This window comes from Canis aureus, chromosome 17 (assembly GCF_053574225.1).
Source record: "Canis aureus isolate CA01 chromosome 17, VMU_Caureus_v.1.0, whole genome shotgun sequence".
Classification (NCBI taxonomy): domain Eukaryota; kingdom Metazoa; phylum Chordata; class Mammalia; order Carnivora; family Canidae; genus Canis; species Canis aureus.
Genome location: NC_135627.1, coordinates 29,363,576 through 29,488,766, shown reverse-complemented (window position 1 = coordinate 29,488,766; position 125,191 = coordinate 29,363,576). Strand labels below are relative to the sequence as shown.

Here is a 125,191-nt window from a genome sequence, read left to right as displayed (position 1 = left end):
GCTTCATGGATAAAATAGAATGGACTTGGAACTTGGCAAACAAGGAGAACATGGCTAGGAAAGGAGCAAGGAATTCTGGCAAGAAGATGAACGATGAGCATGGAGTGTCCGCAGGGGAGTAGAGAAGCCAATCTGACCAGAACGAGTGAGTATGAGGAGAAATTAGATGAGACCATTAGGATGGGGAATATTATGGAAATCCAGAACATTTCCAGTGACAACTGAATTCCTAAGAAGGTAAAGTTATAATTGGGTTAAAAGACATTATCTCAGAAACATATTTTGTTTCATTCCAACACAAATCAAACTGCTCTCCTCTCCAGGTGTAGAGATCTCTTAATGACCATTTCACTCTTGGCAAAATTGAACAGGGGAAGATACTGAATGCAAGGTAAAGTCAAATCCATGCACGTTCATGTTTAGGTAGCATGGGAGAATGGCATCCAAGGAGCGAGAATTTTCCATACTGACCCACATGGCACATTTTGATTCGGACTCCATCTTTGTGACCTCTGACCAGAAGAGATATACAGACTTGTATTTAAGCTGGTACGGGGTTAAAGCCACGAGGTCCACCTGAAGGACAGCACACAGCATGAAATTTTCGCAATGCCACCTTCTGGTTTTGGAAGATAGCTCCAAGAGGAAAATCAGCTGAGAGGCAAAAGAGAAATTGCGGCCTCCCTGCAAAAGGCAGAAAGGGAGGTGAGAGAGGAGAAACAAACACATCTGAACCATCCCTAGGGGAGAAAGGATACTATGGACAAGTTTGCCAAAAACCAAGTGAAGCTGAAGACAGCAGGGGGTCTGAATGTGCCACCAGAAAAGTTAAGCAAGAAGGTAAATAAAGTAAGCTGGCTCAGGAACATGGCAGACTATTGGAAGGAGAAGAGGGGACAGTTTCATAACCTCCCAATCCTTCCAACTTCTTACGGTGTTCCAGAAAACAGAAAGTGTGCTTGATAAGAATGATTTATTGAGCAATTACCTCTTTCCGCCCTCAGCTCTCTGGAACTGGACAGCAGACAGGTCTGGTGAATTATATTTGTGAGTTCTCCGGAAGAGCTTCCTCTCAAGGATGCACATGTTTCCAGCTAGTCATGAGGCAGCTCTGCTTGCTGTACAGTTTCTGCTATTTTCACTTACCCTTCTCTGTCCCTTTCTCAGTCCTTGATCATTTCTCCCTGGTTTAGGAGGGTTTACTGCACCTGCCACTGTTATCATTCACCCCCTGCATGTGTGTCCAAAGTGATGGCTCCCTTCCAGCTTCCTTCATTGTTCCTTCCTGCTGGTCCTGCTCTAGACTGTCTGCTCTGCAAGCAAATGTGCTGCTCCGGCTTCCCTTCCTCTTCCTCCAGCCATGCTCTCTGGGTTTCCCCTTCTGCCTCGTGGCAAATACCCTGCAAAGGGAAGCTTTCTGGGCCCCTCTCTCCTAATAGGGCTCTTCACACCCCAGAATCTCTAGTCTCCACTTACTCTTGTCCATTGTGATTACTGCTGACAAGCTTGGGAGGCAGTATCTTAGGAAAAATTGTGCTTTTGGTTCAGTAATTACTCAGGTTTGATTTGGGTAGCCTGAGAGTGCTGAAGAGTCTGTTTCAACTGAATATCCTACAATCCCAAATGTGGTGAGCTGGTCTCGTTTTTCATCTGCTGTCATGGTTAACTGGCAACTTCCAGGCATGGGGTGCCTGTCTGGTATCCCAAGCACACACACGCAGACAATTACATGAAGAATGCCAACGGATTACAACCCATTGGGTCATGTTTTAGCGGAGTTCTTCTAGCAGGGAATGTGTACCAGCATCTTAGATCAATTGTGGCACATTGTTTGTTTTAGAATCTTTGTTCTAGAACTGTTGGGTACCTGATCATCCCAGCATTTTCTGCATTACAAAGTTGAAGGAAAAACAAGTTTGGGGCTGAGTATTCTCAGTCCCCGGTGACTCAATGACAGGTACCAAAATCATTCCAACTTAAGATTGTAGGGTGAACTCAAATTGGGGTCTCTGAAGAGAAAGATGGGATCCTTTATCCAGTACATTAAAGGAAACATTTCTTATTTCTATTAAACAATCAGGAAAGGAAAGATGGTGCAACAATGGGAAGGGTGCTGCAAATACCAGGGTTACCAAGAGTCACCCAGAAACCTTTAAAATAATTTAAAGTGATGATAAAACAAGTAACACAGTGTGTTTCTATTGATGCAGTTATCTTTAACCCCTTGAACTTAACTTGTACTTGCACCAAGAAGTTGGTAGAAGTGTGTCTAGTTGCTCTACCAAGGCAATTTCCCATAGTTTAATTGATTGGGGATGGTGCTGATTTTCTCATTTAAATTATCCACAAAGCACTGAAAAAAAAAAAGTAACTCTTGGCTGGAATTACTTTCCTATGGGGGAAAAAAAAGAGAGAGAGAGAGAGGGAGGGAGGAAAGTAGTAAATGGATCAAGATAATACTGCACTGCAAGATCTAAATACATCGAAGATGGATGGAAATACCAGAGCTCTGATTTCCTCAATTCTTTGCAAGGTATAACCAAAGCAATTCCAAGAAGTCTCGTTTTATTAGAAATTGGGTTTCTTAAGTATTATCTCCCAAAGCTCCTCCTGGTGATAGCTACCTTGGAAGGGGAGTCAAGAAAAGATAAAATGCAAAGGTTTGAAAAATAAGTGATGGAGAAGCAAGGCGCTTTGACTCATTACCGGCACTATGCGTGCACATCGAGATACAAAAACAGCTGAAAAGACGAGGACAAAATTAAACAGCAATGATGATTTATAGGAAGATACTCTGAGACATGACAGAAGTCTCAGTACACCAAAAGGAAAATCTTGTTTGCTCAAATTATTTGTTTCTTCTGTCTAATGAATGTAATTCTAATATACAAGTGATAACACTGGCATTTCTTTGAAATGTTGATTCAGTTTAATTATGAAAATCACCAAGGTATTTTCTAGCTGCTGCATCACTCCCTGTACTAAGATTAATCACATCAACATCATTCATTTAATCTTCAAAGAGGAAGCAGTTGTCCACAAAAGCCTTCAAATAGCTTCATTAGTGCAATTTTTCAGCCTCAAACACTTAGCTGGCAGCATATGATTGAGAGTAAGGTCATTATATTCATCTATTTCCTAATCTAATTTTTTTAATGTTTCTACATTTAATGTAGAAATGTGTAAGTGTGGAGTTTTGGCCTTCTCTTTGTTTGGAAAACAGCTCGAAACGTGCAGAAAAGATGGATTGTGATTGACAAAATATTTGGCTGCTGTGGCTTCAATTCATAAAATGTAATGTGCAGGTCCCTGAATGGATACATTGTCCCTTTTGGGGTCTGTTCAATGTGAGAAGGATTGTACCTAGACATGTTGTGTTTTCTTGTCTCTTGCAGACAAAGAAAAACCTGAACATGAGAGACATTCCTTCCATTCAGGAACTAGAGTTAAAACAGTCATTGCAAATAAAATTTCCCTAGTGCTTTAAAATGCACTATGGATTTTATATTTAAAAACAGAAATGGTCACTTAGGTTTTATTACTAAAACCCACTTTTCGCATCCTCCTCTTTAATAATTTCTTCCCTGTTGGAAACCAATAAGCATCAGAGTCCCATAAAATAACACAGTAATAATTGATGCATTGATCAACTTGCAATATCAATCATTAAAAATTGCCATTGTAATCAAAAGCTTCCTCAGAGACTTAGAGCAGAGCCCGGCACCAAGAGGGATGGTTGAGTTATTTGTAATTTCTGTACCTGCTCTGAAGTGTTATGAAATGTGTCAGAAAGTAAAATTTGCTGAGCCCTCTTGCCAAGAGTCAAAACTTACTAACTGCTGCTTTAAACTTTGCATCAAGAAATGATTTATTTGACTTTGGACTGGTCCACTTGCAAAAATCATTGCATGGCAATATTCAGTGAATGTGCAAAGGAAAAGGAAAGGATAAACCAAGTTAATATCTGGGGACCATCTAATGCCAGATTTTTAAGGCAAGATCTGCCAGATGATAGGACCAATAATAAGAGTATGTTGGGGGTTAAGGCAAGAGGGTTAGGGCTTTTTGTCATGAGGATAGCTCATAACCATGCAATGACCTGAGGCAATTGCACAAATTTTGTTTCCACAAATTATATGAAGACAATTACAATATTTAAAGTAGTAAGTTCTTTTAAATGCTTTAAAACAAAACTACAGTGAGTTTTTGCGGAACTAAATTCTAACCAATACAACATAATTTTAAGGTAAAATATAAAGATGAGAAAAACTCCAGCTTGAAAATTGAAAAGGTCAGTGTTGCCATTTGTTCATCCACATGTGAAGTCACCAGCTTAAAATGTAACCTCATTTGACTCTTGAACAACACAAGATCCACTTATATGCAGATTTTTTTCAGTAAATTCAGTACAGGCCTATAAATGTATTTTCTCTTCCTTATGATTTTCTTAATAACATTTTCTTTTCTCTAGCTTACTTTATTGTAATAATACAGTATATGATATGTATAACACAAAAAACAATGTGTTAATAAACTGTTTATGTTATCAGTAAGGCTTCTTCTTTTTTTTAAGATTTTATTTATTTATTCATGAGAGACACACAGAGAGAGAAGCAGGCTCCATCCATGCAGGAAGCCCGATGTGGGACTCGATCCTGGAATCCAGGGATCATGCCCTGAGCCAAAGGCAGATGCTCAACTGATGAGCCACCCAGGCGTCCCTCAGTAAGGCTTCTGGTCAACAGTTGGCTATTAGTAGTTCAGTTTCATGTGTCAAAAGATAAGCAGATTTTTGACTGAGCAGGGGGCCGGTATCTCTAAACCCTGCGCTGTTTACAGATTAACTGCATATGAAAGAAGCACAAGAGACTGCATTATTTACACATGCATAGATTATTCACATTTTCACATGTATTTCATGATGATCAGGAGAAAGAACTTTGTGCATTCCTTAATTTATGTATTCATGTGGTTTTTATTATCCACTACTGTAATACTGTTTTAAACACTCGGGGAAAATACAAAGATAAGAAAGATAAGACTCTCTTCTCTTGAGAGGCCTTTACTCTGGTAGAAAAGCAGAAGCACAAACATGTTCATAACAATAGGAGATAAGTTCCTTTTCTAAAAAAAGATTTTATTTATTTATTCGTGAGAGACACATAGGCAGAGGTGGAGACATAGACAGAGGGAGAAGCAATGTGGGACTTGATCCCCCATCACACCCTGAGCCAAAGGCAGATGCTCAACTACTGAGCCACCCAGGCATCCCGTGAGGTAAGTTCATAAAGAGAGTAGAAACATGCCTAAGAACTCACAAGCCAATTTCCTCGCTGGAAGATTATGGAAGGTTTCATGAAATGACAACATCTGGGCTTCTAACTAGGGGTAAGATGTTGGAAGGTCAAAATAGGGAGAGAGAAGATTAAATTTTAGAGTTTAAAATATTCTATCTGCCCATCCCAACATTTAATGCATTTTGTATCCTCTGCAGAGAATGAGAAAAGTTTTTATCTTCACAAGTGTGTTTTTTTTTTAAGATGTTATTTACTTATTTGACAGAGAGAGAGAGAGAGAGCGCACAAGCAGGCAGAGCAGCAGAGGGAGAGGGAGAAGCAGGCTCCTGCCAAGCAGAGAGCCCGATGCAGGGTGATCCCAAGACCCAGGGCTAATGACCTGAGCCAAACACAGACACTTAACCAACTGAGCCACCCAGGTGCCCCTCAAAATGTTTTTTTGTAAAGTAAACAAATAAATTTAGAAAGACTCAGTGCTCATTCTAGTTGATGCGTCTAAAAATGAGCCTAAAATACCAATTTTAATGGTTAATAACAGGCATTTAATCCTGTTAAATTTAATTATTTAATTAATACTGAGATAAAAACAAAAACCAATAAACCCGAGCAAGTGTACTTAAATATGTTCTGGAAAAAAATGTGTCTACTTTTTCAAATAACAAAATAGATTTATTCATGTGAAATCTGGCTGGAAATAAAAATGATCACAATGTAGAGAAAATGTTTGAAACTATAAATTGTGCAGTTTCATGGATTGTTTCTTCCCTTCCACCCTCGCTCTTTCTCTCTCAGTATACACACACACACACAGAGACACACACACAGACACACACACACGTTCCCCCCATTCAAAAGCAGGGCATTCCTATGATAGCTTTCATGAGCCAAAATGGTGTAAGGCAAAGATGCAATTGCCATTAATCCAAATGGAAAATTTTTTGAGAGTCCCCAGACCCAAAAAACTACCTCTTTAGACTTTTCTGATACCTTAGGACACATCTTGCTAATGGACACACACAATAAATTGAGATAAAGCACAGCTGCTCACAGACACAGCTCAAAGCCTATGGCAGCTTGATGCTGAGATGCTAGGTATGGTTTCTGGGGAAGGAGCTTGGGGGTGCAATTCTCACTGCTTGGGGAGGGTATGCTGCCTATATAAGGGCACACGGCAAAACACCAAATGCTATTTTTGCTTGTCACCTTTTCAAAAATCGAAAATCTTCAAGATTCTTCTGGTTAGCAAAATAAGTACTAATACAGGTCTTTCGTAAAAGCAAAGTAGCATAATATGAAGTTTTGAAACTCAGGGGACAACCAGTATGTTTCAATGCATGCCTGAGGTTGGAGGTGGAAATTTGGTAGTGGATAAAAGTGAATCTCATCAAGACACCTGTAGTATTATGGGATCCAAATATTATTTAATAAAGGGTAGAAAATAAAACAAATAATTAATAGAGCTTACTGAATCATCTAATTCATAAGCACTTCTAGCTTGCATCTGGTAATTTCAATTAATCATGTTAAAATTAAGAAATCTACCTTACAGTACTAGATGATATTGGGAAATCAACAAACCAAAATACTCTCAGGAATAAGAATTGTGTATTCCTGCTTGCCAGCATATAAAGTATAAATACAGGTGGCCTGACAAAATATGAAGAGTTTGGGAAACAAAAGTTACCACGTACAAACTAATACCTACTCTGGGTCCTATTCTGAGTATCTGGAATGTGTCTCACTGATATAAGGATATGCAGTGGCTCTTTTAACGACAAGTAACTGAGAAGCTTCTTTCACAGAACTCTAAGGAGCTTAGAATCACCTTTCTGACCATCTTTCCTGTCTTCTATATATCCTCATAAAATATTTACTGTTCTTCTGAATGACCACTCTGATTATCCTTAGACTCCTTTCAGATTCCCTGATGATGTCATGGAAATGTTAAACCCATTATGCTAAGTTAGGACCTCCATCTGCAGTGACCTCTTGGCACAAGCTTCGAGGACAGCATGATATTTTTACATAAAAGTTAGTCTTCATTCAAATCCTCGAGGTCTGATCCTGAAAAAACACTGACAGCTCAATCAACCCTAATAAATACTTAAGTAGGTCCATGGAAAAAAAAAAATAATACAATTCCCCAAAAAAATCCATTATATATTCACAACTGAGTCGTAAAAATGTCTATTAAATGTACAATTATTTTACCACATTTTTATTGGAAAACAAGCATTTATCCTAATTTACAGGTTTAACCCAAAGGTTGTACATGACATTCCTTTTCATTAAGCTATTAGGGGAGTGACGAGTGATGGCGCCCAGCTCTAATTATCTTTAATGTAGTGTTTCAAATTGATCATGCATAATGCAATTACAAATCATAATTAAATTAATTTGTATTGATTTAAGATTTTATAAGTTGTTAATAACTGCAGTGCAGTACATCTATTTCCGCAAGTTAACATTAATACTTTCAAATGCCAGGGCATTTCCTCCTTTTTTACTCCAGTTTTGTTATGAAAAGTTCGCAAACTTGTCAGTACTTTATGAAAGCTAACTTCAAAACTCTCTAAGTAGAAGTTCTGAGTATTTACATAGTGTTTCTCCAAGAAATGATGTCTAATGCATTTGTAACTTTAGGGTCATCTAGATTTTAAAAACATACCTCTCTCTGAAACACCTTTCCTCCTCCATCCTCTAACTATCCAGCCCACCACCAGCCTTCCTAGCTAGCTAGTACAGTCTTTGCATATCATACCAGCTTCTGATTGAGTGACTGACTCCAGGAAATCAATGGAAATGCATAAGTTCTTTCCTCAATATTATGCAGCGGGGGCGGGGTGGGGGGTGGCGGGAGAGGGAGGTGTAGAAGAATCTGGAAGCCAAGAGGAGGCCCAAGCAAACTTGACTCCATAACCAAACACAGGGTTCCCTTGTCTCCTCATATTAACCACTCAAGTAATAGAATTTATTCTATTCTAGTAAGAGAACATTCTTTATTCTAGTAAGAGAATATTATTACTCAAGTAATAGAATTCCCTCCAAAATCTCCACATCTGAAGGCAAAGCCCCAGTACACAGATGTCCTAGTAGACAGACAGTAACACCTCCTCCTCCTGTTCCTCTCAAGTACTGAAGGGGAAGATGGAACAAGAAGAGTAACAAAAGAGCAGGATGGACTAAGGACTCCAAAAACCCCAGCAATATGTTTTTGTAACAGGAACAAATACTGGGCAAATTTGCCAATTCATCGGATCTGTTTTTGTCATGTACTAATAATGTATTCCTTCACCTCCTAAAACTTAAGCTGTAAATCCAGCCAGACCTGGATTTGGCATAGAGCAAAGAGAGACATAATCTGGTCCTTTCACGTTCTAGAAGCCTTGAACTGGGAGCAGGGTCTTGCGGATGGTTGCTTTCACGCGGCAGGGTGGACCTAGAGTTAAAGGGGCTGTTTTAGTGTCCTCCTCTGAGTGTATTAAATGCCTTAAGATCCTATGAGAGGGGAACGAACTAACCAGATGGGAGGGGGCGGTGAGGGGGGCTTGGAAATGGAAGTGAAATGTTTATGAGAAAGGCTCAGAAATAAATATCACGGGCCGAGTTCCCCGGACGCCAGCAGGTGCCTACTAAGCTCCGAGAGCGCACGCTCACGGCAGGCAACCTGAGGCCAGCAGTCGCTGCAGCCCGGCCCTCGGAGCCGAGCTCGGAGCTTGCCTGCTCACTAGCGACCCCTCCAGCTCCCGGGGCGAACCGGACAGGTGCAGGAGCACACCCCGGACTGTAGTCCCCGCGCGGAGCTCAAGCTCCTCTCCGAGGGGGGTCTGAGCAGGACCATTGCATCCCCGGAGCGCAGCAAGCCGCCCGCCAGCCCGGCCCCGCGTGCAGGCGGCTCCAGAGCCCCGCGTTGGGATCGAGTTTGAGGGACATTCGAGAAGAGCACCCCTCTTATCATCGCGATGGCTTCAGAGGAAAACAAGCCTGAGCAAGACTTTCTCTACAGCACCCCCTCCACACATACACACACGCCCTCCCGCAAGACAGTAAAAGCAAAGGGGGTCTGAAACTTGACTGGGTTGCCAGGCCCGGCTCCTCCCTCCGCCAAGGTGCAGTTAGTCTACACCGCAGCCTCCCTGTCAAGAAGGCGGGACTGCGGCCAAAGGACACGCCACGTGGACAAATGCAAGCCCTCAGTTGTTCCAGATTTCTAAGGCCTCAGCCTAGATGCATCACCAACTGGCAAAGTCATTTCTCCAGCCTGACTTCTGAAGAAGCCTCTTTCTAGTCAAGTACGACGGATGGGATCCTGGTGGCGTCTCTTTCTCCCCCAACACTGCACAGAGAAACTCTTCCGTTGTGCTTTAGTCAAATATTTTGGAAAGATTCTTCAGTTGTGAAGAGGTCTTTGCACTAAAAGGTGCTGGAAGGAGAAGGGGTAGGAGAGAGGTGGAGGAAATATTTTCAAGCATCTCCAAACACATTACTATACAGGAGAATAAAATTAACTCAATCAAACGTAACACATTATTTTCCTTAACAAGGAATACTCAGGGATAGGGATTTCCTTGGACTTGAGTTTGACAATACACTCAACACTCAGATTGAACCCTGACACTGAAATGCCAGCTATTAATTCTCCTGTGTGTGTTGTCCCTGGGACTGGGATGATGAAGCCTTATCCTCCAGGAATTAGAACATTTTTGGGGGGAAAGGGAGGCCCCATCCATAAAGTAACCATCCATAAAATAACTATTTTAAGATAAAAAAAATAAGACTCTGGCCTTAATAAAGTCTTACAATTGAGGCTGAATGTTAGGTGTTCGTTTGGAAAAGGTGGGCTTCATATTTTGTGGGGTTTGGGGGTGGGTTTTGGTCTTTGGTTTTTGGTTTTTTGACATCGGTATGTGTGACTAGCAGTGCAGGTTGTTAAGTTTCCAAGCAGGAATCAGCTTAAAATGCATGGATTCTATTATACGTACAATTTAATCACAAGGTATTTAAAATAGACATTTCCATCTAAAATCCAATCAGAAATCAACACAGTTCCTCCAGGCATTAGATGATCATCTCGATTTTGCATTTGTAAACTGGGAGAAATAAATGTGACTTGTGGATACCAAGAGGTCAAGTACGGCTGCTCAAATATTTTTCTTACAAAATGACGGATTTATTAGACAAATAAGTAGCCCGGCTGATGCAAAACCCCCAGTGATTGAATTTTGACGTTAAGTCAACAACAACTCGAACTACATCAGTGCTTCAAGATTTAGTTATGATGGTAGAGATTACTGAACAAATAAGAGCCAGAAATGAATACAGATTTCTGAGGATCTGCCCCTGGCACCCTCTTCTTGACATTCTCCTCCATATGCTCCCCCTATCCAGACTGTATTCTAATTAAAGGACTTGCCTATGCCTTGCTATTGGAAAATAACTTTAAAATAATTAGCCATATTTTTCTGCTAAAAACAACAACAACAAAGAAAAGGCTCAGAGAGAAAGCCAATTGAGTTTCATTATAAATTCCTTCGTGGCCTGAAAGTCACCCACAATTAAAAGGGAGAGAGCATGCAGTGGGTACTGAGTTTTGTTTTCTAAAGATCTTATTTTCATTAAGAATTTTGATAACCTACTGCCCAGCCTTTGCACCCTTTCTCTTAAAATACCGCTTTCTAAAAGATTTGAAGACTTGGGCTGTGTTAGTATCCCACTCGCAGATCTGAATCCACTGTTAAATAATTAAACCCACCGTAGACTTTCAGGAGTATTTAGACTTCACCTTTGGGGGGTGGGGGATCAACGCTCCTCCCCACTGCGGCAGCCCCCGCTGCCCCCCATCCCTGCGCTGGTGGGGTGCTGTCCAAGGTGCTGAAAATCTTCCGTGAATCTTGTGGGGAGGGCAACCACTCATGGAAGGCTTGTGCTCCTCATAAAAGGGACTTAAATTATTGAGATCACATTTAAGTATAAAACAGTTCATTGCTCATCTTTTCATGGAGAGAGGGGCTAATCTGCTCCTAGTGTGAACATGTCTTTTATTTATTCTATGTGGGACTTCCTTATTCCAGTGGAATTGGTGACTTAACTTCCATTTAAGCCTTCTTGAGCCAGCCAAGAACTCGTTCCTTCCACCTTCTCTTTCACATATTCATCAATTTTCAGCTATACTTGGTTCCCCCTGGTCTGTGGAACTGCTTATTTTGCAAGGATAAATCCACATTTAATTCCAAGGCTTTCATTTGATCAAGGGCTTGACACAATTTCTCTTTGTAACTAGAAATTTGCTTTCTGAATATCCAGGCACAGACTGCTAGAGGCAATAAACTGGTACCAGATCTTTATCTCAGATTTAATTTAAATGCAGTAATAATTGTACTCTGTTAAATAAGTTGCCATCCCAGTTTGTCATATTCTCCTCCCACATATGCATATACCCATAATTTCTACAGATGTTTTCATCATGCTGGTTTTTAAAATCATCTGTTGTATTAGTTGTTTTCCCAAATAAATAAACCCGAAAATACAAAATTGCTAATCCTAAAATAGCAATAGAATTCATAAGTAGAAAGAAATGTTTCATAATTATTTGCCATTTCCCCAGCATTAAGTAGTAAGTTGTGCAACTGAAGCCCTTCTACTACTTCTCTATGCTTCTTTCTTTTTTAATATTGAGGAGTATCTTCAGTTCAATAACGCATCTGTTTACAGTTTGTCTGAACTTGTTTCTGGATTTATATTTCAATATGCTCCTTAGGATGCAAAATTCCTGTCAAATTAAAGAGTGCTCATGTCTTGCCCGCTTCCAGCAAATCACTTGCAGCACCTAATAAATCCAGCTGGGGTTCCTTCCATAGCCTGATGCTGCCGAAATCATTATTGTCCTGCCTTGTTTCATGTCAGAGGCCTCTTCGCCTCATCTGTCATGAAACCAATTTCACTTTATTTACATCCATTTGCTAGTTTAATTACTGTGCTGATGAATAGCCTGAAGGAATTAAGTTACGAGTCTTTGGAAACCCAAAGCGACAGATATATGGGCTACCTTTTAACTACAGGGAAAGAAATGAAGGCTAGTGTGGCATGCACCAAAATTTAAAGATAATAAGTGTTTCTCTCTATCCAGCTACTCTTGAAATTCAAGATGATCTTGTTTTTATGTATTCATCATCTTCTAGATGAAATACAGTGCTTCAGAACCTCTCATATTTACACATTCACTGCAGTTCTCCATAATACAATTCTCCAGTTTTTAAATTTTTTTTCTAAAAGAGTTACAGATGATTTTCCAACTAAACCAAATAATGTAATGTGCTTGGCACCTGCCAATGTTAACCTTTCCTTGTAACTGAGAACCTTACTTCTATATAAACACAAATAAGTGCCTCTGTAAAAATAAAGAATATTTAATATATTCAACCTAACATATAGCATAAAATACTCCACTTATAGTCTATAAATAATGTAAAGGATGTCATTTATATACTTGTTGTTTATCACTAAGCACAATTTCACAATTATCTTCTTCAATGTATTTTCATCCTGCTCCCTCTCTCTTTTGTAAGTCCAATATAATAGAGTACTGTGAATCTATGTTAATGACAGAGGTTTTGTGATACAATTGTATAATTTGTGCTCTCAAATATATATGTGGTCAATCATTTGCATATATATTTAAAAACTAAGATCAATAAACTTTTCAGTCATTCCATTATCCTATAAATTAATACTGTAAATCATGCCTACTAATCATGACATTAAAACTCATTTTCAAGGATATTATTTCCTAAATTTTATCATTAATTATAGATTTTGAAACTTAAAGTTAATAATCCAGAAATTAAGTACTCATAAGGTTAATCAACATTGGTTACCAATTAAAACAATAACAGTATCTTAATTGACATTTGATTTTATATTTTCTGTATCCCCAGGTAGAATCACACATGAAAAGAATAAAACTTTTAATTTTAAGTGCCTATATGTTTTCATTTCATTGCTCTGTTTCTGATATTTTAAAATCAGTACTTTGATGTTAAGTCTATGGCACATAATAAAATATATACACCATTTCAAGAAAGAATGTAAAATTTTTTCTTATAGACTTAATGCCTTATTCATTTATACCATTTTATTCATTTATACCAGACTTACTCATTTATACCCTCTCCATGTTGAGTACATAATTACTTCTAAGGTTGTGCAAACTTTCTAAACTATTTATCTAACCAAAATTTTTTTTTCGACATTCAAGGGCAAGAGATACTTTTAAACAAAGCAGAAATGAGAAAGATGGGAGATTTAAATGCTTTCTCATTTCCTCTTCTCTTAAAACAATACTTTTTTTTGTACCCTGTAGACTTTGCAGTTTATCATAAAGCTAGCCTGAAGGAAGGGATAAAAATGTAAACACTTTATATTTACTATCAGAAAAACTAAAGGTGGTGAAGACGCTACTGTACATGTAGATATATATTAATAAATTATATATTCATTACAAATCCTCCAGGTGCCTCCCTCCATGCCCTCCTTACATCCCCTAAATGCACATTTGCCCCATTGCCCCTCCCCCTCTACTTTTAATAAAGCTCATCCACAAAACAACCTACCTAACAAAACAACATTTCTTGTATCCAGTCGTACCTATAAAAGTTTTGCAATAAAGGAACCCTAAACAAGACCCTTCAGGTAAAATTTCCTTCTATTTTGATAGAACCAGATACTCCCCCAATTCTTCTAGTAGAGATTTATGAACAGTCTTTAACTTGACAGAAAGGAAATCTGCATTGGTTGACTCTTCTTTAGCTATTTTTATTCATTTGTTATAAAAGAAATGAGAAATGATGGGGGTTTAAAATGCTTTCTCTTCCCCTCTTCCCCTCCCCCATTGCTCTCATTCTCCCCCTTCCGAAGACCCTCTCCTCCCTCTCCAGCTCTTTTTGATTAATAGATCCATGTGGCTAACGGCCTGACATATGGTGTGCGAAGCAGCTTGAGATAGTACCTTAGGCATCCCCTACGGCCATTAACATATTAGGGGCTTATGTGCAGTCAGACAGTCAGACCTCATCCAGAGCCGGCGTTTTCAGAAAGCCTGCACCCCAGAGCTGTTTGATAAAGAGTTTCAATAATGCACCACTCTTCAATTTTAAGCGTTATGTCTAGTGCTGAAACACTGGGACAGAACCTGAATAAAGTTTAGAAATGAAACTCAGTTACAGTCAACAACCGTAAAAATAGTGCCTACATCTGTTTGTATATGGATATACACGTGGAGGCACAGCTTCAAGCTCACAAACACACACCAGCTCCTGAGTATTAACAGTAAACAGGCAGTGTCACCTGCCTGGATTTATTTTGTTTAAACATTTATTTTGTTTAAAGTCCTCTTTATACCGAAAATACTAACAATGCAATAACAGTAGTTACTGATAGAGAGGATTCAAAAGCAAAAATAAAACGAAGCATAACGTTTAAGAAATAAACTTCTTTGACTCATGTAGCTTCATGTTTTTTCCTGGTAGAAGAAATGAACTGTATTTTTACATCTACAGCTTTGAAATAAGAAAAAGAGGAAGAAAATTATGAAAATGCTAACTGTAAAAGATGTGATATTTTAGACACATTTGCAGATCAAATCCCTAGAAAGGTAACTATTCTTGCTCTACAAAATCTGTAAGTTCACAAACAAAAGTCTTGACAATAACTCTATATAACTGAAGGTGGGGAACGCCTCCAGGAGACAGAAATATATATATATATATATATATATATATATATATATATATATATATATGGAGATGATATTCAAAATCAAAGAAGACATCCCACTTGAAGCTTATTTCATTCACTTTAACGGTCTAACGGCATAACTGAAGCTTGAAATTCGCTTTACCCAACGTTCTTATTCCAGCCTCCTGCTGATAAACCACTGTACCCCTTTTGAACTGTACTCTGGCTGTTTGCTTGGCAAATAAATGCTGTTCCGCCCTATTAAACCTTTTAGGTAGTTTCATCTTCGGATTTCTCAAATACAGAGCTAATAAGGAGGTGCTTTGATGCTGTTTTACTTTCAAACTATAGCCTTGAGGCGTTGAAACGCGCAAAAGGTAACCGAAAAAGTAAATTGCCACGAGCAAGACGCACCCTCCCTTTCAAAATCGCTCCGACCCTCTGCAGTGCACTGCGTGGCAGCCGAAAATCGCCTGTTCCTGGGCAGAACTACGTCCCGTTGGCAGCCCCTGGGGTTCTGAACCCGCGCCACGCTACCAGGGGGGATGAGGAGAGGGGAAGCACTTTTAAGTTTAAAAGCCCTGGGATCCCTTGGGGGAGGAGAAAGACTGGAGGTAGAGACTGCAAAGCTTCTCAAAAGTTGATTCTAGGCAAACAAATATCAGATGGGAAGTGAAGATTAAGATACAGCAACTTGTTTAAGCAGCCAGTAATAAAACTTTTGCATAAGGCGTGGCGGCAGTGTGCAACTGCTTGCTCACCCGCGCGCGCTAAGGCTGATCTCAAGCAACGGGCTCAGCTTACACTTGGAGGGAAGACCCCGGCGCGCACTCATTACTCGCACACACTTGATTCCACTACACACACACACACACACACACACACACACACGCAAGCAAGCAAGCGCGCAAAGGACCCTTTAGTTGAATATAAGCAAATGAAACAATCGAAACATATCTGTTTTCTTTAAAACTGGGATGAAAGAGCCTTTCGCTCAAAGGCGTCTCAATTCCTCTCATTTAGCTATATTTTCAGAAGAAATGCAAACCCCAGGGAGATGACTCTCTGCCCAAGTTAAATAGATCCTACCTGCTTTTTAAAATGCCTGAATTTCCATTGCTATCTCAAAACATATTTTAACCAGGATAGTTGAGAGCTCCAATCTCAGCCTCAGAGCCCCTTCTCACATGCTGCTTTTTCTTTCTTTCTTTCTTTCTTTCTTTCTTTCTTTCTTTCTTTCTTTCTTTCTTTTCTTTCTTCCTTTCTCTTTCATGACAATGCTTTCGTAAAGTCGCATAAATGATCAAAATTAACATAAATCATTATTAGTTATTAGGATTTGGTCTAAATTACACTGCGAATATCGCACCAGCCCCATCTGCCGCCCCTGCTCTCGCAGCAATAGATTGCAGATAAAATAAATGTCCTTACCCCATTAGAAGGTTCCTGTCTCTGTAGCCAAAAGCCAAACAAAAGCAATAAATACCGGGCTTTTTCTCTCCACTATTCAGCTGTGACTCTTTTCATCAGCTCTTCCTCTAGAAAAGCTCGATAGCTGTCTGAAAATATTGCATTTTATATCACCAAAGGGCGATTAATATTGCATTAACTGTATTTAACATTTTTTAAGCGCGAGTAATCTACAATGAGTTACTTTCTGTTAATAAACACAGGGGGTATCAGAACTACTGCAGACCGCTTCAGATATCCATATAAACATATTATTCGTCTCACACTTTGTTCTGTTTTGTTTTTTTTTTTTTTTAATATAATGTTAAGAGTGTAGAGCGCGACGTTTGAAGTGGAAGAAGCCGTGCTAATGGTCTGCTTAAAGTATTCTGACACTGACTGGAGACAGCCAGGTCCCTGCCTTCATTAAATGTTTATTGTCAACACTTGGCGGGGGCGGAGGGGGGAGAGGGTGGGGACAGACTGGTGTAAGTGTATTTCCTCGGCTGGAAACTGTCAACACTTTCAGTCTGATCCATGCCTACAAAAGTTCGTGTACATTATGCTGCACTGAAGCCACGAGTCAGAGTTACCAAACTTTCGTCTGTAATTCATTTCTGCCTCAGCGAGGCGGGCAGTCTGTCTCTTTTCCTCCTCCATCCCTCCTTTTGCCACTTCGCCGTCCGAGCTCTCTTTCAGCATCCTGTTCCCCATCTCCTTTTCCCATCCTCCCGCCGTCCTAAATCAGAGGGCAGCTACCCCCGGGGCTTTGGGGGCTGGGGCTGCGGGATGGAACGGGGCGCTTTTGTTGCTCCACTCCCGCGTCTGCAGGAGCGGGGCTCCGGACTCACTACCTGTGCTTGGCCGGCTTCTCTGGACTGAGATTTTCTTTTTCTTTTTTTTTTTTTTTATTTATGATAGTCACAGAGAGAGAGAGAGAGAGAGAGAGGCAGAGACACAGGCAGAGGGAGAAGCAGGCTCCATGCACCGGGAGCCCGACGTGGGATTCGATCCCGGGTCTCCAGGATCGCGCCCTGGGCCAAAGGCAGGCGCCAAACCGCTGCGCCACCCAGGGATCCCTGGACTGAGATTTTCAAGCCCCGTTTTGCGATCCAGGATTCTACTAAATTCTCCAGGACAGAAGCAGGGTGGCCCGCCTTCCTCCCACCCGGATACAAACCCTGGCCTATTAAGTTCAAATCCAGGACAGGGCTTTGGTGGGGCGCACCTTAACTACAACAACAACAAAACAAAAACCGAGATCTTACTTCCCCTTATTATTATTATTATTATTATTATTAATCATTTTTAACGTAAACCAGTGTTGAAAGTTTCGTGGTGCTTAAGGCGTCCGCTTGACCTAGGCAAACTGCAGCGAGGGGAGCCTTTTGAACCTCGCTGAGCTGCTAGTCGCTCCCCTCTCGGGACGTCCCCGAGGCGCTCACACGGTGGGAGTGGCCCTGCGCGAGCTCCTAATTACCCGCTGCGGAACTCCGGCTCCCTCTCGCAGGGGACGAGGAGCACGCAGCGCGCATGTGCGGGCCCCGCGCGCTCCCCGCGCGCTCCGTGCGCGCCCCGTCCGCCGGGCGCTCCCAGCCCGCGGCGCCCCGCCTGCCGCCCCCGACACCGCTGCGCAAGCGCGCGGGGGGTCCGGGCCTCGGACCGCTGACCGGTCGCGGGGCGGTTAGCGGCGGGGCCGGGTGGCAGCCGGGGCCCGCCGGCTGGTGGCTGTCCCGCCGTCCGAGAGGAACTGCGGTCGGTCTCGGGCGGCTGGACGCCTTCAGGCCGCGAGTCTCCCGGCAGGAGGCGCTTGGCCGAGGCTCGCGCGCTCGGGGCGCTGGGATGCCCCGCGCGGACGGCCCCGGGTGGGCGGGTGTCTCCGAGGCTGGGGGAGAATCCGAGTCGGGTCGGGGGAGGGCGGGTCCCTCCTGGCTGCAAATTATGACCCAATCAGCTCAGCCTGTGGTTGGAAACGGCACCCGCCCTTCCACCCGCTCGGGACTCCGAGTCCAGCCCGGGGACAGGTGAGCTGCCGCGGGCGGCGGCTGCAGGGGAGGCAGCAGCCCCGCGAGGCGGCCCCCGAAGCAACTCCCGGAGTCCGAGGAGCGCTCGTCCGCTCCGCTCCCGAGGCCCTGCCCCGCCCCGCCCCGCCCCGCCCGCGCCCAGCCCCGCGAGCCGGGCTCTCCCGTTTCGGGCAGAGCGACTGGGAGGGCTGCCTGTCTCCCATCAAGTTGACAACAATTAGGAAAGTTTTTAATTAGCTTCTTGTTATCATTCATTTTATTAATTTCCAGGACTCTCAGGCCATGAATTATTCAAAGGGCAAGGCAACCGGAGCGGGGCGGTCGCGCGCCCCCGCCGCACGTTCCCGGCCCGGCTCCGGGAGCGCCCCTTGCCCGCCGCCCCGGAGGGCGTGAGCCGGCCCCGCGCCGCCAGCCGCGGCGGCGCGAAGGTTTGATCAAATATTAAATAACGTAATTATTGCGACAAGGCTTATCTCGCAGGTGGAAAAGAGGCTCCCCGCGAGAATTAGAATTCGGCTGCTATTTAAAAAAAAAAAAAATCAATTAAGCTTGCGGTCTCCTTTGAAACCGCCCGCGAGCTGTGTGTGGCTCCCGTCGTGGGGCTACGACCGCGGCGCCAGGAACACCGATAAGCAGCACCGCACCAGGTAATAACTGTGGTCCTCACCTTTATCATCCCGCTGGCCACCAAGGCAATTCAAGTGGAGTGCGGAACACTTGCTTTTTTAGCCAGAGTCAGAAGTCACAATTCCAACTTCATGGACTAGACACTTATGAAAGCTCATCCCCGCCCCCGCCCCCCCCCCCCAGACAGGTGCAGCGGGGATGCTTCACGCAAGGTCGACGGGAGAGGCCCAGGCGACACCGCCCAGAGGGCCGCGGGCGGGGGCTGGCCAGGTGAGTCGTAGGGGCTCGGGCGCCCTGCCTTGTGCTGCGCGTGGTAACAGGGCCGAAGAAGGCTTCATATCACGAGCAACGTAAAAATTGATACGATCATGGCAGCGAGTGCCTACGATTTATTTACGAGAGTGTAATCGAAGTTGAGAGCAATTTCAGAACATGCGTCACACAAAAATCTATTCAGAAGTTAGTTGCTGTGTCTTGAGGACATCATTTCCTAGACCTATGGAAGGAGCAGGACCCTGAGCTAGGACTGGGACAAAGAGAAGTTTAAAATGAATGGATGGCATAAACGTCGCAGGTGCATTTCATGCTTATTTTTCCTCTGCCCTTCCTACTCCACGACCGCCTGGATTTCCTGAGAAGCTGAAATACAAACGGAGCACAATTTTCCCACTCTCTCCAACTGGAGAGTATTCTTTTAAAGCACCGGAGCCACGCGTTTTACTATTTCCACTCACCGACTGGTTTCAGAAACTGCTTAGAGTGTAGTTCCTCTTCAGAACCAGAAAACTTTGAAAGGCCAACTACCGCTGAGTGAAAAGCCTTTGCACTCGCTTCAGGAGGACGTTTGCTTGTTTGTTTCTTCCTAAATTGACAAAGGTGTCTTAGAATAGTCTTATTATTCCTTCCCAGGTACACAGATTCACTCACCAGAGAGCAAAGCATTTCTGTTTTGCACAGTTTCCTACTACATAAAATAGGAAACTCTGCAAAGCATGTGTTTTCATGGTGTTTTATTAACATAATATCGTCTTCTTTTTATTTGGTAAGGATTTTAATACAAAACAAATGCTTAAGTTCTTATTACATACATAGGTCATCATTATATAATACAAATGTATTTGCCTGCAACATTTCTGTTTGGAGCAGATTGAAAAAAAAAAAAAAGACAGTCTTTGTAAATCTTTTCATTTGTTCATTCCTGATTCTCCAACAATGAAATCTGGTCGTACTTTTCCTATAAAATAACAGTTTGGGTTTTTTTTTTTTTTACAAATGCATTTTATTAAAAACTTTGATGACATTTCAAGTCAATAACAACAGAAACAAATCAATTTTGATGGAAGAGATCTATTTTTAAAAATACCTCTAGTGCTTTTTTTTAAAACATTAACAACTGTTTAAAATCACAGCTTTTTAAATGTATTATCCTTTTTTGAACATCAAGTGTTTTGTTTCACAGATTTGCCGGTGAAATTAAAAAGATTTGGCTAAAATAGGATGATGTCAGAAGATATAATCCCAGCTATTAAGAAACTTTGTACATTTGGCATCTAATCTAGTCCGAGGTCACCAAGAAATAAACCATCTCTGGCCTTTCTGGAGCAGTAGGTGGCACACTAAATGTTCCAAATGAACACAGGCATTTGACATGGTGGCTGGACAGATCAGTGGATGATTTTTTTTTTAAATATATTTCTTAACCTCCAAAGAAAAGTCATTTAGTTACAACATGTTTAAAGAAATGTTTATAGGCTAGAAAACCACATATATACCTCCAAATGCCTCTTTCCCTGAACCTCAATTTAATTTGGGGTGGGGGGGGAACCTGGTTATTTACAACCTTCCACCACTCTGAAGTGAGGGCTGTGGTTTAAGAGTTTTTGTAGTTTTAAAAAAAACTGATAAACACAGGCAACTAATATAGAATTTATTTTATTCAGAGCACCGCTTTTCACATGAGTTATCTGAAAGTGAATTCTGATTCAGCAGAAAAATACATCATTCTCACCCCTTCCTCACTTTTTATCCCCCTTTGAATATCCTCCCCTGTATTTGTGGTTGAATTGAGTTTCATTTTTTGACCGGCTCTACCAGGACTTGGCCCAGTATAAACAAAAATGCACCCAAATCATAAAATTGCTCTTCTTTCAGTTATGTTTTATTTGTAAGCGTACCGGGACACATCCCCCTGTTGTATTTTGGCGCACAAAAATGGTTCTAATAGAAGTGGGGAGGGGAAAAGGTAATAGAGCAAAGACATAACCAAGGAGAAAGCTCAGCAGACATACATGGACAGGTAGATCAATCCGTGAGACATTTCAGGATTAACACTGGCAGTTTGTAACCACTGTGTGAGTGTGTGCATTAAAGAAAATATTTACAGTAATCTTCCTTTTTTTTTTCTCTTCCTCTAAATACAAGAATATGACAAGAATGTTGTGTTTTCGGTGAAAACAGGCAGTAGACTGTGAAATCACACTATCCACAAAACGGTCTATCAGAAAGCTAGCCCAGTTTAGTGCTCAGTTTCAAATGCATAGTATGTTTGCGCTGCAAACAATGATATACAACATAATTAAATAAATAATGCCTAACCAGAGTGAGACCTAATTGTGTTTCTTTCTGCACCTTTCAGATCATGCATGATTTCAGTCTTGTTAAATGGCAGAGTTTTTTTCTCATTTGTTCTGTTTTCAATTTTTTAGTTCTTATTAAAGGATGGTAATAAACCATCTCCACACGAGATCAAAAGAGTATCTTGTGCACCAAGCAGGCATTTTACCTAACCACCTTCAACTGTCTCATTTTTTAAATCCAGCAGCAGTTCATAGAGTACCTTGATTATTACTATGAAATACTATACATGATTTTCTATTTGGGAGACTGATAGTGCAAATTAAAGTTCTTCCTACCCAACATTTATCCCCAGCAATAAATTACTTTTGAATAATAATAACAATAATAATAATAATAATGAAACAGTTGTTTTGCTCTCCCCCCCCCCAACATGCAGACCCCTTTGAAACAAACGGAAGGGCTTTAAACCTCTCTTCCTCTCTTCTGGGATTTAGTTGATTTTTCTCCCAGCCAAGTCCTGCTCCAACTGAAAGCAGAAACTTTCCAGTATTTCAAAGATTTCATGTTTTTCAAAGAGAGAAAGAAAGGGTACCTAGAAGAGCAAGGTGGGTCTTGTTTTGGAGAGAAAATAGGGCACAGTATTTCTCCTACCGTCTTCCACCCCATCAGTGTATTTGAATCAATAGGGGGAAAAGTCAGTAGAGAGTTTAAAATAAACCACACTGGGAAAAATAAATGAAAGGGCAAGCAAGTTCCATGAGGAGGGGGGGGGGGGGAGCTTATTTGGAAGTAATCTGTTTTCCAGATCTTAGATATAAGAGCAGAAATGCAAAGAGAAAAACTTTGTCAAATTGTTTTATTCTCCTGGAATAAAATATTTATTTCAGAGCTCCTAAATTCTGCCTTTTAGTCAGCTCAAAAGCCCTGTGTGTCTCTCTAAACGTCCCCACCAGACAGTGTCGAGGCCAGGAGTATGGGCCAGGTCACAGGAAAACTTGGGACTCCCGAATAGCCTCCCTCTCATTCAGCTGTGCCCACCCCCCTCACTTTCTGGCAATGGAGAACAGGTATGGGGTCTCATTGGAACGGAGAAAATAAATCAAAGAGGACACGGATGGGGTGGAGGTGAGACTTGGGAGGGAAAAAGTAAACACAGAGACAGAACAGCTAGCTTCGCTACCCAGAATTTCACCTTCTGGTGTGTTTGGTTTTCGGTTTTTAACTCAGTTCAGGTATGTAGGGTTGGGGTTGGTGGTAGTAATAGGGGTGCTCTTTTTTCTCTTCCTTAGGGGGTAATGAAGCTGCAGAATACGGCTCCCCAGAGTTAAGTTTCTAAAGCATTTTTTTTTCTTTGCTTTTGTTCTGTTTTAGTTTGTCTTTATTTGTCTGGTTTTTGGTGGTTGGTAGGTTTGTTTTTGTACATAGTCCCTTGGTCCCCAGGAGATTTTGACAAGTGTCTCTGGTCAAAAACAGTTCATTTCCCTACTCTTCCCGAGTCTCCCCCCCACCCCCACCCTAACCCCCAGAACCAATCTGCTCCTCTGAACCCCTCCTCCAGCCTCTGTCTTCCTTCCCCCAAACTCCCCTCTCACCCAAATATCCCCCGTTTCCCCCCGCGCCTGGCTCTCGGGTGTCCACACCCAGCACCCCAGTCCGCTTCTCTGGGGAGGGTAAAGGGCAGGGAGAGCGGAGAGGGGGTGGAGGAGAGTGCGCTCGGAGGGGCTCCCCAGATGCAAGCAAGGTAACGGACACTCCAGATCTAGGAGGAAACGGGCTCAGGGAAAGGCCCCCCAAAGCCCTTGGGCTCCCGCTCTGCCCCGCCCTGCACCTCCCACTCCCCCCTCAGTAAGTGGCGGAGAACTTCATCCGCTTCTGCTTCTGTCTCTGGTTGCAAAACCACACCCGCACCACGTTCTTTTTGAGGTCCAGTTTCTCGGCGATGGCGGCGATCTTCTCGGAGGAGGGCCGGGGCTGTACGGCGAAGTAGGCCTCGAGGGAGCGCTTCTCCGGCGCTGCGATGGAAGTCCGCTTGCGCTTCTTCTCGCCGCCGTTGAAGAGCTCGGGCTTGTTCATTTTCTCGCGCTGCGCGCCCTCGGCCTCCTCGAGCCACGCCTGCAGGATGGGCTTGAGCGCGATCATGTTGTTGTGCGAGAGCGTGAGCGACTCGAACCTGCAGATGGTGCTCTGGCTGAGCGAGCCCACGCCCGGGATCTTGAGGTTGGCCAGCGCCGAGCCCACGTCGGCCTGCGTCACGCCCAGCTTGATGCGCCTCTGCTTGAAGCGCTCGGCGAACGCCTCGAGCTCGCGCGGGTCCGTGTCCGAGTCGCAGATGGACGCCAGGCCCGCCGCGCCCACCACGGCCGCCGCCGCCGACGCCGCCGCCACCTGCCCGGCCGCCGCCGCCGCCGCCGCCGCCGCCGCGCCGTGGTGCGCCGCCGCCGCCACCAGCCCGGGGTGCGGCAGCCCCGACGGCATGTTCATGGCGGCCGCCGCCGCCGGGTGCGACAGGTGGCCCAGGCCGTGCATGTGCGGGTGCGGGTGCGCCGAGCCGCCGAGCAGCCCGCCGCCCGGGCCGCCGCCGCCGCCGCCCGGGCCGCCGCCGCCGCCGCCGCCGCCGCCGCCGCCGGGGCCGCCGCCGCCCCCCGGGCCGCCGCCGCCCCCCGGGCCGTCGTGGGCGCCGCCGCCGCCGCCCGCCGCGCCCGCGCCCCCCGCGCCGGCCATGAGCGCGAGCGAGGGCGACGAAATGTGGTCCAGCAGGTCGCCGGGCTCGAGCGCCTGGTGGTGGTGGTGGTGGTGGTGGTGGTGCGCCAGCGGCACGGTGGACGTGGACGTGCATGGCACGCTGTTCATCGTGTGGTACGTGGCGTCTGGCTTGAAAGGGTGGCTCTTGCCCTGGGACACGGCGATGTCCACGGCCGCCAGCGCCTCCGCCCGCGCCAGCAGCGTTTCGTCTAGGCTGGCGAAGAGGTTGCTCTGCAGCTGCAGGCGACACAAACCAAACCAAAACAACAAACAAACACACACACACACAAAGCCACAAAACGGAAGGGGGAAAAAAAAAAAAAAGAAAAGCAAAAGCGCAAAACAAAACCACACACAAGCCGGAGAGCACGAGCAGAGGGCAAACCAAACACAAAGCAACCGAAATAACAACAAGGGAGGTGGGGACAGTGGAGACCGGGAAAGACGCAATAGGAAGCACATTGGGGACAAGACAGGGGGGAGAGAGGAGAAGGGACGTGAGTGTGGGAGAGAGGCAGGTGCAGGGGAGAGGGGGACACGAGAACACATTCCGGGAACCGGCGTGGGAGACCAAAAAGGGGGGGGGGAGAAGAAGAAGAAGAAGAAGAAATGGAGATGTAACTCGCAGCTGGGGACCCGTGTCACGCACCCGAGCACGCACAGAGGCCGCCTTTCCGAGGCGTGAAATTAACGGAGAAAGTGGAGGGAAGTCGAGAGTCATGGCCCCAGCGCTCCGCTCTCTGATCGCAGGCGCCCGACACAGAGGCAGAGGCGACGGGTACACGACAGTAAGCGCCACCGGACAAGACATGCCTCGCGGCGGGATTCCTCTAAAAATCCCTGCCCGCAAATCCCCGCACCTGGACCTGTGCGCACACCGGCACCCGACATGCAGTGTCTCGGAGACGGGGAGGGGGCAGGCGCGCGGGCCGGGGCCGCGGGCGTGGGGCGCTTACCGGCGGCGTGGGCAGGCAGGCCCGCCGGATGGCCTCAGAGCTGGAGTGCAGCGACGGGTACTTGTGCTCAGGGAGGGTGGGATGCATGGCAAAGTGAGGCTGCTTGCTGTTCATGGACATCATCTTGATGGCTTGGCATGTAAATCCACAAACACTCCGAAAGTCTGCGGGAAAGTGCGCACGCCGGCTCCCCCGGCCTCCCTTCGGAGGCTGCAGCCGCGGCGGCTGGCGGCGCGGAGGCGGCGGCCGCGCCGGGGGCTGCTGCTGCTGCTGCTGCTGCTGCTCCTCTGCTGCTGCCGCCGCTGCCGCCCGGCGCTCCCTTTGACCGTGCAGAGCGCCGCGCACCGGCCTCGCGATCCCACTTCTCCTAGAGCTCTAGCCCCGCGCGCCGACGGGATGCACTCCTCTTACACCTGAGCCCCACTTCTCGCGGCCGGTTCGGGGAGCTCTCGCGAGAGCTCCCGGCCCCGCCGCGCTGACAGGCATCAGCTGTCTCTGTCTGTCTGACGCGCGCTCGCTCGCTCGCTCGCTCTCCGCGGCGCCGTGCGTCTGCGCGCGCGCGCGCTCGCCCGGCCGCGGCAGGCGCTTGGGAGCCGCTCTTATAGTGACCACCGGCAAGGACAGCGCAGGTGATGCACCTGTAGCTACCCGGGCATGCGCACTGCACGCCTCACCTTTCCCACCGCGGCTCTGGCAAGATCGAGAGGGCTGGCTATTGTCTCAGGGTACGCACCTTTCAGGGGGAGGAAGACGAGATGCTCGAGATGCTCGCAAGCCCCTTGGTGCTCTCCCTCTCTCAAACTCTTCCCCCGTCTCCTTCGCGGGCCCTGAATATATGCGCAGTACTCAGGCACACCTCCACCCCGGGATGTCTAACAAGCTGTTATATAATGTATACAGCTGGATATTTGTATGTTAAATTATGCCCGCGCATTCCTCTGTATACGGTATAAATAACAACACAGAAATGCAGAAGATGCTGTCTTTTGCTGCAAGAACCTGTTTCTTTCAAGGTTTATAAATAGGTTCCTGGAGAATAATCGCGGTGACAGACATTTGTTTGAAGCAGTCAGACGCTATTGATTTCCATATAATTTAATTTCCTCTGCATACTTTGTTGTTGTTGTTGTTGTTGTTGTGAATATAACTGTGTCAGGCACCGACAGTGACAGCCACTTAGGAGCCACAAGGAGCGTGTGCTTTCTACTAGGGAACCGCTGTTGAAATGAAACTGTGCATTTCTCTTATTGTTTGTCTCCTTTAACCGTGTACAAACCCACATTTCAAACGAGCTCCGGGTGATCTGAGGCTTCTAGTAATCAAAAGGAAAAATAGTTAACAGGGTGTTGTTGGGATCCTTTCCTCTCCTCAGCAAGTACACACACACACACACACACACACACACACTTTATGCTGGATACTCCGGGAAAAGGAACTCACTTCAGAGAAAAAAATAATAAGATGTTGAAAAGAGAACTTTATTTTCTCTCCCATTGTTTTTGCTTTCTTTGCCTCTTATCTCTATATACACATATATTCTTCTCCAATAGGGGACAGGATCAAGCCAGTTTATAGGGAAGTGTGATTAAAATATTAATTCAAACCAATTTGAAAGAAAGAAACCTAAGCTCTGGTCCGGACTTTATTTTTTATGTATTCTCTTATTGTGAAATCAAAACCTAAGAAGAATGAATCAATTAGCCAACCTGTTTTATGGCCCTTGTGTGGCAGGCAGATCAAGGGCCTCCCAGGAGAACCACAGTTCAGGTGCCAAGTCCCCAGGGACACAGAGCTTGCCCCGGGTGATAATAACAGCCCAGATGTTATCACATCTGTGGCAAGAGAGCTGGAGAGCCGCGAGAGGCTACTTATGGGAGGCAGAGATCAGATAAATAATCTTTCTGGTCTCTTCCACACCAAAGAGGACTGTATTTTCACCAAAGAACAGATCTCATTTCAATAAACCTCAGTTGCGAATGTGTGGATCTTTTCTTAGGATAAACGTGTCCATATTTAGCATACCCACTCAATGCTCAAATTCCAAGAAGAGCCCACAGGCGTCACCATGGCTTTTTCTTTCTTTTCTTTTCTCTCTACACTCCTCCCCCGTTGCAGCCAGAGACGGGAGTAAGAAAAATGTTCACTTGCTGGTGTGAGAGGAGCTGCGTTTCCATCCATTACGTGGTCCCCTGGGAGTGCTAAATGCAATTTTATCTCTATGGGGGATAGACGAGAGAAGCAGGACATCGCTGGAGGGAGCGAGTAAGTCCTAAGGTAGTTCTCACACCGGGTGCCCAGGCTTAGCCTAATCCTTCCTGATACCGACGGCAGCGGTTCCCTGAGCTGTCTCTCTAAGGGAAGGAAGGGTCCCGCAGAGGGTGAGAGTCTAGATCCTGCCCGCTCCCCAGGGAAAGGGTGGCTTTTAGGGGCCCGGAAGGGTCCATGGGAGACAGAATTGCAAACAGCACAGGTTCCTCCAGGGTGGGCCCCCAAAGTACTGGAAGCTCATCTCAGTTTACACTATGATGCTGGGAGGGCACCAGGAAACCCAGAAGTCAGGCACCCTGCCAGAGATCAGGAGTGCACTCACCTGCCAAGGTTCCTTCTATAGTTCAAGTTTCTTTGGACACCTTTCTTTGAGCAACACCTTGGGATGGGGCCAGACCTTTGCCGAGAGTATTTCAGCTTTTCCTGGGGTTAAAATATGAGGGCTGTGGGTTCAATTCCCAACCCACCCCTAACCCAATGGACTGCAAGCCCATTTGGGGCTCATCTGTGTCCACCATGGTACTTAAGAAGGTGCTTGTCACAGAGCAAAAATGTGCCACCAAACAACACATGTATGTAGGAAGGAAGAGAAGGCAGATGTGGAGGGCCCAGAAGAAAAAGCCAGAGAGTTCAGCAAACCAGAGGTTAATGGGGAGCAAGCAGGAAGATCACTGAAGAGTCTCCTGTCTTCCTAAAAAGGAGATGGACACTGGACCAGAGGGGTACGTTGTCCCCACGCAGAGCTGTAAAACTTGATAGTAGCTTGTTCTTTTTCGGAGTTCAATTATTTCATCCTTCCCTCATTTACTTTCTACTTTTCTTTCCCTCCTCAAATGCTTAGTAATCACCAGGTTGAGCCAGGGCAAGACATTGGAGAGAAAATGAGGTATAAAATATGGGTATCCGCCCTCCAGGAGGTAGCAGTCTTTAAGAGTGGGGCAGCCCCAGGTGAAAGGGGTATTTATGGTACAGGCTTGAGAGGTGCGAAGAGAGGGAGGTGTAGAGAAATATGGGATGGGGTGGGAGATGATGCTGGGACAGTTATCCTGCCACATCCCTGCTGGGCCTCAGCCCCAGGCTAGAGAGTGAGGCACAGTGGCAGATCTGCTGGCAGTTCCTGGGACCTCATGAAGTCTTTCTCTACTCACCCCACTGCGGTGAAAGAAAAGGGTGGTGGACTGAGGCTCGCCAATAAGTCACTGCTTTGTTTTTCTGGTTTGGCAAGTGCAGTAACTAGTTGGCCCCTGACTGTGCTAATGATGCCCACATGGGGTCTGAGCCCTGGCATAGATTCCTGGAAAACATCCCTCCCCCCCCCCCCGCCCCCACTCCTTCTTCTTGTTTAATGACCAACAGAGATTCTCCCCTCCCCCCATCTCATAGCTTTGCATTTTATCAAGAGGGGGATAATGAATGCACAACTATCGATTTCCAAGGAATTTCCGCCCCCAGGGATAGGGAGTCTATCATCTGGATCAGAGACACATTTCTTTCCCTCATTAATTAATTTTCTCCTCCTCCTTTGGCAGGCCCCACTTCACATCTCCTTTGGCAGCTGCCTTTTCCCGAGCTCGGAGAGCAGAGAGATTCCTTGGTTGGAGTGAACGGCAGGAGAGGGGCCGTTCAAGGGCCGGCGGTGCTGGGAGTCAAGTCTCCTAACCTTAGACACCCACCCACCTCTACAGATCCCGAGAGCGCGCCCGACAGCTGCTGCCCGCTCGGGCTGCCTTTCTCCTTCCAAAGGGGCGCGGGGAAAATCAGCGCTGGACTCAACAGCCCCAGGCGCGCGCGCACACACACACACACACACACACACACACACACGCCTTAGGGACTGAACCCGAGTTATTTGTTCGGATTCAGGGCCAGGGGGTTGGCCCTGAAGAATGTCTACTTGAGTGCGTGGAGTTGGCGTGTGTGCACAGGAGGAGGCATCGGCCCCAGTTCGGGCCTGAGCCCAGGGATCCGGCCCTCCCTGCAGGCCGGCCCCTTCGGGTTCTGGCGGCCCGAGCCGCAGCTCTGCACCTCCCAGGCTCGGGACGTCACGTTGCCGGCGGGCAGGTGCCCAGTTTGAAAGGAGGCACAGTCCACAGCGCAGCAGCCGGGGCTCCGCGTGCAGGGGGGGCCCCGGGCTCAGAGCTGGCCCGCGCCAGAACCAAGGGGCCGGCGGGGGAGGAGCAGGCCCTGAGGGCGGGGCGGGGGTCGGTTCTCGGGAATTGGAGCTGCCCCTGGGTGGGCCCGGCGCCCTCGCTCCCACACTGGCCGTCCGCGGGGTGGGATGGGGGAGCTGCTGGCGCGGCACCTTGGCTGCTCCGCCAGGCGCCTTCCCAGGGCCCGGCCCGGGCTGCCCGGATCCTAGGCGTCTCGGCGCTACCCCTCGCGCAGGCCGATCCCGTCCCCCCTGCTCCGGTTCGGGGCCGGGGCTCCCCGCGGCTCGTGCCCGGGTCCTCGGAGGTCGCTCGCGCGGGGCCGCAGCGCCCATCCCGTCGCACTGCGGGCGGTGGCCCTGCCCTCCGCCAGCCGCGGGGCCCAGCCCTGCCCCGGCCGCCGGTTCCGAGCCGCGTTCCGGCCGGCGGGAGCTCGGGGACTTCCCTGTGCCGCGGCCCGGCCCGCCCCGGGGGCTGCTCGCCGCCCTCCCCAGAGCTGAGGTCGAGTGAGGTTTGGGCCCCACGGTGACCTCCGTAGGGCTCCGGCCCCGCGTTCAGCCAGGATTCCAGCTGGCACCTGCGGAGGAGGTTCCCGGGTGAGCCGGTAGATGCCCCGCTGCCGTCTCCCTGCCGGCCGCTCCATTGAAGTGCATCTTCTTCGGGAACGTTCTCCGGGATGTGGACCAGCCCACCCCACAGGCCGCGCCCCAGTCAAGGTCACTGCCGGTCCTTACCACTCTCGGCGTTACCTATGTGGGTGTCTCTCTGTCTCTCTCCCTGTCTCTGTCTCTCTCTCCACCTGCATCTCTGTGTGGACTTAAAGCCAACCTACCTTGTGGCACATCTACGGGGGGAGCCGGGCCATTACGTCTCGGCCCTAACTGGGGCACGGCCTTCCCCGCCCGCTGGTTGCCAGTCCCAGTTTCGCCGTCCGAGTGAACCCCGGGGCCCTGGGGAGGAGATCCTAAGAGGAGCAAAGGCCCCCCACGCCCCCCACCCCACCCCGCTCCACCAGGCTCCTTCAAAACCGGAAGGGCGCGCTGTTCAGAAAGCGGTGTTGGAGGTGCCCGGTTTAAAGCAAGGCACAGAGCGAGTCTACAGCAGGCATTCCCGCCAGTGGCTGTGCGACGACACAGGAATTCAGCCGCCTTCCCTCTTCTCAGACAGTCGCCGCCCGCCCGCCCGCCCGCACGCAGGCCCGGGTCGAGGGAGCCCCGCGGGCGCCAACGGGCAGCGGAGGAGCCCGGCCCCGGCCGCGTGCAGGCCGCGCCCTCCGCAGGCTCAGCTCCGCCCGCCCGAGCGGGATCCCCGGGAGCGCCCAGAAGCCGCCGAGCCGAGCGCGAAGCCGCCAGTCCCACCGCAGACGTGCGGAGTGGGGTCCCGCCGCCGGGCCCGGGCGCTCCCCGCCGCCGCCGCCGCCGCCCCTCCTCCTCGCCGCCCGCACAAATCAAAGCCCCTTGCGAGGGACTGGGAAATAGTTGCCTTGTCATGTAACACATTGCCCTGATTTATTATAAAATTTTAACGAAATCATGCATATTTTAACAGCCTTTAATCACTGCATGAAAATTTAATTCATGGACTGTAGCGCGTTTAAATAAATGAAGTGTTAATTCATTAGGATTAATTAATTTGTTAAAGGATTGTGTGCAAGGTTAAGGTGGAAAGAAAACTCTTTGTTGGTTTCGCGTCTTAATCGCCAGGTTTCGCGAGTGGTGATGAAATGAAAGGAAACCGCAGAGCAAGTCCGGGGTGGGGCCTGGGCGAGACGCGCTGAGGGCGCCCTCGAGAGAGCGCGGGAAATCCCGGCCCGCGGGGCTCGGGCGCGTCGGTGCTCCCGGGGGCCGGCGGGCCGGGGTTGGGGAAGAGCCGCGCTGCGCTGGCCGCGGAAATCCCGAAGTCCCGAAGGCCGGGCCGGCCGGGGTGCGAGGGAGGGAGGGGGCTCGGAGCCGAGCCGAGCGGGCTGGACCTCGGCTCCCCGCCCCCCGCGCGGAGATGACCCCGTGAGTGAAGGAGGTCGCGCCTTCCGGCCTCGCCGCGCCAAGCCCGGGCTTAATGGACAGATGATGGGCCCGCGCGGCCGCCTCCCGCGCCTCCCCGCGCCCAGGGAGCCGCTGTCTCGCCAGCAGGCCGCCGGCCCCGGCGGCGAGGGCGAGCTTCCTTCCAGTCTCGGGGGACGCCGAGAAAGAGGAGGCGGAGCAAAGCCAAACTTGCAAGGTCAGGCTGGAGCAATCCAGAGCCCTTTCTCAACCGGATGCCCTGACGTTAGGCAGTGGCGCCTCGGGCACCTCTTCTGAGACGCCCGTGAAACAGGCGCCCCTACAAGGACAACCGACAGGCCCCTCGAGGACGCGTCCTTTCCCACACCGAGCTCTTACTCATCCTGAGAGACCCAACGCGAACGGCACTTCCGTGGAGATGCCTGGTTTCCTCTCTGCTCCATGCTATCCCCAGCACCGACGTTTTCTACTCACCGTGCTTTAAGGATCAAAATGGGCCAGAACTAGCTTCTCTGTCAGAACAGAAAGTCTCGGTAAATGCCTAACTCCTTGCCTTTGGTAACCAGATCTTTACACCACGAAATTACGAGCGTTGCACAAGGCACACACGTCTCCACATTGGGGTCATCCAACTAACATTTATTACAGGGAGTTGGCTTGCTCCCTCTAAAGACACAGCAGATCTAAGAATCTGCCATTTCAAGAAGTGGAGTTCCAATTCAAAGTATTCTGGGTCGCTTCCGTCCTATACAACTGAAGATCACCGTAGCTTGAGCTCCAGATGGGTTCTTAAAAGAAATCTGCATCTTACTAGATGTTTCCTCGCTCAGAGCGGGGTTCCGAGAATTAGGCAATAAATGTTCACTATGCACTCTGAGATCATTGCTTAAAAGGTTTTCTCCCTGCCAAGTATTATTAAAAGGATTGGGTTACATCATCACAGCAAAGACTGTGTTGTAGGACTCCCACAAATAGGAATGAAAGACCTTATGAAGCTTTGGGAAACACTTTTAATCTAATAGGGCCACACTCCATAAATGTTAAACTGTTCATCTCAGTTTGATGTTCTACAAGTATCACTCACAGGTACAAAATCTGGTATATGTATTATACAGAATAATTGAAAACAATTCAAGTAGACAGAATCAAGTTCCTGAAACATCTTAGGGTTTAAGACCAAAGTTCTTCCTCTATTCAGTGGTAACTTTAGTTCTAAACCAATGTAAATAGAAAAGAAATTATAAGAATACAAAGCAAATTTGAAATTAAGGAGCTATACATCTTAAAACCTACTATTTTCACTTTTAGTCACAGCTGATCAATTAAAACAGGAAAAAGTCATGTCATTGTGGATGGAATTAAGATTTTGAAAATTAAAAGATGAACACTAAAGGGCATGTAAAACAAAACAAAAAGCCCAGCATCATGTTACATTCCCTTACCTATTACATTTTAGAAAGAGGAGCAATCGAAAGATGCTGTTTTTAGAGACATGACAGATTAGTGTCTGCTTCTCTTATCACGAGTGCATATTGTTCTAACACAGCCTTAGTGCTAACCCTCCCAATGAGGAAGGGTTAAATTCATCAAAATGTCAGAGCAAATACAAACTTTCTAAATGTCTAAGTGGCACACAACTCTCATCACTGAGCTTCCACTTAGTAGTGGAGTTAGACCCTGGAACATTGGCAGGAATTAAATGCTACTTGGAAAGAAACATGTTAAAAACATGTTTAGAAATATTTCTAAAGTAATTTAAAAAAATCCTTGGAAATTTCAAATCCATTCATCCTTTGGCCTCCAAATGTGAACTCTCAGCATAGGAGAGGAAGGGTACAAACTCTAGTCAGAGGCCCAGCTCTAAGACCTGGCTCTATACCATTCCAGCCATGTGACCTCTAGTCCTCAAATCATTTATTTTTTTTTGTATGTATTTTTAAAGATTTTATTTTAGAGAGAGATTGAGAGAGAGTACAAGCATGTGGAAGGGCAAGCAGAGGGAGAGGGAGAAGCAGAGTTCTTGTGGAGCATGGAGCCCCATGCAGGGCTCAATGCCAGGATCCTGGGATCATGACCTGAGCTGAAAGTAGATGCTCAACCAACTGACTTGAGCCACCCAGGCACCCCTCAAATCTCTTATTTTAAACTGAGGATAACAGTTCTTGGCTTACAGAGTTTGGGAAGATGATTAAAGGAAATAGAAGTTAGCAAAGTACTTGGTTTATTTTATTTTTAGATTTTATTTATTTATTCATGAGAGATACACAGAGAGAGGCAGAGACACAGGCAGAGGGAGAAGCAGGCTCCATGCAGGGAGCCCGACATGGGACTCGATCCCAGGACCCTGGGATCAGGCCCTGAGCCAAAGGCAGACGCTCAACCACTGAGCCACCCAGGCGTCCCAAAGTACTTGGTTTAAATAAAAGTTTTTGTTTTGTTTTTAAAGTGTGCATATAATAAATATACTTAAAAGATATATGAAACCACCACATTTATCATGATAGATCAGATTATCGTAAAAGAGGTAAAGAGTACACGTGAAAATATGTGATTAAAATAAAATCCTGCAGGTTATTCCCTTCAACTGAGAAATGTCACAGGTTTGATTAATATATGAAATATTGTTTTGGGAAGAATAGAGCAATGTTTCTGAAGCAGCTGGGAAAGACTCCGGTCCAACAGAGGCACTCTAACCCTGATTAGACATTAGTAAATAAGGTTACACGTTCTGGAATGCAAGGGCACATTGTCAGTATATATTTGGATTAATGGATTAAAAACTGACACATTCATAGTAAAGATGAGTTACAGATAGAATCAGAGTGAGGCTTACCCCCAACTTGCTCTATGATTACTCAGAAAAATTGTGGATTTCTACATTTAATAGAATTTCAAATATATTACATTGTCAAAGATATCTAAACCTCTGATATCTCATAAACTATCAGTTAACTTTAACACATCAAAAAAAATACAAATACTTATTGGAAAATATTTATGATAAAACAAAAATTATGCTTTGTTAGCTTTTCTTTTTGGCCCTTATTATTTCTAAAAGTGGAGGGCATTATTCTTTAAATCATAAAAATGATCTGTTATACTTTTATGGTTCATTGAATCCTAGAGTCTATTATTAACAGGGGTCAGCGAATTTTTCTGTAAAAGGCCAAACAGTAAATATTTTAGGCTTTGTGGGCCATATGGTCTCAATGGCAACTATTCAATTCTGCCACCGCAATGTAAAAGTAGTCATAGATGATACGTAAACAAATGAGTGTAGCTGTGTTCTAATGCGACTTTATTTAGAAATACTGAAATTTGAATTTTATGTCATTTTCTTGTAATATGGAATATTTTTTGGATTCTTAAAAATCATTAAAGAATGTAAAAATCATTCAACCCTTATAAGATCAATTAGAAATGGTAAGTTTTAATGGTCTTTAAAGGCTAATTCAATATCTGAGACAACATCAAGGATTACAGTGCTTATGACATCCTTTATTCAATTCACATAGAAAAGCATGCAGTATTAATGTAAAACAGTACAGTATTAATGTAAAATGTTCAGTGCACATTAGATAAACAAGTCATTAGCATACAAACCATTTTTAAAGGCCTATATTGGCATACCAAACATGTTTAGAATATACTTTTTCAGAGCCTAAATTAAAAATTGTGCTTAGCTCACCTATTCTCAACACTCTTCATGAAAAAAAATTCTGTCCTACATAAAAGATATGCTATTAGCCAACTAAAACTTCTTTTTCTTAAGTAAGGAAAACAGTGCAAGCAAGAACACTACCATGCATACAGAGTTTCCACAAAGAACAGTAACATGCAAACAAGAACTTCACTCCAAAAAAAAACCTCCCCTGGGATGAAAGTGGATCAAGAATTTGGCAAAGAGCACTTCTGCACCTGTGTATCTGGAATAATGAAGTTCCCACGTTTAGGCTCCTCCAAACCCAACCAACCGTTCTACGCCTTCTTTCCAAAGTAAGAGTAGAAGGCTCAATTTCTGATTTTCAACACACATACAAAAAGATGAGGAAACGAAAGCTACCTGACATAAAACAAATATTTTCATATAGAAAATGTATTCTTTCATTTTAGCAAAAGGTTTTCACAAAAATTGTACAAAACACAATGTTAAAAATGCAAACATACGTACAAAAAAGTCTTTAAAAAAAAAGTAAATGAGTATTGGACTAAGGTTAGAGTGCTATTTCTCCACCATGGCCCTGCCTAAAAGTTGGGCCACCACTAAACATAAATAAAAAAGGGCAAGCAAAATTATTTTTACCCTAGGAAAGCTTTAAAGAACTCAAGTGTCTTATGAGCAGTGTGTAGACAACACAAAAAGTCTTATTTAAGAAATCCAAGTTCTGAGGACAACCAAGGCTCATTAATAGGCCACTGTATCTAACAGCTAAATTAAGATTCAAGAAAACAAAATACACCCAAACCAGATACATATAATATTCATGAAAAGAAACTATCTTTTCTAGTTAAAAAGATGCCCAAATGAAACTGAAAAAGGACAAATTCTTTAAAATGAACAGAAGTATTTGGGCTACAGGCTAAACCACCATTCTGACTTGACACTTGACTACAGATTATCAATTCAAAATCATATAGAACTTTTACGAGGGGAAAAAAGTAACTTTAAAAACTTATATTCCTCTCAGGACAAAAACATAAATGACACCTTTCTAATGAGTCAACTTTTAGTTGCTTTTGATGGGCTAGCATTGGAAAGACTGCTCTGGATTTTTCTTTTCGCTGATTGATTCATATTTTTATTCCTCTTCTCAGGCACAAAGGAGGCAGACCATGGAGACTGGAGGTGGTTATGAAGACCATGCATCTCTGAAGTCATCTTAAACAAAGATGACCCAAACCGCTGATCTTCAAATAGCCGGTGTGAACTGCTTAACAAAACACCCTGGGAAAACTCAGTCTGAAACAAACAGCTCGGGGGTTTGATTTCATTAGTTCCTGGGTTAGAACTAGTATGAAGAGAAAAATCTTCATTCATTTCTTGGTCAGATGGAGAGAGGAGAAAAAAAGAAGTGGGTTTCCATTCATTCCCATTTTCTAACTGATCAGTAGTTAGAGAACCTTTGGAAAGGTTTGGCTTAGTTCTTTCCTCCAACTTATCTGGTTCCTCAAGAAATTCACTGCCTTGAGATGACTTGGATAATCCATCCAGATCCACGGACTTAAAACCATTATTACAAGGGCTCTTGCTGTTGTCAGATTCTGACATCATTGAATCCAGTTCAGAGATTTTGTCAAGGTAAGCTGCGTCCATTGATGCCTCACTGGATGTTCTTGTCCGATTCATTTCAAAAGAGCGAATAGAATTCAACCTTTTGGATAAGCATGAGCCTGATTTTTCACTTAATTTTAAAGAAATTTCTCCAACAGAATTTGCTATCGTGTTCCCCTCCGAGCTTTCAAAATCCAAGTTTTGGGCATAGCTTGTGGAACAACAGTCCCAAAACCCTGTCTTTGAGGAAGTAAAACATTCTGATTTCTTTTCATTTTCACTTCTATCATCTTCTGATGAATCTTTATTACAAACATTCGGAGAATCACAAAAATCATCAAACACCAATTTTCTGAGATGATTTGAGTGCTTTTTGGAACCTACTGCTTTGACCACAGAGCTCTCTCTGTTTTCTGGAGTACTGAGCTGAAGGCAACTAAGGGACAAAGGAGTACAGGGAGCTGGAAGATCATAAAGTTCTTCATCTTTGTAGGGTATACAATCACTTGGTTTATTACCCCATTCTCTTTCCAAGTAAGTATCCATACTTGTATCTGTGACATCTAACATTATTTCCACCTGTTTCTGATATAGGTCTTTGTTCTTCGAACAATTTGGTTCTGTTTTGCTGGTGCATTCCTGCCTCGCAGAACTGCTAGAAGGTTTTGCCAGGTGAGAACTTGAGGTGGATGAGCCAACCTGCTTTCTGGCACCATCACCTTGACTCTTTGAGGCCATATCCTCCTCGTTACCTATGCTCCCCTTGCCATCAGTAGAAAGTGCTCTCTGGCAAATGGAATTCATAGCTTCCTTCTCTTCACTTGAATTTTTTAGCTGTGCAATTTGAGATTCTAGTTCCTCTATATACTTATCACTTCGTTCCAGGGCTTTCTTGAGGCGATTGGTTTCACGTTCATGCTGTTCTACTTTGGACTGAAGAGCAGCTACTGTAAACCTTCCAAACCTGCAAGGAATGGAAAGATAGTTAAAACTTTAGAGTTCGAGCTTTTTTCTTTACTTTTCAAAGTTTAAGAATACAAACTGTCCCAACCCATTCCAATTTCACCTACCAGTGACATCTCAGACCATTCAAAGAACAGGTCAAAGCAATGCCAGATGTATTAGTTTCACAAAAGAGTTTTTCCACTTTATGTAATAATACGCATGTGATAACAATGGCAAAGATCTAATAGGATAGATAGATCTGATTTTGTGGTCAAATCAGATTAGTAGTAGCAGAGATGCAGAAACTCATGGCTGATTTCCCTTCCAAGAGCTAGCTCTATCAATTCAGCTCATATATGCATGCAGGGTTATCCCCTAAAACAATGGCAAAGATTTATGATAACATTTGAACAGTGGTCCACATCTTGAAATATTTACATTCAATCATTTTCCTATCGTACAGCAGTGTTTTACAATACATTTCTTATACAATGTCACCTTGTCAAACATAAAATGCCAATTTGAAATTCAGAAATCTTAGCAGTCCCAGCAGGAGTGGTTTTAAATACTTATTTGGACCCTTTCAATTATAGCCACCCTTGATCTGAAGCTTTTACTTGGCCTTTTTGAACACTGGGCTTTAATTCATTCTAGCTCTACTTATTTTTGGCATTTTACAACTGTGTGGAACATTAATCTCATTTCTTCCAACTTTGAAATACAAAGTCAGTGCTTGTGGTTCCAATATATTACACATAAAAACATTTTCACATTTCCTGAAAAGGAACATTTTGGAGAGTAACTGAAAAAAGAACATATCAAAAATTCACTTCTTTTACTCAGGATTATCTTGTTTTCGTTATTCCCTTAAAATGGGTACTGGGGGTGGGATGCCCCAGGTGGCTCAATTGGTTAGGCAGCTGACTGTTGATTTCTACTTGGGTTGTGATCTCAGAGTCATAAATTGAGCCCCACGTGGTGCTCTGCCCTCAGTGTGGAGTCTGCTTGAGATACTCTCCCTCTGCCCTTCCCCTTTTGCACTCACTCTCACATGCATGCTCTCTAAAATAAATAAATAAAAATAAATCTTAAAAAAAAAAAAAAGAATTGGGTATTAGGTTCAACTCAGAAAACAGTTTTGAGCACCTAGTATGGGCTGACATTATATCTGGAGCTGGGGATACAAAGATCAATAAGACTGTCCCAGCTCCAATGGATATAAAAGGTCTACCTTTAAATTCCATCTGAACATCAAAGAAAATTCCATCTTTTAAGAAATTGCTTCTTATGAGCCAATAAACATAAGCACTGCATTCTAACCCCATGGAAAATACTTTTCTCTACAAAAATTCTTTTAAAAAGCTTCTTTCTATCATCTTGAAGAATTCACAGATTGTCTATTTGGAGGAAAGTACTTGAGAAGGTTACTTCTAAATTTTCTTTTATCTATGGGTTTATCTTTTTCTTCCTTTCCCCTTTAATTATAAGAGTAATTACAATTAAGGGACATCTGGGTGGTTTCTTAGTTTTGGCTCAGGTCCTGATCTCAGGGCTTGTGGTATCCTCAGGTCTCATTCAGCAGGGAATCTGCTTTCCCTCTCCCTCTGTTTCTCCTACCCCCAAATCACACGCTTTCTCTGAAACAAATAAATAAATCTTTAAAAAAAGTAATTACAATGAAGAGAATATACTAGGTATTTAAAAAAAACTATAAAGAAGAAACCCAACAGTAATAATCTTTTAGAGACAACCACTGTATAGTTTTATTACTCTCACTCAATGCCCAACACCTCCTCCTACACTCCAGCCCAATTCTCGCTTTAGCTCATTCCGACACAATCCCAGCTCTGGTCATTAGGGGGAAAAAAAGCAGGGCAGAGGTAAACATAGATTCTTAAAATCTCAGAGTTAGAAAGGGCCTTAAAAGACACTGTACTGAATACTGATCTACTCACTACAATTAACTGAACTCCCAGAAAGAGCACACTCCCTTCAGCCTCTAAGAAAACAAAGCAAAAACCACAGGTATAACAAAAACAAAATCAACTACAGTAACAAGCCTCCCTATATTAAAACCAAGTTTACTACTATGAGTATCAAGTTAAGTCAATGATGGTAGTTGTTCCTTCTTTGTTAAGAGAAAAATGTTTTGGTTTGTAAATGTATTTGTAGTTTCTTCAAGGGAATTTTAAAGAGCAGATAAAGATCATAAGGACATCAGCAAAGATGTTTGTGAGTTCTTGATTGTAACTACTCTATAATCAAGTAACCCACATATTTCTAAATGGAAAAAAAATGTGTAGCATGTTTATTTCATGCAAACAGCAAAAGTGACAACCTTAAATTTGCTTACCAAGATAAAACTTATTTTTTCCTTAAGTGCAATTTTTACAATAAAGGTAAACTCAGAAAAAAAAAATCAAACAATTTGGAATCAAATACTGTTACTAGATAGTAAGTCAGCTATTACCAAGGTATGTCCTTGGGAACTCAGAGACTTATATAAGAAAAGACTAATGACAAATAGTCTTTCCCAAAAGTTTCCCAAAATCTTATTATGTTTTTAAAAGAAGTTAACAAATGGTTCCGCATTGGAAGTCAAAATAACAGTCCCAATTGTGTAATTTTTCTGTTATTTCAGAGAGAAAGCTGAAGTGCTATGAGAACTAACAACAAAGGTCAGCAACGGAGCACATATGACAGGGACAGCAAGCAGAAGTCACTGATGGAGCCAGCTGTTTTCTAAAAGGTCACTGCCCTCAATTCCCCAAAGTTCCATTTCAATACTTTACAAGTCTATAATACTTTGAGTGATCAGACCTTTTTACCATGCTAATCAGAGGCCTGTGCTGGTGAGCAAACTAACAGAAATGTAGGGTGAAACCATGGAACTGATCAATTAATTAATCAATCCATGTAATTTTTTTGTCTCTCTCTCCCCCATTAGAGTATAAGCTCCAGGAAAGCAGGGAGTCTATCTTATATTTCACTGCTAGCTCCCTAGAACAATTCCTGGCATATAGGAGTCCTATTAAATACTTCTTGAATAAATGTTATTTTCTTACTTTAAGATTCATCAATGGCTTACATCAAGAGAGAACCACCACCATAGCACCAGATAAGCCAAAGGTCCTTGGGTCTCTTCTATATGTAAGTATTCTGATTTACTATGTTACTAAACTGAATGTTTCATACATTTGACTCTCTTTCTTTTTTGTCTTTATTTCTTCCTTTTTTTTTTTCATTGACACCAAAGAAAGCAACAGAGAACAACATATACAGAGTATAGTTCTGTGGCTTTTTGTTTGTTTGTTTGTTTGTTTGACTACAGGCTTGCCATCCTATACTGCTCCTTCTAAATAAAACCTTCCACTTTAACTTTAGCAAAAGAATGGAAACATATGAGACTTTTGACATAGCTATTAGGGATTTTAAGCTAACCCTCAATTACTATATTATATTTGGCAAAGGAAATTAATCAAGTCATATAGAAGTAACAATTAGGGCTGCCTATCTGATGCTATATTTCCATAAAAGAAGACAATGAAGATAAGAGCTTATTTAACTTTGGGTTTTAATACTCTTATTCACACTAATTCCAGATATTTCCAGAGTACATAACATTAAACGAATCAATGCCAAGGCAAGCCGGAGGGAATTCTAACATCATTTACCATACTTCCTTTTCCTGAGCAAATTTCAAAATGGAGTATTTTTATAAACATTCCATTAGAGACCAAAAGGCTTTGATTTTGAAAGTAGCAGTGATGGCCAAAGGCTTCATTATGTCAGAGAAAACATCGTAAAGCAGTTTGGGAGCTGCAACTGATATATCGGAAGTGTGCTAGAATCTGGGAGAAGCTTAAAGAATTTTTCAGCGTACAATGTTAACCTATATGTACACTCTGGATTAAGGCTCCCCTTGTCCAAAAAGCTACAGAGGTAGAAGACTGTTCCTGTCCCCACTAGCAGTAAGAGAAATGAAAGCCCTACTAGTTTGACCTCTGAGGTATTACCTAGAGCAGATTTTCCCTAACAATGAAAAGCTCCTCAGTCCACATTTTCTCACAGCCCATCACACAGGGGTAACAAGAAGTGCTTGGAGGTGATCAAAAGAAAGCAACTGCGGTAAAAAAAATAAATCCCAGAACCAAGTACCAGAAGACCTAACCTTCTAGTGCTATGCTGCCATTAACAAGCTGTGAGAACTTTAGCGATTAGCTTGCCTCTCTAGTTCTCAATGGATCCCCAACAAGACAGAAAAAGGCAGCCAGCCCAGGGGGTGGCTGAGACTACTAAACTTCAGAAACATCTTCAGGACATAGAGGGACATCAGGAAAGTGAACTCACCTGCCCCCCCACTTATCTTTGATTTCATATCTTTTCCTTACTTACTAGGTAAGGAAGTAATTATGAAACAAAATGAAAGTAATCTTTGGATCTGGACCAGCTTTTCTGATCTGGTCTATGTGACAGTTTTCTAGCGTTGATATCCTTGCTGTACATGCTTCTAATATGCATAAATTTCAGTTGCTACAGTTTAGTTAAATAATACCAATTACTTAACAATGTGGCTCAAATTTACCACATTATATTAACTATTATTATATTAACATAACTATTTTATGCATGAAACTGCATAAAATAAAAACTTCAACACTCGCTTTTCAGTTCACAGAACACTACATAAATAACAGATGTACATCAGTGACCAATCAGGTCACTTCTTTCAAAGTCTGAAAGTGACTGGTCACTCTGCATCAGTCATTCAGTTCACACACAGACAGTAAAACATGTAGTCCCATCACATACATTTTACAAGAATGGATAATCAAAAGACAGAACTGGCCAACAAAAATGAAGGTGCAGCAAATAATTGAATAGTGATCAATGCTACAAGTAAAACTGGAACCAAGTGTAAATGTAATTATTGAAGAACTGACCATGGAAATTTTGAAACTGTCACTATTCCAGAGACTCTAGCAACACCTGAGAACTTGGAAGCAGTAAACTTACTGATAAAGAAAAGTAGTTGTGATAAAAAGAATAAAGTTGTCTAGAAATGACAGGCTAGCAAAAACCTTCACATTTGAGCAATATGGAGATGTTTCACAACATAGTAAGCATTAAGGATAAAATGTTGGAAGCTGATGCAAACTTAGAAGTATGACAATTCGTCAAGGCATTATAGGACAGGAAGACAGGCACTATTCAGATTATTTTCCACAAGGTTTTTACAAAGAAATTAAATACTTCTCAATGTTTCTAATGTTTTAAATTATACTACATAAACATTAATGTACTAAATATTAGTTTTACTCTTTTTTCATTTCCATATACATTTATAACTGATAGTAAAAGACTTAATGTTTTGACAAAAATTATTAAAGTTTATAAAGCAACTTGATTTTTCCTATTGATTATTAAGACTACTTTTCATGGTTTTTACTTGAATGGCCTTTTTTATGGTCCTATACAACTCTGCAAAGTGAAAATTACCTCACTAAACGAATAGCTGATATGTAAGAAAAACAAGTAAACCTAAGTGAGTCTTGAAATTTTTTTAAAGAGCTGTCACTTTACCTACCCTAAGAAAGAATAACCTATTCACAGAGGGAATTTTATTGTATGGTTTACACAACTGCAGTTGCATATCTTCTCATTCCCAGACTTTCAGAGATAACAGAAAAGTATCTTATTTTAAACATAGAGGAGAGGTAAGGTTTCACAAAGGAAGAACATTCCATTATTCCTTTCTCTTTCCTAAATACATTCTCCTAAAGCAAAATTCACCAGTTGGAGATTCCTTAAATTTGCAAACTCCTCTTTTTAATTACATATAACTGAAGTGAGTAGCTTATAATATCAACTCTTCAGAAACATGAATTTTGATAAGAGTAGGAAGAAAAGGGAGAGGCCCAAGTGCTATGTCCTGCCTCATGCTTATGTGTGCAGGGTGCGTAGAGGGGCATATTTCAGGGAAAGGCAGAGAGGATCAGGACTGTAGGAAGCTGTACTTGGTGATGGGGGCCTTTCTCTTTCCCTGCTTCCAAGAAGTTGTCTGTGTATTTACCCTTATCTATCTCATCCTTGTGTATGTGTCAGGAGGATAGTGGGGGGCATTCTGTCTTTAAACGTCTAGAGAAGCTTTGGAAGTGGCCTACATATTTTTATCTCCTGCAGAACTGTATGACTTGTCAGTGTTTCTTCAAGAGTTTTCTCTTTTTAAAATTAAACTCAGTTATGAAAATGCTACATTCTTAATTAATTAATTCTTAATTTATTAATCATAAGAGTACTGTCTATGACCGATCCTAGCCATACAAGTCGGTTCCACAAAAATATGTGAAGTAATCTGAGCCATACTAAGAGAACAGGAAGAAATTCTTCCCCCCTGACGATTCAAGACACTTCTTTTTCTGGACCATCATCAAATAAACAAAAGAAAGAAACAGCCCCTCAATAAATGAATGAATGAATGAATGAATGAATGAATGAATGAAGTGAACTTTTGTGTTGGAATTTACCAAGAGTAAATGTAACAAGTAAGTCTTTAACAGTAGCCTGATGACTACTGATAATGATCCTGACAAAAATAATAGCAGCAACCACAATTTATTCAATGCTTACTTGCATCAAGCACATTGCTATATATGTGTATTACATATTATCTTTTTAATTTAATTGTCGTGTCAACCCAATGACGGAAAATCTGTTGTTTTTATTTTAAAGATGATAAATGAAAAAGACTGTCTCTTGCTTAAGGATTTGCAGAAAGTGGCAGGAATGGGATTTGAATTCAAGCATGTCTGAGTCCAAACACCATGTCTGACATTATATGAAGTGCCTGAATGTAAGATCCCTTCTTCAATAAACATAAGCACCTTTTTATACTATAAAGTAATGTAAAATGCAAGCTAGGTTTGCTGGGTATACAGTCTGTACACATTGTTAAGTAACTAGGACTGTTGCAATATTTATTAATACCTACATTTGCTAATAAAACATGGAGAGGAAACAAGGAAACAAGATGTATGTATGTATGTACACATATGTATTCACAAAATTGATATTTATCAAACACCTACTATGGTTTTAGACACAGTTTCTATTAAAGTGGCCTTGCAGGAAATTATAGCATAGACACATCACCCTGACAAATGCCAACCCAAAGAGGTTAGCTCTGGGTTGAGATATGAAGACTAAATCTGAACCTGAACCATAAATTTGAAAGCTCCATCTTTAATTGTGCTCACAACAGAAAGTATACATGATCAACTTGTCTACCTTATGCATAATCAGCAGGCATCTTCAACTTTAAGGAAACAATATTTACTTGAAATGAGCAAAATGTTAAATGCAATATTTAAGGGCCTAAGCATTACATATGTATTTGTCCCTGGGTCTAATACTGAGGAATTAAAAAAAAAATACAAGCTATATTATGCTGCATCTTAGTTTTAGCATAAAATAGAAAGTGCTTCAACCTTTGTAAGAATAAATAAAACTCACAATTTCCTCCTTAAAGACAAAGGTCTCACATAGACAGTGGAACTAGGTAAAGAATTAAGGCCCAGGCAGCAATTCTTCCTCCCTCTACCTCCCAAAGGTACTGTTTAAAGATTAAGGTATAGTCTGTTTTGCAAGCTTTTGAATGCAGAGCAGAGTTTTAAAATAACAGCTCACATTAATACAATTTTGTTTTATTATTATTTTAAAGATTTTACTTATTTATTCATGAAAGACACAGAGAGGGAGAAGACAGAGACATAGGCAGAGAGAGAAGCAGGCTTCTCGCAGGGAGCTCAACATGGGACTCGATCCCAGATTCTGGGATCATGCCCTAAGCTGAAGGCAGATGCTCAACCCCTGAGCCACCCAGGTGTCCCTTATTAATATTTTTTAAAGGTTTTATTTATTTATTCATGAGAGACACAGAGAGAGAGAGAGAGAGAGAGAGAGAGAAAGAGAGAGGCACAGACATAGGCAAAGGGAGAAGGCGGCTTCCCTGTGGGGAGCCTGCTGTGGGACTTGATCCCGGGATCCCGACCTGACCCAAAGGCTCAATCAATCATTGAGCCACCCAGGCATCAATACAATTTTAAAGAAAGTTTTGTGCATGTGTTTATTTCATTAAACTAACCATGTATTTGTAGTTAAAAACTGTGATGTTGAAAATTGTTGCTGAGATACCTAGAAACTCCTAACACAAACGACCTTAGTGTTGGGCTGCATATGGAAATTGAACATGAACAGATTCCCTTTCGTGGTCTCTAAAAAGGGCTGACATATGTATATATTAACTGCCTGTGAAGGTGGACTACTCTTTTTACTGTGGAATAAATTCCATTTTATTTGATAAATATATTTCAATTCCACATAGAAATGCCCTATTTTTCTGCCCCAATAGAAAAGATCAGCCTTGAAATTTACAGGACATCAGTGGGGATTCTAATCTTTTGTAGAAAGATAGAACATATGACATGCTATTTCATATCTTTTTACAGTTCTAAAAGGAATAAAGGATTTAGATCTTTCTCCAAAATATAATAATCTTAACAACAACAAAAATCTCAATAGTGTAAGAAGACAACTATTGTTATATGAAAAAAGCATACTTAAAAATCTCTGGACTACTATCTACACATTTTTCACTATAGTTAAATCAACCCTCTCTCTCACCATGAGGAATAATCTATTTTCTTATTCTTCCAACTCCAAAGGGAATGTTTATTAACATGAGAAACAACCTAAAACAAAACAAAATAAAACAAAAAAACTGTGATCCAGCCACCCTGTAATTATTACTCTGATGACAGTTACTGAGGACTTAAAGTATGCGGAGGAAATATGAGAAAAGAAAACAAAAGGAGGAGAAGACGTCTTTGTTCTCAAGCAGTTCCTAATCTTTCTGACAACCTTGTTGCTTAGTCATTAGCATGCATTGCAGGCTCCTAAAATCTCTTATCAATACAATAAAGACAACTTGACAGAAACTGCAGTAACTGTCCATCCCCAATTAGCTGAATGCCCAGAGAAGGGCCCCTCAGGCAGCTGAGGGGCCTGAGCACACCTGGCTGTCACAGTCTGGCCCCAGGGTATCATCAGGCTCCCCTGACAGTCTACAAGTTCCCCTTCCGGGAAAACCAAAGGGCATAGCAGAATCAGTCATCAGATCAGGCTGGGGTCAAATACCAGGAATCATGGCATTTGTCAGAGAAGAATCATGAGAAGCAAAAAAAGGCCAGAATAGGTCAAGAAGGGACAATAGCCAAGGCCAGCAGACCAGAGGTGTTGCTGAAGAAGCCAAAAGACAGCAGTAATCTGAGTGGTACTGGCATGTTTTAAGATACGGGTTAGGAAGAGCGTGAGCCACGAAGGAGCCACAGCATGGAGGTAGATAAAGGCAGGAAAAACCCAGTTCAAATAAGGAGATTCAGATAAGAAATCCTGTCCAGTAGCCCAGCAACATCACCTCCTCCTCTCCCCTTTCTAACTCGCAATCTCTAAGACGACTCAGGAAAACTTCAGGAAATCCCTCTGCTCTCCTCATATGGAGAAAATGCCAAGAATTTTGGGATTTCCTGTCCTTGTAAACTCTTTGTACTTTAAGCTTCAAGGAAGCTCAAAATCTTAATTCCCTGGTTAGTTCCTTCCATATTGTGGCATGAATATAAGGACTCCTTGCTTCTGCCAGACTCTAGAGAAGGAACTCCCTCTCTCACACACATGTATTTTATACAGATACCCATATGGCATGCATTTTTAAAAATATGTCTTAGCTCCAAGAAGCTAGTTGGTAGATTAACTGGGCATGACAGTCATGGAACTTGAGAGTATAACACGTGATTCTTAATAACATAAAAACAATGGGAATAACAAGAGAAGTGTTTCCTCTGTCTTAGGAAATCATGGAATGCTTCACAGATAGAGTGACAACTGCAGGTAATTTACAAAGCAGAATAAAAACGAAGAGGCTAATGGTGAGGACCAGGGAAAGCAAAGGAAAAGGCATGAGTAAAGGTGCAAAGGCATGTCATAATATGCTAAATCTGGGTTCAGTGAGAAATTCAGCATGGCCAAAGCAGGGTGTAAGAAAGGGAAGATTGGAGAGGACACAAAAAGGCCAAAGCTTGTCATATGGTAAAGAGCTTCACATACTTACAAAGAAATTTGGGCTTTGAGGACAACAGGGAAGCATCAAAGGTTATTAAGCAAGGGAGTGAGATGATTAAATTTATATTCTACAATCCTGGCAACAATAAGGCAGATGCTTTAGGGCTGAGAGTGGAAAAGAAGAGCAAGCAGTCAGAAGGTTGTTTAAAATAGGCTAAGCAAGAAATCATGTGGATCTAAACTAGTGGGAATGAGAAGATGGATTACAGAGACATTTAAGAGGTAGGATAGATAGAATATACTAAACAATTAGGTGTGGGATGAGGAGAAGACGTGGAGAAACAGAAGACTGAGGTTTTTATCTGAAGCAACCAGATGAGTAGTAAAGCCATTAAGGAGGATAGGAACAAAGCAAGAGGATAAACAATCTTTTGAGTAGAATGGATAATGGATACAATTATTTAGACACACAACTCTATCAGTTCTTTGTGCTACATACTGTTCCAAGGACATAAAATTATTTCCGTTAATCCTCGCAATACCACATCATCCACATTTTATATAAAGAAAATGATGGCTCCAAGGGATTAAGTAATTTATGGAGTGTTATTTATCTATTCATTTAATTATTCAACAAATATTTATCAGATGCCTTTAAGGTGCTGGGGTTTTGCAAGTGAAGGGAATAGGCAGTAAGATCCTTACTCTTGTGGAGCTTAGAGTTTAGAATGGAAAAGACGGACAACAAACAAGCAATTAAACAGATAATTCCTGATTAGGGGTAGGAATACAATAATACTATAACCTCAGTTCAGCACTAGCTGTGGGCTCTGTTATAAGCACATTTCAAGTTTTAATTCACTTAACCCTTACTACAACCTATAAGATTGGTACTACTGTTGGTCTCATTTCACAGAAGACAAGTACAAGACATATAAAAAGGTTATCTTCCCCCAAATCACAGAGCTAGTAAGTAGACAAAACCAGAGTTCAGTCCTAGGGAGTCTGGCTCTGGAGTCTGTGCTCATAATCACACACTATACTGCTTTGTCATACTATGATTTTATTACTACGGTATTACAATAAGACAGAGTAAGGACTTAGAAGGTACTGGAGCAGAGGGCTGCTTTAGAATGAATGATCAGGGAAGGCCTCTCTGAATCTGATGACAAACAGAAGGAAGCAACCACATAAAGATCTGCAAGCAGAATATTCCTTTTTTTATTTTTTTTTTAAGATTTTATTTATTCATGAGAGACAGACAGAGACGGTCAGAGACATGGGCAGAGGGAGGAGCAGGATCCGTGGGGAGCCCAATGTGGGACTTGATCCCAGGACCTGAGGATCATAACCTGAGTTAAAGGCAGACGCTCAACCACTAAGCAACCCAGGTGCCCCTGGAAACAGAACATTCTAAGCAGACAGAAAAAGTCCAGCATATTTTAGAAACAGAAGGCCAGTATGGCTGGAGCAGGATGAGCTGGGGGAATGAGATGAAGTGGAACAGGCAAACATAGACTAGTCTGTAAAGAATCTAGATTTTATTTTAGGAAAAAACAGGACACTTTTAGGTAGAAGACTTATATAACTTGATTTATATTTTATGAAAAAGGTAATTTCAAGTATGGTGAAAATGAATTGGGTAGAAGAAGAAGGGACAGAGTGGAAGCAGGGAAATTTGAGTCCAGGTAGCCTGTCTCCAGAGTTAAGCATTTATTTAAGCACTATGCTTTATGGTGAATTTAAGGTATAGGATCTTGGGTGAAGGTATAAAACAGACGGAAATATGAATCTACAGCTGAGGAAAAAAGGGGAGGCCAAAAATTTATTAGATTGTATTTTTATCTCTGACATATATGTAGATGATTACTAAAGCCATAGGAGTAAATGAAATGGTTCATCAAGGAACACGAATATAGCCCAGGTCATAATTTATGAAATCTATTCTTTCCTCTTCAGAATACTTTTTTTCTTATACTAATAATAGGAAATACTGTTCACTATCCAGAGAGAATCTGGAACCTTTATCTTCCCCTAGAAGGAGCAGGGGCATGGGGGAAGATTGGTCCATAATGACAAGCCTTGGGGTTGCTGTGCAGTAAAAGAGCTGCATGCAGGGAGACATTATCAAATCCATAGATCTCACTAAAGACACAATGACAAGAACACATAACATTCCTGAATACATATTTATAGAAAGGAAAGCCATTAATCCAACTATAACCAAGTTTGATATTAATGACCTACAGAGTTTTGTACATGGAGTTTAACACCCTCTGCTGTTAAGGTAAGTTAGTAGCCAAAGGCAAGAACTGTTGCTCCACTAAAGGCTCATAATAGCTGGCACAATCCCTGCCCACAGGGGGGAAAAAAGGGCACAACTGAATAGAAAGATCTCAGACAGAGGACATGAAACTTTCAAATGCTTTATTTACAAGTCAATTCTTCATATCTCTTCAAGCTAAAAATAAAAAAAAAAAAAATGACCAAAGAACTCCTAATTCTATCAAGGACAAGTTTATCTACATTCCTGGGCACAGTTTAGGAACAGTAATTGAAGCCAAGGGAATTCAGCAAAATGAGAAATGTTAACACTAAAGTCTTCCCTCAGCTTCTTCTCATTCTTGTTTTTCTACCATGTGGAGGTGTGACTCTTAGCATTGCTCACTAAACAGGAGACTAAGAATAGGACTTTCTGTTTAAAGCACAGAGTAATGGAGGTAGTAGTCATGCTAACCAGCTATTTAAGTGGGGATAATGATGGCCACAATGGAGAGATGTGCAAATTACATAGAGGACTTCTGATGAGTTTGAGAAGGAAGTCACCATGTTTCCTGAGCATAACTGGAGCTAAAGGGACTACTTAGTATCTCTAACAGCTCAAGCTGTTTCCCTGCAGCTCAGAATGCTTTCCTCCTAATAGAAACCTCTATCCTTCAAAGCCAGGCTCCAGTCCTGCCTCTTGATGAAGACTCTTTCCACTGAAGCACACTAGTCATTCTCAACTCCTATGGCTGTCTCTGCTATTTTACTTAGTATCTGTTTAGTGTCTGTTTTATGTCTTTTTGTCTCTTGCCTTCGGTAGATTATGAGTTTCCTAGAGGCAGAGACCATGTTTTATGGATTTTATTTTTTTATTACAAAAATGTTCAAGCATTCACAGAAGTAGAATAGTGTAGGTGATATATATGTGTAGTGTAGGTGAATATATTCATATTCATCACCCCCATATATTCATCACCTACATTCAATAATTATCAAGATTTTGTCTCATTTTCCTTATATATACATCCCTTTTCTTCTATTAAAATATTCTGTAGTCTATATTTAAGTATTCATTTCTAAAAGAAAATACGGACATTTTCTTAGGCAACCACAATACCTAAACAAAATTAACAGTAATCCCTTGGTATTACCTAATATCTAGTTTATAATCAAATTTATGCAATTGCCTCAAAAATGTCTTGACATGTTTTGTTATGAATCAATTTTCAAAGACGATCCATATACTGCATCTGATTATTATATCTCTTAATTCTTTTATTGTAAAGCATACCTCCCCTTCCCATTTTGCCAATGATTTTTTATTCATTTTTTAAGTTTAAAATCAATTAATTAACATATAATGTATTACTGTTTCATCAGAGGTAGGGTTTAGTGACTTATCAGTTGCATATAATAACCATCTACCGATTTTTCCTATTAAGTGTACCACATTCTGGATTTGTCTGTTTCCTCCTAGTCTTAAAAGCTATGTTTATCATGCATTTACTCAACAAGTATATATTAGGAGCAGAATATGAGCCAGAACTCTATAAAATGCAGTGCTACAACAGTGAATACAACTATAGTCCTGGCTCAGACAGAAGAAAGCCATACAAAATATTAAGTATTAGCAATTATAATATGTGCTATGAAGGGAAAGCACAAAGTAGTAAGAGAAATTATAGCAAGGGAACCTAACCTACTTTAGGGGTCAGCAGGAGTATTTATTTTATATAGTTCAATGCATCTTGTACAATATTATGTAAATAAACATTCAGTACTCCCAGGCTGGCTGGGAGAGTAAATTTTCTTCAAATTATCAGCCTTGTAAGTTAAAGGACACATCACCATCTCTGAAGTTATGAACATCAAAACTGATTCTCTTAGGAGTCCATGTTAAAGAAAGCTGAAAGGGCAAACAAATTGTTTTCCCTAGGTGAAATAAACTATTTTAGAAGAGAAGAAAAATTCAAGAAATGCATATCAAGTCAAAGAAAAAGACCACATTTTCTGGACCACTAGTTTAAATATTAGGACATTTTTGACAAGGAACAGAATGGATATTATTGAAACCTAGAAGAACAAGCTTAGTAGAACTCCTGCCATATTGCTCAAAAGGGCTTTCAGGTTAAAGTTGAGGGAGGAAAACTATCCAGGCACACTTTAAGACTGGCTAGAATGGATGGAAACCAACAGAACAGAAAAACAGTAACAGAGGAGATTAATGATAATCCAGATTTTCATTTTAAAAGGTTACAGCACTATTTTTAAAGTATTACAAAATATATAACTTTCATACAGCACTATCTGCTTGAGACCAGTGTAAATGCTTAAGTCACCCTTGTCCACACCATATGTTAGTCTCGTTGGGAGCAAATACCTTCTGCTATGGCTTATACTGTATTCTCCACCCACTGCCAAATTCACATGTTGAAGCCCTAACCCTGAGTGTGACTATATATATTGATAGAGTCTTTAGGAGATAATTAAGGTTAAATGTGATCATATGGATGAGGCCTTAGTCTGACAGAACTGGTGCCTTATAAGAAGAGGAAAAAAAAAGGAGTGCCTGGGTGACTCAATTGGCTAAGCATATGACTTGATTTCGGCTCAGGTTATGATCTCAGGATCATGAGATCAAGCCTTGTGCTGGGTGTGGCATGTAGCCTTGCTTAAGATTTTCTCTCCCCCTCTGCCCTCCCTCAACCTCCCACCAATCCCACCAAAAAAAAAAAAAAAGAAAGAAAATCAAAAATTTTCAAAAAAAAATAAGAGGAAGAGACACCAAAACTCTCTTGCCGACATGTGAAGAAACAGTGTGAATGTGGCTGTCTGCAAGTCAAGAAGAGAGTGCGTGCCAAAAACTAAAACTGCTAAACCTTGATCTGGGACTTCTAGCCTCTAGATTGTTGAGCAAATAAATATTCCATGTTTAAGCCACTTTATCTTTAGTATTTTGCTATGACATCCTAAGCTGACAATTACACTTTCTTAATTCTTTTCTAGTATCAGAGATTTAAAGCTCTCTATTCTGCATGACTTGTAGAATATGCGCAATTTGAAGGATACATCAGAAACTAAAGCTATGTGTATAAAAAACATACCTTGATACCTAATCAAGAAGACAGAATAAAAATAATCAGTTAAGGCTCTTCCCAATGAAGGGAACAAAATGGAACAGATGGTTTTATTTGCTTGCATTTTTTAAATTCTTGAAATTTCATATTTTTTCAACACAAATAGGAGTTCTTCTCAGGTGAACCAGATCTGGGTATTTTCAGCTGTGGTCAGCTTCTCTCTGAATCCCACTAGAGTTTGGTGATGCAGAGTAAACAAGGCTATAAATCAAATGCAATGCATTTAATACCTCAATGCATTGCAAATTGATCTGGAATAGGGGTCAGTTCAAATCGTTTTTTAAGTGAAACTATTCCCCTCCCCTGAAGGAAAGAAATGGAAGTTAAAGATAGCAAGTCCTAAAGTTATAAGAGATTCAGAAGCATGGCTGCTTATTAGAAAAGACAGAGGCCAAGTTTGTTTAGGTAAGATTCTTCCTGTTATTTATCAGGTTGGAGCCATGGATATTTAAAAACACATCCTAGTGGCTGGCATTAAATCTGAAATCTGGTGGGCAACTTTTCAAGAAATAAAAGCTACAAACAAAATAGCTTTAGTTCCATTGAGCATACTGTGGGAAATGCAGCTAATGGACAAGCATTACTGTGACTGGCAAGGCGAGGTGCCAATAAATGAGAAGAGCAGAAATTCAAACCACCACATAACAGCAACATTTCCTAAGCTTATTTCACTAATTTGTCAAAGTAGAACATTATCTGAAGTGAAAGAAAAATGAGGTTGGAAAGCACAGGGGAAGGAACTATTTAAAAGTAAAAGCTATGCTTCTTTCTCTATTGGTTAGTTATCTCTGCTTTGAGTAATTATGGTATACTTCTACCATTTCCTGATACCACACTTGGTTTTACTAAAGGCAATGTTTTCTCTTTTTCACATGATAAGCAGAGAGCTACTTCTGGTAGGATAAATTTCCACTGGTTGCTTTTTCCATTGCCTTGCCTTTTCCAGTAGGAAGAAATGAAGTCTAGTGGTTACAGAAGGAAAATGTGGAGTTCTGATATGCCACTCCTCAGAGAGGGAGTGAAGGGCCATACTCTGCTTACTGGTCTTTTTCTCCCCTAAAGAAGAAAAATTTCAAGTGCTATCTCCCATCTTTTCTCCATCTTTAACTCTCAACTTCCAACTGTTTCTTATAATTTTAAACAAACTCTTACAGGTCAACACTTGTACTCTCTTATTTGGAATGGAATGAAAAATATTCCATCATAAAGGAAGAATAGATTTCCCTAATTGTATAATTAAAACCAGTCTAAAATTCAACAAATAATGCCTTAAATTCTATTTCAGATAGGTGTTTTAGTATAATGGTTAATGTAATAGTGTAATGATTCTCAGTGAAGCAATACAGCATGACTCTGGGCCTGGACTTCTTGGGTTCAAATCCTATTTCCACCACTTACTAGCTGTGCAGATTACATAAATTAACTTAATCTCTCTATGCCTCTTTCTCCTCCTCTATAAATGGAGAACACTAATAGTACATAACAGGTTGTTGTACCTAGCAAAGAGAAAGCACTATACACATGTTAGCTACTATTAAGGTTATTTCAGAGACTATCTAAAGGGCATTATGTTAATTGCCCTCTTTGTTAGTACTATTAAACAGTTTTTAAATTAATTATTTATTTATTTTTAAAGATTTTATTTACTTATTCATGAGAGACACAGAGAGAGGCAGAGACAGGAGAAGCAGGCTCCATGCAAGGAGCCTGATGTAGAACTGGATCCCAGAACTCCAGGATCATGCCCTAGGCTGAAGGCAGGACACTCAACCACTGAGCCACCCAGGCATTCCCTATTAAACAGTTCTATGTAAAATCAAGTGAAAGTTCTGTCTTAGGTCACATAAAGCAATCCTCTTGCTAATCGGATAAGGAAAAAGGATAAGAATGAAATCCTTTCCTGAAAAATCAGTCTTAACTGACACAAAGATTTCACCCAATAACATAAGTATATACTTGACTTTTAGAGCCAAGACACTCTATTTAAATCTACGTTTCAATGAAAAGAGTCAAATGAAAAACACAATGATAGCAGCTTTTTCTAAAACACTGACATAATCTGAAACATTGCTTTGTGAGCAAAATACATACTTCTGGGGTGATCTGTTATCAACTTCAGCCTTCAGTCGTAAATTCTCTCTCACCAGGCCACCATTTTCCAATTTCAATTTTTTATTTGCCTTTAAAAAAGAGTTGAAAATAATTAAGCATTAGCTAAAACAAGTACTTTGTAAAAACTATGTCATGAGCCATCTGTATTTTTGAGAGTGCTACCAGAAAATAGAATACTAGAACATGGCCTTCAGAAACTTAAAATCACCACTGGAAATGACTTGTGAAACTGTGAACACAACCAAGCATTTTTAATCCATATTGCCCAAGCACTTTGCAATTCTCCTATCCAGGGAAATAAACAGAGCTATGTTAGTTAGCTTAGTGTCATTAAGGGACTATAGTAATGGCAAATAAGTTTTTTCCTTTTTTCACAAATGAATATTCTAAGTATAGTAACATTATACTATACGCAGTTATTTGCAAAACTAATGCTAAGAGTTAATTCTTATGAATTATGAGCTATGAGATTGATTTCTGGTTGCTACTTATTTTTTTTTTTTTTAAAGATTTTATTTATTTATTTATTTATGAGAGACACAGAAAGAGGCAGGCAGAGAAATAGGCAGAGGGAGAAGCAGGCTCCATGCAGGGAGCCTGATGTGGGATTCGATCCTGGGTCTCCAGGATCACGCCCTGGGCTGAAGGCAGATGCTCAACCGCTGAGCCACCCAGGCATCCCTCTGGTTGCTACTTAAAAATAGCTTTTTAGTGATAACAAATCTAATATAATTAAACTACTTGTTTTCTTTCTTCAAAAGGCTTTCCCAAATGCCTTGGCTCACAACTTCTGGGACTCTCAAAATTAGGTCAATATTTTCTAATAAATTCTAAGGATTCTCTTTTGATAAAAAAAAAAAATCCAACTATGACTTTCTTTTTGAATTGTCCGATACCCACACATTGTCTAACAGAATATTAATTGCTAGAAAATTTAGAAGTTGAATATTGATTCTGGACAAAAAGTAGTGTACCTCAATTTTAGAGTCTTCTTAAAAGCTATTTAAATTCCTCAGTCATTGCATTTTTTAATTCCAATGACTAACACTCCCTAGCCTACAAACCAATCTCACTAACTTGATCAGAGAAACATATTTGACTAGAACACTGACATTTAAAACATTTTAAAGTGAATGGGTCACAAAAACTACTGTCAACAAAAAAGCTTAAACCAAAAGACTTAAAGATTTCAAAAACCTCGGGATCCCTGGGTGGCGCAGTGGTTTGGCGCCTGCCTTTGGCCCAGGGCGCGATCCTGGAGACCCGGGATCGAATCCCACATCGGGCTCCTGGTGCATGGAGCCTGCTTCTCCCTCTGCCTGTGTCTCTGCCTCTCTCTCTCTCTGTGACTATCATAAATAAATACAAATTAAAAAAAAAAAAAAGATTTCAAAAACCTGACCAATGTTTTTGACTAATTCCCAGAACTTCTGACTATATTACTTGTCCACCCACACATAAATACCCCAAGAGGATGACAAGAGAGGAAGGACAAAAAGCATTCTTCTGGGTACAACTAGCTCTTGTACTCAGACTCATCAGGGTTCTTTATTGGGCTCCTGAGTAGGTGCTCACCCTCATGGTTGCAAACAAACCAGTACTGTAGAGGGTTAATTCTTTAAGTGACTGATAAACACTATTACTGCCCCTCTGCAGATATAAAGAAAGTCATTTACTTCCTCATACACATAGACAATGAATAAAGCTCTCAAGCATAGCACCATAAGAGGAAGCACTTAGTGTATGCTTTTTGATGATGATGACAAGCTTAAATTAGAAACTCATTTGATTTCTTTTCCTCATCCCTTCCATACTGTATCGCTACATTTCAAGGTCTTTCACCAGTCCTGTGGCTCTCTAATATCCTCTTTATTGACTGGCTGGTTCCTCAACTATCAAAGGTCTTTTCTTTTTTCTTTTTTTCAACAATCAGAGGTATTTTTAGTTTAGGTGGGTAAAGATTACAAAGAGCAAAGTTCTGCCCATTTATTGCACCTAAGAGTAATGAAGACTTGAGCTAACTATTTTGCATTTGCAACACTGATTAGGTATTGATACAGGCCTCATGATGGTTTCAAAACTCACCTAGTCCTGGAAACATCAGAAAACAAGTCTATTTCACTCATTCTATGTAGTCTGAATGTTTTGTGCTCCTGTATTTGATTTATTGTATGTTATTTTGTACTTCACATTCAAATTTTGCTTCTACATTTTTAATTCATTTGTGCCCCAGTATATTGCCTAGTACTACCTAATACCACCACTAGACATCCAAAATGGGCTTATCTAATATCCCAAATAATTCTGAGGTCTCAGTGTAGCTTTGGGTATTGAATTTACCACCTGATCTTTAAAAGAGCAAAGAAAAACTTTTTTATGTATTTTTCTTTCACATATACCCCTTATACCACTTTTATAAGCTCTAGAGTAATGTTTTGATACAGATCCTGGTCTTCAAAGTAACATTTATTGCCAAAAATTTAAATCAAGTTTAATAACTATAAAAAGGAAACCACATAGAACTTAATGATGGGTCAAGAAGTTAAAGGGGACATTACTGTAACTTTCCAGCTTTCTTTCCTTTTCATATCCTCTTTTCGGACAAATCAACAGGCTAATGTTGGCCTTCAATACCCAAAGAAAGTACATTCCTCTAAACTTGGAACAAACTCAGTGCAATTATATCTGTTTTTTTTTTTTTTTCTCTCTGAAAGCACTATGTTCCCTTCTTTCTCTCATTTTGGCCTTTCCTGAGCTTAAACAACATTTATTTTATAGGTGGGTATACAAAGATGGCTTAGTATTTACACTAAAGTTTCAGACTTCTATGCTACTTAGCTTTACTGAGGATCTGAGGGTCAGTGGTGGTACTTCTTTAAGGAGCTCATTAATGATTCCAAGGAGGCAGGATTCAATAATTCAGCACACTAACAATATCTGAAGGGAATGCAGACAGGTTAATGGGTGGTTGTGGACATGGATACCACAAAACCATCTCCATTCAGCACAGCAGGACTCCACTGCAGATAAACCTGAAATGAAAGCCAAAGGCTAGTCCCTTTGGCCAATAGAATTCTACAGCACTTGATTATAACAACTTCTCATACTGCTGGCATGGATCTCATCTCCTTTCCTAGATTGAAAAATCCTAGAGATTTGCCTTTTTCTCCTATGCTTTATCTTGCTGGATGAAAGAAAGAAAAATTTAAAAATACTCTTTTGCATAGAGTATTCTAAAATAGCTACTCAAAGGCTTCTTTGGAATTAGTCATTAAGTCCTTAACTATTTACAATCTTAAAAATCAGAGCATGGTAGTACTAGAAAAAATATGTTCCAAACCTTTCATTTTATAGGCAGGGAATTGGATACATGTTTTTTCTTATGCATATAGGGCAGTCACTGACATAAGCTTAAGAAAAAATCATGGCAAACCACAAAGCAGAGAAATAGAAACACATCCTTTAAATTGATGTCACTCTTCTACAAGAAGATGCAAACTCATACAGAAGCACTACAGTCTCCAATTATGGTCACAAATGGAACCACCTGATATTTCTTGGCAATTAATGATATTTAAGGAGAAAAAAGTTTAGCCACTGCTTATAAATGCTCATCCAGAGATTTTTGTACTTTTCAAAAATCTTCTAATGAGTCAAGATAATATGGCTATTTATATTTTTGAAGGTACTTAAAATACAGAATTTTAAAAACAACCACAACTTACTTCCTTTAACTTATCCACATCATCTTTTACTTTTTCATAGATTTCATTAGCTGTTCTAAGTTTTTTCTTCCACTCTGCCTCAGTTTCTGGGCCAATTTTACTTGGATTATCTGCAACTGGATGTTTATCTTCATTTTGGTTGCCTTGCATCACAGCTAAAGGATCCAGAATAGTTTTGATTTGTGACTCCAAGCTGAGATTTTTACTCTTAAGATCTTCTACTTCTTTCTGCAGACAATCTATTTCATCCTGAAAAAGAATTGCATGGCCATTATTAGACAGACACAGATTAAACACATATGTATGCTAACTTGAAGTCAATGTGTTTTTAAATTTTATACTCCCAAATTCTATAGGTATACAGATTCATTATGCATCAGAATGGTTGTGTGGGCAGAAAGTCACATACAGTTGAAATTCTCAAATGTATTTGACTCTGATAAAAACTGGCATTTCCATTGCTTTCATTTTAATTCAGTGACAGTTTGTGGTTAAAAAAAATATAGAAACATTGGGGCGCCTGGGTGGCTCAATAGGCTGAGCATCTGACTTTCGGTCTCAGCTCAGAACTTAATCTCAAGGATGTGAGTTCAAGCCATGTTGGGCTCCATGCTGGGTGTGGAGCCTACTAAAAAAATAATAAGTAAGTAAGTAAGTAAGTAAGTCAAATCTTTGATTTTATTGAAGATATCCAGAAAACAAGTCACATGAATTCAGCAAGGAAGCAGATTCTGCAGAAGAAAATTCTGAAGAAGATGATGTTTAATTGTTTTAGTGAAGCAAATTGAAAAAAACAGTGTTGATCAAGATCACAATAGTTTTGATGTTTACATTTTTGTTTCTGCATTTGAAGTAGGAGTTTACATTCCTATATCATATCCATCCCTATACCATATAGGTTTACTGTATACCATATCCATCCACTTTCCATTCAGAATAATATATGTAGTTAATTTGGATATGAATATTAAAACATCATGTTGTGCTCCTTAAACACATACAATTTTTAGATTTTATTTATTTATTTATTTATTTGAGAGAGAGAGAGAGAGAGAGTGCGAGTGTGGACATGTGTGTGCACACAAGCCAGAGGAGGGACAAAAGGAGAAGGACAAGCAGACTCCCCGCTGAGTGGAGAGCCCTAAATGGGGCTCCATCCCAGGACTCTGAAATCATGACCTGAGCCAAAGTCAGATGCTTAACTGACTGAGCCACCCAGGTGCCCCAAATATATACAATTTTTATTAAAAAACAAAAACAGGGGCAGCCCTGGTGGCTCAGCTGTTTAGCACCACCTTCGGCCCGGGGCCTGATCTTGGAGACCCGGGATCGAGTCCCGCGTCGGGCTCCCTGCATGGAGCCTGCTTCTCCCTCTGCCTGTGTCTCTGCCTTTCTCTCTCTCTCCCTGTGTCTCTCATGAATAAATAAATAAAAATCTTAAAAAACAAACAAACAAACAAAGACACCAAAAAAACCCACAAAAAACCCAAAAAACCCCGCACTGGTTAACATAAAAAAAACAAATTAGAAAGTAGCATATTTCACACCAAAATCATTTTGCTGGCAGTTGACATAGGTATATTTATCTTACAAAAACTAATCAGACACAGAATTCTGAGGCAATTTATAGACAAACAAAATGGAATGAAAGTTATAGTCACTATTTACCAGAGCATTCACAATGCCCTGTGGGGGCTGAAGACTGACTTTCACAAGAGGGTTTATCTCCCAACTTGAGGGAGCAAATACCTACACAATGATGTGTCCGTTGAGGACAAATCTAAAACTAAAAAAAAAAAAAAGGAAAAAAAATGCTTACATTTGTTCCTATCTTCTATCTGAAATAGAAAAGGGAAAAAGAAGATATATTTTTAAGTACGCTCCACACCTAACATAGGCCTTGAACTCAGGACCCTGAGATCAAGAAGCACATGCTCTACTGACTGAGCCAGCCAAGTACCCCTCAAATAAGATATTTTTTAAATGGCATTTAAAGTAAGTTTTCACTGGATGTGTACTGTAAAAAGTCCAGAGACTGAGATAGCTGTTTTACCTTGAATTCAATGTTGTCCTCATTTAAATTATAATTCTTATTTACCTCATACTCTTTGTGGAGTAACTCAAGTCTAGTTTTCCGAAGGTGCTTCCTGACTGTATGGCTTAGCATAGGTTCACTTTCACTTGTTCCTCCTACAGGGGGGAAAAAAAAATCTAACTTTCATTCCAATTTAGGCAGTATGAAAACAAAGATAAATGGTTTTCTTATTGTCTTGTATAGTTCTTCAGCTTAATTTCTACCTTTTCCCTTATATACACACTTGGGGCTATCACCTAGTCCTTTTCTTGATCTCAACCTTGAGAAAAGATAAATATCAAATAACACCATAAAAAATATCTTCAGTAAAATATCTGGGTGATTACTTACCTGTGTATCTTATTATAATAAACGCAATGAAGGCAAAGGCTGTATGTTGTTAATTATCACATTTGGACTACTCCAAATTTGAATACAAGACAACTGTTAAATGATAATAAAACCAATGATTTTATTTATATTTAACCAATAATTATATATATATTATCCATATTATCAATTTAAATTTCAGTTGTCAAATATTTATATATATCTTAATATGATCTCATATATTATAATATATATTATTATAACCAATGTATTCAAACATATCTAGTTACTGGTAACACAAGTGAAAAGATTAATGCATCTTTTTACTGAATCTAACAACCCAGTTGCAATGGATTATGAATCACAGCATTGACTGTATGTCTGTAATTCAATACAAATATACTTAAAATGAATTCTTCCTGAGAGCTCTTCATTTATGCTGTGGTTACTTTCTTGTACTTCTTAGTATCACCATAGCAAAGGCATTTTACAGATGCTTATTTTCAGGACGTTCTATCCAAATCGAAGGGTGAAAGAACTATTTTACTTAAGAGAATTTATGAAATATCACTTAGATATGAATGAAGGCAGGAGAAAGGATGTGAAGAAAAGCCGAGGAAAACACATTCAAATTATTTTAATCATCAAAGTTCACTGCAGAAAAATACTCCTCCAGCAGATTTCACCCAGGTACCGAGAAGGAAACCTTGACACAATTTCTGATTTCCCCTTCAGATTTCTTAGTCCCAAAGTCCTACTAGTTCTTCGTTTATCCTAGTATCTATCTTCCTTTCCATTTCCACTGTAAAAATCTTAAGTCCATTTTCCCTAAATTGGGACTATTAAAATGTCTTCTTATGTTTTCTGAAAAGTGTTTTCTATACATAGCAAATGAGAGATTCACTTTAAATTTTTCCTAAAACAGAAACAAATAATTTTAATTTCTGCAATCTAAGTAAGATAACTTATATGAACAGAATAAAATCCAAACACTAAAAGAGCTCTTTAAATGTTTAATTTTTCAAGGATCTTCTAGTTCAACTTTTATTGTCCCTTTTATCCACACTGGTATGGCACTGAATGTTCTTTTTTATCCTTAAACCAGACTCACATTCTCCGTTAACTGGCTAGAGCCTCCTACATGACCTACTCACACAATGTCTTTCCGCTTCAGCCCAACCCGCATATCATCACCCCAGTAATATTCCTCAAGCACATTTTGGATCTTGCCACTTCCCTGTTCAAAACCATCAGCTCACTTCACCCTTATTCTCACCCATAGAGCCAGTCCATGAATGAGTTTATTACTCAAGATTCCATGCACTAAAGTCTCAAATTTATCTTTTCATCATTATTTCAGTAGTCAGACCCAAACTAAACTACTGATCATTTCTAAAAACATGCTTTGTATTTTCCTACTTCTGATCTTTAGGTCATGCTATTCCCTCTGTATGAAATGCCCTCCCCAATCTTTACCAGTTGAAATTTTATCCATCTTTCAATCTCTTAAGGCTACCTGCTTTATGAAGCCTTTCTTGATGTTCCCAGCTGAACTTCTTTGCCTGAACTCTACGGGCCTCTTTTGACCTTTAGCATCTGCTGCTTTAAACCATTAATATTTTGGTTCACATGCACAGCCTCTACCAGAATGTTAGTTCCAGGAGGCTCTAAGAGTTCTCATAGTGGCTAGTGCCCCTCATGTGCTTCACTTACAGATTATACAAAATGACCAATCCATCCAGAATATTGGCAAAATGACATCAGTGAAAATTGTCTATTTTAGTCTTCCTCCAAGTATACATTATTTAGAAATAGTTTCAAATTTGTTTTCATGTGTTTATAAAATAGGCCCTTACCAATAATCTCTTTGCAAGGATTTTCAGGTGTGATGGGAACTCTGCAAGCTGGACACTGGCTATTATTCTTCAACCACAAATCGATACAAATTGAACAAAACACATGGTTGTTGATGCATATAACAGGCTGGCGTACCTTTGAAAAAAGAAACATTACTTTTAGTACAGGGCAATAGTCAGAGTTAGTATCTCAATTGGTTTAGTTTATAATTTTTTTTTTTTTTATTCATGATAGGCACACAGTGAGAGAGAGAGAGGCAGAGACACAGGCAGAGGGAGAAGCAGGCTCCATGCACCGGGAGCCCGACGTGGGATCCGATCCCGGGTCTCCAGGATCGTGCCCTGGGCCAAAGGCAGGCGCCAAACCGCTGCGCCACCCAGGGATCCCTCAATTGGTTTAGTTTAGAGCAAACAAATGGTTTCTCTAGAGTATAGCAGAGTAAGTGCTTTAAGAGGAAATTATCCAGGATTTATAAAAATGCTGGTTTATAATTTAAACATCAAACAATGCTGACAGAAATACTGACATACGCTAAATAGAAAAATCTTTGACTCCATTTTAACAAGCACAAATATTAATACTTTAGATTTATACTGTCTTCTATTTTACAAAGGGCTTTCACATGCACTTTCTCTCTCTCTTTGCTTTTGTTTTAAATAGTCCTCCTGTGAGGTAAACACAGTAAATATACCTCACAAATAAGGAAACCAAAATGTAAAGAAATTAGGTGGCTCAGTCAGGATTAACTAGGTGTTCTGACTGTGTGTGGTTGTCTTATAAGACAGAAAATAGAAGAAACAAGTTACTTTAGTTTTCTGATATTGTGTTCGTTTACACATTTAATGTCTATCTTTCCTATTAAAAAGGAAGCGGCATGAGAGCAAGAACTTCCTTCATCTCATTCATTCCTAAGAAGACAGCCTAGTACACAGTAGGTACTCAATAAAAATTAGTTGAAGTAACTGCTATTAATTCAGTATTTAACACGAATTAGGGAATATAGCCAGAAGGAACAATAATTTAATATTCTTCAAGTAGCAAAAATTTTAAAATAAAACCCAAAATGACACAAAAATGCTTAGGCTCTCACTTGATTCACAAGGTAATGTTACTGTGGGACTCAGAACACTTTATAGCATTGTCAGTATTTTCCTGTCCTAATGATAATAAAAATGCCATTTTATAGTCTTTCTGCACTAGAGTCAGAAGATCAAGAGGAAGCAAAGAAAGTGGAGGGAGAAGGGAAGAGACAGAACTACCACAAACCACTTTCTGCAGAGAAAATGCTTGTGCTGTTGTACCTCTTGCCTCAGAAAGATAGTATTCATTAATTTGAAAGAAATCACAGATGTATGGTAATCCACGACAAGCAAGTAATTATTTTAAGTCTCACTGTAAAGAACTTCCTGGTCTTAGTCTGGCTTTCCAAACACTGAGATGGCTCCTTGATTATGAACATTAACATATGAAAACTAAACAGAGAAGATAATTTACCATGCATTTAGACTTCCTCTTGGAGAAAAATCAATTCTAATTCATTCAGTTCAGCTGATTTGACAGAGCTGATATGAATGAATGAATGAATGAATGAGACCATGAAGGACAGCTTCTCAGACTCTTCCAAAGTATTCCTACCTACAACAAGGAGTGAATGCTTATCTAGAAGGTATTCCTGGTCAGTCTCAAAAGGCAGATAAGTCTAAATTTCCTTTACAGGAATTTAATTCCTTTAAAAGGAATTAAAAAAAGTTTTTTCCTAAAACTGTTTTTTCCTAAAAAGTCATGTGATTTGTCCAAGTCTAAACCATCATATATTTATGGGTGTTTTCATTTCATCTTTAAAGTCATGAAATAGGGGTGCCTGGGTGGCTCAGTCTGTTGAGCATCTGCCTTCGGCTGGGGTTATGCTCCCAGAGTCCTGGAATCTGACCCATATCCTGCTCCTGCTCAGCGGGGGAACCTGCTTTTCCCTCTCCCTCTGCCTGCCACGCCTCTTGCTTGGGCTCTCTCTCTGTTTGCCTCTCTCCCCCTGTCAAATATGTAAATAAAATCTAAAAAAAAAAGAATAATAAATTTTTAAAAATAAAGTCATTTAATGTTTTTAAAAATAAAAAAATTCTCAAACTAAGTACCAGATACTGCCATATCTGTCCTAGAGCTTCATTCAACATACACACACAAACAAACACACACACACACACACACACACACACACACACACCCTAATTCCTACAATACTCCCAGAGGTAGATATACCCCCTAAATTAAGAAACTCAACTAAAAAAAGAGAAGTTATCCCCTTGGACTTTTAGAAGCAGTGATTTATTTTATTTTTTTAGTCATGAGTTCATCTAAAATGGATGAAAACCAATGGTCAAAACATAAAACTGCACATCTAAAAAGATTCAAGATGTTCTCCTACCCTTATAGGCTTCCTTCATTAGAAGCACATTTAAAGGAAGCAGTATTTTCAGGCAGCCCAAGTGGCTCAGCGGTTTAGCACCGCCTTCGGCCTGGAGCATGGTCCTGGGGACCTAGGATCTAGTCCTGTCGGGCTCCCTGCTTGGAGCCTGCTTCTCCCTCTGCCTGTGTCTCTGCCTCTCTCTGTCTCTCTCTCATGAATGAATAAATAAATAAAATCTTTTAAAAAATAATAAATAAATAAAGGAATCAGTATTTTCCATGTAATTCCTTCCACAACAAAGATTATCTCCCCAATCTAAAAGTGGTTTTGGATAACTTAGTGATTGGTACTATCATTAACTAAGGTGAGGAAGAGGAGGTCTCACATGTGGTAGAAATCAAGAATTCTGTTTTGGCCATGTTAAAACTGTGATGCCAGGTAGACTTGTAAATAGATAAGGCAGAGTCTGAGAATCACCAGCATACAAAATGATGGCATTTAAATCCACAGGACTAAGAAGATCCCTCCATGGGCAGAGTGGCTGGAGACAAGGCACTCCAGCAAGCAGAGGAAGGAAAAGGAAAAGCAATCAGCAAAGGGGGACTAGGAAGGAGGGGCCTATGCTAGAGGACAGGAGAGTATGGTCTTAAACAGAAGCCAAGAAAAGTTTTCGAAGAGGAAGACAGTGGCCAAGCATGTCAAATAATAAGAGAATGAGCTTGGGGCGCCTGGGTGGCTCAGCTGGCAAAGTGTCAGACTCTTGATTTCAGCTCAGGTCATGATCTCAGGGTTGTGAAATGGGGCCCTGCATCAGGCTCCTGGCTAGGCATGGAGCCTGCTTCCCTCTTTCCTTATCTCTCTGCCCCACCCCTCTCCATCTCTAAAAGAAAGAGAGAGAGAGAGAGAGAGAGAATGAGAATGAGCTTGATATGAACAGAGAAAATAACTATGGGATTTAATTGCACGGAAGTCATTGTGATCTGTTACTGACAAACACTGACAGTTTCAGGAAATGGTAGGAATAGAAACTTGATTGAAGGCTGAGAGAGAGGGAATGGTTAAGTGATGACACAGAATATAGACAATTCCTTCATGTTTTGCTATAAAGGAATGAGCATAAAAATAAAGACCATGGTAAGAAATGACAATGAGAACGATACAGTAAAGAGGGCATATTAATGATGGAGGAAGAAGAGGAGGATTAGAGCCATAGGCAGCAAAGTCCCTAAGAAGTCAAGATGGAATGAAATCCAAAGCACAAAGCAGAGGTTTTGGCTTGTATGGGACTGAGGATCTATCTTTCAGTGTAACAAAAGGGAAAGCCAGGGAAGTGAGAAAAAATGCAAAGGAGCTGAAGATCTGTTGATGGAAAAATGAGAGAACTCATGTTCTAAAATTCCATTTGCTTATATTTTATTGTTAAATATGAGGTGAGGTTACCAGCTGAAAGTGAGAAGTGGGTAGGGCTATCAACTTGAGAAAACAGAAAAAGCAGCTATTTTGAAAAGACGGTAAATTTACTAGAAATTTATATGTAGCAGGACTACCAAACATTGTTGAGTTCCTATTTGAGATCTAAGATTTTGACTATAAACCAAAACCAAATTAACACTAGTGTGTATTTTTATTTTTTTAAGTCATTCTTTTTTTTTTTAAGATTTTATTTATTTATTCATGAGAGACACAGAGGGGGAGAGAGAGAGAGAGAGAGAGAGAGAGGCAGAGACACAGGCAGAGGGAGAAGCAGGCTCCATTCAGGGAGTCCAACGTGGGACTCGATCCCGGGTCTCCAGGGTCAGGCCCTGGGCTGAAGGCAGCGTTGAGCCACCCAGGCTGCCCTAGTGTGTATTTTTCTTACCAATTTTTACCTGTGCAGTTTTACGTGGGAAGCAAATGAATAGTTGGGTTTACCCAGAGTTGGATTTTTGCCAAGGAGAAAGAGAGAGACAAGAGACTGATGATAATAAATGACCATGGCTAACAAGGGACATGAGTATATGAATGGTAATGATGACAGTGAAAAAGTGATATTCATAAGTCAACAAATTGGTCCGGATAAGACTAAAGTAATGCTGGAGAGTAGGTATGATGAAAAGAGGATCAGAGTGAGATGCTTACAGTCAAAATACTGGAGGTGGTACAGCTCCTTTCTCTAATGTTTTTTTCCTGGGCCATCTTATCTGGCATAGTTCTATTTTCTCTCTTAATATCATGTATCGCATGTTAACATCTTTTCTATGACAACTCCTGAGAATCCTCTGTAACTGGACCTCAGTAAATGGCAAAGCTTAGGCTTTGAGAGACAAACTCCAGCTCTGCCACTTGAGCTGTTTGACCTTGGGTAAGCCCTTTAGTTACAATGAGCATAGGTTTCGGTCTCTAAAGATAGTGATTTAACTTAGTACACCCTTTTCATTCAGACATTAAGATTTAATAATGTAAATATATAAACATAGAGGGTTCCACATAGCAATCTCTCAAAAAAAGAAAAAAAGAAAAGATAATATTACCATTATCTCTGTGCCTCAGAGCCAACTCCTGTAAGGATCCTGGAGCTGCCTCAATCATAACATATCCAGACCCAAACTTGGCCTACTCCACACATTTGCTCCTCTTCTGGCACTCCTTATCTAAGTTAATGGCACTACCACCTCATTACTTGGGCTAAAATACAACCGTCTCTGACTCACCCTTTTTACTTAGCCTCACCATCCAATCAATTGGTCACCAAATCCTGGTATCATATATCAAGTCTAAGTAGCCAGAGATTTTAAGATGCACCATTATTTTATGTACCACTAAGAAAAAAGAATGAAAAATGCTGCCAATTACTATAAGATGCCATCATTTGTAAGGTACAGCCAGGTTTCAAAAAAGCTATAATGTGAAAAAATTACATCCTAGGATTGTCAAAATATGTCAAATCTACCTCTAAATGTTTTTGTTTTGTTTTATTTTACCTATCATCTATCCCTTCTTTTCCATCTTCACCTCAATAATGAGTTCAGGCTCTCATTCCTTCAGCTATGGATCTATTGTAGTGACCTCCTCCCAAGCTTCCTGGTTTCCAAATATTCACTTCTGTCCACCCTTCAAACTGATGCAGAACTATCTTTCTACAATATGGATCAGCAGTGTTCACTGCTCTCCTGCAAAACGCAATGATTTTTCCCTGTTCACAGTTTTAAGAATAGCATTCAAAGAACAACATAATCTGGTTCTTAAACAGCCCTTTTATCTGCTATTTCAATACTGATCTTCTATTTCAATACTTGATATAACCTACACTTCAACCACACAGATCTACTGGATGTTCACCAAATTAACAAGAACAGTGGAGGCTTCTTGTTTACCATGCTCTCATTTCTTAGCTTAATAAATCTTATTGGCCTCCAGCTTCCCCAATCAGAATTCTTTCCACCTTTTAAGATGAAAATCAAATGTTACCTCTTCTGCAAGGCCTTCATGAATCCTTTTTAGAATCCTTTGCAGAATAAGGTCTTTGTCTGATTTTCATAAGGGTACTCCTTAAGCATTGATTTCCCTGTTAGATTTCAGGCTCCTTGGGGGTAGGGGATGAGCATGCTCATCTTTGTACCCAACTACAGCACCTGATTTAATGCTCTGCACACTCTTAAGATTTTAAAAAGTGAATTTTGATGTAGTAAGATGAAAGATTAAGATAATGTTCCTAAAAGTGTCTCAAGAAGCAAAAAGTCAATGGCTACTGCCAAACTGTGAAAAAGCAAAAGTTTAACCTTCCCATTTAATGGCCAAATTCTATAGAGTAACCACCACAGGGAGATAACTTAGTTCTCTCTGCTAAGACCATTGGCAATGCCACCCACAGGAGAATCAGTGTCACTGTTTGATACCTGATATTGTCACTGTCATTGTGTTGGAGTTTTGAAACAGTTGACTAATTCAGTTCTTTGGACCAAGTACTTACCAGATGACAATTTCTAAACAATGGTTCAAATTTAGCTTAGGAGAATAGAAATCTATAAAGAAGAAATAACTACTAAAACAAATTACCTGTTATTTGTTTGACTGTAACGTTCAGGAGCAAAATGCAAAGAATCTAGCTTTCCCTCAATTCCTGTCTAGCTATCTTCCTCTACCCAGATCCTGGTATATACAGTACCTAAACACACACATAATTTTCCTTAATATAATCTTCTTGAGATAGAGAAATAGTCATAAGTTGCCTGTTATTAGACTGTATATCTATTTACTCTCAAATGAGATCTGTGGCATTAAAACAGTATTCTTATAAAATAAAAATGCTAGATGACAATGGCAAGTGACATGTACAATTCCAAACTCATCTGGAGTAAACATGTCGGAATGATACTCTAGGGCAATGCACCCTGAGGTTGGTGAGGAGGAGGGAGAGAAGAGAAAAGCAAGGTATGAAAAGTAGGCTCTGCTCATTGGAATGGGCCTGAGGGGGCAGTCCTAAGTGCAGAAAGATTAACTCTAAATCTGTAATTCTACTATGTTCTGTTCATTTCTTTTATTTGAAGATGTTTCAGTTTTAAGAGACCACTCTACCAACAAAGCTCCTTTCTTAAAAAATAGATGTACCTGAGAGAAGTCAAGAGGATTATTCATTATTAACCGTATTATCCTAGAATCACTTACTAGACGTTATTATACATTGGCTTAGGACAAGGTTTTTCAACTTCAGCACTACTGACATTTTGGACTGAGGATCTTTTTGTTGTAGGGAGTTCTCCTGTATACTGTAGAATGTTTAGCTAGCAGCATCCCTGAGTTCTACCCACTAACCATAACCAGCACACCCCTGGAGACAATCAGAAACATCTCTAGGCATTGCCAAATATGGGAGATGAAATCCACTCCCACCCCTTTGAGAATGAACCACTGATCTAGGGTAGTCACATGAATTTCCCTAACAACTTAATGACCCTGGTAGTATCAAATTCATTTTCAGCTGTGGAAATTGAGACTCAAGGAAATAATAATACAGGTTATATGTGGCAGACCAGTATTCAACCAACATTCAATATGACTCAAATGCAAATTGAGTGCTCTTTTAACTAAGAAATAGATTTTTCTTCCTTAGGACAGAGTTAGTAAATAACAGTCTGAGAGGAAGAAATAGAGGGCACATGCTCAAAGAACCAAGAGATTAGGATCAAGACTCTAGGATCAGTAGGGGCTATTGAAAAGGAGCACTGATGGAGGTGATGCGACAGAAAGGCAACTAAACCAACTGGCCTGGCAATTACACTTAAACTCAACTCCTCAGTCTTTTATCATCTTTACTAAAGACTAGTGCTAATCTTTCTTCAAAAAATATTATTTCTTGCACCTATGTCAAAATTTTATGGGTTTCATGAGGCAAGACCTAGAAACACCATGAAAAAGAAGACTGAGGTATAGAAATCATGGTAATAGCTCACCCCACCCCAAACTGGGAATTTGGAAACTTCAAAGTAAAACTTTTGGATTATTCTGCTTTGTTTCAAGAAATCTTTGGCTCTGGGCTAAAATTTAGGCTCTAGACTTTAAAACTGTGCTCCTGAACTAAGTTGCTTAAGGCCTATTCGCTTGGGTCATATTCATTTATGTCTAGGTAAAAGGAAAGATTTTGCCTCTCCTACCTAGAACGCTTTTAGGAATCTTATTTGTTTAGTAAACATGCCAGCTATTACATATCAACCTTAAGATTATTAGGATATATCAATATAAAAAATTTATTACACTCTAAGTATGTTAAAAAACTCACAATATTGATATACAGTTTTTCAAGTATCTTCATTCTTCAAACTTAATTTGGAAAAGAGAAAAAAATGTAGTCCATATGGCTTTCTTCAAAGCAAATTACTTGTGACAGTTATGTATAAGACTGGTTCTTAAATCCACTCTTAGGAACTGAGAGGCAATCAGGACTCAAACCTGGACTCAGTGTACCGAGGTTGATGACATGCTGGCCAATCAACAAACAGCCTCTGATGAACACTGATGAATGAATTTAGTCAACCTAGAATGAGGATTCTAAGTTGTATAAGGCTTTGTACCTAGACTGACCTTGTCAACATTTTTAATCAACTATATGGGTATAAAGCAGGGCAAGTAGTCCTCTCTGAAGGAAAAAAAAAAAAAAAAAAAAAAAAGGATTCTTCCTATAGTACTCTTAGCTGGAAACAATCCACTCTATTACTGGACTCTATAAGAGAGAGACACCCCACATCTACAGAAGCTGATTTCATCTCAGATTATATCAGCTAGAGAGCTTGTCCTTACAAAAGTACAAATCTTAATATTATGCAGCTACATAAAGCTTGATTCCCTTCCAAACGAAAGACAGTTTATATTTAAAGATTCACTATCATGTCTATTCATTCCAACACAATTCCATTCCACTTACATTCAAACCTCAAATTCAACTCCTTTTCAAATGACTTCAAAATACTCTAGTTCATTTATATTTATCTTTAAGTGTGGTATCCTAAACTGGACTCATTCCCAAGTGAGGAATAACTGAACACGATATACTAATACCAAACAGCATCAGAAATCTAGTTGCTTGGCACTCCACTTCAGAATCTCCTTCATCCTTTTATAAAACTATGGGCCACATTGGGAGATACGTCACTCATGGAAAAATGCAGACATAGTCAATAAATGTATTACATGCAGACAATCTTTTGATTTCACAGCTTGAATCCTAATTGAAGAGATAAATGACTAGAATTATCTAGAGATAAACTGGTCTAGCAATCTGGTGTCAGGACCAAAATGCCATTTAACATATCCTGAGTTAGATCATTTAACCGATATCCTGAACTAGTTCATTCCTGTATTTCTGCTTGCTGGCCCACGAGACCAGGGCAAAGCGAAAAATTAAGGAGGAACAAGCAAGAACACACATTACACATAACTCATCCCACAAGATGTGTACCTACCTTCTTCAAGCCACACAGAGCTCTTGTGATATTGGCAAGGTTGCTAAACATTACTGAACAGAGAATTCATCTTTAAGACTGAGGTACAGACAAGCAGAAAATGCAAAATGTCTGAACGTCCAATTTTAAGGATATGTGTAACCAAAAGACAAAATACTGACAATGTGCATACTTAGGCTATCTCCACTAATTTCTTACCTCTCCATTCTTCCCCATTCCAATCAGCATCTATATACATACATCTATTCAGATTTGAGATCTCTCCCATCCCCACCTTCTCCTTTAAAGTAATATGCACTGCTTTTTTGTTTGTTTGTTTGTTTGTTTGTTTACAGTAACCTTTCAGGAATAATGGCCCTTAATTCTGTTGAACAATCAAAAGGAAAGGATCTTGCTAATGGTGGTATTTAGGAACTATAATGAGGGTGGCAAAACAATGTTATCTGGGAGAGGGCTAAGCAGAAAGGACCTTAGGTATATCCCAGAGTTGGCCAGAGATACTGTCAGGGAGGGGGAAGTGACATTGAGAACATGGTACTTAACTACCATAGGTCATGCTATCTCAAATACCCCTCAAATACTGGTATGTAGGGAGGGTAAATGGCCCAAGTATATCAGATTTGCTTTAACTATACAAAAGGCAACAGTTACAGGAACTAGTTAAGACCTCTGGACATACTGTGGCAATCTCTAGAACAAATAGGGTCCCACTCCATTGGGAAAGCAAATCTTCAAGTGAGTGCCCTGCCTCAGAAAGCAACTGGGAAGAACAGTTACTTGAAAGGCTGGTTGCCTCAGATGAGGTCTGTCTCAGTGCCCGCACCAAAGGTAAACATTTATTGAATATTATTCTGTCCCAGACCTTATGCTAAGCACTATTATATGAATCACTTGATTTAATCATCCCAAAATGTGAGGAAGGGTGTTGCTACCATTACCAGTCCCATCTTTCAGATAAGGAGACTGCTATGAAAGAGGTTAAATAACTTGTGTCAGGTCACATAGCTAGTAAATCGAAGAAGCTAGAACTCATGCAGTCTGAACATACAACACAGGCCTTCAACCACCACACCTTTATGCCTCCATAGGAGACTGAAAAGGACACAAATAGTTCATCTTTTATTAGCATATTTCATTTCAGAACATAGCTAACCAACACAGGGGAAAAAAGAGAGAAAGGGAGGAAGGGAGGGAGGGAAGGAGACCCCAAGAGTGTCTGTCATGGAAGAGCTCATGCGAGTTTTTAGGAAGTAATCTACCAAAGACACAAATGGTAACAACAGAGGTTCAAACCAGAGACTGTAAGCCTTAGCTTTCTTAAGTTTAAAAATTTCTTTTTACAAAATGGGGCAAACAGCCTATCTCAGGCACTGGTGGGAGGAGTAAATGAAGTCCTTAAATACATACTAAAGCATTCTGCAATCTGCAAAGCACTATGCTCTACTAGGTATCATCTTTGTTACATACAAAAAAGCACAGGAATGGAAAATCAACCAGGCAGAGCACATTTTCAACACAGCTGCAAGAGCCTGTTAACTAAGTGAAACTAGGTAAAATGCATGCAACTAAACAAATGAAAATTATTTCCCAAAGATACCTTTATCAGGTTTTAAGTGCTGGGAGCAAGTTCACTCAGAATTTAACACATACATGTGGGAGCTTCATGTCAGGAGCCAAACGCAGCCCAGCAAACACAAACATCATCTCCTCCTCCTCCCAGCTCTGTATGTAGGCGGTGGTAGCAAACTGCCAGCTCAAATACCCCCCTCCACGCAGCCATCCTTGATCTCCCCAGTCAGAATTGATCAAGCCATCCCCCTGTACGCTCTCACAGCACATCTGCTATTTCCCTGGCATTTCATTCTGAGGATTTCAAGTTATCCGTTGCTTCCAAGCCTGACTCGCTACCTTTTTTTTTTTTTTTAAACTCAAGTGAATTCACACAGAATCCCAAACACCTAAGTAAGGCAGATAGATAGATGATCGTGTTGGCTGGCACTCAAATGTTTGCTCTAGGAAGTTTTTAGGTCTCAATTCTAAATCTGTGGCTGTCCTTTCAGTCTGCATTTTAAGATAAACACAGACACACCACAAATGTAAAAAAAAAAAAAAAAAAAAAAAAAACAATTCAGGGTGGTGGGGAAGAAAATCTGATTGTTCATGCATAGGATCTTCCTTTCTTGATCGATGTGTTATAAACATAAATACTCTTTTAAAAACCGAACAGAGGGGTACAAACGGAAAATGAGAGAGGGGACGAATGCCTCAGAGCCTTCAAAATTCCGTTTCTGATTCAGAACTACTCTTCCCTAACCTAGTTTCACAGACACGTTAGGCACCTCTTGCAACACAAAGGGAGGGTATTATTCTGTCTCATCACTGATCCGTCCCGGGAATCCAACGCCGGGCCTCTCTCGTTCTAAACACCACTGGGGGCGGGTTACGATTTACTTTTCAAATTTCGAAGCCAGGGCGAAGGCCACTCTACCAAAGGCTGGGCTAAGAAAAGGAGGGGCGGTTGGAAATGGAAAAGACCCCCCAACCAGCGCTGCAGGCGGGCCCAAGGGCACGAGCGCTCCGCCTGTGTAGGGGGCGAGGGGATCCTAGCAAGGCTCCCAGGAAACGTGCTTCAGGGGGCTGCACTACACACTAAACCGGGGGCGACGCGGCGTAAAACACTGTAGCGATTTCTTTTTGACGAGGCCTCCTCCGACGCCGGAGTCGACCCGGAGAGGCCGCCGGCGGAGGCACAACCGCCTGGCCGCCCTCCCTTCAGACCCCAGGCCGCTGTCATCCTCCTCCGAAAGGGCACACGGGTGAGCCCGGGAACCGCGCCGCGTTCCCTCCGTCCCCCCGGACGCGGCCTCCCGCCGCTTGAGGAGAACGCGAGCCGGCGCCTGCACCCATCTCGGCGCCCTCTCGCCCTGTCCCCGCCACACACGGGGACCGCCCTCGGCCCCGGAGGGCGACTTCATACCCGACCCTGTTTCCTAGAAGTGCCCAGAATCACCCATTACCTTCCCCAAGCAAATGTGGCACGTGATGGGCAGCGTGAGCGACAATGTAACGTTCTGCACGGTCTGAGCCATGGCAGCGTTCAGAAGCCCGCCAACACGGAAGTCCCGCCGACGGCGGCCTCTCGCCGCGTCTGGGGCCGCGCGAGGCCGGCTACGGCAGCCCGGCAGGGCCACAACCCGCCGGGGGAGGAAACGAAAACGCGCTTTCGAAACGCGCGGCCCCACCGCGGCTTTTCCTTTCCTTCCTTCCTTCCTTCCATTAAAAAAAAAAAAAAAGAAAAAAGAAAAAAGAAAAAAGAAAAAAAATCCCGGGTTGGGGAGCTGCAAGATTCTTGAGAATGAGAAGGAAGGCAGGATACTACAGTACTACAGGCATCAATGGAAAATCTTGAAAGTTTAAAGGAAAGAGTAAAAGTGCAGAGCCCGGAGGAAGATGGGGAAGGAGATTTTCGAATGCCTTACTCTCTCTACCGGAGGGTGGGAGAGTTTTAGTTTTTTGTTTTTAGGTTTTTTATTTATTTATTCATGATAGACAGAGAGAGACAGAGAGAGAGAGAGAGGGGGGAGGAGGGAGAAGCAGGCTCCACGCAGGGAGCCCGACGCGGGACCCGATCCCGGGACCCCAGGACCGCGCCCCGGGCCAAAGGCGGGCGCCGAACCGCCGAGCCACCCAGGGATGCCCGGGAGAGGTTTTTCGCCTAAAAATCAAACCCTACACAGTCTGCAAACACACGGCGCAGTCTAAACAGGAAAAGATGTTATCTACACATTTTAAGGTTTCGAAACAACTTTCTGCCGCTCTCGGATCTTTTTTTTTTTTTTTTTTTTTTTTTCCATTTTCAAATGATGTAATGTCACTTAAAAAGCAGCAAACAGGGATGGTCTCTCGGCCTTTTGACGACGGCGTTTGGGTACATTGAAACGCAGCCTTCCCTGAAGACGTGCTAATGGTCGGCCCTCGCGTGCTTTCTGTCTAACCGAGGCTTGGGGGTCCCGCGCCGCGGACCCCGACTCACACCCCGCAGCGAGCAAGCTGCAGAGGGCCAGCCCGCCGCGCTCCCCGGAAGGCGCTTGCACACTTGCACGGGCGCTGAGAGCCTTCGTGTCAGGGGCACGTTGGATCGGATGGGTGTCGTTGTGCTGTAGAACTCGGAAGCACAGTGTGTGAGGTTCCTAAGTCAGCCTTTCCTACCAGTGAGACAGGAAAACCCTGGAAGTTCCTACACAAATCCTGACTGTAACAGATTTGGAAGTTAACGGCAACTCACTCTAAGTGACAAAGGGCCAGGGTAATTATGCCAACGGATACAATTGGGGAGTAGGGAGACTTAGAAACAAAGCCAATGGAAGGACTTGTAGTAATCTTTTGGGAAAAGAGACGGTATAGAAACGGGAAACAAGCGGTCAAAGGGAGGGGTTCTGGACCTGCGCCAGGAGAGTGGAATTCCCTGCGCCAACAACTTCGGGCTCTACTGGCTTCAGGCCATCTATTTAACCTCTCTGCTTCTTAGCTTCCTTCTTGCTAAAGTGTGTGTGTGTGTGTGTGTGTGTGTGTGTTCAATGAGGTCAATGTATGCTAACTATCATATTTCAAAGAAACAGATAATAGGGGCCCCATGGGTGGCTCAGTCCGTTAAGCATCTGCCTTCAGCTTAGGTCGTGATCCCAGGGTTCTGGGGTGGAGCCCCACATCGGGCTCCCCGCTCAGCACGGAGTCTGCTCTCCCTCTCCCTCTGCTGTTCCCTCTGCTTGTGCTCACTCTCTCTGTGTCAAATAAATCAATAAATAAAATCTTTAAAAACAAAACAAAGATGGTGGGAACGTGAACTGGTGCAGCCACTCTGGAAAACTGTGTGGAGGTTCCTCAAAGAGTTAAAAATAGACCTGCCCTACGACCCAGCAATTGCACTGCTGGGGATTTACCCCAAAGATCCAGATGCAATGAAACGCCGGGACACCTGCACCCCGATGTTTCTAGCAGCAAAGTCCACAATAGCCAAACTGTGGAAGGAGCCTCGGTGTCCATCAAAAGATGAATGGATAAAGAAGATGTGGTTTATGTATACAATGGAATATTACTCAGCCATCAGAAACGACAAATACCCACCATTTGCGTCAAGGTGGATGGAACTGGAGGGTATTATGCTGAGTGAAGTAAGTCGATCGGAGAAGGACAAACATTATATGGTCTCATTCACTTGGGGAATATAAAAAGTAGTGAAAGGGAATAAAGGGGAAAGGAGAGAAAATGAGTGGGAAATATCAGGGTGACAACATGAGAGTCTCCCAACTCTGGGAAATGAAAAAGGGGTAGTGGAAAGGGAGATGGGTGGGGGGTTGGGGTGACTGGGTGACAGGCACTGAGGGGGGCACTTGAGGGATGAGCACTGGGTGATATGCTGTATGTTGGCAAATTGAAGTCCAATAAAAAATATACAAAAAAATAAATAAATAAAAAATAGAAGGTAAAAAAACAAAAACAAAGAAACAGACAATAATGAGACAGGACCAGACAGTAATTCACCTAAAGAAGCCCAAGTCCAGTTCTATATCAGCTGACAGATGACAGTGAGAATTCTTTCCAACAGCTTAAAACTTCATTTTCTGGGAATTGGAGGCCTCATGGGTTTGGAATTGGAGAACTAGGCAAAATAGTCATATCACTTGTCTGGTTAATGGCCACTTTTTTAAATAAATTTATTTTTATTGGTGTTCAATTTGCCAACATATAGAATAACATCCAGTGCTCATCCCATCAAGTGCCCCCGTCAGTGCCCGTCACCCAATCACCCCCACCCCCCGCCCACCTCCCTTTCCACTACCCCTAGTTCATTTCCCAGAGTTAGGAGTCTCTCATGTTCTGTCTCCCTCCCTGATATTTCCCACTCATTTTTTCTCCTTTCCCCTTTATTCCCTTTCACTATTTTTTATATTCCCCAAATGAATGAGACCATATAATGTTTGTCCTTCTCCAATTGACTTACTTCACTCAGCATAATAATGGCCACTTTTTAAAAATGCCTGGCATAAAGTCACCTGGTTTGGTCATTTTCTGGCTGTTTGAAGTCATATTTTTCTGGGGACTGGAGTTCACGTTTGCTTCCTGTCCCTGGCTGGAGCTCTCAGACTTCAGAATGAGATAGCTCCAGGTCATTCAAGTTTCACTTTTTCCTCATCTTGCTGTTGTTCTTCCCTACTCTCAACTTGCCCATTCCCTCTTCTCACCTCTCTAATACCTAAGATGGTATTTGAGGACCTGTCATGCCCACCCTTTGAGTGGGATGTAGAACTGAGAAAGTTCTGCCTCTCACATCCATCCCTGGAAACAGTGCAGCAGGGAGACATGTTGAAGACATTTTTAAAAAAATTCTTTTCCATCATTAATGGAGCAAATTCATTTCTGGTTAGTCACCTTGGTGATTGGTTTTAATATTCAGTCACAAGTTGAGTTTAAAAAAATCGAAACCTACGTTTTAAGTAGAATGTCAAAATCTAGAGTATTCCCAGCATATCTTTCCGTACTCACTATCATTGTCACAGCTTCGCAGTGCTGGTATAGTGCTTTGTCTATTTGGTTATTTCTGTACTCATCACATCGTATTATAGTTGGTTGTTTATGTGTTTGCCTCCACAACAGACTGTTTCTTGAGGTCAGATTGTATCTGATTTATAGTACTAGGTGACTATTCCACAGAAGGTAATATTTTCTTTAGCTACAGACTCAGGTTGCATTGTCTTTACTTGTTTTCCATTTCAAAATGGAAGCTGTGTTGCTTTTTGCTAACTATAAAAATAATAATGCTTATCTTAAGAAAATTAAGCCATTTATAAATATATAAAAAGTAAGCAAAAGTTCCTCTGTGCTTATGCCTTCCTTACCTTTCTATCCTATGTGGTTATCACTATTAAATTCTAAAGCATATCTTTACAAACAGTTTAATCCATATATTTGCACATAAGCACAAATAGGATCATACCATAACATACCTGTTTTGTTTACTTATGCTTGTGGATAGACATGCACACACACGCACACACACACACACATCTAAATACCATTGTTAGCAATACAAACTGTTTATGAATCTCTAGGTCCAAACTAATTACAGGCCAATTCTCAGGCTTCATTTTTAATAATTCAAATAGTGTAAGTCCAGGAACTATCCTTTCCCTCTGCTCTATGAACAGCATTTCCTTTTGTTGATAAATCATATTCTAAACAGATGTCATTTGGCCAAAACTGTTAAGTAATGTTGCCATTACTCTAATAGGAAAACATTTGTTTTCCTAATTTGTTTCTTGACTTCTTAGCAGCCTTATGAAGAGTCCTGTAACCTGAGGGGTCCCACAGAATATAGCACCTGGAATGGGCTAAACTTCCCTAAATTCTTAAAATTTTAAACTTTTAGAACTAGAAGGACTCTTAGGGGGTTTTATGCAGGTCTCTCCTTTCACATATGAAGACATTAAGACCTAGAGAAGATAAACCACCAGAAAATGGTAGAGTTGGAGCCAAATACTAGATCTCACTTGGATTCCTTGAGATTGTTGGCCCAATGCCTTTGTGTAAGTGAAAGATGTATTATTATTAATAAAGTAGTTCTGTAATAAAAAGTCAGTCATAATTGAATTTCTTTGCTAAGAAAACCATCAAATAGCTATGGAACACCTTTTACCCCTTGTTTAAATCAGATTCATTTTTATGATAAATTATTTAAAAGCAAGTTTAAAAAAATATAAAATCTTAAGTGCTATTAAAAATTGATTAGGCATGCATTATTCTTTCATTGACCCAGTTCAGATTGTTTTTTAATTTTTTGGTCAAAGCTAATAAATTTGAGTAGATGTTTCAGAGAGACATTTTGTAATCATTTGGCCATCAGTCAATTAGTCACAACTTCATAAATATTGATTTCAGATTACATTTATCTTTCATTCTGAAACACAATCTTTTTTGTTGTTGTTTGTTTTAAATTTATGCTCCCTTGCTTGGACTGTGGTTGTCACTGAGGAAACTCATTAAAGTTAGATTAAAAAAAAATTAATCCTAGGTACTGACCCAGCTGCATGGACATCAAGCATGGGTCAGTCTTCTCATAGGCTGGGAATTCTGAGCTAAAATATCTCAGGATGGTGGCATGAAATATCCTTGTTACTATAGCAGAAGAGTTTGCATTTTTCCTGCAAGTCTTTTTTTTTTTTTTAAAAGGATAGACAACAAGAAGTTAGCATGAATTCATTTAATGTATTTCTATTAAAAACATTATAAAACTACTAACTCAGACAACATTCTATCTCATGGAGCTTTCCTTACAGTGGGAAAGTTATTACTGCATTAACTCAGAACCAAGTTACTCCACACCTCTGGAGTTACAGTTGAGGTTTTAATACTGAATCTGCATTTCAAATTTGTATGTAAATCACAGTATAGGTGATTGCAAAATGAATGAATGAATGAATGAATGAATGAATACAATTAGTTATTTGTTATTTCACCAATATTTATTTAATTTTTAAATATACCACACACTGGTCTAAGAGCTGGGTATACAGCTGTGAATCCCTGCCTGCTTTTATTCATTCAACAACCACTTTGCTGGCTATCATTGAGATCCCAGCCACTGTACTACTTTTTTTTGTGAGTTTTTTTTTTTTTTTTTTTTAAGTAGGCTTCCACACCAATAGTGGGCTTGAACTCACAATCCTGCAATCAAGGGTCACATGCTCCACAGACTGAGCCAGTCAGCACTCCACCACTGTATTAGTAATAAGCCACTTTATAAATGGAACTATGGAGTACAACTCTTCTATTTCACTGTGAGGTGCCTATTTCTATAGTAATTTCTCTTTCAGATGTTCTTATTGTAGGTTAGCCTCTGGCATTGTGACACAACAAGTTATAGTTTTAAATATTTTAAAAAGTTGCAAATTGGGTGATTGTTTTAAATTAGGTAATTTTTAAAAGAATATTTTAGTTCCACCTAAGGGTAAGTGGTACTTCACAAATGTTTGTTGAATGCTAGAGAATAAATAAAGGAAATATTATCTCCAGGAATATTGTAACAGGAACCACAAAGACAGAGAAGTTGTGGGATTTGCCGCAGAACAGACTACAGAACCCCATCCGGAGATCCTGACTGCTTCTGTCTTTGCCTGACAGACCACATTCTTCTCTTTGCCCTTAGCTTAGGTGTTAGCAGAACTTCCAAGATGAGATCCTCCATTAAGAACTGAAAACCAGACCCATATTATTTACTCAAGCCCTATAAATAATTGCATTCTGAGGACGCCTCTCTCACAAAGTATCCTGCACTTGGCCATAAAGTTATCAGCAGCTGGCTGCAGTCTTGCCAAATTGCTTTACCTTTCTTAGGTAAAGCATCATCAACATCTCCTTTACACCCTCAACACTCTCAGTCATTGTTTTAGCAGCTGAATCATTTATTACAAATGTTGCTTAAGATATGGCTTCATTTCCCCATACCTCACCATCCTCAACTCTTTGATCTGTGATTTTAAATTTTTTAGTTATTTTTGAATATTTTATTTACTTATTCATGAGAGACACATAGAGAAAGAGATATAAGCAGAGGGAGAAGCAGGCTCCCTGAAGGGAACCCAGTATGGGACTTGATCCCAGGACCCCGGGATCACGACCTGACCCAAAGGCAGACGCTCAACCCTTGAGCCACCCACGTGTCCTGGTCTGTGATTTTTTACCTCTTTTCCCCCTCACGGCCTTCATTATGACCAAGTTTCAATTTTCACCTCTTTCATGATGCTTTTCTTGGCATCCCAGCCTCCTCATAACCCCCTTGACTTTCAATTCTGAATCACTTCTGATCTATATCAACTAATTTTGTACCTCATTAATTTATTCTACAAGCCTTGATTTAACACCTACTGTGGCTCAAGCACAAAGACGAAAGCTAAAGCTAAAAAGTTGAAAGACTGGCTAGAAGTCTGAGATCAAGGTGTCACAGGGTTGGTCCTTTCTGAGGTCTGTGAGGAAGAATCTCTTCCATGCTTGGCTCTTAGCTGGTGTTTTTCTGGCACTCTTTGGTGTTCCCTGCTTGTAGAAGCATCACTCAGATCCCTGTCTTCATTTTTGCACGGCATTCTCCGTACATCCATGTTTGTGTTCTAATTGCCCCTTTCTGTAACGATGGCAGTCATGGATTAAGTGCCCATCCTACTTCTTATCTTGCTTAATTAATTATATCTGTGATGATCTTAATTCTAAAGAGGGTCATGTTTGACATACTGGGGTTAGGACTTCAACATATGAATGGGGGAGGGGGCACAATTCAACCCATAATACTATCCATGAACCCTGTGTGATGTGATGTCCAATTCCCTCCCTCCTGACCACATGGTTGGTCTGCTCTGCCCTGCCCTCCTGTCTGTGGTGGGACTTTGAGTCTAGTTTAGCAAATAAGATGCAAATAGAAGTAATGTGGCTACTTCTTGGCTGGGAGCCTCTCATTGTCTGTTTGAGGTGGCTGAGAATTCTCTTTCCCTCTGCTGTGGTGATCAGTAATGTGTAAGAAGGAACCCATAAGTGAAGCAGCATGGAGCAGAGCTTTGACTCTTGATAAGGCAAATAACCAGAAAGAAAACTAAACCTTTTTTATTATGAGTGACTAATATGTGTTGCTACAGCATGACCTAGTCTTTCTGGATACCATTACTTTGGAGGATACGATTTATTTTTATTTTTCTTGTGGACTGAATTGTGTCTTCCCAAAATTCGTATGTTGAGGCCTGAACCTTCAATCTGACTATATCTAGAAATATTGTCTTTAGGAGGTAATTGAGGTTAAATGAGGTCATAAAGGTGGGACCATAATCCCATTGGACTGTGGCCTTGTAAGAAGAGGAAGATCTATGTGTCTCTCTGTATCTCTGTCTCTTTTCCTAATTTATTTCTTTCTCTATCTTCATTTCTCTCTTTCTCTCCCCTCCCTTCCCCCACGTAGGGACACATAAAGACAAAGGCTATTTGTAGGGTGCCTGGGTGGCCCAGTGAGTGTTTGCCTTTGGCTCGCATCATCACTGGGATCAAGCCCTGAGCTGGGCTCCCCGCTCCATGGGGAGTCTGCTTCTCTGTTTCTATCTGCCCCTCCCCCAGCTTGTGCTCTCTCTCTCCAGGTCTCTCTCAAATAAATAAATATGACCTTAAAAAAAAAAAAAAAAAAAGACAAAAGCTATCTGCAAGCCAGGAAGAGAACTCTCATAACCTCATAACTCTCATCAGAACCCAACCACATCTGGCATTCAGATCTGGAACTTCCAGTCTCAGAACTGTGAGAAAATAAATATTTGCCACTAAGCTACCCCATCCATGGTATTTTGTTATGGCATCCTGAGCTAAGACACTTTCTCTTCTTAGTTATACTGATATATATGTTTTCCTACTTGTACTTATTTAGACTCTAATTATGATTTTTTCCTTGTGCTATAAAAAATAATTAATTTAATTTTATTAACCATAAAAAATTTAACATGAAAAAAACCCTTCAAAGCATGCATCATTATGCTGTATATTTTAGTAGATGCACTACTTCAGGTTATCTTCACAATGAACTAAATTCAAAGGAAAACCTCAATTCAATTCAATTTCATAGAAATGTACTGAGAGCCACAGCTCTCATGGCCTCTTTAAGAGCCTCACACAAATCTCCTACCTCTCTTTCTGCAGATACAGACTTTTAATGATAACACACACCATTTCTGTACTTCACAAACTTAAATGGCGATTTGTGGTATTGTTCTTAGTCTCACAGAGTGTTCCTTGAGATGAATGTAACTGTGGTAAATTGTAGAACTGTTCACCAAAATCGGCTTCCCCTCTGGTGTCTGGGTGAGATTATATTTTAGAGTTCCACTGAAGCTGGGCTTGACCGGGCCAGATTTTTCCTGGCCAATGAAATGTAAGTAGAAGTGATAGAGATCTCTCCCCCCACTGAAGCTATATGAGCAACAAGCTGTGCTTTCTTCCTCACACCTTTTCCCCCTGCCCTGGTACTGGAAGGGCAGCTGTGCCCTATACCTAGGTCACAGTGAAGACAACATAGAGCAGAACCTCAGGCCATGTCCAATAGGTTTGAAACATGAGCTGGAGAGTCCTTGCTGTTATAAGCCACTGAGATTTTGCAGTTTGTTGTTGTTGTTGTTGCTATTGTTAACAGCTGCAAATCCCAGCCCAACCTCACTGACACGTTATGTTAAACTCCGTGTATTGTCTATGTCTGTACATCCAGCACAGGCTGGCTTTTTCTAGGGACAACATGTGTCGTGGACACAGAGATAAACCACTCCATTCTCCTTTTAGGGAATTTTTTTTAAAAGATTGTATTTATTTATTTGAGAGAAAGAGAGAGAGCATGAGCAGGGGGAGAGGCAGAGGGAGAAGCAGACTCTCCCTGCTGAGCAAGGAGCCTGATGTGGGGCTCATTCACAGGCTCCAGGGATCATGACTTTAGCCAGAGGCAGACACTTAACCAACTGAGCCTCCCAGGTGCCCCTAGGGAAATCTTGATTCAGTTGAGAGTATTGTCCGCAAATTCCTTCAGTTCTCAGTCCCTTTAGGGTTTGCCTCTGCTGCAGAAAACCATCTCAACCAATATCCTGTCCCTCCTAGGCTGGCCCACATCTGGTAGCTGATGGAGGTAGGGATATAAAGGCCTGGCCAATGAAGGACACATCTGTTGGGTAATTCAACTCTAGAGCTTCTTGTGAGATGGGTGAGATGTGGATGGGCCTGAACCCCAACTTGTCTTTTTCCTTTGCCTAATGCTACTTCTTTCCCTTCCTGTCCAGAGGTGTCAACCACAAAGGCATTTCCTGACAAGACTTTTGCACATTCAGCACTGTTTCAGAGTCTTCTTCCCAAAGAACCCAGTCTGCAACCAACATGTCTACCTTTAAAGAATAAGAGAAGTGAGAGTGTGTTGGGGGGATGTGTGTGCATGTGTACACACATATGCTTCCAGGGATCTCTGTATTGGTAGTTTCCCCACTTTCCTCCTTTGGTGACCCATTTGTTCATAAATATGCCATTATGACTAATTAGTTGCAGCCAACCTCTGCTCCTGTGGGCCTTGGAGACTGACTACCTTCTTCTAACAGGTATGTCAAATGTGCAAGCATAACTTTCTGAGTGTGACCTAGTTTCTTTGCTTAAAGTCACTGGGAATAGGAAGGACCATTCAGAGGTCAAGAGGCTGGGCAACTTTAATTTTTGCTCTTTATTTATTTTTAAGATTCTTCAGTATATTAAAAAGTGAAAAAATGCCAATAGAGTATCACAAATTTTGTGGTGGATTTTGAATATTTACCTTTGGCAGATTAATTCTTTTAGCCCAAAATACAGTGCAATGTAATTAGTTCCATATTGCCCAAAATAATGATAGGATTTATCATAGAATATGAATTCCTGGCACTACAGGCAGTATTGTCCTGTAAAATTTTTGTTTTTGTCCTTTTCAATCCATGGGTCACATCCCCATAGTGGGTCATGGAATCAATTAGTCTATGAAGAACAGGGCAACCAAAGTGTAAAAAACACTGCTTCACTCTCTCTCCCTCCAGCCAGGGTAAACCTACTGAATCTTTTGTGTGAGATTTGTGATTGCCCCTTCTAGCTGCCATAGCCTCAATCATTTATCCTGACTTTCTCCCCTTTTCCCATCTATTTCCCTTCACCTCTATCTGTCCTGGTTGTAACCAACACTTTAAGAAACTTTCAGTTGCACGCAATGGAACAACAACAACAACAACAACAAAACACTATATTGCATGTGGTAATGGTAAAAGTATTTCTTTTTTTAGTAGGCTCCATGCTCAGTGTGAAGCCTAACACAGGACTTGAACTCATGACCCTGAGATGAAGAGCTAAGCTGACCTCAAGAGTCAGATGCTTAACCAACTGATCATGTGATAAAGGTAAATTTGGGGGAAATGAATATTCTAGTCCTCTTCCAGAAGAGGCTTCTTTGCCTCCATTGTCTCCTCTTCTTACCCCTTCATCAAAGCATAAAGTTAGACATTATATGTTTTCAGGAAATAGTCTCAACCTCATTGCTGTGGCTTTACAAAAATTGAGGAGAAGCAAAAGGAGAGGGTCTTTTATCTTTTATTTATTTATTTATTTAGAGAAAGAGAGAGAGAGAGAGAGAACACACAAGTGGCAGGGCACTTGGTGGGGGGCAAAAGGAGAAGCAGACTCCCCACTGAGTAGGGAGCCCCACACAGGCCTCAAACCAAGGACCTCAGGATCATGACCCAAACTGAAGGCAGATGCTTAACCCACTAAGCCACCCAGATGCCCCAGGAAAGTTCTTTTATTGCAATTTCTTCCTCAGATACATAACTAGCAGGGCTACAAAAAGTAACTCAATGAGAATGGTGCTTCAGTCCAGCAGACATTTCTGATCTATATACTATATGTTTCTTACAACAACCCTGGTAGAGAGCCTACCATTCTTCCTGTTTTATAGTCATAAAATTGAGGTTCAGAGAGGTAGCAAAACCACATAGATATTAAATGCCATAAATAGATTTTCTAATTTTTTATTCCAGTGGCTGTTTATTCAACAATAGTTTGTCAAGGATGCACCATGTTCTAGAAAGTATGTGTTATACCTGGGGGATATTAAACTGAGAGATACATGGTATCTGCTTCAAGGAGCTTAAATCATTCTGATGCTAGAAATACATTTAAAACTTGATCAAAATATAATGAGATAATATAGCCGTAACAGCTACCAGTTATAGAACACTTATTCTGGGGCAGGTGTGAGATCTACATAGTGCTGTGGGGACCTTGAGGAGGAAGGTTGTGTCAAGGTAGGGATCAGGTAAGCTTTTGCATGCCTGGGAAAGAATAGTTGGATTACCCAGTAGTCGGAGGGGACAGAAAGATTCCTCAGAACAGTGGGGACAGTGTGTGCAGAGGAACTGGTGGATGAGAGAGAGCCTTCTGTTATTAGGATGCATGTAAAACTTTGGCTGTGTGGTAGGGGAAGGGGATGAGGACTATTCCAGGATTTCTAATTGGACAGCAAGGTGAGAAGTGGGATAGAGGCAATTACTGAATTTTAGAAGTTTACTCAAGATTCAGTATTGTGATCTTAACATGGATATTCAATGTCTAGCAGAATTAGCCCTTCTGAAACTGTTAGGTTTATCTCTGTCATAATTAAGTTGTGGGAAAAGCTGGTTAAAATCAGGGGGTTTTGTTCTTAGTGTTGTGGAATTTATTTGGAAAAGAAGAATATATCTTGGTACACTTGAATATGCAAACTTTTCAATGAATGGCTTTTGTCTCTTGATTTAAAATCTATACCTAAAAGATTAATGAGCTAAGAGAACTCAGTTGTAGAATGTTTAGAGAGACCTGAGAAACCAATGCAGTAGGTGGATAATGGACAGGGAATTACCAGAAGACACAATCTTGTTGAATGAAAACAATGTACAGTTAAAAATAAAATTTGAATTCAATGATGTTTGTTTAAAGATTGTATTTATTTATGAGAGATGCAGAAAGAGAGGCAGAGACAGAAGCTCTGAAGGAAGCTCCCTGAAGGAAGCCCAATGCAGGACTCCATCTGAGGACCCCAGGATCATGACCTGAGCCAAAGGAAGCCACTGAGCCACCTAGGTGCCCCGGATTCAATGATGTTTGAATAGCCCTGTCATGACTTTGTTATTTTAATCATTATTTGGATGGATCTCCAAGGGCCCAAAGTAATTATTTAAAAATAAACTTTTATTATATTTTTTGAACATATTTTATCTTTAAGCAATCTCTACACCCAACATGAGTTTTGAACTTATAACCCTGAGATCAAGAGTCACAAGCTCCAGCAACTGAGCCAGCCCAGCCGGGTGCCCCTAAAAGTAAACTTTTAAAAGTATGAGAGTATGAGTCTGTAGGAGTCAATGCATGTCTAGATGGAAAAAATTTTTTTTGAAAAGATTTTATTTATTTATTTTAGAGAGAGAGGGGGAGAGAGAGAGCTTGTGAGGGGAGGAGCTGAGGAGGAGGGAGAGGGAAAAGCAGACTCCCCACTGAGTGCAGAGCCCCAGCGGTGGGGGGAAAGGGAGGCTCCACTTCAGGGTTCAGAAATCCTGACCCCAGGTGAAATCATCAGCTTGATGCTTTACCAGCTGTGCCACCCTGATGCCCCAGAAAACGTTTTTAATTACTGACTAAAGCCCTTTTTTAAACTGGTGGAAAATAGGGTATGCTGTGCTTTTTAGAGGAAAAAATGGAGGCAATGTTTTAGAAAAGGAAAGCAAGGCAGGAAGGAAATGTCAATGTTCTGTATACACATTATTTTCATGCTGTATGTGTACACATGTACACCCCCTCCACATACCTGCTTTTGTATGTACCTATATAACAAATGTCTGTTGTGCAGAATTCAAACAGCTGGAGATCTCAGAAAACCAGTATCAATACCACACAATTATAATTGGAATTCTTAATGATGATTCTGTGACTCTGAAGGATCTTGAGATGCCTCTGGGATCCTCAAGGCTGTATTAAATTATGTCAAGGTCAATATTAGTGTTAATTATATTTTATTATATTATTTGAATATTGGTTATCCCTCCGTGCTATACATTGTTACTCTCATTTGACCTAATGGCTAATTAACTATGTTTTAATTTGCTGTGTGTGAATATTTGTGAAAAGTGCATTAACATGCACTTTTGATTTCATAACTGATCTTTATCTGTGAGTCTAAATGTGTCATTTAACAAAACATCACATTAATACAAAAAGAATATAACCCAGATGCCCTGTTACCAGCTTATTAATATGTTTGCCTTTACATTAAATTTTTTAGGCATTTGGTAGGAAAAAGGTGGCTTTTTGTTTTGTTTTGTTTGAGAAAAAGATCAAGAAAATATGTTAGTATATGGCATCAGCAAGCCCTTGTCATTCTCTGGTTTACTGTTTTGATCTCTAGCTTTTGTTCTGTAGCTCTGTTTGTATTTAGTAGTTCCAAGTTCTGATCTTCGGTGATAAGGCTTGGCTTGTTAGAGACATCTCAGGGTAACCAGCATTTGTCAGAATGTGCTTTCTAATTTTTGCTGGATTTGCAAACTATAGTAACCAAGATTGAGTGTTCAGGTTATACAACCCATTCTTTTGGAGTCCTCTCCTCTAAGCCAGCTCCAATATGAAGGAATGCTAAGACGTTTGTTTTCATGATAGTAATAATGGCCAGCTTACTGGATTTTAGTCAGGGTCAAGAGCTTTAGTAGTTCTGTTCCTTTAATTTATGATACAGACCTGAGATTGTTACTGTTTTACTTTTGAGAAAGCTGAAGTGCATTCATTCATTTAACAAGTTAAACACATACTATGTGCCAGGCACAGATCTAGGTTTGGGTCTGCAGGAAAGAGTAATATAGACACAAAGTTTCCCCCCTCTTAGAGTTTACATTTGCTCTAACTTCTCAAGAGGTTTTGAGGACTTGGGAACCTCAATTTATGTGCCTTTTGAACCTTAAGCCAAGTGTCACAGAATCTATATGGTTCAGCAAGTATTTCTGAGTGTCTGTTGCACGTGGCTTAATGGAAATAGCACAACATTGAGAATTAGACCTCCTCAAGGTTGTGTCTTTGACATTAGTTAGGGGCAAGTGCTGGAATTTCTCTGACCTAGTGGTATTAAATAAGATGTCACTGAGTTGCTCTAATTTTATAATGGTTCTTTGTGTCTAAAACTTTTTCGATACAGTGTATAAAAATGTATGTACTCCAAAAGCATATGCCCGATGCTGATTTGGGAAAATGTAAGCCTTCTGTAGGATTATGTAGTTTTTCTGAGCGAGGAAGCATATGATCAGAGTTATGCTTTGGGAAATCCAACATATCAACTGTGTATAAAGTGGATTAAAATGGAATAAAAAGGCCGAATATTATGCAAGCTGCAGGTTGTCAGGAATAAGAGAGATGGCTCTATATAGGCTAGAATATTGAAGGATTTCCTGGAGCAGGGATTACTTGGTCTGGGTTTTGAAAAATGGTCAGATTTGCTAAAGAGAGGTCTTAGTGAATTAGGATGAGGATGAATGAGATTATAGCATTCATTCTCAGTAGGACCCTGGTCATTTTAGGAATAAAAAGATATATGCCCTTTGAACAGAAAAATGGATAAACAAAACTGCCCCCAGAGTGAATCTGAGGGTTCAGAAGGGTCTGGAATCAACCTAAGATGCAGAGTTAGGAGCCAGATTTGCCTCCTGGGCCACATGACCTAATCCTAAAGCAAGTTTAGGCCAAGAGGAATGCCTACCACCACTCTGGAGGCCCCCAAACTGTAATGCAACTCTCAAGGAGACTATCAGGCTTTATCAGGTATTCCCAATAGCATCACAACTTAAACAATCATGATTAGATTTGTAGAGGATAGATGGACAAAATTAGACCAGGTGGCTGGATAGAAGCTCAGCCTGAAGCAATGTAGCTTGCTATAAACAGCTGGGAAACAGCTGCAACGGACAGCCCCTGCCGGCAAGCTGCTGCTAGCGACAGGCAGGCACAGTACCAGGAGAAGTGACGTGAAATCTGCAAGGCTAAGCACTGGCCATCAGGCTTTTCAGGCCAATCCTGAGACACACATTAGGAGGCAAGGCTCTTTGTGCTGGTTAACTTACTGTATTTCACTTGCCCAGGGAGGAAATATGCCAGCAGATTATCCTTTTTGCTTCAAAAGGAGATCAGGAATCTCCATTTTGAGTTTCTTCAGTCTTACATGCTACTATTGTGTACGCAGCCAGCCTTCTGCAATAGACAGATTTCAGTTTATTAATATGTTTGTGTTTAAGAAATTGTCAAAGTGTTGTCTGAGGTGATTCATTCCCTTCACCAGATGGAAATTCCAGTTGCTCCACAATCTTTCCAACAGTTGGTATGGTTAGGCTTTATTTTTATTTTTTTATTTTTATTTTTTATGGTTAGGCTTTAAATGTTTAGTCATTCTAATAGGTGTGTAGTGGTATCTGCTGTCATGTTAATTCATATTTCCCTGAAGGATCTTTTCATGTGCTTATTTACTATCTGTTTATCTTCTTTAGTGAGGTATCTGCTCAAATCTTTTGCCCATTTAAAAAAGTTAGATGCTTGTCTTCTTTTTGTTGTAAAGGTAGGTTCCTTACATATTTTAGATACAAGTTGTGATCCATCTATAGTTTGCAAAGTTTTTCCCAGTTTGTGCTTCTATTTTTATTTTCTTAACAGTATCTTTTAAGAGCAAAAGCTTTTAATTTTGATGAAGTTTTTGCTTTCTCCTTCTCCCCATCTGCCTGATTCTTTCCAATGCAGGAGTAAGGCAGATTCTTCTGGCTCACTATGGCTGATGTTTGAGGGACATATTGGGTGAAATTGCTCCTGAGTTTAGTTCAGGCATCCCCTTCCTTTTTGTGATTCCATGGTTTTTGTGGCAAAGAGTAGAGGAATAGAGTGAAGGAGGACTGGGTAAGGTGGAGATTTTATGGGAACTATCTATCATGAGATCTTCAGTTCACCCAAGAATGGCACTCAACCCATTCCAAAGGATTTTGAGGGAGTTTCTCTTCTACTCATTAAAAGCAGAGTCCTTGACAACTGTCTTCTTGAAATCCCTTGCATCCCTTGTAAAATGTGACTTAGGTAGAAAAGGAAGATTTTAATCTGAACCTTGTGGCTTTTGGTGGTAGATTTCCTCAAAGGCCACCTCAAATGACTTCCAAGTATTGACTACGCCTGATATATTTGAGTCATCATCCAAACACTTCAGAGACAACAAGGTTACTTTTTGCCTAATAAATTTATTTATTTACTTGGAGAAGGTTGAAAGTCAAGGCCAAGAATAACTGATCTTAATTTCCAGAAAGTTACCTGGAATATACTTTAAAAACTATACTTCATGATCCTCTAAGAACTGTTTCTAAAAATGTGTTCTTATAGCAGAACCATCTAAGTAAAAGCAGATAATTCCAACCTCATACTTAATGAATCTGAATGTTTAGTCTGTGGGTCTCCGTGCGATTCTTATGCACACTGAAATTTTGGAAACTGGGGAGAAATATCTTTACTTGCTTGCTTGGTCAGTTATATAATATGAAAGCTGGCCTTTGTGCTGGGATGAAAGGGTCGTAGGAGGGAAGAATTTATAACCAGTTTCATACCTTTTATAATTGAGATTATGTGCTTCTAGAGAAAGTATAGGAAAGCAAGATGAGATTCCCACACCCACCCCAGGAAGAGAAGGAGTTAACTTGCAGGATGCTAACTAGCAGGGCTGGATTATTACCTGCTCTAGGCAGGAATGCACCTAAGTCTATTGGCTGCAGGCAACAGAGTCCCTAAGGGGTGTGGGGCAGAGGCATCTGTGGTTGGAAGGCATTATTTACTGCCTATTTTGTGGGGCTGATAAAAATGGATGTCATTTTATTGAAGTCAGAAGGAGTGGCGGAGAATGGCAGAAGTCATTTCCTAGAGGTTTGGCATTTGGTTGCAGAGGTATAATACATGTCAAAGAATGGCTTTTTATTTTATTTTTTCCTAATGAAATACAAACCTTCTTGTAATGCTAAGAAAGAAATGGCATTTATCATGAAATACAAAAAACTGTAGACAAGTGGGACATCCCATTTATCCACCAAGTGAGACCATCCAGAGCCAAAACTAGAGCATTGAAAGTCACTGTACTTTCCCACCTCTCATGACTGTCTATGTATCATCTTCTAACATTTATCAACATTCTATCCAACTTCCAAGGATACACTTAAATGCCAAGCACCCCCTAACTGTATTACCATCCCCCACCCCTGTCCTCTGGGTTTTGGGGCTGTACACTCTCAACTCTTCCTTCCTATGGGAATTCATTGCCTTGTCCAGATTAAGTTTCCTCACTGTCCTCACAGTGCCAGGCACAGGATCTTTTCCTGGCACAGGATTGTACTTGCTATATTTTTCCCATTGTCTACAATGTTTTTCCTTTTTTTGCTCTTTTAACACAATCCATATTTTGAGGTCAGAATAAATCCCACATCTTCCTCAAGTTCTTGCCTGACCTTGGAAAACTACCATTATTTCTGCCTCCTCTGCTACTTTAAGAATCTGTACCTCTTCTTTGGCATTTTTTCATGAATTTGTATGATTTATTATCTTTTCATGAATTTTATCTTTCCAACCAAATTGTAAGTTTCCTGTAGGCTGTACATCTTCAGCTTCTTCACATTCCTCTATAAGGTTGTCATAGAAATCTGGCAATTTTACTGTTTCCTGGTGAAATTCAATATACAAGGAGAAGATTCTAGGCACTAGAGTAACACACAGAGAGCTATGTTCTAATCTGGGGTTTAGAACATATTTGAGTCATGCCTGTACTTCTCATATCTCACCAGATGCTGAGTATCTATATGGCAGGGAATCTCATGTCTATCTCTGAATTCCTAGTTGACAGGAAATTCATGTTTGTTGAATTGATGCTTCAGAAGAACTTTCTTGTAACACCAAAACACATAATACACTTTACTCTTACTTCTCAGCATCATTTCTTTTCTTTCTTTCCTTTCCCTTTCTTTCCTCTTTTCTGTCTCTCTCTTTTTGATGTATTTTTAAAACTGTAATATCAATGAATAGAACTACCGAGAACTGGATATAGTACTTTGCATATACCTAATGCTTCATGCCTCTGCGTCTTTACTCATACAGAGTGCCCTCTGGAATGCTCTTTCTTTATTTAGCCCACTTTAAATTGTTCTTCAAGCCCTAGTTCAGAAGCTCTTCTAGGAAATCTCATCAGAACCCTCAGGAGTTATGTTGCCTTTCCTCTGCCTTTCAAGGCACTGTGTACTTCTATTTTTACCCTATCATATATTGTGGAAATGTTCTGTTCATGTGGCTGTCTCCCTGGTTAAACTAGACTCCTCCAGGTCACAGCTGTGTCATGTTTTGACTCAGGTTATTTCTTGACCTGTTACCCATCCCCCTCCACCCCCTGTGCAGAGGCTGGTATAATAGCAAAGACATTCCATAAATGTTTGTTGAACCATTGGCCAGTAAATCTCCACGGGGCGGGGGGAAAGTGATTTTACCCTCCAGAGTTTATTTGGCAGTGCCTGAAGATATTTTTGATTGTCACAACTTGGGGGGAGGAGCGGGGGTATTGCTACTGACATCTAGTAGGTAGAGGTTAGGGACGCTGACAAACATCTTACAGCACACAGCACAGACTATGTTGTCCCCCCTACCCCACCCATCCCCAACCCCAGGAATTAACCAGTTCAGAATGTCAACAGTGCCGAAGCGGAGAAATCCTGGCTTTCGCATTGTGATAGGAAAAAGTGTAGTTTGCTAAAAAACAATGCTTTGGAAATTTTAGAGACTGTGATGTCATCTCTATATTATTTTTGGGGGGAGGAAGATTTTTAGATTTACATTCACAGATGGGAATGAATTTACGATAACAGCAACTTGTGATATGCTAGTGAAATGGCTCGGTTTCTAAGTGTGATCAATGTTGGAAATTAGAAGTTAAAAGCTTTTGTTCATGCAGGGTTCTGTGGGTTTACTAAAAAAACTGCAACTACGAATTCGTTTCAGGTGAATTTTAAAAGATCAAACCCTTGTGTATGAAATATCAATCCCACAGGGATTCAGAATAGCTTCTCCTGGTCATTTATGAACTGAACTGGGGAACTTTTTGAATTTTATGTACTAAATGTAGCCATACTCCCACATAAAACTGCAGGGGGAACTGTACTTACGCAGGAGAGACTCTGGTATGTAACTGCGTGCAAACACGGCTTTCAAATGACTTCAACTCACCTACTTAGACCAAAGAGACTGTCAGTTAATTTAACAAACTATCCCTGTTCCCTGATCTTTGGGCCATAAAAATTGTTCATCTGCTCAGTCACAGGCCATTTAATTTTGGATGCATCGTTGCCAGTTGGTTACAGTAATTAGCATTCCCTATATTGTGGCAGCTTCCCTGAAGCTATGCTAAGTAGGGTTGCACTTTTGTGTGGAAACATAAGCTGGGTTGTGCAAATGAGCCTGGCCACCCATCTTAGAGACAGAAGCCCTAACTACCATCTTCTTGGCTCGGGGTGCCTTCCAGGCCCACCTGCAGATCTTATTTACTGATTATTAATGACAAGAACTGTAGGCAGCTGTGAAAGGCACAGCATGGCAACTCAAAGCTGCAACTCAAAACTATCCTCCGTGGGACTGTAATTTTCTTGAATGACACCTGACTTCATTTTAATTTCTTTCTTTGCTCCAAATGCACTTGTGCTGGAGAAATGCAATAGAAATTCAATGAGCTCCATGTTTAATAGGCAGACTTGCAACATTTGTTGGTGCATCTGTTAGTTTTCTGGCAGAAGTGGGGCATTTGGAAAGGAAATATACATTTGTGTTTGTTCCAGAGTTGGCACACGACCTGTAAGGCGATGATTCAGCAGGGCCCCTGGTGAGATACCAAAGAACAGGGTTACCTAGTGGTTCACTAGTTGCCAGTCTGCGGAGATCAGATATTATATGGGTTTAAAAATCAAATTTGATTGAATAAATGTTAACTTTCAAATAGCCTCAATGTTCATGATTAGAAGATCAGATTTTTATTCCAATTTAGGGGGATATTGTATTATATGTATAACTGAAAATGAATTGGCTTCATTAGGAGTGAAAATGGGATATAGTTTTTTCAAACGCACACATCTGCATTTTAGTTTGTACATCTGCAGAGTTTTGGTTTCCCGGGAAACCACCATGCAAGAGTTTGTAAAGGTTCACCCACTGCACACTGCTTTATATCCAGAGTGATTTTTATTTCTTTTTCTAATATGCTAGAAAGTAGTAGTTCATCAATGGAATTCATTTTAGCATGTTTAATTTTCAGATTAATAGGATGAACACCTTGAATGTAATTAAAAATAGGTTATGTTGTTTTCCTCCATTGACTGATGCTAATGCAAATATGGGGCTTTAGCTAACATTAGTTACCTTTTTGTCTTTTACTGCAAGGCTGGATTACTCAAATGAATAAAGGCATCTGAAGTTGAAATTTTGGGGGTAAGGAACTTATAAATTTTATGATAGATTAGCCATTTTGCTGTCCTCTTTAATCACCATATTCTCTAAGCACAGCGAACTCTGCTAATTAAAAAATGATCTACGTAGTCTGTGTACAATTAATCTCTATTTGCATAAGTTCTGAGGAAAAATCAAGTAAATATTACAAGTATAGAAAAGAGCTACTTTCAGTATTTGGTGACTGTGCATGTGGGGGAAACAGTGATAAGGACTGACAAGATGAAAACAAAGAATGTGCTTGTTAGTGTAGCTGTTTCATGCTACTTTTTAAAACAGGAGTCCACAAAGGATCGTTTTCATAAATGCCAACACAAGCTTAGGAACCCAGTAAGAACAACAGATGTTCGGGAGGGAAACAAAACTGAGCCTAAGTCCAGTAATTTCTTATTTTGTCACCAAACAAACAACCAACCATGGAACGCTCAACAGAATAGCCACAGCAGGGGAAGCAAGGAGCAAAAGGACGTCAGGACCCCCGTTTCAGAAACTCCTTTAGACCACATCACAAGAGCTACAGTAGGAGGAAAAAGTGGGACAAGTTCTCATTGTCCACGATGTATTTCTGTTAGAGTAGGTAGCTTTTAAAACCGTTGCAGGGTAGAAAAGCTAAAGTCTGCTTCTACTCCTATTCATTTCTTGAGGTAACAAAAGTAGCCTTGCTTTTGATAGGGGAGGAGGAAAGAATGTAAATACTTGTCTAAGAGTATTGTGGTGAATGGCCTTTGGAAAGCTTTATTGACAAGAGCAACCTCAATTATAAATGAAGGGGAAGGCAAAGTGTTTGTAAAGGCATTCCTTTTATTGGGGTCTCCTGGCAGGTTATTCTGGTCTATGTCCAGGATGAATCAAGAAAGGAAAGGATTCTGTGCTCCATTTTACCATCCTCAATGGCTGCGAGAGGGTGGGGAGACTCTCCGGAGGGTAAGCAATTTCTTAGGTGGTTACAAGGAACTTTTACTTCGGCCAAGAAGACTTTTTCTAGGGGAATCACTGATACAGGAAGAAACAAAGCCCTAAGTTTTTGGACTTCCCAAGGTTATTTCTGATATGGAATGGATACACACCTTTTGCCCAGCCCCATTTGTCAGTTCATACCTCTTAATGGTATTTCAGCAAACTATAAAAAGTGGTGAGAACATAAAATGATGGTAGTAGGCATCAAATCATATAACTTAAAAACTGAAAGGAATCTTGTTTATCATCAAAGCATAGAAAAAAAGAAAGAAAGAAAAGAAAGAAAAGAAAGAAAAGAAAGAAAGAAAGAAAGAAAGAAAGAAAGAAAGAAAGAAAGAAACTGGATTTCCTCCCAGAAAAGCCGTGATTTTTGCTTCATCGTGGCCTGTATTTAAACCAGTGACCAGACTTCTTAACTCTGTGTGCTGTTTGTTCTGCATTGTTACTGACTGACTGCAGGAAAATAAAGGGACAATTGTAAGATCATTGAGGCCTGGGGTTCAAAACTCTCTGAAGTGAATACCCTCTCATTGCAGTTCAGAGGTGGTATTAGAAGTGAGTTGGACAGTTAGACAGTCAAGGGCAGGGTCCCCAACAAGAAAATATGAAGTCAGGACAGCTAAACCAGAACAGCACTGACATCCCGTTTTGCAGCTGAGACAGGACCTCACTAGCATTTTGCTTTGGAGCCTTTGCAGAAATAACATCTGCAAAATGTTCTAAAATAAAACAATTAACCACAAAGCATTTTTCACCATCCTGGGCAAGGGGCACTTAAAGCACGTAGACATTCACCTAGTAGGTAGACAGATATGTGGCCAAAGCACTAACTGGCACAGCTCAGCACACCCTGATTGCTTAGGATATTTCTGTAAAAGAGTTAATAAAATCCCCTACATTTAGAAACTCCAAGGGCCACCCTCTCAGGCACCCTCCTTCTCCGTGAGCTTTGTACTCTTGCTCAAGATATTTTACTTTGATGTCCACAATAGCCAAACATCGTGGAAGGAGCCATGATGCCCTTTGACAGAAGAATGGAAAAGAAGATGTGGTATATATATATACAATGGAATATTACTCAACCATTAGAAAAGACAGATACCCAGCATTCGCTTCGATGTGGATGGAACTGGAGGGTACTATGCTGAGTGAAGTAAGTCAATCGGAGAAGGACAATCATCATATGGCTTCACTCATACATAGAATGTAAGAAATAGTGAAAAGGATTATAAGGGAAAGGAGGGGAACTGGAGTAGGAAAAATTAGAGAGGAAGACAAACCATGAGAGACTCCTAACTCTGGGAAACAAACAAAAGGGTTGCAGAAGGGGAGGTGAGTGGGGAGATGGTTGGTAACTGGGTGATGAGCACTGAGGAGGGACTTGATGGGATGAGCATTGGGTGTTGGCAAGTTGAATTTAAATTTTAAAATGTAAATGAAAAAAATAAATAAAGTCAGTCTACTTAAAAAAAAAAAAAAATACTTTGCTTTGCTGCCCATCACTCTTTGTCTGGCCTATCTCTTTATTCTTCCAAGCACTTTGACCAAGAACCATGGCCACTCAATGTAGAGAAATCCTGCAATAGTGGGTGTGAACCTGACCCAACTTTCTGTGTAGATGATCAATCCTGGAAATTATCTTTGGGAAGCCAAATCAGTTCTCTAGTAATTGTGGAGACTCATGTCTAGTACCAAGTAGATTTGGAGTGGAGGTGGGGAGATGTTTATCATAAGGAATACATTTGTACTCTGATGGTGACATTTTGGTTTATGAAGGTTTAAGGTTTATGGTTTAAGGAGGGTATTAGGCAAAAAAAAAAAATCATCTGGGATAGTTTTGATTTGCTGATCGCATTAAAATATATCCTAGATATGTTTTAATCAGGTGTGGCGGGGCCAACAGATCAAGAGACAGCTGCCATCAAGGAAGAAGCATCTACACACAGTTCCCTAGAAATGGAGCCATAGCACGTAGGGCCATAGAGGGAAGTACCCCATGCCCAGTAGGTTGGGAGGCAGAGGAGGCAAGGGCAAAGCACTGCCACCAGACTTTACTGGCTTTCTGCAGGAAAGGCAAAGTGGAACATGGTAAACAGTTTAGGATTGAATAGTTTCAATAATTTCAGTGAGCTCTGGTTTATAAGGATGGTTTCTAGTTCCTAATATCTGGCCCTAACGTGATTTCAGGCAGGAGAAGTACTGCCTTGGTGTTTGAAAGTTCATTTAAAGAGGTGATTAGGGTTATGGGTTTTGTATCATTTGGTTTGCGTATCAAAAGCAAGTTCCTAGGCAATTCATATGCTATCTCTAGGAATTAGCTAACCCCCAGAGGAGCAGTCCCTCCTCTGGTCCACCGGGCTCCCAAGATGCCAAAGAATCATAAAATATAGAAAATAAAAAACATGATTAATGCACTGGACCTACTTCAATCCCAAAGCCCTGTCCTATAGGACTGACCTTCAAACACGAAATCTTGCAATTGACCAGATGCTAGTCTTCCTCTCCTGAAATGAAAGTGGGGCCTTGACAACAGATGGCAGCTTGTCTTAAATGTTTGGCCAAATAACTCTCAAGGAAGTATAATAATAATTGTAATTACTGTTTATTGATTCATTACTCTGTGCCAGGTATTATGCTATGCACTTGGCATATATTATCTTACTTATTTCTTGTTTGACTGTCATCTCCACTATAACATGAATATGAAAGGTTAAAAGAGGTTTAACCACTTGCCTCTTGTTACTTCCTCAGTAGATAGCAGAGCAGGGATTCTTACCCAGCTCTGACCACAGAGGTCAAGGTGTGTGTTCTTACCCTCTACCTTCAGGACTTTGAGGTTTCACAGAGAAGTGAAAAGGAAAGAGTAACAAAGATGAAGAAACTGAGCTTTGTGAGCATTTTAGTTTTGCAAAGTACGACCAGGTAATAAAGGGGGGAGGGGAGAGAGGATGTTATTATATTTCTTCTAACAAAGAAGAAATACTTGAAACAACGGAAATAAGAAAGATAAAATCTCAGAAAACAAAGCAACTGTTTCATGGAAATTAATGAAGTTTTATGAAAACTCACTATAGTGCCCTCATTTTTCTTCTGTCACTGTGGACGGTGCTGCTAGGCACCATGTGGGATTGGTGTGGAGCAGTGCAGTATACTGAACAGTGACGAAGGGCCCTGGCACCTGTTGGGATTGCGAGGGATCTGGTATTAGACCCTAAGGGGGCCATCCCCCAATGTTGTGAAGAGAGGCACAAGGTTAGAGCAGCAGGTGAGAGCTAGACAGCTCCTTCTAGAAACAACATTTTCAGAAAACCAGAGCAGAGTCTTGACAAAGGATGGAAGGGACTTAAGGTGAATACAATGAGAAGGGCATACATTTAGTATCTTATATGAATGAAAGGCAACAGGAAAAATGGCTTATTCATGAGACAAAATTTAGCAAAGCTGATGAAGAGAAAGGTGAGGGATTATGGAGTAAGGACATGAGAACTTTATGCAAAGATGACTGGTGACCAAATGTCCTATATCCTCATTAGGGACATTGGCTAAAATAGCAGCAGGAAGGTAATAAATCAGATATAAAGAGCACATGATGACTGTAAGGTTCCTGAAATATTGGAATTAAGAGTAAGAAGTCCTGTTCCAACTCCTTAACCTCATTAATTCTTAGCTGTTGATCAATATGAACAATGAAATTCATTCTTTTGATCCTCTCATTTCTATTTACAGCTGAAATGAGTTCTAGGACAGGTCTCTGCCCACTTGCCACTTTGCATTTTTCGTTCTGATAAAATATTTTTGCATTTCTTTTCAGAGCTATCATTGGAGGAGGTCATGAAGAGGATGTGACCACAGGTTGACCCTGAGCTGGATAAGGTAATCAGAGTCTTCTCCTCATCCTTGGAGCGTATGCCCCGCCCACTGTTTCCACACTGGGAGCTGTTTTGAGGACAGCCTTGAGAGAGTAAGGTACTGTTGAGACTTTCAGGACTGTTTACATGACTGACCCCATTCAGGCCTCTATGTGAACTTTTAAGATCTGGCGGGGGTTGTGGAGATCTACTCATCTTGCAGCCACCATAAACAAGCCTTGGAAGTAAGTCCCCTTTCTTATGGAAACTGGCACCCACCAGTCTAGAATGGTCTGCTTTTCAGTCTCTTCTTGCCCCCTATGTAGGGGGGCCAGTTTGCAAACCAATAGCTATCTACCCAATGGAAATGAGGAATTTCTTTTGTAAAGTTTGGAAAGATAAATAAGGTAGATTGAAGAGAGAGCTGTCCTACTTAGGTCTCACTTTGACCTTTAGAAAGGACAATAGTACCATGTCTATGTATGCATAGGCTAATACGTTCTATGGCTGTGATATTATGACGAGGAATATGCAATTTAGTAATTTGGTAAATGGTTTGGGATTGGGAAGGAGTGTGAGCTTTGTGATGAGGGCCCAGCAAAGTCAAATATGGTATGTGATAGTCTGGCATTCAGGAGAACTGAGTTCTTGTTTTTGCTTTTTCTCCATCCGTTTTGGGAACGTTAGCTTTCTCTCTGTACATTTACACCTTTGTGCTCATTACCCACTAGCAAACTATGGTTATTACAATGAAAATGGCAGATATGTCTTGGGCTTCTTGGAAGAATAGTTTTAATGCTAGCATATTTGGGAACATTATTTTACCAGGTCCTTTGTCTTTATCTTCATGACCACTTGGCAAGGGAGGTATCATTTTCTATATTTTGCAGATGAGGAATCGGAGACCCTGAAAGTCTAGGTGACTTGCCCACAGCCACATAGTAGGGGAGATGAGACAAAACTCAAGTCTGTCTGGTTCCAAAGTACACCTGGTATAGTACTCAAGGGTTTTTCGACCTGTAGTGGGCATACAGACTGCCTGAGACCTTGTGACACTGTAAGCTCTGGCACAGTAGGCCTGGGACATGGCCTGAGACTCTACACTCCTAACATACTCCTACGCATTGCCCATGGCTATTCGTCCCTGGACCACACTTAGAGCAGCAAGGCATTGTACTACCTCTTGTTAACAAATCGGGTAGGTATCTCAGCTGCCTTCTTCTTTCCAGGAAAGTACTCAGTCTTTCACCATGAATGTGGTGTTTGCTGGAGTTTTTTTGTAAATGTCTCCTATCAAGTTGAGGAAGTTCCCTTCTATTCATAGTTTGCTGAGGGTTTTTATCATGAAGAGCTACTGAATTTGGGCAAGTACATTTTCTGTATGAATTGATATAAGCACGTGGTTATTTTTTTTTAAGACTGTTTGCATTGGTTTTTGAATACTGAGCTAGCCTTGAGTAATAATTTTAAGTATTTGTCTTGTGTTTAAATTCTATATGTAAGATATGCTTATTGAAGAACATTCAACAGATAGAAAAGAAAAAAAGTATATTAAAATCATTTCAAATGTCACCACCCAGAGATAATATGTTAATATATTAGTGAACTTCCATATCGTTTTGAAAAGATATTTATGTATTTATGTTTTTACAGAGTAAAGAGCAAAACCACATACATATACTATGTACATCTTCCTTTGTTTATGTGACATTTTATCTGGAGCATTAAAAAAATTTTTTTTTAAGATTTATTTATTTGAGAGAGAAAGAGAGAAAGCCTGTGTGTGAGCAGAGAGAGGGACAAAGAGAGAGGGAGAGAGAATCCCAAGCAGACACCCTACTGAGCACAGAGCCTGACACGGGGCTCCATCTCATGACACTGAGAGCATGGCCTGCAGAGACACAGGCAGAGGGAGAAGGAGGCTCCACACAGGGAGCCTGATGTGGGACTTGATCCTGGGACTCCAGGATCACACCCTGGGCTGAAGGCAGGCGCTAAACCACTGAGCCACCCAGGTGTCCCCAAGAGTTGGATTCTTAAATGAGCCACCCTAGTGCCCTTATCTTGAGCATTTAAAATTTTAAATATCTCAGGCATGCTTTTGCCTCAGTGACTATGCACTTCTTTTATTTATTTATTTATTTATTTATTTTTTTAATTTTATTTATTTATGATAGGCACACAGTGAGAGAGAGAGAGAGAGAGAGAGAGGCAGAGACACAGGCAGAGGGAGAAGCAGGCTCCATGCACCGGGAGCCCGACGTGGGATTCGATCCCGGGTCTCCAGGATCGCCCCTGGGCCAAAGGCAGGCGCCAAACCGCTGCGCCACCCAGGGATCCCATATGCACTTCTTTTAATCTGGAATCCTTATTGAAAATTAAGTTTTGTTCTGTTTATTTGTTGCTTGTTTTTATCATTATACATTTTTTGTTTTATCATCATAGAAGTATCTATATATGGAAATCTTTGCTAATTCTTAACAAATTAAATTCATTTCTGGAAGCAAGATAATAGGCTCCAATATCTTTAACATTCTTAATGCCAAATTACTTTTGAATAGCAGTGTACAAAAGTGCTTTGGTCATTATATATTTTTAAAATTAATAAACTGTTTTTAGAGTCACAGCAAAACTGAACAGAAAGCACAGAATTTCCAGAAAGTACCTCTTGTCCCCACACACCATAATCTCCCCATCAACATATTGCAACACAATGGTACAGTTGTTAAAATGGATGACCATATATTGACACATCATTATCACCCAAATTCATTACATTAGGGTTTACTGTCAATGTTGTATGTTCTATAGATTTTGACAAATGTTATTGTCTCTTAAAATATTTTTATTAGGGGTGTCTGGGTGGCTCACATGGTTAAGCATCTACCTTTGGCTCAAGTCATAATACTGGGGTTCTGGGATCAAGCGCCCTTGTGGGGCTCCCCACCTCTGCAGGGAGGAGGCTGCTTCTCCCTCTCTCTCTGTGCCTCCCCACCCCTTACCCTCTCCTCCCTCCTGTTCTCTCTCTCAAATAAGCAAACAAATAAATAAAATCTTTCAAAGTCTTTTTATTAAATTAGTATTGCTGTTGTGTATTTTGAATCTTGGATTTCTAGGGATGCCTGGATGGCTCAGCACCTGCCTTTAAGCCCAGGGAGTGTTCCTGGAGCCCTGGGATCGAGTCCCACATGAGGCTCCCTGTATGGAGCCTGCTTCTCCCTCTGCGCCTCTCTCTCTCTGTGTCTCTCATGAATAAATAAATAAAATCTTTTTAAAAATTTAGGTATTTATTTCTATTTAGGAGATTCTTATATATGCAAGTGCATTGTTTATACTTGCTTACTTTGCCTGTGCTATTAACATGATCTGGTTTGTTCTTCATTTGTAAAAGCTTTTCATGTATAAAGGCTTGTAATACTTGTTTCCCCCTTATTTGCCTTTTTATTTCATAGTTTGCAGCATACACAGATTTGAAAATTTTATTTAAATATATTAATTTACTGAACTATCTTAATAGTTTCAATAGTTTTTCTATTGATTTATGAAGATTCCCTCTAATCACCTTATCTTCGAATAAGGACAGTTTTCTCTTTCCTATTCCTTACCTTTGCAATATGTATGCACATGTTGTTTCTTATTCTTCTCTTTTTGCGTTGGCTAAGATTTCCAGAACACTGTTAAAAATAGCAATGATAGTGAGCATCTCTTGTTTCTGTCTCTAATGATCAGGGGCCTAGTGTTTTACCACTTAGAATGATCTTTATCGAGAGCTCCTAAAATAACCTTTTAACACAGTGAGAATACTTTCTATATCTAGATTACAATGAGTTATTATCAGCAATGGCTAGCTCCTGATTTCAATGGGAATACTGTAGATCTTTGACTCTGATACTCTCAGCACCAACACACCAGGATGGGGCCTTGAACCACAGTTTAGCTTCCTAAGCATGTCTTAGAATTCTTTCTGGCAGCAGCCACTAAGTTTGCATTTCTCTGTGGTAATTTTGTACTCTTCCACAGTATCTCCAGACCGCAAAAATCAATGCAGACTTCAGCTGCTAAAAGTTCCACATGCAGCAGATGCTGCAGAGAAAACTAAGCCCCTCAGTTATCAGACACTTCTCCTATTTCCCTCATTTGGCAGAACTCCTGAAGAATAAGTCCTCCTCTTTTTATTGTCTTCTCTCCAATTAGGAGTTCTTCAGAACAACAGTTCCCACCTTCTGCTTCTCACGGCTGAGGGGCCACTCCTCTGCCCATACCCAGGCTATATGAGAATTGCTGGCTCCAATATTTTTAGGCATTCTGTGGCCAACTGACTGTTCTCTGACTCCTATCCACTTGGAATTGAAATTTTGTAAGGGAATTAGAAAAACTGGAGGTGGAGAAGCAGGTAAGCCATTTGATCATCTCAAAAAGCATCCCTTGTACCTAGATAGGGACAATTCCTTAAAATTCTGAAAATTAAAGAATCTGCTTTACTGAGTGAGGGTGGAGAGGTGGAAGAGTGATTGGGGTATCTTCCAATCTTCTTTCAAATGAAGGGGTTTGCTCTCTTTCTTGAAGGCATTATAACAGAGTGGGTAAAACAAAGATCTGGATCCTGAAAATCTAGACTTGAATCATGGCTCCAACACTCTTAACTCTTTGATCTGTGTCAGTTGCTTAACTTCTCCGTATCTCAGTATTTTCAGGTATAAAATGGTATCTCTCTTGTAGGATTTCTTTGAGAGTTCAGAGTATATATCTATCGGTATCTGTACCTATCAATATGTAGATATATAGACATATAGTATTTAAAGCAAATGCATTGGGGCACCATAGTAGCTCAGTCAGTTGGAAGTCCAACTCTTGGTTTCAGCTCACAATCTCAGGGTCATGAGATTGAGCCCCTTGTTGGGCTCCATGCTCAGTGGGGCGTCTGCTTGAGACTCTCTCTCCCTCTCTCTATGCCTCCCCCTGCTTTCTCTCTCTCTCAAATAATTAAATAAATAAACCTTTAAAACAAAAACAGATGTGTGGCACATAGTAAGCCATTATTATTGAGGGGAATCATGGTAGCCATCTACTTACTGTTGTAATTGAACTCCTTTGACCTTTTACTTAGGAGAAAAATCTCCCCAATTACTAGAATAAACTGCCACTTTTAGATCTTTGTAGTGGTGTGAGTTTTTATGTTTTAAAAAGTAGTTTATGTATTATAATAGAAATAAAATATTCTAGATATATTTTAGTGTTAAGGTAGGAGCTATTAGAGTCTGATAGGCAGATGCCATTTAAAAACCTGCTTGCAAAAAAACCCCCAAAAACCAAAAAAGCAAAACCAAAACCAAAAACAAACAAACAAACAAAAACCTGCTTGCAATCTTGTAATGTGGGGGTAAAGTAACAGGAATCAAAAATAAAATGGGTTTGGTGATTCTGTTGGATTTGTTGTACACAGAAACACAATATGAAGAATTTGAAAGGTACTATGATAGATATACTACCACCAAACTAATACCTTTGAATATGTGACTCCTGACAGTAGCACTTTCTTAGATTCAGCCTAAAGTTTTGGTGTGGCAGACCTATCGTGTAAAGCATCTGCTTGATATAAAAATAAATATTGTTGTATTTAAGTTGCATGTAGGATAGAATCATATTTGGCATCAGATGATACTCCAGTGCTAGATTTAGGTGCTGACAATTATAATCCAGTACCTTTTTCAACTACATGCAAATGTAAATACATAGCATTTATATACACCATGATACACTTGCCAGAAGTGGTTTGCCACTGTGATTAAGGTAAGGATTCTGGTTATTGATAAAAAAAAAAGATTTGTTATTTCATTGCCTGCATTACCAGTTTGATGTAAAGCCTTGCTACTTAAAGATTGGTCTGCAGACTAGCAGCACTGGGAGCATTTGGGAATTTGTCAGAAAAGTGGAATCCTAGATTCCACTTAGAATCCTAGATTCAAGACCTGATAAATCAAATCTGAATTTTAACAGGACCCCCAGGTGATTCACATGCACATGACGTTTTGAGAATCACGGGTCTCCAGCAGTAGTGCTTGAACTTTTTTTCTGTCCAGGCGAATCACCTGGTGAGCCCTTGTCCTGGCACTCCATACCAACCAAAGCAGAATCTCTGAAGGTAGAACCCAAGGCCTCAGCATTTTTGAGAACTTCCCATGTCATTCCAGGGGTGGAGTCAACTTTGAGAACCAGGAGTCAAGAGCCAGCTGAGAAGTCTTCAGAAAGGACCCTCCTTTTCTTAACTCTCCAATTTCAAGTTAGAGTTTGGGAGCAAGAGCTGTCTAGTTAGCTGGAAACCACTGAGACTAGAAAGAGGAGGTTCTGTTCTGCATGGATCTTAAGACCCAGGTTTCCCCGAGACTTAAGCATTCAACTTTATATTCTCCATGGCTTTAAAGTTTAAGCTCAGAAGATAGGGTAAGTTAGTGGGAGTGATTTTTTTTGACAGTTTCTAGTAGCTGTTTCTCCAGGTAGAAGAGAGGCTAGTGATGTAATTTCCATATTGTACAGTGTAGCCCGGGCCTCTCACTGAGAAACCTTGTTACTTTCATTTACAATGATGGCAGCCCTGAGTCCGTGAAAGGCACCATGTGGGCAATCTAGTGGGAGAGCCTCCATTCTCAGTAATCAACCTGGAGGCCTTGGCTCAGCACCTGGGTGAAGGGCACCACTGGCGTTGCTGTGAGAAAGACCTGTGCCCACAAAGTTGCCTAAGTTAATTTTTCCGCTGCTGGGGAGCTGCCTTCATTTGCATGGACTCTCAATGACCTACCTTCCTTCAGGCAAACACCAGCCTGCAGTCAGAAGTGTGGTCTAAAATAGAACTGTGTGTTTAATGAATAACAATTTCCACATGTGGGTTGTGGTGATCTCTCATGATAGTAGCGTCTACAGGCTTGTGGTCCTAGATCAAGCAGGCTGCAGGTAAGAGACTGGCACAGGTGAGGAGCAGAAGAGGTGGTGCAAATGGTAGCGGGCGACTACTCAAAGCCTTGTAGACTTTCTACCTAAAACCTTCCTTGTTCATTTCATTAAAGTGATTATTGCCTTTTCATTTTTTCTTTTATATACTCACTTGTGACTTGGATCATTAGCACATGCCCTTTGCAACAGGGGAGGCTGACTTGAGGTGAGAGGGAAACAGCAGGAGAATATGAACTCGTAAGGATTCAGCTTTCACGGCAGCCTTGCTGCTTGAAAATAGACATAGAAAAATAGAGACAATATTACAAATAGGCAAAAGTATTGTTGATTTGAGTTTTTGCAAATAATTGCCTGGATGCAGGCAATTTTTAATGTAGAAAAATGCCCGTAGGGGCTTGGGGAATAAAGGAGAGGCACCTGAGATATTTAAGTTTTGGAAAAACAACTATTTAGCATGCACGGTGGCTACTTTTCCTGCTGTATTTTAATGTATGCAAATGTAGTTCGTACTGTAACGATAATCTCATGGCAGGTCCGAATGAAGCCAGTGTAGGTGGCACTCTGATGCAATTTTGATTTGAAATTACTCTTAGAAAATTATGAGTGTGTCATGTGGTGGCAGCATGCAGATAGTGCAGGGAGAGCATATTGATTTTTTTTACACTCATTTTAAAATAGAGAAAGTGTTGTATTCCAAATGATGTGATTAGGCAAACTATTAACATCATAAAGCTCTCCCTAAGATTTGCTTTTTATGTGTTTTAGACAAACAAATCAATACTGAATTCTATTGTTAGTCTACTTGTATGCTTGGGTATTTGGGTATTATTTAACTTAAATATAATGGGGAGGAGAAGCTCTTGATCATATAGAACCACTTCAAAGATTTTTTTTCTACAACCATTAAGATTTATTTTAATATAAGCCGTAAATATCTACTGCTCTTTAATTCAATCATTAATCCTTTCCGGGGATCTATAGTTGTAATCATGCTGTAGAAATCCAGTTTACACAGAGGTAGTGGTGATTAAAACCTGCATATTCACAGTCTTGCTGAGAGATTTTGATGTCATCATTCAGCAATTATCTACAGAATTCTTGACTTTGCAGAGGAATCGTAAAAGTTAGAGAAACCTTGATCCCTAGCCTGCGGGGAAAACAAGAGGGAGCTATCAGTTATGGAATATTTACTTTCCACCAACCACTAGGTTATTTTCATGTTCTCCCAAATAAACCATACATGAGCCTCTGAGACAGGTATCATTATCCTTTTGACAGATGGGAAAACTCACTCAGCAAAGTCACTCATTCAATCTCACACAGCTTTTAGAGGCAAACCAGGATTCAAGCTCTGATGTCTTTTACATCAAAATCTTGCCTTTTCCATCAGAAAGAAATAAAGCATAGATTTAAACATTTTGCTATAATCATAGCTTTTATAGACAAATATATAAATGTTGAGGGAATACTAGAAAAATTAACCTCAGTTAGAGTTAATCCAAGAAGACTTCTCAGAGACAGTTTTGTGGTTGTTTTTCTTTTAAAAAGCATCTGGTATGTGAGTGTTACCATCACTCTCCTCTGCCTGGCTAAGCTATTTTTCTACAGTAGTAGAACTTCTACCTTGCAGAATCTTAATGCTTATTTACTAACAAAGCTGAAGTATAACCATTTTCTTGAAATTATAGATGTGAAAAACTACTTTCTGGCTGTGCCTGTGTACCCATATTTTATTTTATTTTATTTTTTTAATTTTTATTTATTTATGATAGTCATAGAGAGAGAGAGAGAGGCAGAGACACAGGCAGAGGGAGAAGCAGGCTCCATGCACCGGGAGCCTGATGTGGGATTCGATCCCGGGTCTCCAGGATCGCGCCCTGGGCCAAAGGCAGGCGCTAAACCACTGCGCCACCCAGGGATCCCTGTACCCATATTTTAAAATTCACATTACAAATTTACAAAATGTGGACTTTCAAAGTAGAATATCACTAAGAAATAGATTATTTTCTAAAAGTCGTAAGGAATTGATAATTCCCTCTTAAGGTGAAATGGGCTAGCGTTGCCTTGATTCACATCTATACTAGTGATACCCTGATATTATAGCTCCCACGTTTTTTCCTAAATTACCCAAATCAGCAGCTTTGATGAAAAAAAATATAATTACTTTATTGATAATATGTGGATTTCTCAATAATCCTAGTAAAATCAACTTCTGGATGAAAACTCTTAATACTTACTGCATTTACAGATAAGAGAGAAAGGTAAGAATCTATAGGGACAGATGAAATTGCCCTGGGTAAGACATCTCATGAAGTGGCATCTTCCATGGTATGCCAGTTTCAAAATTATGCCACCATCATTTCAGGCTGGCAGTGTTTGACATGGACTAGAATTCTGTTTAGTAATATGAGTGGTAGTACACTGAATATCACAGGTTGTGCTACTTTCCTATATTCTTGTAATGCTTGTTTCCTGCTAAATTAAATAATCTCATCTTTGGCTTATATGAAATATTGAGTTTATTAAGGCAAGCTTTCTGTCCCTATTTAGGGCATGGTCTCCTGCTGGGCGTGAACGAGTGGATTCTAAAGAAACCGACAGTTTGCCTTCTACAGAATGATTTGGGGGTCTCTGAGCTCTTTGGATGATTATCTACAACAACTAATCCATAAATCAATACTGATATTATGATCTGAGAATGGCTTTATTGTATTTTACATATTAAAACATAAGCTTCTGACTTTTTCTTTAAAAAATAATATGCTGATTTATTCTTTTTGAATTCATGGCATGGATCCTAACAACACAAAATTATTTTAAAAACTCGTTATTAAATGATCTCCTTGGAGTCAAATGAAAAATAAGTAACAAAAATAAAACATATATTGCTTAGAAGAGCTGCTAGTTTGATACAATGGGAAATGATATTTAAGTTGCTGTTAGCTAGAGGTGATTCATGAAATAATTTAGAGAACTCTAAATGTAGGGATATCTTTTATAGCACAAGATATATTTCTTTGGTTTGGAGCTATGCTATTACACCAAGAGCTGGAAAAACTAGGTCCTATTCATGATTCAGTTACTGTGTAATCATCAGAGCAAGTCATTGAGACCCTATACCACATTCTATAGGAATGCTTACCTTTCAAATATGTGAATAAGCCAAGTATTAAGACACTACTGCTTATAATAATGTCTTGGCATGTTTCATTTCTTGAAACATTAATTATATCTGATTCCACATCTACCCTTTGAAATTACTGATAATATTAGGCTCATATTTTCTATTGGCATTTTTTGTTGTTGTTAAATATAACCTTTGCTTTTATCTTTTTAAGTAGGCTCCATGCCCAGTGTGGAGCCCCAACCCATGACCTGAGATCAAGACCTGAGCTGAGATTGACAGTTGGATGCTTAACCAACTGAGCCAACTAGGCACTCTTTACTTTAAAAATTTAGAAATATTCCATGCTGTATGAATGTATCCTTGCTGCAGCTTCAGTTCATGACTTATTGTTCTTAATGATATTAACAGGTTTTTTTTTTTTATATTAACAGTTTTACCCTTTTTAGCTTCTCATGTTAAACTTTGATAGGAGGTCTCCATTTCTTCTTTCCTTGATTTGTCTTTTTTTTTTTTTTTTTTAAGATTTCATTTATTTATTTGAGAGAGTGAGCAAGAGCATGAGCAGGGAGGAGGGGCAGAGGGAGAGAGAGAAGCAGACATCCTGCTGAGCAGGAAGCCCAACGCAGGACTGGATCCCAGGACCCTGGGAGTCATGACCTGAACCGAAGGCAGACTCTTAACCGATAGCCACCTAGACACGTCAGATTTGTCTTATTTTTAAAAATGTGCATTTATACTATCTTTTCATGTTAGGAGTTTACCTTTATGGTTTTATCTTTTAGGAAAATGTGTTGATATATCAGTGCTTCCTTTTAGAGGAAAGAACATTTACAACTTTAAATATGATGTTATTTTATGATATTTAAAATATTTTAAATGCAAATCAGAAAATGAGAGGCTGGAGCAAACTGGTTTTGGAAAGGAAGAAAAATCAAAAGAGAACAATGAAAGGGAAACAAAAGGAGGAGAAAGAGGAAGAGGCAAAGGAACTTTTGAAAGCTTCTTCCTGTCTTTCTACCTCAGGACTGGGCATGTTGACATCCTCCAACCCTGGTGCAGAATCTCTGTTGTGTTTGTAAGCAGTCCACATGGCTAGTGAAGGTGCTCAGCCATTGCAAATGCTCTGGAGGGTAGGAGCACACTTAATGGTATATGTCTAGTTAGTCCTTAGTCACGATGAAAAGTAGATGAGGCAACCTGGGTCTGCTCTGCCCCAATTTCTGCTTTTTTTGACATTTGCAGTCTTTTCTTTCCAGGCCTGGGAGGATGACGTTGATCAGGACAGCCAGGACACTGGTCCTGAGCAAGTTCTCTCTCCAGATTCCACCAATCTTACCAGAGAGAGATTCAAGAAATATTTAGTGAGTGAATAAATAAGTCAAGGGATGTAAGACAAACCTGGGTTTATCTGAAACCAGTTGGAGGCTGGGGAAGGCCACAACTCTGGACCAAGGAAATGCCAGGGGGATATCATATAGAGATCACTCTTGATCAAACCTTATCATCACTTACATTTTTAAAACAGACTTATAGGAGGGCGTGGGTGGCTCGACTAATTACGCGTCCAACTCAAATTCGGCTTAGGTCATGATCTCAGGGTGGTGAGATGGAAGCCCATATCTCCCCGAACTGGGTGTGGAGCCTGCTTAAGATTCTCTTCCTCTCCTGCCCCTCCTTCCCACTTGTGCACTCTAAATAAATAAATGTAAACAAAATGAATTCATAATTAATGTGATATAACAAGGACAGACTCTGTATACAATTTGATGAGTTTTGATAATTGTATACGCCTAGGTAAACAACTGTCCCCAAAAGATGCAGATAATTCCAATCATTCTGGAAAGGTCCCACATTTCCCTTTTTCCTTCATCTCCCTCATCCCACACTCACTCTGGGCTCTTCTGTAGATTTCTTATGCCTCTACTTGGATTTCCTACAAATGGAATCTGTTTTCCATTTCATATAAATAAATATGTAACTTCTTTCACTGAATGTTTTTGAGGCCCACCTGTATTGTATCAGTCAGTAATTTTTTTTTATTGTGGAGTCATATTCTATTCATATGGACTCACCTCAATTTATTTATCTATTATTCTGTTGATAGACATTTGAGATTTTTTTCAAGTTTTGAGTATTATAAAGTTGTCATAAACATTAACAACACTATCTCTAACCATTGGCAACCACTAATCTATTCTTCATTTCTATTTTAGTCATTTTAAGAATGTTATGTAAGTGAAATCCTACAGTATGTGACCCTTTGGGGTGGTCTTCCTTCACTCAGCATAATGCTCTGGAGATTCAGTCAAGTTGTTGCAAGTTATGTATAAATGATCTGTTCCTTTTTGTTACTGAGTAGTATTACAGGTGTGGACGTACCATAGCTTATTTAACCATTTACCAGTTGTAGGACATCTGAGCTGATTCCAGTTTTCAGCTTACTATAAATAAAGCTGCTGTAAATATTTGTGCATAGGTTTTGTTTTTTGTTTTGTTTTGTGTGTGTGTGTGTGTGTGTGTGTGTGTGTGAGAGAGAATGTTTTAATTTCTCTGGAATCACTGCCCACGAGTGTAATTGCCAGATTGTATGGGAAGTTGCATTTCAGGTTTAATGTTATGGAAAACTGCTAAACCATTTTTCAAACCGTTTGTATCATTTTACATACCCACTAGCAATATAGGAATAATCTAGCTTCTCTACATCCTCTTCAGCATTTGATTTTGTCATTATTTTTTATTTTAGGCATCCTGATAGGTGTGCAGTGATACCTCATTGTTGTTTTAATTGGTAGTTCCCTAATGGCTAATGATGTTGAACTTCTTTTCATGTATTTATTTTCCATATATATTCTCTTCAGTGAAATGTTTGTTTATGTCTTGTGCCCATTTTTTCATTGGATTGTTTGGGTTTTTACTGTTAAGTTTTGAGAGTTTCTTATATATTCTAGATACAAGTTCTTTGCAGGATCTATGTTTTGTAGATATTTTCTCCCAATGTCCTGTGAGCTTCTCTTTTCATCCTCTAAACAGGGCTTTTCACAGAGCAAAAGTTTAATTTTGAAGAGATGTAACATCAGTTTTTTTTTTTTTTATAGGGTTCATGGCTTGGTGTTAAACTTAAATTTTTGCCTAGCCCTAAATCCTAATGACTTCATTGTATTTTTTTTTTGTAAAGTTTTATAGTTTTACTAAAGTTCTATGTTTTATAATATATATTATACATTTAAATTGGTGATTTATTTAGAGTTAATTTTTGCATACTATAAGAGATTTATGTTGAGTTTCATTCATTCTTTCTCTCTTGTCAATGGATGTTCAATTGCTCTAGACTGTTAAAAGACTATTCTTCTTTCATTGAGTTACTTTCATGTCTTTGTCAAAAATCAATTGGGGATATTTGCATGGATCCATTTCTAAGTTCTTATTCTGTTCTTTTGATCTCTATGTCTATTCTTCTGCCAATATATACTGTCTTGATTATATGGCTGTATCATAAACCATAATATTGGGTAGAATGATTCCTCCCATTGCCTTATTATATTTCAAGGATGTATTAGTTATTTGAGGACCTGTTCCTTTCCTGTAAATTTTAGAATAGATTTGTTGATGTCCACAAAAACATCGACAAAAACTCCTTACTGGGATTTTGATAGGAGCATAAAACTTATAGATCAATTTGGGGAGAATTGACATCTTTCTTATATTGAGTCTTTCAATCCATGAACATGGTCTGTCCCTTTAAGTCTTTTTTTTTTAAGTTTTTTATTTATTTATTCATGAGAGACACAGAGAGAGAGAGAGAGAGAGAGCAGGGAGCCTGACGTGGGACTCCATCCCAGGACTCCAGGATCACACCCTGGGCTGAAGACAGGCACTAAACCACTGAGCCACCCAGGGATCCCCTTAAGTCTCCTTTGATTTATGTCATGAGCATTTTAATTTACAGCATCTGGATTGTGTACATGTTTTGTTAAGTTTATACCTAAGTATTTTATTTTCTTTGGAGCAAATGCATGAATGGGAATTTTTAATGCAATTGTCCTATATCTATCCAACTGGTATATATTATGTGTATTGGGTGGATGGGGCAAATATCTTGTCTTTTATTCTATAGAATGTCGGACCAAGAGGAACCACATCTTGATCTGATAGAGGGGACTGGGCATCTCCCAGAATTCCTAGACTTTAAGCTCATTTAGTAACTAGATGAAATTTTGGGCTTGTCTTTTTTGAGAAGTGGGTGAACATATTCTATGTATGTGAAGGAAATAGCACATGGGTCTTTGTGTGGCCAAAGAGGTGAATTGTGGCAGAAATTATCTCCTAATATTCTGTTATTCTTGTTTACACAGTAATATAATTTTTGGAATTTTTCACAAAATCACCCAATTTATGACTTCATTTTTCAGCCTCATGTACACTGAAGGGTAGCCATGTGATTAAGCTCTGGCTAATGAGGTATAAATGAACATGACATATGGAATTTTGGAGCCATATCTTTAAAGAGGAGGGATGTAGCCATCATGATTCCTCTTCTTTCCTTTTTACTATCTGAAATGTGAATGCAGGGCTGAATCCTTCTGGATGTGAATGAAGGTAACACTCTCCCTTCACATCAAGAAGATGTTAACAGTAGTAGGGATATTAAACCAATAAGATGGAAAGAGCTGGGGTCCCTGAAGTGTGAAACCACAATATCAGCCAAATACTTAATGCTAAATTTTGGCCCCTTATACTGGAATTGAACCTGCATCCTAACTTATAATTTACCAATCAAGAGATAAGGATTATTAAGATTGGGGGGTAGTGCTTAGCAGTCACTTTTTGTATGTGAATATATGATTGAGATTATACTCTTATTTCTCTATACTTACTATTATTAAACTATATTATGACTGCCTTCTTTGTCAAAAGATGTACAACTATGATTATACATTTAAACAGTGGTTAGCATAACAGTATATGTCTACCATAATTTAGCCATTTTCTCATTGTTGGGCAGTTTTTGCTATGATAGATACTACTATAATGAACATAATCCTTGACCACATTTCTCATCATTTTTCAGATGGATTATTAGAATTAGTTATTATTTGAGCAAGAGAATAAAATTCTTTAAAACTGACAAATTGCTTCCAGAAAGGTGTACTAGTTTATTTGCCCAAAAACACTGTTGGAGAATGTATGTTTTCCTGTCTCCTTACCTAGATAATTAACATTTGAAAGATGCTTTTCCTACCCGGATATGTGAAAACAATATCTTCTTGTTATTTCAATTAGCATTTTAAAAATGACCAATAAGGTTGAATTATTTTTCTAATTTTTATCAGACTCATGAAATTCTTCTTCCATAAATTAACCATTTATATTGTTAAAAGATAAGCTGAGGCACATTAAATTTTTGAAATTTATTTGAATAAATATCAGTTTGAATCAGGAAGTGCCAAACTGAAAGTGGTTAGCACAGCTCCACCAGCAGGAACCAAGGAAAAGGCTTTTTAAAAAGCAGACACAGAGAAAAAAAAAAAAAAAGCAGACACAGAAACAAGCAAGGGAATAATATAATTGGCTGTAGCTTCAGCAGTTACTTTATTTGGGGAAGTTTACCTGGCTGTTTGTGCTTGGTTTTTCTTAAACTTGATTTCTTAAACTTGAGCCATCTGAAGGCCTTCTTGTTTAATTACCTTCACAATATTGATTTTTCATATTACTGTTGATCCTTAGATGGTGATTTCATCATCCGATTTCCATGAATCCCTTCTGTATTCAGAATACTAATTCTTTACAATGTAGTATATGTTTTCCTCATTTGTTCTACATCATTTAACTTTATGATTTTTTTGATTAGCAAAAGTTCTGAATGTGAAATGATTTAAGATATACTGATATTTTTCTTAATTCTTCCATTGGTTTTATGATTAGAAAGTATTTCTTTCTTCAAAAATAGGATAATTTGCAAATTTTCTTATATGTTAAAATATTTTTATTTCTACATGGATTTCTGAAAGCAACTTAAAATGTACTTTAGCATCTGGTTTGAAGAATCTAAATAATTGCTTCTTCATACATAGTTTTCTCAGTGACATAATATGAACATTTCATTCCTTTTCCATTGTTTGTGGTTCTTGCATGATCACATATTACATTTTTAAAATATGATGACTAGGGACACCTGGGTGGCTCAGCAGTTGGGTGTCTGCCTTTGGCTCAGGGTATGAATCTGGAGTCCCAGGATCCAGTCCCACATTGAGCTCTCTGTACGGAGCCTGCTTCTCCCTCTGCCTATGTCTCTGCCTCTCTCTCTCTCTCTCTCTGTGTGTCTCTCATGAATAAATAAATATAATCTTTAAAAAGATTTTAAAAAATTAAAAAAAATATGATGCCCATAGTTAACACTGATGTTTGATGTATAGAAAGTTGTTAAGAGGATCTTAAGGGTTCTCATCACAAGGAGAAGTTTTCTTTTCTTTTTATTATATCTAGATGAGATGATGGATGTTAATTATACTTGTTGAAGTAATCCATTTCACAATATGTATAAATCAAACCATCATGTTGTACACCTTAAACCTACATAGTCATGTATTTTAATTACTTCTCAGTAAAACTGGGAACAGTTTTATTTTACATATACTAAAGTTTACATGGCTATCTATATTAAATCTTCCATTATCTTCAAATAGTAACTAAATTTTTATTGGCTCTTTTAAATTATATTTGAAAAAAATTAATATAAAAAACCAAAGAATAATATAATAATCATTCCAACTACCCAGAATTAATATTGATTAACATTTTTCATATTTATATTGGTATCCAATTATTTTAGTGATTTTGGCTATGTAATATTTCAGTAATATTTCATTATAACTGTATGGCAACTTCCACCTCTTTTTTCCAGAAGTTTCTTTTCTATTTTTACTTATTTATTTTTAAATGAACTTTCAAACAATTTTGTTAAGTTCTCCTAAACATTCATTGAGAGTTTTATTTTTTTTACAATTTTGATGATCCATAAAATAATTTGCAAAGAATTGATATTCCCTACCAGAAAAATCACATTCTCTTATTTTCTTGTGTTACATTTCTCAATAGATTCTCATAGTTTCTGTTAACAGGAATATCACATATTTTGAGTTAAATTATTTCTTAGTATCCAATGATTTTTAAAGTTTTGTTATCTTTTTTCCTTACTGTATCTTCAAACTGGTTATGTGCTCTTGTGTGGTTCTTCTTTGAAGAACCTAGTTTGGAATTGTTAAACACTCCTAAATTTTACTGTAGAATGGAAGAATGAGATTTGTATCTATGATTTTTAAAAAATTTACATATGTATAATTGAAGTATAGTTAACAGAATGTTATATTGATTTCAGGCATACAACATAGTGATTGCATAATTATATACATTACAAAATGCTCACCACGAAAAATCTAGTCACCAGCTGTCACCATACAGTGTTATTATGATAGTTTTTTCACTAAGGGTAGGAGTACTCCTTCCATTGTGTTCCATTTTATCGCATTCTAATATTTGGCAAAGAGCCTAAAAACTGCTGATAAGAACCAAAATACAAAATGCCATGTCAGTCCGTCAAGTGCCAAAGTGGAGAAACAATATTGTGAGAACTGGCCCTTGCATTCAAGACACATTTTTTATTTTACTTTTTATTTTTATTATTATTATTTTTTAAAGATCTTCTTTATATTTATGAGAGCCACAGAGATAGAAAGATACAGGGAGAGGGAGAAGCAGGCTCCATGCAGGGAGCCCGGTGTGGGACTCGATCCCCTGACTCCAGGATCACTCTCTGAGGCGAAGGTAGACGCTCAACCACTAAGCTACCCTGGTGTCCCCAAGACACATTTTTTTAGAAGACAAAAACCAAGTTGAAGACACAACACAATTAATTAAAAAACAATGAAAGAGATCAGCACAATTGTTTTGCAACCATGATTGCTCCTGGACCTCTGTGAATTGAATGAATGCAAGATGAGCTTTCCCTAGATTTCCTGTTTTTGTTGTTGCCCACTCAGCCCCTTTTTTGGCTGCTGCACTTTTTACTGCTCATGCTTATTTTTGTTCTGGCTTCTAGATGCCTGTGGCTGTGTATTCACCAATGTTAAATAAACAGTCTGCATCCTCCAGCTGGATGCCCTGCTTTTTGAGAAATGTCTGTGGTTTTATTGCAACAAGTCCTAATGAAACTTGGTCCAATTACATAAACTTATTAAATATTATATGAATAACATTGCCACCACCACTGATGTATGTTGTGATTCACTCCCAACTCCACTCACAATAAATAGCCATTCCCCCAGACAGATAAGCTTTTGCAGATGGCTACCTCTGTTCCTCAGCTGGCTGCTGTTCCCCTCAGAAAGCTGACTTGGCTCCACAGCCCAGAAACTACAGTATAACCAGGATGCTGTTGAAGAGCAAGCCTGGAGCAGGGCAGAGAGGGGGTCATTTATCATGGGATAAAATTCTTCTCATTTACAGGTGTAGAAAGGAGACATGGAATACTCTCAGCATCAGAATTCGTCTGGCTGTTTTATTTCTTTTTTAAACAAATATTTTAGAATTTTTCAATCAGAGGGATGCCTGGGCGGCTCAGTAGTTGAACGTCTGCCTTTGGCTCAGGTCATGATCCCCGGGTCCTGGAATTGAGTTCCGCATCGGGCTTCTTGTGGACAGCCTGTGTCTCCCTCTGTCTGTGTCTCTGTCTCTCTCTGTGTGTCTCTCATAAATAAATAAATAAATAAATAAATAAATAAATAACTTTAAAAAAAAAAAAAGAATTGTGCCCTTGAAGATAGTCAATCATCTCAGGAGAATTTACATGGATTTTTGGCTTTTCTTGAGAGATTTCTTTGAGAATATGCCTTCATGGTATTATTTTGCAGGTCTTCTGCAGAGCCTTGGCTTCTTTCTTTGAGGATGGCTTTTACTTCTGGAGATAGCCAAAATTTTGGAAATTAAGTCTCCTAGGTAAAGCTGGAGAATAAACTAAATATCTGGATGTTTGATGATGACTGACACGTAATTGTGCTGTGATAAAGTTGATTTGGATTTGGATTTGAACTGGTTTTAATGACTGGGGAGTTAAACATAATGGCAGCCTTATTGGTTTATGTAAATTTATAGGTTTATAATTCCTGAGGTTTTTTTTTTTTTTTTTTAGGGGCAAACTCGTTTGTAAAATACATTCTAGGTTGCCTAATTAAGTGCCAATCATATGATCTCAATACCTCTTTTCGTGTCTTGTCAGGAAATTGTGAGATTAACCAGAGCTTCACTATATACTTCTGCTGCCAAATTCAGATTGCTTCTCATTTAGTTTGTTCCCCGTCCAAGGACCTGATAAAATCCATTTATAACACAGTCTTACCCAGTCCCTAATCGAAGAGATAATTTCCTAGTGTTAAAACAATGGATTGATCGATTAATTGTTGGGCCACTTGGCTATTTCTTTTTCTGGAAAATTACAGCCATTTTATATCTTACTTTGTTATAGTTTGACAAAATCCAAACTTAAGTTTATTCTCTTCGGTGATATCTCTTAACTCGATTCATAAGGAAATGGACCTTCTGAAGTGACTTTGGTAAAATGTGAATGGGCTGACTCAATCTTTTAAAAAAACAAACTGTATGCTTAGATTATGAGATTCAATTTACTGGTGATAATCACGGGACAAGCAAGAGCAGTCTCACAAAGAGGAAGAAGAGATGGATCAAAGAGTAATAAAAAAAAAAAAGAATTCTGGAAGCAGCAACAGTATAAAACTGCTACCACATAGTAAGCATGTGCCACCTACCATGCACTGTGTTTGGGACATTACCTGTAATATCTCGTTCAATTCTTGCTTATACTGTATTCAATAGCTATTTTCCTCCCATTTTATGAATTAGTGCTCAAGATCACACAGTAATACATAATAGAACTTGGCTTTAAATCCACATTTTCCTAATGACAAAGCTCATTTCTTTGTTCTATGCCTTACTTGATTTGTACTTTGACTAGGGCTATAAAAGGTGTGTTGGCCATTATGGTAGAAGAAAGAAATGAGGTCCTTATTTTCTTTATTTAAACTCCTATGGCTAGTTTAGAACTTGGCTGAAAATGTAGAAGATGTAAAATGGGATCATATACAAAACAATGAATGCAAGGTTTGGGCCCCTGGAAAAGTCATTTAATGAGAAAAGTTAGAATTGGCCTACACATATAATAACAGTGAGTTTCCTTATTAAAGAATAAAGGCATTTGTAGTTACCATTTTGCATAATCTAAAATGTGTAAGGGAGGTTATCTTTACACAACATTATGCACTTTGATGTTTCCATTTGTTATGCCATTTTGGCTTTCTGATACAACACTCACTGTATAGTCGGTCTCCCTCTGAGAGCTTTCTTCCAGATCAAAAAAAAGATGGAGTAGCATGGATTATTTTGGTATGTGCATTGCTCCTTCTCTGAGGCAGAAATGTTTGCATTTCTGCTGTAAGGTCACTGGGAGAGTAGCTCTGCACATAGAATTTCAAATATAGCCTTTGTACTCCATTTCACTCGGTTAATTTACATACTGGTGCTGTATCACCTGTTAGCTTTGCAGAGAACATACATTCAGGAAGAGTAAAAAGTTTGCTGTTGCCCAATGATGAGGTTGAGATATTTACAGTAGATGGAAAACTAGATCCAGGTGAGAAGGATTTCTTGTAAGTTTCTTGTCCCCTCTCTACCCTGGAACAGATTTTGAAAACACCAAGAGAGATTCTCTGTTTTGTTTCACTTGATTCTTTGTTTTGCATCATCTTTCATAATATTGTTCATCCCTTTCTACTCCTTTCCACTTTTTAAGCTTATTTTGTCATTTTTGGGCCACAGTTTATTGTTAAATTGATTGTTTAATTGTTGATCTACCCCATTAGACCATAAACTCTCTCTGTCTTGTTCAAAATTGTACACTCAGCACAGAGCCAAGCACTTGGCACTCATGGGTTATTTGTAGAATGAATGAGTGTTAATTGAGTGATTGGCTTCAATAATTTTTTATAGGATCCTTAACATGCTTCTCTCAATATTCAACTAGATTGTTTTGTTATGAATATATGGTATCTTATTTAAGCAATATAGGAATCTGATCCCATAAATATATTTTGCATAGAGTATACAAAAAAACTAAGATAAGCTGAGAAATTGGGCAGAAAAGGAGCTCTCATGCATGCAGAGTTATCAGCTCCTTTTTTTTTTTTTTCTTCCAGGTTGCAGAGAGCTTGAATCTTCTCCAGCTTACACTTCCCTCTGCAGCTGCTTGCCCATGGGGACTCTGTAAGCTTCCAAAGCTGAGCAGCCACAAAGGCTGCTGAGAGATTGTTGCCCATGGGGAAACTGAGAGGTAGTGTGACTTTGGCTGCCAGTGCCACTAGAATTTATTTAGATTTTAGCATGATAATCTAGACACTGCCCACATTCTCAAAAAGACACAAGTTTAAGACAAGTTTATTTACAAATATATACATTTTTCCTTTTTGAGTTAAAGAAGATGGGCCATACTGGAGACAAGGTAGATTCCTAGGTGTTCATCTTTATGAGCTTTTAATTTAGTTTTCTTTTCACATATTTGTGTCCTCCTTTATTTTCAGTCTTTTTTTTTTTTTTTTTTGTGGAAGAGGAAGGAATACAGAAAACATAGACAAAATTATTTATTATATTTTTTTATTCTTACTCAAAAGTAATAGGAGGCATCCACCTACTTCTAATAAAAGACTGATCTACATGAGTTAGCCTAACTTAGGTCAAGTTTATTCTTCAATACCAACATTATAAAGCCCATTTAATTCAATTCCACAAATACTTATTGGGTATTTTCTCTCTCGGTAATGAATGCATGTGAGCTACAATATATAATAAATATATAAATGAAGTTGAAAATAGGCCGATTGTTCATGCCCCACACACAAAAATGAACACAACAAAAATGTAGATAATATTTCTAAAAGAAACACCCATCTAAGTAGGAAACCAAGATGATTTTATGAGAATTTTCCTTTTTTAATTTAAATTTTTCTCTGATTCAGTTCCTGTAATTACTGTTCATCTTCCAAAGTCTGTAGGCTGAGTCGGTGAGCTGCCAACCCTGTGGGCCTGAGATACTTGGAAAATAACTAGGATGTTAAAATTTCAAATAGAGTTTGGACTTTCCATTTCCTTAGGCAAATAATTGTTCTTGTGTTTCCAACTGTATGACGATCTTTTGCTTCTAGAAAAATTTGAGTAAGAAATCCTCAGAGTTTTTTGTTTTTTAAAAATCAGCTTAACAAAACCCAAACATGCTTGCCTGGTGTACTATGATAGTATCTTCCTGAGGATTTCTCAGAACGAAGTGATCAGAAAGAAAAATGATAGGAAATATTTGCCTTTCTTCCCTTAAAAGACAAAAATGAAACAAAATAGTAACAAACACTTGCTATTCTGAGGAAGTGGAAGAAAGATACAAATCATAAAACTTTATTAATATCATAAAGCTTGTTAATATCATGTGACATTTGTAATTTTCTGTTATTTGATGTTCTTGCAGGACAAAAAAAAATCCAAAGACTATAACTTTGGAAAGCAATAATTTTGTGTAGATGTAGATTGTTGTTGTGGAAATTTGGGGACACATGGTTAGGTGCACCCATTAGGAAGTCTGATTCATTAATAGGCCTGTGCTTTATGAGTTTATGAGAATATGAGTGTCATATTCTTCTGCTTCTGTCTACTGCTGTTGGCTTCACTTAGGTGTGATCCTGTGAGTACATGGCTAGCCCACTTTAGGTAGAGTGCCTTAGAGCACAGTGGACAAAGGAGTAAGGTGACAAAGGACTAATGGCGCCAGCATGGCTGAGTTGAGAATGCGTTTAGTTAGAAGAGAATGCCTGTACAATGCAAAAAATGAAAGAGCAGAGCTAGCTTAATCTAGGAGAAATTGAACAAAGTAAAGGAGCTGCTTCTTACATATTGCTGTTTGAAGTCCACTGAATTTTTGCTAGGAACTGTTAGTCTAAACTTCTTTTACTGGCCAGTTTTGATGGTGTGATGGATCTGGATCAGACGGTGCTATACGAGAAGGCAAGCCTGAATGAAATGGGCAGCATGGAAGCTTATGAGAGTCCATTGAGGAGGCTTCCAAAAGGGCGGAAGGGTCTACAAAAGATT

At 40.3% G+C, this 125,191-nt stretch overlaps 2 protein-coding genes and 3 long non-coding RNA genes across 6 annotated transcripts; 2 read left to right on the top strand and 3 right to left on the bottom strand.

Annotated features, from left to right (window-relative positions):
• The first annotated feature begins 18,144 nt into the window (after positions 1 to 18,144).
• LOC144287870 (uncharacterized) lies at positions 18,145 to 20,350 on the top strand. Its single transcript, XR_013355670.1, has 2 exons — positions 18,145 to 18,502; positions 18,773 to 20,350. It is a non-coding gene; the product is annotated as an uncharacterized LOC144287870 (long non-coding RNA).
• A 2,953-nt stretch (positions 20,351 to 23,303) lies between these two features.
• POU4F1 (POU class 4 homeobox 1) lies at positions 23,304 to 25,866 on the bottom strand. The gene is made up of 2 exons (XM_077854799.1): positions 25,405 to 25,866; positions 23,304 to 24,685 (listed from the first exon to the last, which is right to left on the bottom strand). The coding sequence occupies exons 1-2, from the start codon at positions 25,525 to 25,527 to the stop codon at positions 23,549 to 23,551; spliced, it is 1,260 nt and encodes a 419-aa protein (XP_077710925.1). The 5' UTR covers positions 25,528 to 25,866; the 3' UTR covers positions 23,304 to 23,548.
• A 1,167-nt stretch (positions 25,867 to 27,033) lies between these two features.
• LOC144287501 (uncharacterized) lies at positions 27,034 to 28,939 on the bottom strand. Its single transcript, XR_013355289.1, has 2 exons — positions 27,995 to 28,939; positions 27,034 to 27,620 (listed from the first exon to the last, which is right to left on the bottom strand). It is a non-coding gene; the product is annotated as an uncharacterized LOC144287501 (long non-coding RNA).
• Positions 28,940 to 35,296: 6,357 nt separating this feature from the next.
• Positions 35,297 to 76,165, bottom strand: OBI1 (ORC ubiquitin ligase 1). Of its 2 annotated transcripts, XM_077855274.1 has the most exons (6): positions 76,009 to 76,165; positions 63,652 to 63,787; positions 61,490 to 61,581; positions 59,392 to 59,640; positions 55,646 to 55,734; positions 35,297 to 38,055 (listed from the first exon to the last, which is right to left on the bottom strand). In XM_077855274.1, the coding sequence occupies exons 1-6, from the start codon at positions 76,078 to 76,080 to the stop codon at positions 36,540 to 36,542; spliced, it is 2,154 nt and encodes a 717-aa protein (XP_077711400.1). In that variant the 5' UTR covers positions 76,081 to 76,165; the 3' UTR covers positions 35,297 to 36,539. The 2 variants fall into 2 exon arrangements, with proteins under 2 accessions (XP_077711400.1, XP_077711401.1); XM_077855275.1 differs by lacking the exons at positions 61,490 to 61,581; positions 76,009 to 76,165 and having other exon boundaries at positions 63,652 to 63,788.
• Positions 40,676 to 45,044, top strand: LOC144287500 (uncharacterized). The gene is made up of 3 exons (XR_013355288.1): positions 40,676 to 40,785; positions 41,108 to 41,186; positions 44,769 to 45,044. It is a non-coding gene; the product is annotated as an uncharacterized LOC144287500 (long non-coding RNA).
• Positions 76,166 to 125,191: the final 49,026 nt, after the last annotated feature.

Bases quoted from the DNA above. Each gene is read 5' to 3' on its own strand.
- POU4F1 (XM_077854799.1), bottom strand. From the start codon at position 25,527: ATGATGTCCATGAACAGCAAGCAGCCTCACTTTGCCATGCATCCCACC. The intron at 24,686-25,404 runs GTAAGCGCCCCA...TGTCGCCTGCAG, and splicing joins CCTGCCTGCCCACGCCGCCG to CTGCAGAGCAACCTCTTCGC.
- OBI1 (XM_077855274.1), bottom strand. From the start codon at position 76,080: ATGGCTCAGACCGTGCAGAACGTTACATTGTCGCTCACGCTGCCCATC. The intron at 61,582-63,651 runs GTAAGGGCCTAT...TCCCCCCTGTAG, and splicing joins TCCTTGCAAAGAGATTATTG to GAGGAACAAGTGAAAGTGAA. The intron at 38,056-55,645 runs GTATGTATTTTG...CATTCCTTGCAG, and splicing joins GATAACAGATCACCCCAGAA to GTTTGGAAGGTTTACAGTAG.